The 102,082-nt window shown below is 39.7% G+C and overlaps 1 protein-coding gene across 1 annotated transcript; it reads left to right on the top strand.

The window, feature by feature from the left end:
• The first annotated feature begins 10,220 nt into the window (after positions 1-10,220).
• LOC133128662 (steroid hormone receptor ERR2-like) lies at positions 10,221-69,438 on the top strand. The gene is made up of 7 exons (XM_061242371.1): positions 10,221-10,657; positions 24,281-24,687; positions 33,035-33,151; positions 52,034-52,144; positions 53,021-53,182; positions 63,333-63,602; positions 69,096-69,438. Exons 1-7 carry the CDS (start codon positions 10,608-10,610, stop codon positions 69,338-69,340), a joined length of 1,362 nt encoding a protein of 453 aa, XP_061098355.1. The 5' UTR covers positions 10,221-10,607; the 3' UTR covers positions 69,341-69,438.
• The last annotated feature ends 32,644 nt before the right edge of the window (positions 69,439-102,082 follow it).

Genomic DNA, 102,082 nt, shown 5'->3' on the forward strand with positions numbered 1-102,082 from the left:
GGGTGCCAATAATTGTGGAACCTATTTTTTTGGGAAATCAGCTTTTTATTTGAAAAAGCATAGTAGTTACAGCTTTTTCTGTGTATATTTATCATGGGTGCCAATAATTCTCAAGTCCACTGTAGGTATATCATCACAGATATTGGTCCAATTGTTACTACAACACCCCTGCTCTGAAAAATGTAATTAATTGTCCCAGATACTCATTTGGGCCGAGTATCTAATACTCACCCCTAGTGTTCACTACTATTGTTGATTTTACTTGAGAGGTTTCATCGCACGCCTCACAGCAAGGAGGTCCTGGGTTCGAATCCCCGTCGGCCAGGGCCTCTCTGTGCGGAGTTTGCATGTTCTCCCCGTGTCTGCGTGGGTTTCCTCCGGGTACTCCAGTTACCTCCCACAGTCCAAAGACATGCATGTTAGGCCGATTGGAGAGTCTAAATTGCCCGTAGGCATGAGTGTGTGAGTGAATGGTGCGTGTGCCCTGTGATGGACTGGCGACCTGTCCAGGGTGTATTCCTGCCTTTCGCCCAATGTATGCTGGGATAGGCTCCAGCCCCGCTGCGACCCTGATCAGGATAAGCGGGTTCAGATAATGGATGGATGGATGGATGGGTTTCATCGCAACAACTTTACAGTCTTTGGTAACACTTTATTTGTAGGCACACCATATGTCCATTTGCAGTTATTGGGGGCCAAGCAGCAAAGCTGCGGTGGAACACAGTGTGTTTCTACCTTTTCTTTTTTAAAATTGGCGACAAATATGTAATAATAGAGGACAGAATAGAGACAGTCCCATTTTCCTTCATTTGACCACTGGGGGGCGCTGTAATAAGCAAAAATGTGTTTTGGCTAATAACTGGTGATGTGTTTGCTTTAAAAAAATCTCATGTCTGGTGATACCGTGAGCGGTCCCAAGGCTGAGACATGTCAACCTAATTGATGCAGCAGCCATATTGGATTTTATTGAAAGGTATAAAAAAATCTTCACAGGCCACAAAGTTTGCCTAATCTTCACCAAATTTGGCACAGATGCCAATATGAATTTTACATATTCAAAATCATTTGTTCAGTATAGCCAATCCCCCTATCCAATTTTAGGGCACCAAAATAATTGGACAAATTAACACAAACTGAAATAAAGTTATCATATTCAACATTTCATTGCAAATCCTGAAGCCTGCACTGTAGCCCACTTCAGCTCCTGCTTGTTTCAGGGGCCATTTGCCTTCAGTCTGGTCTTCAGCAAGTGAAATGCATGCTGAATTAAATTGAGGTCAGGTGGTTGACTTGGCCAGTCAAGAACATTCCACTTTTTGGTCGAAAAAAACTCCTTGGTTGCTTTGCCTGTATGTCTTAGATTATTGTCCTGCTGCATAATGAAGCATCATCCAATCAATTATGATACATTTGCTTGAATCTAAGATGACAAGATGTTGCTGTATACTTCGGCATTCATCCTGCTGCTGCTGTCAGCAGTGACATCATCAAAGAACACAAGTGAGCCAATTCCAGTGGCAGCCATACATGCCCAAGCCATAACACTACCTCCACCATGTTTGACAGATGAAGGTGGTATGATTTAGATCATGATCATTTCCATCACTCTGGCACAAATCTTTATCTCATCTGTCCATTACACTTTGTGGACTTTTGCAAACTATCTTGGTCATTCTATTCTTGAGGCTTGCTAGGGGTTTGCATCTTGTGGTGAACTCTCTGAGTGTTATGTGAGAACCGATAGGAACCAATCGCAGATCGAGGGATGTAGTAAACAGTAGACTTTAATCAGAGTCCCACAGAAAATGGTCAAAGCATGGCATACAGGGCAATGCAGGTAAAGCAGTATCGTAGTTGATTACAAAGTACAGAGACAGGCGGAGATCGAAGCCGATCAATCAGAGTGGAGCAGAAGAACAGGAGGGCTGAAGTGCAGGAGATGGTGAGGCAGGTAGGAGGGCTGGGCAGAGAATAAGGTCTGGGGCAGAGGGTTGAAACCAGGGCTGGGCGGAGGAGCAGGCAGGTAACAGGAAGGGAATCCGGAGCTGGCAGGGTTTCAGGACTGGCAGAGTTGCAGGAACAGGGAAAACAGAGGCTGGGAACACAGGACACGAACACAAAGGCACAATACAAGACAATCTAGCCCAGAACAAAGAAACAGATAGGCTTATATACAACACTAATGACGAGACAACGAGAAACAGGTGGGACGATAATACATGAGGAACACACATAAGAGGTACATACAGTGCTCAGTGTAAATGAGTACACCCCCTTCAAAAAGTAACATTTTAAACAATATCTCAATGAACACAAAAACTATTTCCAAAATGTTGACAAGACTAAGTTTTATTTAACATCTGTTTAACTTATAACATGAAAGTAAGGTTAATAATATAACTTAGAGAGGGTAATGCAAAAATGAATACACCCCACTGAAAGTCTCTGGAGCAAAGCTAAATTTTAGACTACGAATATCTAATTTAACAATAATCAACCACAGGTGAGTCTAATTATTCATTACACAGATGTCCAGCAGACTGTTGACTATAAAAGGGTGTTACTTCCCTTCCCATTTCATGTTGTTAGCAATGGCACCACATGGAAGAGAAATGTCGAGAGACCTGAGAAAGAAAATAATTTCTTTACACCGCAAAGGTGAAGGCTACAAGAAGATCAGCAAAGCTTTACTTATCAGTCAGAATACTATAGTAAAAGTGATACAAAAATTTAAAAAAGATGGAACTGCAACCATCTCACAGAGACGTCCAGGCCGTCCATGGAAGTTACCACCTCAACAGCAGAGTCTTCTGATGAGAAGGGTCGAAGAAAATCGGCATGCAAGTTCCCTGCTGTTATCTAAGGAAGTAGAAAGCCAAAGTGGGGTGACTATTTCTCGTGACACAATACGGCGTACACTGCAGAGGAATGGCATGCGTGGGTGCCGTCCACGAAGGAAGCCTCTCCTAAAGCCCAGGCACAAAAAAGCCCGCCTAGAGTTTGCCAGGGCCCATGCTGACAAAGATTAAGACTACTGGGACTCTATACTCTGAAGTGATGAGACCACGATAAATGTTTTTGGAACTGATGGCTTCAAAACTGTATGGCGTCGCAAAGGTGAGGAATACAAAGAAAAATGCATGGTGCCTACAGTGAAACATGGTGGTGGCAGTGTCCTTATGTGGGGTTGCATGAGTGCTGCTGGTATCGGGGAGTTGCATTTCATTCATGGCATCATGAATTCACAGATGTTTGCTCTATACTGAAAGAGAAGATGCTACCATCACTCCGTGCCCTTGGTCGTCATGCACTTTTCCAACATGACAATGATTCGAAACACACATCTAAGGCCAATGTTGGATTTCTGAAGAAGAACAGGGTGAAAGTGATTCAGTGGCCAAGTATGTCTCCTGATCTGAACCCAATTGAACACCTGTGGGGAATTCTGAAGAGACATGTTGAGCATCACTCTCCATCCAGCATCCAGTCTCTAAAAGAGGTCATTCTTGAAGAATGGAAAAAAATCGATGTAGCAAAATGTTGTCAACTTGTTCATTCCATGCCTAGAAGACTTGGTGCTGTCATTAAAAATCATGGGGGCTATATAAAGTACTAGATGTAGTAGTTTTTGTTGTGGGGTGTACTCATTTTTGCATCGCCCTTATTTGAGTAAAACTGAAAAATGTGGAATCTAAGTTATATTATTAACCTTACTTTCATGTTATAAGTTAAACAGATGTTATATTAAACTTGGTCTTGTCAACATTTTGAAAATTGTTTTTGTGTTCATTGAGATATTGTTTAAAATGCTACTCAAAGGGGGTGTACTCATTTACGCTGAGCACTGTACATAGAAATGGAGAAACAAGGAAACAAACTAAGATAAGGGGCACTGGACATGACAGAGAAAACATGAAACACAGAACTAGAAACACATAAAACAGGGTAATCAGGAAATAACAAGAATGTAGGAGAGAGACACGAAACGTAACATGGAATGTGACAGAGATTATGTTGGCGTAGTCTTCTCTTGATGATCGTTTTTGACACATCTGCGCCTACATCCTGGAGAGTGATCAGTTGAACAGTTAGGCATTTTTCTTCACAGTTCTGTCATCCACTACACTGGTCTTCCGTTGTCTACCAGATCCTTTACCATTGCTCAGCTCACCAGTGCATTCTTGCTTCTTAACAGTGTACCAAAGAGTTCATTTTGACACACCTAATTTTACAATGTCACTGAATGATTTGTTCAGATTTGCCTGCTTTACTGGCATTGACACTTCTGTGGTCCTTATGTTGAGAGACAACAACAGATTCCAAATGCAGATGGCACTCTGCATTTCTAGATTCAACTCATTTTGCTAGCTTTTCTCCAGTATGCATGAACTAACAATGAAAAACACCTGCCCAAGAAACATTTGAGAAGCCAATTTTCCATTAAATTTTGGTCCCCTAAAATTGGCTATATAAAAAAAACACACAAAAAAAACTGTTAATCAAAGAGCTAAAGGTCTGCACTTTAAGTTGATAGTCATTGTTTTATTTCAAATTCAATGTGCTGGAGTACAGAGCCAAAACAACAAAATAAGTGTCCAAATACATATGGTCTGCACTGTATGTATGCACAAATGTTAATGTTCTAACTAAAATAAGTCACTCTCTGGACCACATAAACACACATACACTGAGACACACATACAGTATAGTGCATAAACACACCCTTGTGGAGACCATTAAGAAAGATAGTAATGAAACTGAATTATATTTGCGATTTAATTTTATTACCTTAAATAAAATAATTATTTACATAAATGATATGCTAAATTAATGTATACAACCCTAAGAACGATCCCGTTGTTGATTAATAAACAGGTTTCATCTCCTGTGCTGATGGTATCTGCTTTATGCATTTCAATTTGAGGCTGAAAAGGGCAGCAGCCAATCACATCTTTGCTGGGGACCCACTAATGATTTCATTACCTTTTCTGTCCCCTCTATTCAATATGTTTAAAATTCTTCAGGGGGACTACCCCGTGGTGTGGGAAGAGGTTGATCATTAGTCACTTATAAGGCATCGTTTGAATCACCCTCTGCTAAATGGGAAAGTGCAGGCTATTAATGGTTATTAACCCCATTTGTGGGGGTTGGTAGGGAAGAGGATAGGTGGGGGCAATGGTGTCTGCCTCAATAACAAGACCCACTGTAAGTATACCCTCCCCTCCCCACACATGCACTGCTTGGCCCGAGGAGAGGTTTACTCATTAAAATAAGGAATTAGCCTACTGATTACCACCGCCTGTGGTGAAAGCAATTATCCAATCTCCAAACTGTGGGCCCTGGTGCCTCCCCAGCGCCCACGCTGACACCAGCATTTGGAGACCGGGAGGGGAAAGCTCCTCAACCTCTCCTTAATCAGGGTTCCTCCTGCCATGGCTCAGCTCTCCTCTTTATGGAGAGAAGGTAAGGGAGCAGTGTGATGCTTGTCTGGGTCTCTGTCTCTGATGGAAATGGCCAGGCACTAGGGTGTGATTCAGGGTTCATCGCTGAAACGCTTTGGCTGGAAGTGCCTCCCGCCCCCACACACCTCTGCCCCGGCACTTCTCGGCTGCCCTCCTGCACACATCTCCCAACCAAGTGTCAATTTATTTATGGAGGTCGTGACCATCACCTTGGCAGATCGGTGCTGGAGTGCTGTCGCTCAAGCAAATTCAGAGTGTGCGTGTGTGTGTGTGTGTGTGTGTGTGTGTGTGTGTGTGTGTGTGTGCACGTGTGTGTGTTTGTCTTTGTGTGTGTGTAGTGTGTGTAAAAATAGAGTGAAGCAATCCAGATCAAATCAAACTAAGAGGTGGTGGGAATTCAGGTGTTGAGGGGAGGGGAAATTGGCGGTTGTATTATCCTGGTTTCATGTACTGTATTCATCAGTATGCATGTGACAGTAGGACACCAGGACGCCCACAAATCCCCATGGCCTGGATCTGCCTTTAAACAAACAGTTCAAGTTCACTTTAATGTTCCTGAGTCCCTGGGACAGAACCCCCAGAGACTAAAAATCAGCCCTTACTGCCAATGTAACTGAAGGCTCTACCAAGGGCATTTGTAGAAGAGCGTACCAAATTATCTCAGGTCTCGGAAAGAGCAGGTGAGAGCAGTGGCTTCAGGCCGTACGTTGGCATAGGTGGGACACTAAAACATTAGGAGTTTTCGTGCGCTTCATTCCTGAGCCGGAATCCTGTCTGTGTCACCCGAGCCGTGCTGCAGCAGCGGGTGACAGTGACGGCGGTTTGGAGCAATGCCATGGCCACTGTTAGAATCAAGACCCCCTGAGGGACCTGCGTGCATGCCTGCACCGAAATGTGTGTGTGTGTGTGTGTGTGTGTCACAATCCTCCCAGTCCTCTTCCTCTCTCACTCACCCAAATCAATAGCCGCCGTGATAATGACCCTGACACCACACTGACATTATCCATGTCCTGGCCTTCTCAATCACCAGATCTGAACCAGATGGAGCCATTTATGGGATAATCTGGAATGAAGGCTGGCACAGTTTTTTTCCACTTGCATCAACTAAGCTTGAGCCAATTAACTTTCGCATGTAAGAATGGTGTTGTATTATAGCCATTGGTTCATACAGGCTGTTGGTTGGCCGACACCCTATTAAAGTATTTTACAGTGGGGTGAAAAAATTTGGTATGGACTGTAAGTATGGAGGTGGATCCATTATGCTTTGGGGTTGTGTGGCAGCTGGCGGCACAGGAAATATTGTGTGAGTGGAAGGGAGAATGGATTACACCAAATATCAAGAAATTCTAGAGGCTAATGTTCAAAGGTCAGTCCAGACATTGAAGTTGAAGAGAGGTTGGGTATTCCAGAAAGACAATGATCCAAAGCTGACAATGATCCTTGAAATCAACCATGAAGTACCTCCAGGAAAGATGGATGAATATTATTCAAAAATCTGTCGAGAGATCTCAAATATGCTGTACATGCCAGTAGGCCAAAGAAGGTGTTCTGCCAGGAGGAATGTGGAAAAATTCCAAAAGCGAGAATTGAAAGACTCTTAGCTGGCTACGGGAAGCATTTACAAGCTGTCATAGTTGCCAGAGGAAGAGTAACAAAGCACTAACTGACAGGGTTCCCAAACTTTTGCACTGGGCCTTTTCCCTTTTTTTATTACTAAAATTTTTTAAATAAAATGTAGTCTTGTGTAAAAATTTTAATAAATGTGTTGCGTTTAACTTCGTGCCATTTAGAGATCAGGTTCTCTTCTGCTCACTTAGATATTAATGTAAAAGGCTTTTTGACCAGGGGTGCCAAAATTTGTGCACACTACTGTACATTGCTATTTCCATGTCAGTCTGCTACCTAGTACAGAATTTTAATGGGATGTTCCAAATGTATTAAAACATTTCATTATCAGTCAAATGTAAATGTAAAAGTCATTCATACTGTATTTGTCAGATATAGTTTTCTTCACTTTCAAATTGTTAAAAATGGCTAGTCCACCAGGTAATTTGCATGGGCTTCAGAACATTGGAGAGCACCAGAAAGCTCCTCTTTTCTTCACAATTTTTCTTCCTCGCTAACATCGTTATGCCCATCACTGAGACTTAAAATTGTAATGTACTTTGACCCTATCACTGGCTCACTTATCATGGCAATATTATTATATTACATATCTCATATCATGTAACCTAATTATCCTTAGCAAAGTGCAAAGTAATCAACTAGCCTAACCTAAAATTAAGAAGATAAAACATTTGTTGAGAGTTTGAATGATTCACATGTCGATCATTTGCTTAAAGGCAAGATTGGGAGTTCCTAACTCCTACTCCTTTCTCCTAGAAGGAACATTCAATGGGTTAATTTGTCTTTAAAGATGGCAGACCTTGATCGATTTCTGGGTCAGAAGCCAGGAAAAGACAAAAGGGGAGAAAAGTTAACAATTGGAATGAGCCCACTGTCTCACGTGGTTCTTTTAGAGCATATGGGAACCTTGAGTTTCATTCACAACTATAGCAGATCGACTACCTGGATGCCATTGGTGCAGAACGAGGGACGCTAAACCACCATGCTAACTGAAGCCCCTCCGCCTAGGTGACATTACGGCTAATAAAATCACCCTGGTGGATGCCTAGACCCTGTCAGCACTAGCCTGCACCAAGGACCACTGATGGACACCCCAAAACGTATTACATGCAGGTGAAATAGCCTCTCTCCCGATGAGTACTGTCTGGGTTCATTTGCAATGAAGGTCAGTGGAGCTACAGTGTACAGCTGCGTTTTATTAGCCTGATAATACTCTATAACATAATGGGAAGGTGACAGGACATTCCTTAATGGTAAACAATTGAGCTTCTGATGGACTAGCTTTTATAGTCAGAATATGATGCTTGTGGGATCATATATTCATTGATCTGACTTTGACACTTTCTTTGTCCTACCAGTACATTTTCCAAAGTACTTGTTTTCCCTTCTACTTGAAACCAATCCAATGGATTAAAAAATTACAATGAACAGCCTTTTAATCCTGTGATTTGCAATTAAATTTCCTTACTTAGTGAGTTGAAAAAGTCAACTTGATAGCAAGCCAGGGGCTGCTGAACCTGAACCTAAAAATAGTTTAGCACACACAGATAGTTTGAGAATAAAACTTTTACATTTTGGACATAAACCAGATCATTCTTCTATATATATATATATATATATATATATATATATATGTATATGTATATGTGTGTGTTGTATATGTTGTTTGTTCAATTGAACAAAGAGCAAAGAGAGGGGCTCAAGAGATTAAAATCAGTGATTTAATTTGAAGAAAACATGAGTCTGGAGTATTGATTTTGTCTGGATTTTATACTTCTTCCTTATCTCATTAGGATAGTTTATTTGGTCCAGGTTCAGTTCTTTTAAAAAAAACATCGAAATGTACCTTTAAATTACACTTTAATAGGATTCTGGGCTTATTTGGTCTTATTAAACCAGGACTAGGTCTTTACTAGGACTTCAGTGACAGTGATTGCGATAGTTGAAAGGAATATATAATACTGTTCTTTGTTTAAAAGGCTTTTTACAGCCAATCTTACAGCACCATTTCTCGCTGCATTAATTTGCATTATTTGGAAGTGATAAAGGCATGGATTCAATCAAAATTGATCATTAACTTTGACCCTTGGGTTGTGCAGTTCAGCAAGTTCAGCAATCACCAAAAACAACTTGCCACCTTGTTGGTGAATAGAAAAACACAATGACATTTTAAATGAATCCAGAGCTACTTTTTGTCTAAACTTACTGTTATAACCAACAGAAAGTAAAATATACTCAATTACAAATGTTAAAAAGCTTGTGAGTTCCCAAATTATCTCTCTGGTTGATATTGATTTCCAGTTAGTATAATCCAGTCTCTCACCGTCCATTCCAACAAAGGTCTGACTGATTTCAGTGAAGCTACCCCTTACTTTTCAGAACTGTGGATCCTGATTAGTTGTGATATACTATTGGAATTCCAGCAGTCTTTCTGCAGTCAACTGAACATGGAGATTAAGACAATTATGCACAAAGGATTTTATGCTTCTTAAGAAACCAACAAGCTCCTGATGATGATTTTGTTGAAACTGTGCAACAAATTCGGATTAATGCGTGTAATGTGATTTACGTCAAGTTACATTTTAGCACATTTGTGGACTGTGGAATTTTTCCCTGTCCGATCGCTCCCAAACAGACTTCATCATGTGCTCATGTACAGTCTGAATGCACAGTGTATGTATACATATACATTAAATGCATACACTTTATAGCAATCAAGAGGTAGGTGCCTCCTATTTGTTTAGGGAATTGGGAGTCATAGATAACCCATGTTTAAACTCTTTCCCCTCGAGGGTGTGTTATAAATCATTAGTAATGCACTGGCATTTTGCTGTCTGTTTTAGACGATGAGTAATGTTTGTGTATTTCCGTGTGCGTGCATTTGTGCGAGCGTGCTGAACAGAAACATGGTGCATGCGGTTCTGGGCAGGAATATGAATCCTCATTGGCTCCCTCCCCTCATCCCTCCTCCCCTCCCCTCCCGCTAGCCCTCCCTGTTGCTGTAAGCCACTCCCCCCGGAGTCAGCCAACAGCAGCTGTTCCTTATTATTCATCATGCCCTTGAGTCTTAAAGAGCCCTATCCTGAGTATGGAGAGAGTCATTCCTCTCATTCCCCCAGCCTGTCTCTCAGCCTCACACACAGCGCTGTCCCACCGCTGCCTCTTGCGCTCTCTCTCTCTCTCTGTCTCTCTCTCCCTCTCTTTCTCTCTCTCTCTCGTGCTTCGCATATCCCTCTCTTAGCCCCCCTCACCTCTCTTTCCCCCCTGTCACCCTCCTCTCCCCCCTCCGTCTCCCTGCCTCTCCTTCTCGTTTTCATCCACTCTCAGATACAAGCACAGAACTGAAACACCTGGCCCAGCTGGGAGGTCCGCTGCTGTCAGGAGGGGCGTGTTTCGGGAGAGCTGGCTCTGAAGGTTCCCCGCATTTCTTTTAGGGGAGACAGCGACTCTGTTCTCCCCTCCCCTCCCCGCTCTTCTCCTGTCCTATCCTCTGAATGGTGGAATGCTAAACCTGGACTAATGGATGTTTCAGAACTTTGCACGCCGGAATCTCGCAACTACCAGAACCAGTAGGTGCTTTTCCTTTCATTTCACAGTTTTATTCCTTCAATGTTTGATCTCTCTCTCTGTCTATCGCTCTCTTTCTGTCTATTTATACATCTATCTCCAAATCTCTCTCTGTCTCTGTTTCTTCCCATGGCGACTGTCACAATTGTTCACTCCTGTGGCGGGTCGATGTGTGTAACTTTTCCTGTGGAAGCGGTGCTTCGCTCTCAGGCCTCAGGGCTTGTCCGCTCGTCTGCTCGCCCGACACGCGACTGTCCTCCTCCCCACCTGCGCAGCTACGAGGCTGCCCTCTCCACCTGCGCATCTGTGAGACTCTACCCCCTGACTGCGCAGCTGCGGTCCGGACTGAGTTCCGCGAAGCGTGGGGGGGTGGTGGGGGTGGGGGGGGGGTGAAAGGACGCAGCAGGCCCGTGTTCGAATTGCCGAGGTGGCAACAGAACAGGGAGCGCTTTCTCGCGGGGCCGGGCAGAACCCGGGGCTAGGAGAGCCCGTCCCGGTCGTTGGCGATAACTGTTCCGGGTTCGACCCTCGAGCGGGGAAAGTAAGCGGAGAAAGGGCCAGGGCAGCAGGTCGAGGCTTACGCAGTGTCGTATTAGCGCTGAGGGCGAGACACGCTAAGCCGTCTTTAGTACCGGTCACTCCTGGAAGGGCTGGCCTTATTAGGGGGTATCTAGCGCAGATTGTGCTGTCAGAAAAACCCTTTTATATTTTTTACAATTGAAAATGTTACTTGTATCGTCGAATCATATTGTAATGGAGTTCTCAATTTTGCCTTTTTCTTTCACCATGAATTGCTCCAATGTCAATACTTTTGAAATAAGTATATCCAAGTGAATTACTGTACGCAATACAAAGATATGAAATAACAGATCACTTAAAAATATATTAAGCATTATCAAGTAATAAACGGGCTAGAAATTTCATGAGTCCTCAAATGCATTTAATCTCATATGGATTTTAACAAAATTTGAGTTTATGGAAGCCATTTGTACTTCATCTTTATTTGGATTAGCTCAGTGAACAGTGATGCATAAACTCAAAGGTGCTGCTTATTTTGCATTGTACTGTAAGTTATTCGATGTAGCACCAAATTAAGCCACTTTCTGTCCTATCAGTTTCATTACCTAAACAGATTTTTTGTCATGGATTAATGTTAAGCTAGGCATAATATATTTTGCTTTCAGTTTCGAGTTTAAGATTAATGGATTATCTTTTTGTTTAGATTATTTTAGTTACGGTGCATTGCAACAGCAGCACTGCTATGGGAACCTATTACCAAGAAACTGCTATAAGAAAAACCTTGTGAAAAATAATCATAGTTGGTAAAACCCCATTGTCCTGCCAGTGACCTTTACCTCGCCGAAGGGAAGCAATTTCAATAAAGTCATTAACTGAGAGGAACTGTCTTAATCTTCTTTTTATTTAACACTGATCAGGATTACAGAGCTTCCTACTGTTCTGTGGTCACTGTCATCTGCTTCACCATTCCCAACCTAAGCTTGCTTAAAGATTTTTTTTTTCGTTTTTATATATTTTCATACTGGCTGCATACCCATGCAAAATTCACAAATTTGTGATTCTAAACTTCATTCAAACTGGATTCATTTTCCACCTGATTTATTTAAAATCTTGAAGGAAATATGTTTCAGTTTTTTTAATATGTTCAGTAATAATCTTGGTTTGCATTATTAAATGATTGTTTTTGAGGTATTAGCATAGAAAACTAAAGTCATTCTTACAATGATCATAAATATAGCAATAGACTGCATCAAAGCTTAATATAGGCTTTTTCCAGGCTCTGTACATGAGTGAGAAATTAAATTGGAGAAAAAGAAAAACAAATTTATATGTTGCAATTTTTATTCTGCACAAAACACAATGATGTTATTCTGAAATGTTAATGACCATAATTAGATTTGGAAACATTTATTTATAAGGGACAAATGCAAGCTTGTAAAGGGATTTTGAAAGAGCTGGGTGTTGCACCTGTATGTGTTCCGTAGTAAATCAGTATAGTGGACAACTGATTTGATGCACTGCTAAAGAAATTGATACCATTCATGGATGATTTTATCATATCAAATATGTTTCACATGAAATATATATTTCATGAATATCTTAAGGGGGAGCTGACAGTAACCTTTTATCAACTGATACTTGTTATTGAGCCTTTGGACATTGATGCACAACAACGTTTTCTTTTCTTTTTTCAAATGTAAAATGTTCAGATGATTAAAACAATTTTTGTTCAGTGGAATCATCACATTTTCAGTTTTTTCATTTTTATTTAAAGGCATATACTATATGTCTGTTTCTGTAGTTGTGCCTTGTTTGGGGTTCACATGTTTTCGCAAGACGCATATATTATAACAGTATGTAGGCCTACATTGTGTATCATTTAATGAATTAGAATTGCAACCACATTTATCTGCTCCCACTTTTCATAACAATGTGCATACATAACATAAAAATAGGCAAAAATTTAATTCTGGTGACATTTCTGTAAAGAAAAAAAGTATCAAGTTTTTTAAATATAAATACGGCTTGTATTTATATTAACCAATTCAGTTTAGAACACTAGCTAATATATAATGGTTAGAATCACTGACATTATATTATAGCATACATGCAGTAATGTGCAGTATATAGTGTTGATTTTAATTATTTATTTTTAATTATTATTGTACTCATTGGGTGTAGTACAGAGAGTTACATATAATAAGTAGACTATAACATTTAATTAAATATTCTAAAAATATTTATTTGGACACAATATACATATTCTAACTTAGCTGTTTATTAATTAATTTAGGTCTAGGCCCAGTTTCAGTCTTACTACAATAGGCTTTGTGTGTTTGAGTTACTGTAAAACATGTAACAATGTAAAACAATGTAACATGAGCTTGTAAGTTGTTTGATTGAGAGAAAAATGTTATGGAAGAATACAAAAGACATTAGACTATAATTCTCAGGGAAATACATATTCCACTTATGTCATGGGCGCTAGAGCAAAACTTCCAAATTGTCACTTCAACAGGCCTTAAAAATGGGCGTTGGTAAAATCTTCAATGTTTAATATGTTATTTTCTGTTCGGTTACAAGTGATTGACATTGTAATTAACTTTTTTTGTGTTGCACAGTGGCCTTTCCTTTTCATGATCATATGATTTGGGAGCACAGATACACAGTAAAGTGAAAACAAAAAATGACAAAAAAGATTCCTGAGAATAAAACATTTGCAGAGACCGTGCCTATAGGATTGCAGACGGCACACTGCGTATGTAAGACGAGAGCAATCCATTTGTTTCCCCACCTGATATCAACCAGGCCCGCCTTTATGATTGATGGGCTGTGTGCGGTGATGTCATGTTGGCTGTAGAATACTGCCTGACACATATGTCCTACAAACTGCCGCAACATTAAGCATGTGTTTGAGTTTCAGAGATAGAACAGACTGTGTCAGCATGCAGTGGTTGCACGATATGCTCTTAATTCAATTAACGCCACACCGGCATGCCATCAGAACGAGTTTGGGAGCTTTCTCCGTACGCAAACCTTAATGTAGTATCAAGCCAGTAGTAGTTTTAAATAGCTGACTTTTTAGTAAAAATCAACAATGTTCTTTTCTGGGTTTTCTATGCTTGTGCCGAAGTCGCTGGAGCAATACTGTCAAAAGAATCTCTGCTTATTTTCAGCTCGTGACGTATCTGGCTACAGGGCTTTCGTATCTTCATCCAGGGAACCTCTGTGTATGGTACTTTTTGTTCTAGTCTACTGTGTGACTAATTAGGTTACCGAGGACATGCTCTCCTGTGCTTTCATGATTTCTGAGTTTGATTTACTTAGAATGCAGTTGCTTCTTTATATGTGCTTTTGTGTCTTTTCCCACACGTGCTGTATGTTATGTTTCAGTTTTCGGTATTTAGGACTCCAGGGGGATTCTGTATGTAAACCTATCAATCAGTCAGTTCTATCAATAAAGTATAGGCAAGACTACCTCTTTTACAGACTACCACCAAATTATCAGGTCGTTTGATGCCGGAAATTGCTACTAAAGCTGGTGGGTGTGGGTGAAGGGTAAAGCAGTACTTCTCTGTATTATATTTATGTGGATTTGGCACTGATGCTGTCGATGGCAACATGTCTGCTTGAATGAAGGGCATTCTTTCCCAGGGGTTTATTTTACTCATTTTATTTATGTATGGCCACATGTTGTCCTTGTACTGCCATTATTTTCCGAAATTTGGCCACACTGCAGTTTGCCAGATTGAGTTAAGTGGTGCTGGCTAGTGTGCAGTGCATAGGATTATGCTACAACTTGCCTTGCTATTGAAAGCACATGTCAACCTTCCCCCAGGCCGTACCTCTTAAATGTTTAATATTTTTCCTATTTCTTTTGTGTGTTTTTTGTTATGCAGACAATTTTTTCAGCATACCTTGTGCTAAAGTGAATTCATGTATTGTCCCCGTTTTACTGAGGTAATCAGATTTTACAGCAAAATGATAAAATGATTAAAAGGTCCCTAGGATTGTTCTAGAAGAATTTTGAACTTTAACTTTTAGTTGCATGTACCAAGCTCATACATGTATAGCACTCACCTGACCAGTGATTGTATTCTCATATTGTTTTAATCTTAATTCATTTTACTTTCCAATATTTTATTGAAAGCAATTTAGTTTTTATTGGGATATACATTTTAATTGTGTTTACATGGGTAGGTGACAATTTGCAGATTATACTGGGAAAAATGGAGATATATTTTTTACAAACATTCTCATCACACAGCTTACTGTAATCGGCTCATATCGCAATTAAAAAGTACTTTTTGTTTAATAGAGGTTTTGAAGTTGCTATGCGTCCCTTCGCACTCAGTATCTGCATAGGTATCAGGTGTAAGTATATTGTAAAAGTGACACGGGCACAAAGAGTAAGAATCCATACACTGTATACACTTTAATATCACATGATCAATGGTCCCTCTGGTAAAATTCATCAGTCAGCGCGTGGAATGTGAGGTGCCATTCTGGTGTCCCTGTCAGCCGGGCTCTGGAAACACTATTGCCCCCTTGAGTTTAGCGATAACATTGCCAGCACCCCTCCACCCAACATAACGATCTTACTTTGAGGACAGTAGTAACCTGTTTGAAGTCGGTTCCTTATTTGCAGCAGTTAAGCAGTATCTGTAACATATCTGGCGGTACTTCAGTGCCTGGCCGCGTAGCTCAAATGGAGACCTTCTTGATTTACACTCTTGCTTTTTAAAGGGGGCGAGATATGAGCTAATGGGGCAGTGCCAAATGAAGACCTAGTACGCCCTTTGTAAATTAGTGTGGTAACTGTGGACTGTTGCCGTATTTGGTTGATATGCTAAGTATGGGTATCCACTAATCTGGCTATTTAGTCCAGTGTTGGTATCTTAAATGGCTTAAAAAAAAAATAAGTTCACGCTGCAGCAAGCAAAATGCAAACCTTTGAAAGTGATGTTACTTTTTGAAATTATAATGAATTCAATGGTATTGAAAAACATTGCTTCTAATTGTTTTGTAAGATCAAAAGGTATTTTAGTCACTTCCTTACCAAACTAGGATTCCAAAAAAATAAAGCAGAAATCGTACTTGCCTACCATCTGTTTATTAAGTTTTTCAAGCTTAAGTCATGCTTAATTAATTATTGGTAACCTATCCATTGCATTTAATTCTGAATATGAAAAGGTTTTCAAAAAAAATGTTCTTGCAAAATTAATGTAGCAACTTCAGATAATACACACTTTATGCAATATTAAACAATATTTTTATTGTTTGAAAATGTATCATTGGTTACCGTTTGGGCAATGTGTTAAAACATAAGCTCTATTCACCTTATCCTTGAATGTACCTGCATTAAGGTCAACTCTGTCCAGCTCAGCTACGTGTTTCTTTAACCAATTCTCAGTTTAAGTCCACAGTAGAATAAGAACACAGAGCAATTTCAACACACAGTCATTTTCACTTTAAAGATGCCCACCTGAGCCCAACAGATCTGCTAGTGTTTATTGGCATACATTATTGGTCTTGAGAGTGTAGTGGTTTGAAGGTTATGGTCTGGAGCAGTAAATGAAATGCAAAGTAGCATTAGGGTTGATGGTTAGCCACATTTATTTATGAAATCGATACTGAAACTGTCCTTCGCAAAGTTACCTCTGATTCCATCTGACAGTGTAAGTGCATACAGCCCCCAGTTTTATACGCAGCCCGTCCTTAATCCCCCCTCATCTTTTATACAGCGTTATGATGGTGTGGGGAACATCGCTGGGATGAACCAAGGTCAATATAACAGTTAGGACAATGTCTGACTTATCCATGCAATGGGGCCGAGCTGGAAGTAAATTATTTTGAATATATTATTTGGAAGCAGCGTCTGGATACCTCAAAATGCTAACCAACACTGACCATTTCACAGGCCTGCACTGAGTAATATCTAGGAAAAAATTACATAGAACATTCTTCCCCTTTGTCAACACCTAGGGGTATGGCTTTAGGGGAACTTGATCCATATTATAACATTGTTTTGAAAGAGCGGCACTTACAGCTGTACGCTCAATTACCAGTCTGTTTAAGTTTTTAGAATGAAAATGTAGCAATGGAAAGTTGTGAATTAGTCATATCTCTGTCATGTTTTGGCATTCTTTTCTCCAGGCAGGATTCACTTGAACCACAATTGGCATTTGTTTTTAAGATTAAGTGACGTTCGTAAGAATTGTTTTTATCTACAGCAGTACCTGGAAATGTACGCGGTACTTGTGTAAATTAAGATTTGTTTTCTTCAATGTGGTGGAAGTTTAAATAACATTTCTGTATTTGATTGTATATATATATATATATATATATATATATATATATATATATATATATATATTTTTTTTTTTTTTACTTTTGACAAAGTTTTTGTGCAATACCATATTTGTGTGATTGTGTGCTTACCACAACAGAACTGGTTCCTCTGTGGATCACAGATTATCCTCACTGTCACAAAAAAAATAAAAGGGTATGGAATGTGTTTGTTTTCACAGATAAAATAGGCAATTAGGAGAAAATGTGCAACTGAATTTTAAATTTTTTAATATGATTTACATCAACTTCTCAGGTACAAGGGACAAACAGTATGCGTAAGAGAGGACAATTAAAAGTACATCACCTGAAGATGTTTTTGTGCCACAGGATAATGTGTCATTTTGATCATTTTCAGGCACGGTATAATTGCTATAATTCATGCATATGAGTAAGTAACTACATTCCACCCATTCTAAATAGAAATTGATTGCGCTCTTGGTTAAAAACTGAGGTGCATACAGATCAAATGTATATGGTAACTACATTCAAAACAGATCTGCACTCAACATTGTAAGTATTAACATACTTTTATTAGACTTATAATACATTTACTGTAATAGACTTTAAATGAACAGCATAGCATATAGCAAATATAGAATTACCTGTACGGTTTGACATTTATTTCATAATAAAAATGGGTTTCAACCAAAAAGAAAAAAAGAAAAGAAAAGAGAAATAATAACAATCCTTTTATTTTCTTTTAAGATCATAGGCACAGTGCTGACTCATGAATCTAAAACATCTATTTATTAAAGACAATCAGGAAAAGAAGAAATGGAAATCTTTATTTCTCATTACATTTTTAACACCATTCTGGTATTATGCGGAGTTAGCCGCACCTTGAATCCACGTTACGGGTCACATTGTATTCCCTTTCTGGATTTTAAGATTAATTTTTCATTATTTGAAAAAGAAATATCCAGCACAATTCCTTAATAAATTCACGGCGATAACATGGGCCATGCAGGCAGTTGTGCACGCATGTGCATATTTGATTCCTGTTTAATTGTCTCTGACACCTTTGCGACTCATTCACTTTTTCAATTAATCAGCCTGTCATGAAATATTTTATGTGTGTTTTGCCCTTCAGTTAAGCATCAGACAGATTGAGTGCTATACGAGAAGCCAAGAAAGTACAAGAACAACCTATCAGAGGGAGGTTAATGAACTCATCCCATATGTGTCTCCCAATCACTCTTCCCTCTTTCCAGTGTGAGTCTCAACTGGTTGTTTAAATCATGAGGTATAACCTTAAATGGCAATTCCTTTGTTAAATAAACATAATATGTAAAAATACTTTTACCTTCTCCATTTCACCTTGCCATCGGGTTTCTCGCTCTCTCCGACTCGTTTTTCAACGTTACGAGCTATTTCGTCTACCCACAACCGTTTGTGTTTCGGAGCGGAACCTCAAAAAAACTGCTTTTCAAATGCATTTCACGCTTTTAAAAAGCTGTTGGACAGCCGATGCCCAATTACAGTACAAGGGAAACAGGCGATACTGCCAAAATGGACACAAACACCCTGAAGGATATTTAAACCGTTTAGCCACTGTTTGCACGGCGATTCGTTCGGCTATCTGTGCATGAAAAACGAACCGCAGCCCAGCCCTGCCTTCCTTTCTGAATGTGCCAGTGCTCTCTATGTGACATTTAAGATATTCTTGCATCGGTTGTCACATTTTCCATTGGGTAGCCTGGCAGGACGACAGCAGGAAGCAAGGCCTCATGGTCTTCGTCCGTGCGGCATCAACGCTGTTTGTCACGAGATCGCCAGAGACTCCGGCGGTCGCTGGTTGAGCTGGGACTGCTACAGTTTGTGTGAAAAGCCTGGCGACCTTATTGCCAACCAGAATAGATCATTGGCTCAGTTTGTATGAAATATTTATCGATAAAGCTATTTCCTTATTCGTTTGGCAGTCGTTTCATTAGTGACACGGCTAGAGTTGAAACGTACGTATCACAGGGGCAGCAGGAACAGGAACAACTTCAGTACAGAGGAGATGAAGTTTACAGTAAGTAGTCATCAAGCTGAAAAACTATGCTGAATGACAATAACAGCATAACAGTAAAACCCATAGTAGCTAACAATTAGCGTTAAGAGCAGCATGCATGCGCCACGCTGAAGTGTTCTAATTTCTGTACGGAAAAACAAACATCGCAGGGAGGGATTGACTTCAGGGAGTCTCCCTACATTTGATCCAAGCAAAATCCATCTCAAACTCAAAGCAAGCTGTGTTTAGGACCGAGTTCCTATGGAGACATCAAATTCCAGATGAGATCTAAGGCTATTTCTGTCTTTGAGAACATGAGATCGGCGGATTGCACAGGCATTTTTGCGAAAATGGATGGATCAAAATCGTTATTAAGTGTAACAAAAAAAGAGAAAAACTCCCAAGTGTCGCTGTGCGCTAAGTGAGGAATGAACTAATTTTTTCGACACAATACTCTTCATAATTCAGTAGGGAATACTTTCACACCACCAGCCGGATGGTGATGCATTAACTGTTAGACTGCTAAATTTAGATTAGACGAGAACGATCCATGCTGGGGATAGCAATTAAGACCAACACTTATCCAAGCATTGGTTTGCATTCATGATTTTAGACCATGGTACCATCACACTGTCATTCGCTACATCTAAATATAAATGTCTATCTTGCATGTCTATCTTTTATGTGTAGAATTGCTTGATCGATAGATCTTATGTAGATACGTATGTCTCCTTAGACAGGCTTCCCTCACCATCAAATATGATATACTGTATACTGTATGTACTTAGGGACACATGAAGTGCATGATGTACTGGATAATAAAGAACTCGATAGATAAAATGATAGAGGTTTGGCATTCTGGTTTTGCTCCTACTTGCAGATAAGGTTTCACATGAGTGTAGTGCATAGAACATCCTCAGTGAGTGAGCCCTAATGAGGGAAGGCCCTCAGGTCTAACAGTAAAACTCCATTTTGTTTTCAGAATTATCAAAGCTGCTGTTCGTCCTTGCATGGCACAGTGAAATGTAGGTGTCAGCCCTGTTTCCCATTCCTCCTTGACTGGTTATTTTCCTGCATTCCAGTACTGTGTCTTAGGCACGTAAAATTCGATCAAGCCGCTTCCCAAGATAATGAGATGAAAAGATTATAAATATCGAAAAATGTACTATAAAGGACAATAAGCAGTTGAAAACTAAATCAAATCAATATTTGTTGTGACCACCATTAGGCTTTAACCCTCCTATTATATTTGGGGTCAATTTGACCCTGTTCAGTGTTTGACATTTCAGTAAAACCTTTTTTTTCAATCTTGATACTGTATGACTATTTACATTTCCTATTTTGGTGGGATTAAATAGTAAACATGCAATAAAAGTAATATTTTTATCTCAGATTTCTTTGTGGATGTTTCCGCTGGAATTTCCCCATACCGGTGCCGAACTTTCACTTCCTGTAGCTCAGGCTCTAAAATGAGATGTTTCTCACAGATTTTTCATATGTGTGGATAAAAGACTAGTCACTTGGGAGACAATAAGAAGGCGACACACAAAGTGTCAAAACTTTTATTTAGCAATAATTTTGTGTTTATTCAAACTGTTGGGGTCAATTTGAGGCGGTCATAAACTCTTAACATAATACGAGGTTTAAAACTGCATCAGGTGCAATGTCCAGAAGTTTTCTAAGAAAATCAGCTTGTGGGTTATTGCAAACATATTGGAGGACTTTCCACAGTTCTTCTGCCGAATTGTGGCTGTCTCGCTTGCTTCTGGCACTCCAGGTAATGCCAGCCCAATGCCCACAGCCTTAGTCAAGAAAAAAAAAATGCAATTTAATTTAATGAAACACAAAACTTTCTCTGTCACATTACATTTTGGGGAAAATGAATGTTTGGAAATCTCACGTTTGTGTATTATCTCACACCAAATTCATATGTATAAAAAAACTAACATGCCGAAGACTTTTGCACAGTACTGTACAGGTATGGAAGTTGTCTTGTAGGTTTTAATGGACCCGCTTTGTTGTGGACCCCTTCCAAGTATTTACACTGAACAAACCCTCTGGAATCTATATATTGTGCCAGAATTATATGGATCTCCAATACAGCATTGATCACTGTTCCAGAGGCAGTAGCACTTGTCTGATCTCAAACTTGGAGAAAAAATAGCCGGTAGGAAGTTAACGCCCTATTAAGAGTTAATTGAGTTAATTGGAAGTTAATTAAATTCCTCCTTGGCTGACTCTCACAAAAGTGGCTTGTCAGATGCATCACTTTGAGTATAATATATCTACTCTGCGGCTCTGAGACCACTTAGCTTGTAGATGTTTATGTGAGACAGTCTGCTTCATAAGGGCAGCTGTGATGTGGGTATTAAGTGGATACCAAGTGTAATTGTGGCTACCATGGTAACAGATGATTAGGAAGGTAATGCTGGAATGTCTGCTTGCAGACATATACAACATGCTACTAAATAGAAAAAAAGCAGAACTATATCAAGCGAACACTGATCAGTTTTTCATTATGTTAGCATCCTACTCGATGATGCAGGGCATACATCACCCAAGGTCACATTTTCATCATCTCATCATTTTTTATGTTTTCAAACCTTTTTTTTCTGTAAAGCAAGGTGACATTGGCCGTCTACCGTCATGCAAACTGGTATGCGCCCTCGGGTCTCATACCGAAAGAACTTCTTCAGCCGTTCAATCCTCCGGAAAAGTCAGGGAGAGACCCTGAAACAGATACCCGGATACTGCAAGAATATTCCGGAGACCCTAAGAGCAGCTAATCCCAAACACAGCGGTAACCGTAGAACAATATCATACAGCACAATGTTCAGTGTACCAGTGTTTCTCTGTAGTGCCTCTGATAGAGCATGTTTTATATTTGAGTGTGTATAGAAATCGGGACATACGTAATTTCGGCAGACAATTACAGGTAAGAACTAGAGGAGGAAAAAAATATGTATTAGACAGAGGGAATGATGCAGTCTGGGAATGGGCTGAATTTATGGAATGGGCTTAATATAACCAAAATGCCAAATAATGCCCCCCCCCAATAATATACAGTAGCTTGATGATGAGAAAAAAATATTTCATATAATAATAACAATAAAGATGGGGATTTTATGATGTGACTGTGCTATGCTGGTGAATATAATTTTCATTTTAGATTTTCGGGGTAGTTTTGGAAGCTAACTCTCAACCTTAAGTGTTACAGTATTTCTATATGCCTATGCGTGCAATAGCCTACAGCCAAATGCTGAGAGAAAGTGCAACAATGTATATGGATTCTGTAATGCGCTGAGATCAAGGCTCTTGCCCTTGTCAGTCATTGCAATCAGAGGTTTGATGGCCCCTGTCAGTAGTGTTGATGCCCAGCACTTCTTCCCCCGTTATGGTACCATCAGAGACAACAGGCGCTTATCAAAGAGGACAGCCAGTACAAAAAATGTACAGCCAATACAAAAAAGACAAACCTTTTCTTATTAGCAGTGCAATTTCAGCTTGTTTATTTCTAACGACGTTCTGTTGAATAAAAAGCAAAAAAGCTTGCTTCCCGTAGATTTTTTTGTTTTGCTTACTTAAAGCGCTGCTGCGACAGTTGCATATTTTATTTCCCACGGCTGCATCTATTAATTTAATACATGAAAAAAAAAAAGGATTTCTTCTGCTTTTCTTTGAACAACAACTTTGCTGTGACTGCTCCACAACTTCAAATACTATAACTTCAGTCATCTAGAATTCACGTTGTTTTTACAAATTTCTTCTGGGGGTTTCTTTTGCATTTCAACCCCCTTCCCCCCCAGTATTCAAACTAAATGTATGCCCTTGCAGGTAACAAAATTAAAAAGGATAATTACTAACGTCAAAAGAACACACTATGGATTTTAGAATTGTGACAGTGGTTTCACTGGGTTGACGGGAAGAATAAACATTTGGTATCACATAGCTTGACACAAAAACACACACACAGGTACAATAACAATAAATATGTTATTATAATTACAATCTTTGAATTCAAATAGAACTTTTACCAAAAAATGTATATATGAAACATGTCTTGCATTCACAATGCACTCTTGAGTGGGGGGTTAAGATATGTAAGTTCATAATAAGTATCACTTTGTTTGGAAAATAATAGTACACTTCTTCTTCAGATTCAAATGAAAAAATAAACCCCTCACTTCGACCAGCAAAATGATACATTGACTGGTTTATAAATCAGATGAGTCAATACTATTATTTCACAAAGCTGTCAATTTGAACCAGGGCCTTATTTCTATAATGTACATGTATCTTAATCTTAGAGGTGACAGGGCTTTTGATGAATAAACATGACAGGGACGGAGCGCGATACGGGGGTGATTTAATTTGACCCCACAGACCTCTCACCGTGGTGCCAATAGATAAGGCAGTCCCGCAGAATAGGGCAAACTATTTCAGCCAGAACCCTGCTGATACTCATAGTCCTGAGAGAAAAATGTTGGGAGGTCTCTGTATAAATGTACAGAAGCCGGGGCAGAAATTTGTCTCTTTTTCCAAGCCCCATTAACAGGAATATGCTCCAAATATGGTTATTGTCCTTGGACTTGTCCTAACATAGCGGCTCCCCCCCTCCCCCCCGCCCCCTTACGGCACCCATGGGTAAAGGTACTGAGAGGAAGGACTTCTGAAAGAAAGGACTTCTGTCATTGTCAGCAAAAGTGCAGCTTGCCTCCACACCATTCAACATCAGCCTACTCTTTTGTGTGCCCTCCCTCAGGCAGCTCGGTAGGATGGCTGCCGACGACCACCGTATGCCCCCCGGCTGCGGGTCCTACATCAAGACCGAGCCGTCCAGCCCCGCCTCGGCCGATACCGCCAGCCACCACAGCCCCGGCGGCAACTCCGACACCAGCGGTGGCTACGGGAGCACCCTCAACGGCCACTCCAACGGCCTGGACTCCCCGCCCATGTTCGCCGCGGGCGGGCCGGCGGGTGTGCCCTGCCGCAAGCCCTACGACGACTGCTCCGCCACCTACGGGGAAGACCCGCACGTCAAGTGCGAGTACATGCTGAGCTCCATCCCCAAGAGGCTGTGCCTGGTCTGCGGAGACATCGCGTCCGGCTACCACTACGGCGTGGCCTCCTGTGAAGCCTGCAAAGCCTTCTTCAAAAGGACGATACAAGGTACCGTACTTCCCCTCCCTCCCTTTCAGCAGGCCATCAGACTGGGTTTGCTTTGCACTTTCACATACAGTGTTTTAATCCCCCCCCCCCCCCATCCTTTCCATCCAACTTGGGACCGAAAGTGCCAACAGCTACAGAACAGGCCGTGAGTGTCGCTATGTGCTTTGCCCTTTGCACTTCACAAGGTACTAATAAGGCTAAAAAATCCGTAACATTCTGTAACGGCGAAGATTTATGGTTTCCCCGAACCTATCCCAGACAGTGCGGATCAGGAACAATGAGGGAAGTTATAGCTAAGGGGAAATTAATTAAGAGCTGTGAAGTAAAGCATGGCATGCATCAATTGTATTGGTCGCGGCGAGAAAGAAAATTACAGTAATGACTGTAATGATGAAAAAATATATATGTTAAATCTTTCCAGATTTAATGAAGGTGGTCACACCTCGATGATAACTGTAAAAATGACCTTGAGCAATAGCAGCTCCTGCTCACTCGGTTCAATTGCATAGAACACCTTCTAATAGTTTTCCAGCAATAAAATCAACAATCAGTGCTATTTTAAGAAATGATGCAGAAGTCATGACAGAGATGGAGTGCTTGCAACTAACTGCCTGACAGCTGTGATGAAGGCAGTGCTCTCTGGGATGACTGCTAGCAAATGAAAATTGTGCTGTATGGATATAATTGCTTTTGTATGACTGGGTATAACCCTTGCATATCTTATGTGATGACATCACTGGGATGGATCAGTTTGGATAGCAGTTGGTGGGATACGCTGATGTCCAAGGCTGTGATACTTATCACATCGCCCCTCAAATGGCTGCACTGGTTACTGTAGCCAAAAACATACTTACCTTGACATGGACCAGACAGTAGGCCAGTGATATCACTGGCATCCTACTTATTGCATTTGTAATATCCAAGATCAGATCTTGGAGAAGCATCGTCCTATAGGTTTTCACTGTTTTCAGTCATTTTCCTTGATTAACAATGTGATTAAGTCTTAGTACTATCAGGTGTAGCCACTGTACTCAATTAGGTAAAACAGAAATAAAAGTCTATTTGCGCACATTTCAATCAACGTTATTCTGTTGACACATGTAACTACTCTTTGATTTCCGCACTGATACTGCAAGATTATTCATGGCAAAGATGTATCTATCAATACGATAATTTAGTCATTTAAACAATCAAGTTCAGCTTAGATAGCCTTTATTACAACGCAGTAGATTGTTTTGCGTATGCTGTAAATACAACATCCACCCTATAAATTTAATTAGATTGTGCAGACTTTGTTGCGACAAAGTGTATGAAATTGAATCGATTTATCTCTCGATTCAAAAGAAAGAAGCTGTGTGTTTACCTGCCAATTGATTATTCCCATCATTGGCAAACCTGTTAATCAAGGAAAATGATTGAAAACCAGTCAAGACCAATAATTGCATATATTTATGCCTCCTCAACTTTTTCACTCCAAACCTAACAAAGCATACCTAATTCAACAGCAAGAGATCTCAATGGGCTGCTTATTCGGAGAATCATGTGTTCCAAATTCGGCTTAAAATGAAAACCTACAGTATGGTAGATGTTTTGGGGCAGGGTTTGGAAGCCCTGTCCAAGACATGTCTGCTGAATGGTATTTTTGTGAGGGAAGAACTGGTGGAGGGAACTACAGTATGGAGTGTTCATGTTCGCAGATATCAGGGGCATCGGGTAACCAAAAACGTGCAGACCATATTCAACTAAACCTTTAGAACATACTGTACTCTTTGAAATTGGGGAAATAGGAAATTAGGAACTACAACTACAATCGTATGCGTTGTGTACACCAAGTGGAAGCAACACAACAAATCACAGGCATTCATAGAAGTGTTTTTCTATGTGCAGTCCGCCAGTGTATTTCTTAGAAACATGGTTAGCAATCAGTTGTACATAAGTATTCATGAAACTTTCTTTAATACTGTTTCACAGTTACTCACCACTTTACTCCTATTTGCTGTAGTTCCATGTTTTTTTCCAAGGTGCCGTATCTGTAGATTAGCCGTATTGACACATTGTAGTTTTGTCTTTAGGTTTCCAGGCCGTCTGTACACAGCAATGTCTATATTAGCAAATATGTCTTTTGTTTTAATGTAGCTTTCCCTGAGAAAAGGCATCCAAATTAAATGGGCCTGAGAAAAGGCATCCAATAGGCAGAAACTTCACCCCGAGCCGTTTCTTTTTTAAGGTGGGCTGGAAGTCATAGTTGACAACTCCTGGTGCTTTTCCACCTGGAAAATTACAGTAACTTTCTGTATTCCATCTTTCTCAAGACTCTTGCACATGTGTTTTTATGTGTGTTTACTTGAGTGACTGGTGTTTGGTTTTCTTGAAGCCGAGAGGACGAGAGCATCCCTTTATTTGGGCCATGCATTTAAATAGATGCCAACACATTTACTAAAAATCTACTTTCATTTATGTTGGTGACAGTTAAGCGACACTCTCAATGTTAATTTGGAGAGGTTTATTTAAAAGCAGATAGGACATTTATCATCTCTGTAATGACACTGTTGCTTTTAAAATTTACATTGGTGCACATGCACACTATTAATAAACATAAAGCAATAAACACATGACTATAGGTTGCTTATCAAATATAGTCTAGGAATATACTTCTAGGATGATATTGGGTAAATATGACCATCAACAGTGCATTTCCACACTGTATTTCCATGAAAGCAGCTCACAAGGTGAGGGGAAAAATTGGCCTCGGTCGCTTGTCTGCTACTAGTCGCGCGCACTATGCATACATTGTAACAGCTATAATCAACTAGCAGGGGCACCGAATGGTAGCAAGCTACACACCGCGAGCACAATGTGAACACTACATGTCCGGTGTAAGTCAGACCTAAGGCAGCTGTTTAATCTGAGACAAATTCCTTCTGATGAACAAAATTATGCAAGTTATTTTGTGGTGTCTCTTTATTTTTTATTTTGATAGTTTCAGTGTTTTAGTGTTTCCCAGAGGTTATAGTGCTGTGTAGGACACAAAATACAACTTCACTCTCTTTTAAAATTGATTTGTGATTGTTCAAGAAAATCCATTGCAGATTATTTGAATATCGGTAATGTAAACACCCAGCCCATGGTACATGTAATTATTGAGAAGTGAAAGATAATAAATAGAAGATAAATTACTCCCGATGATGCAGTTTGGAAGAACTCGGCTCCTATTTAATATGAAAAGTAAAATCCACATTTGCTGTTAATCCACATTTGCGGTTTTGTTTGACTTGTCATTATCTTTGCAACAATAAACATAGCACAATAATTTGCTACATAATTCACCATCTTATTCAAACGCATGCATAACAAAATAGCATATGCATTTAAAAAAGCAGGGATGAATATTTGCATTCTGCATGGACAATTTAATAATTTTTTCAAGGGTTTATGTTTTCGTTAAATTTCTTTATTATGTTGAGATGATATTTTGTTTAGTTATTCGTCTTTCTTAGCAGTTTTTCTTAATTATTATCTTCCAGCATCTCACAGACAGTTTACGCCAAAATAATAATATAAACCAATTTATTAGTATTATTTATAATAATAATAGTAGTAATAATAATATGTTCTTATGCCACTGAAAAAGACACTGAACTGTGTACCGGGCATGGTAAACTGCATTAAACTGCAGCATTAACAGAAAGAGAGATTTGTAATGGGGACAGAAGCTGAGTGAATAAGTGCGAGAGTGGCAGGTTAAATTGAAAAGTGTGCCTCTTTTTTCCCTTCACTTGAAATGGTATATTTGGGCTCCAAATTGTCTATTTTGAGTCCGTCTTTTCTGTCCCACTTTGATGGCTTTCCATAATAAAGCTTATCCGCCGCCATTTGTCTGAGACACTGGGGTTTTGTCAATAGCAATCAGTGCTCAGAAAGTGTAATTAAGGACAAGGCTTTTCATTTGGAGGACAGGAGGTGGGGTGGGACGTCCCAGGCGAGGGGGGGGGGGGGGGGTGGAGGGGGACGGGGGGGGGGGGGACTAGAAGCATGGGCATGTGGTTAATTTCAGGGGAGGGACAGAGAAGGACAGGACACCTCTTTAGAATGGAGAGGGAACCGGCTTGTCTTTCAAAAGAGAAAGCTTCATGAAATATTAATCAGGACTGGGTACAGGACAGAAAGAGTACAAGGAGAGGAGTGTCAAAGCAAAAAAAAAATGAAACCAGGAAATACAAGCAGAGGCTGAGACGAGGCACAAATGAGAAAGGAAACAATCTGTTTTTAATTCTCGTTTTAATCCTAATAAGTGGGAGCAGAGCTATGAAGAAACAGTAATTTCCAGTCAGCCCAATGCTGACCTCACTGCTGCTCAATTTCACTGCTGTCTCTCTGAATGCACATTGTTTTTAATCAATTTGATTGATTTTGATATCTACTGAGGCATGGGACTTCTGGGACTTCTTTACCCTTGGAGTGTGTTTGCCGTCTCCCTGACGCTGAGTTGAGAAACATGTCGAACAGCACAATCAGTTTGTTTATAAGGATTGCTCTCTCGTCTGTCCTAAAGCTATGCAGTAGCATTTTATAACTACAGCTGATTGTGGGCCAAACTCCTTTATATATGTGTGTGTGTGCGCATGAGTGTGTGCATGCGTGCATGTGTGTGTTGAACACAAGAGAATTGTTTCGATTTTAACCTTGGTGGGGACACATCTGACAACTGCCCTACAGGCTACCAGTACCCTTCCCCCACCAGCATGAACACACTTACTAAGATGCATTCGTGCATGTGTACACACACACACACACACACACACACACATACGCACACACACACACACTGGGCACACAATGTATTTAGCTACAGTGTGCCAACTTCACTTAAAGGAAATGAGTAAAGAATATTAGTTAAATACAGTACCGTGAAAAAGTATTTACCCCTTCCACCTTTCCTATATTATTGAATATTTATCACACTGAGTGATTTCAATGATCTTTTGACAAAATGTAATACACAAAGGAAAACAGTAAACCCAAAACAGGCTTTGTAAATAAATGAAATTGGTATTTAATTAATTTAATTAAAAGTTATCAAACACCCATATCACACCTGTGAAAATTCCCCCTTAGTTACTCATTTGACCAATTGACCAAATTTAAATTGATAATTATATTCAGCTGCATCTCAAACTGAAGGCAGTTGCCTTGATGCCTCGCTGCCTTGCTGCCTGATTAGTCCACTGTCCTTCAAAGGCGTCTTTGGAGGTGCTCGGCAGCACGTAATGAGACAGACTTTGAAGGCAGGAGGGCGTCAGAGTCAAAGTAACGTGATTACGTGATGCATGACTACAAGCAGCAATTCAGCTGCGTAGTTCATGGAAAGTTCACGGAGACTTTAAAATATTAAATATTTATTTCAGTGTGTTCAGTAATTAAAATGTTGTTTAAAAAAATATAATTTCAACAAAATATCGAGCTCGCTGTTTACTTGCAATTGTGGACAGTTCTGTGAATCTGTGTAAACTCCACTGCTGTTCAGCCGCCATTAATTTAACGGAAGTTAGGAGCCCAAGGTTAATTGCAAAGAATGCAGAGATATTCGGCTCAACAAAGTTCCTCAAAATCGTCCAAATGAAGGCACCTTAGAAGGCATAATTATTTTCCAAACTTTTGAATGGGGTGGCACTCCATGCCTTGGGATACTGCCCATGAAGGCATCATGTCTTGCCTCTGAGATGCAGCCTAAACATCGCTGCTATTGAATCTAAGCCTCGGAGTGAAGTAGTCACCACAAAGTTTCTACAGAAGAGATAAGACTAAAAGTTGTTGAAATATATCAGTCTGAAAGGGTTACAAAGTCATTTCTAAGGCTATGAGACTCCTTCGAACCACACCGAGAGCCAATGTCTCCAAATGGAGAATGCTTAGAACAGTGCCAAAACTTCTCCAACAGCGCAGAAAAAACAAAAGATCCAAGAAAATCCAAAGTAATGCAGGTCTCTCGAGCCTCAGCTATGGTCATATTGTGTGCATGGCTACACAATATGAAAGACACTGGGCAAAAATGGGATTAGCAAGGCAGAAAACACAAAAGCAAGTTCACATCTGAATAGTTGAAAAGAAACTAAATTAAATTAAACTTTTGGAGTGACCTAGTCATAGTCCTGGCATGAACCCAACAGAGATTCTATGGCAGGACCTGAAACGAGTAGTTCATACTCAAAACCTAACAATTTGTTTGAAGTAAAGCAGTTCTGCAAAGCAGAGTGGGTGAGCATTCCTATACAGTGAAAGACTAATATCAAATTATAGGAAGTGTTTGGTTGCAGTTATTGCTGCTAAAGTTGTATGGATGTTTAATAATAAATTAATGAATAATTAACAAATTGTGTTGACTACCTGGGACACCTATGTTTATAACATTTTGTTATATTCATTTAATTAATTCACTGTGACAATTGTGCAATAATAGAATAAATTAGGAAAGGGGCAAATACTTTTTCACAGCACTATGGATTCGCTATGAGAATCATTATCAACTGTGAATTAACTCACTAATATAACGCAAGCTACCATCTTACATGCACATTAACAAACACATTATGAAATCATAACTTGGCTGAGAAATTTTATCAGACATGTAATAATTATCTAGGTAGTGTGGTTGTGTGGCAAGCTAATCAAGCTAGCAAGCGAACTTTAGCCTTACATTGATGGCTTCATCAGTGAGAGATGCTGGTGGCACTGCTACAACAATATTTTTATTCTGAGAACAATTGGAGGCAAGCCAGTTCCAAGCCTAAGCTAATCAAATGAGCCGAATTACTTATTTGTTTATTTATTTTTATTTTTATTGTGCTATGTGAAGGACATTGAGGGCTTGTGGAAACAGTGTTTGAAATCTAAGGAAATTATTGGTGCAGGCAATTTATGGGTCACTGTGCTTACTGTATGGTTGAACAATTCACTTCACTGACCAGAGAGCCAACAAATTTTAATTCCAAGTGTCCTCATTGAGATTTTGATCTCTAGCCACTTATGAAAGGAATAGGTTGTTGTCAGGGCTCATGGATCAGGCTCAGACTATTATAACTAGGCTCAGTCGCTTGGTTTGACTGACAGTACTAACACAAGCAGCAAAGAACCGAGTCTCTGTCATACATCTCTAGTTTGAGAAATCAGTTATTTATTTCTCGCTAGCTTATCAAGCCGAATGTTTGTAGCCAAAGCATTTTACAATCTTTGTGTATTCATTAGATAGCTAGCTACCAAAATAGTTACTGTATATCATAATGATGTGATTTTATGAAAGCAAGATGTTGGCTACAGTGTGCTGCCAAGATTTTACCAGTTTACCAGCTTATACATTTTACATATCCTTTACTGAATTACTGTTAGCTCATGAGCAACAGTAGCTAGTTGTTATGTCCTTGGGGTATTGTACATGTCGCTTAGCAAAATTCTAGGATTTAGCTAGCCAATACAGTATAGCTAAAGCGTTTATTACAAGATTTTGCAACACTTAACAAACAAGAGCATCATCTTAATCAACAGGTCAGACTATTTTAATTTCATTAGCCTTTAGAAAAATGGCATTAATGAAGTGGTTTTCTTATGCTTTGCTAAATATTATGAAAGCACCAAAGCAGTGATACCATTCATAGTGTGACAGCAAACCAGTGCTCAATGCTAATTATAATACAAATTATGGATACTGTATGTATTTAGAATTTGTACTTTGGCTGATTATGGTACTTAAAATGCAACTGGGGTTTTAACACTACTCTCCGCTTCTCTACACACCAGTCTGGGAATGTTGTATGCATTGTATTTCTCATATCAGCTGAAATTGGCGAATGCATTAGACGGCCATATCCAGAGTGACTTACATTGTACTTATCTGTTCAATGACGGTAATGGGTAAAGTTAGCTGTGAAGTATGAAGTAAACTACTATAGTTGGTAGGCAGATGAAATGTTCCTGTTTTTGCGTCGGATTGTTGCTCTCAAGCTGCAAGGTGACTTTGCCAGGTTCTGCAATCTCCATTTGTCAACTACAAATGCCGCTGCTCAACTTTTTTGGAACAGTGTCCAGAAATTTTAGCTAAGTAGGCTACTTCAATTTAGTCCACTGTTTACCCAAAAAGCTAAACTTTATTCATACTACCAATGTCAGGCGTCAAATACGCAAAAGGTGACGACAGTCCATGGGATAGGGAACAAATTGTCTACTATTTGCTTGTTTATTAGATGATAATGGGTGTGTGGAATGAGTGTGGGTGACATGCTGAGACGGGGAAAGCAGTAAGGTGGAAATTATGTTGTTATTTTTGCACTCATGGTTCACACCTTGTTCTCTCCAGGCAGCATAGAGTACAGCTGTCCGGCCACGAGTGAGTGCGAGATCACCAAACGGCGACGCAAGTCCTGCCAAGCCTGCCGCTTCACCAAGTGTCTGAAAGTGGGGATGCTGAAAGAAGGTGAGGCGCCGCCCGGCTATATGTTTGCCTGTTTGCTTATTGCTAAGGCACAGGAACCTCAGTGGAGGCAATAAGCTTTAAGGCCCTTTATGGGGGATCACATTTCACATGTGGCAATGGAACAGGAGATAAATGCCCCTGGATTCTGATCAAGGGCTTTGCGTTCTGTGATGTGACCTCAGAAATGCAATCGTCGGGGTTGGAGGGGGGTGGGTGGGTGGGGGGGGGGGTAACAAGCCGCTTGCCAATGCTAGTTGAAGAATGCCGGCTGCTGCCCGGACGCTCAAGAGGTTAAAATGTGTCTTGTCGGGACGAGAATGCACCCAATCAGCCTGTCCCCGCAGTCCAATAGAGTAACGGATGCAGCCCCCCCCCCCCCCCCCGAGTGCACGCTGGGATATGTCTCAGCCCTCCTGGCATATCGATCAGGTAAGTGTTTTCCAAACGTCTGGGTTTCCTTCCTGTGCATTGCTTTTCAGAGCTACGCCTCAGGGAATTCTGCGACGTTTAAGCAGCCGCCAATGGATTTTTCCAGCATGGTGCCCGACCCTATCAGCCTTCAGAGATTAGAAGGTGGGGTGGGAGAGAGGAGGGGTGTCCAACTGTCCCCAGTCATATGTTTTATTTAGTTATCAGGTTTCTGAGTTGTTATTCCTATAATCAAGGGATAACATGTAAAAAACATAAATTATGAATTATTCTTGTCATATATGATAGATTGACGGACTTTATGTCACAAGTCACAAATAGCATCCTGTGACGTAGGTGTGACTGACTGAATTGACCCACATATGTAAACACCATTGTCCTGCCCTGATTATCTTATGACATTTGCCCACGATGATATGTCTGCTGACAAAAAACCTACTCTGTGCAAAAAAACCCCCACTCACTCTTAGCAATGGGCCATTCCATGATGACTCCAAGAGGTTGCAACACGGGACCTCTTGGACATTCCTGTTTTTCTGTGTGTTAGTAGACAATTATGAGATAAAGAATTCTTGAAAACTTGAGCTTGATACTCAATTTCATATTCCCGGTAGAGACATTTAAATTTTGTCGCGTGTCACAATGAAAAACATGTCATGGCATGAAATATGATATTTGGAGGTCCAAGACTTAGGATGCATATCACATCTCAGAAGACATGCATATACTTTAATTTTGATATTTGATATGTTCAGTGGACTATTCCACTTTTTTTAAATGTATTACTGCGTACATCCTTGACTTAATCTGTTAATTGGGTGTTATTGTTTTGGTATCACTCTAAATGTTATTTCACACATATTACAAAATAACCAATTATTCTATAGGTCTTGTAACTTTGTCAATTAACATTTTTTTAAATGTATTAATTGAAAGGACATTTGAACACATCAATCCAATAAAGTAAAAAGTTAAAATAGTAAATAAAATTGATATACATTAGATATTTGTATATATTAGATATTGTAATGTATATATCAATATATACATTAGATATTGTATATATTTGAAATATATATTATATAAGAATAAATATTATTTAAATTAATTTATAAAATATAAATTAATTAAATGTATTATATCATATAATGTATAGGTTACTTCATTTTATTTTATTTGTACTAATTCTATTATAATAGTTAATGCTTCTGTACCCATTTATGTTTCTCTTATTTTAATTTATTATGAAACACTTTGTGTTGCACTAAGGTGTCTGACATGAGTTATAGTATGATTGAGTCATTGATTGATATGTTTAAACGTGCAACATATTAATGTTTCATAATGAAAGTAATTTATTGATGTTGTCATTTGAATTTAGACCTTCTTTTCAATAAATCCCCTGAATAAATGTATTTTCAAGTATAATTTGGTATGTATGCATTACTATATTAAAAAAGTGGCTAGTCCACTAGTAATGGTAATTGGTATGTAAATATGTAGGTAAAGATGTATGAAGTTAGGATAGTTGGACGTATTGTATAAACAAATCCCACTGAGTACCAAAGCTAATATTTGAAGTAGAGGGTCGTGTGAAATTTCTGAGACTGGTGCCAGATATTCATATCTCACTAGTTATCAGTAATGTGTTTATCTTTACACAATGAGGAAGTGCTCTCTAATGACTCTCATTTACAAATAAAATCACACTAAAAGTATGTTTACTTTGAGAGATATGACCCCCAAAAATTGTTCCATGGTGGAAAATAAAACCATTTTTAGCGTCAAATATTTCCAAAACAAAAGCAGATGCAGTGATATTAATTCTACATACAGTACCAGTCAAAAGTTTGGATGCACCTTGTCCTTTTCTGTATTTTTTGATTAATGTTTTATTTCCACTGTCTGTAATCAGACAATTCATATGTGGTCAAAATGCAGATGATTCTCAGCTTTTTATTAAACCACATTTTTATACAATTTCTTTTCAGCATGTCGTAATTACAGCACAGTTTACAATTTACAATACAGTTTATACGTAGCCCCCTTATTTCAATGTTCAATATGAACATAATGTTGAATAAAAGAGTCATGTTTTGTATTTGGCTGCATATCTATTGCATACCAGTACTTCCTGATGTCTGTGACCTATCAACATCACCAGAGTCAGGATATTTTCAGGTTGTCCTGCAAGCAATACTATAACTCTTTGCATTTGAATGGATCTCTATGGGAATTATGGAATAGGCCTAGATTCAGCTGTAAATTATGTTGATATAGTATGGAACACATTTGTTGGCTAAATGGCTTTAAGTCATCAAGGGTCCAAGGTATCAAACCAGCCTCATATAACTGCGCTTCTACTGGATATACAGTAGATACTCTTGAATAATTCTTCCATTGAGTTCAACAGGAGAATTAGTCAGGATAAATGTCTCCTGTAGTATCTACAGCACATCTGCCAGCAGCACAATGGTTTGAGGCTCATCTGATACATTGGACTTGATGACATAAAGCCATTTCGGAACAAATGTATTCTGAACTGTTTTGCCGTAATTTACAGCTGAATCTAGTCCCACCCCCCAGTTCTCATAGAGATGCATTCAAATGAGATTTTTGTATCACTTGTACAATAACCTGAAAATATGATATCCAGACTCTGGTGATGTTGATAGGTCAGGAAGTCTGTGAGGAAGGGAAACATTTTTTTATTATCCTTACATGCAAATTTACTAAGATTTAGGGCTTTTCTTTACAAAGTTATGGACCTCTAAATATCACATTGCATACCACAATGCGTTTTTCATTTCCCTGACTCCCAGACTTAAAATGGCTCTACCGAGAAAAGTATGAAACTCAAGATTCCAGGAATTTTATATCTCATAATTGTCTACCAACACACAGAAAATGTTCTAAATCCAAGAGGTGCTGTGGTGCAACCTCCTGGAGTTGGCATGGAATGGCCCCAATGAAATTACAATCAATGCCATATTTATGAATGTTCTGGAAATAAAACAGTTTAGACTGGCCTTGATTCCAGAATTCGAAGATGGCATTTTCCTACAAGCCACACATACTGTAATAGTTATCTTTGAGATGCTCAGTAGACTACTATTAACTATTAACATTTGTAACAAATGTACTATTAACATTTGTTACAGCAGACCAGGTTGTGTGCTCATTGCAGACACGCTTGTCAGTGCTCGGGACATCAGCCTAACAACAGGGCCTTGACTCCCATGCATACCTCCATACAATACGGTGTGGAGTCCAGCACCCTTCAATGAGGTGGTGAGAGAATTTATGGGTGTACATATCAATGTTTCTAAATGTATTTAATATTTCCACTAGAGGCTTATGTAAGCTCTTTAAGTGAGGCAATGATTTATACAGCGTCAGCTGCCAGGGTCATTACGCCATTCACATCTCCCCACCCCCACCTAAGGCAAAACAACTACACCCTACACCCTTATAGATCAGAGAAGGGGTGATGTCAGTCTCACATGCCACCAGAGTGGCTCGGAAAAGCCAGATACCCGCATTGCAGGATACGGTGTCTCCACGTCCTTCATCGTAGCCAAAATGGCAGCTGAGGTTACAGCTGTGCAGGAGCTTGCTTCTCTCATGTGGCTTTGTGAATGACTCAAAAGCTGTGCCACGAGCCTGCTCCTCCTCGGCATGGAAAATGAGCAATGAGCAGGTAATGCACCCCTTCTTCGTCAACCGTAGTCCCGGAAGTCCCCCATGAGGGCCGAAGCAACACCACCCATCTGATCAGTGGTCAGATATCTCATATCCTCTGCCACTTTACTGGGTCATTTTTATGGAAAGGTCAACCACTCGGTGGGAAACCCCACCTACTGTAATTATAACCTCTCAATTAAAGGAGGCAAAGTCTCTCTGGAATGTGCAGTGAAGGGCCCTTGGAGGTATGGAGAAAGCTTCCGTTTCATACAGTGATATATTATTCCCAAAAAAATACATTCACATTCATCAACCACAGTTGACACAGAAAGATGGATATTTGGATTTAATTCAAAGTTATTGCGACGCAGTGACTTATTTCAGCTAAAGCACTCTTTCTCAGTCCAGTGATGTGTTGCGCTGTTTGCTCTATACCACTCAATGATCCACACTATTAAATCAATCTCTCTGATGCCTGGAATCAACTGCATTTCCATGTCTCGATTCATTCATTTGTTTCTTTTCGTCTCTTCTCATGAGAGCCAATAAAAATAATTAAAACAAAATGGATACCTTTGAGCAGGCGAGTCGTGTCTATTTAAAATCTCATTGCATTGGTCTGACTGAACATTGATGTCCCCAAACAAATGAGAAGACAGTCGGTGAACAAATTAATGTATCCAGCTCTGAAATGAAAAATAATAAGTGAATTGATATGAACTGGAAATATTGTTCACAAACAACAAACAAACAAATCAGTGAACAAATTTAATGCCCTCAGTGGCTATACCACGGATAATTTGGAAATATGCTTCTTAATGTTCTGTGCAATGTGCTATCATAGTCAAGCATGAGCAAACTAAATGAAACCATGGCATTTTTCTAAAAACATAAATGTGTTTAAACAGTTAAGTGAGAACTGTTTGAAGATCGCTGCACACATCTTGCTTGTTGCACAAGCTTTGCTGTCATAAGTAGTGACTGAACGAATGAATGAATGACTACACAAGGGTTTAAATTTTTTTTATATTTAAAGGTCCCATATTGTGTATTTTCCAATCTTTTATTTTAGTTCCTGATATCCATAAGGTGGATAAAGCTATGTACAGTTTTACACATCTGTTCTCCAGCACCTCTCATGAGCTTTACCTAGAACAGGCTGTTTTAGGGACTGTGACTTTAAGGCTCATTGACATCAACGAACCTCTGTTCTGTTTGGCTGGCTAGCTCTAACGTGCTGAATACTGTCTGTGCCAAGTGCTTCTGGCTACAAGGTGGGCTGCGCTAAAGCAAACAAGCATATTGTTGTGATGTCATAACTTCTCGGAATTCCGAACGGTTCGTGTAAATGCGTATGGATATTGTGGATTTATTTGGGGACTGTGCGTTTTGATACTTTCACAGTGTTTCACACTTTCAACTCATAATCCTCATAGCAAAGAAAATGTCATTTTTCACCATATTGGACCTTTAAAGACAAACCAGATATGCTCTATTAATTAATGTGCTAATCAGTGAATGAAGCTTCATAATGCAATGAATCAAATAATGAATGTCCCCAAAACTGATATGCACAACACTAGTACTGAATTACCCGCCACTGTCTGATATTGAATTCTGCATGTGCTAGTATTGACACTGAGTAGCAGTGATGGTTGGTAATTGTATATAGCATTTCCCAGAGAGGGAGGGTTTCCTCTGGTTAACTGGACACCTACAGTAGTAATCCTATGATCCTATAATGATAATGACTCTAGAATGCGTGGTTCGGCCGGTGGACTGCAGATTGAAAGGAAACTGACTGGCAGCACAGTCAGAGAACAGAAAAGGGGCATGCATTCAGAATTGATAGATAAAACAATAAATACAGAAAAAACTAGATAATAAATGAAAAAAGAAATGGTTCAGTCTCTCGAAGCGTGTGACAGAAGATGAGCGATCTGTTCACCGGGAGGCAGGTCAAGAGTGCTGTGCAGCGCCATTATTTTTCCGTGGCTTACAAAACAAGTAGGCAATCAATAGACATATCAGATATCAGGTTGCAGGTTTATTTTCTGATCAATGGCCTGACATCAGACCTGAATGGAAATCTATGCATGACATCACAGGCTTGACCTGGGCTGAGCAAAGATGCAGCAATGTGGGACCCTTCACACCTGCAGGCTGCCTAAACACTGTATGGGCTGTGTCCAAAACAGCCTCCTAACTACTGTGTTCTCAAAATATGTATTCCCTGCTATAAAATCCAGCTATGCCGGCTTGAACAACTTTGAGAATGGTCAAGCTGAGTATGAACTGGTCAACCGGCTACCAGCTGTTTCAAAACCTGGCTTGAACAGTTTTTTTCAGCAGGGCTATCTTCTAAACATGTTGCTACTATACTTACGTATATCTGTATGTGATGTGCTCCATGAGTTCCATGAGTTCACTGGATGAGAAATTGTTAAGTGGACAACATTTTCTCTCAATGTAGTGTACATTAGTATGCATATTTCTGGGGTATCACTGAGTGTATTCACAAACAAACTTTTAAGGAAGTAAAAAAACACTCCACAAAACCCTGGAAATACTCACTGAGCACTTTATTAGGAACATTTATTATAAATACTGGGTTGGGCCTCCCTTTGCTCTCAAAACAGCCTCAATTCTTTGCGGCATGGATTCCACAAGATGTTGAAAACATTTCTTTGAGATTCTGTTCCATGTTGACATGATTGCATCACGCAATTTCTGCAGATTTGTCAGCTGCACATTCATGCTGTGAATCTCCTGTTCTATCACATCTCAAAGGTGTTCTATTGGCTTCAGATATGGTGACTGGGAAGGCCACTGAAGAATATTGAACTCACTGTCATGTTCATGAAACCAGTTTGAGATGACTTTTGCTTTGTGACACGGTACATTATCATGCTGGAAGTAGCCACTAGAAGATGGGTGCATTGTGACCATGAAGGGATGGTCAGCAACAATATTCAAATAGGCTGTGGCATTCAAGCGATGATTGATTGGACAGACCCAAAGTGTACCAAGAAAACATTCCCCACACCATTACACCATCGCCACCAGAAATTGAGATTCATCAGACCAGGCTACTTTCTACTTTCTAGTCTTCAACTGTTCAGTTTTGATGAGCCTGTGCCCACTACAGCCTCAGCTTTCTGTTGTTGGCTGACAGAAGTCGAACCTGACGTGGTCTTCTGCTGTTGTAGCCCATCTGCCTAAAGGTTTGACATGTAGTGTATTCTGAGATGCTTTTCTGCTCACCACAATTAAACAGAGTGGTTATCTGAGTTACTGTAGCCTTTTTGTCAGCTCAAACCAGTCTGCCCATTCTCCATTGACCTCTCTCATTAACAAGGTGTTTCCGTCTGCAGTACTGCCGCTCACTCAATGTTTTTTGCACCATTCTGTAGTAAATGGTTGGCATTTATATAGCGCCTTTTATCCAAAGCGCTATACAATTGATGCTTCTCATTCACCCATTCATACACACACTCACACACCGACGGCGATTGGCTGCCATGCAAGGCGCCGACCAGCTCGTCAGGAGCATTTGGGGGTTAGGTGTCTTGCTCAGGGACACTCCGACACAGCCAGGGCGGGGGATCGAACCGACAACCCTTCGACTGCCAGACGTCTGTTCCTACTGCCTGAGCCATGTCGCTGTTGTGCATGAAAATCCCAGGAGATCAGCAGTTACTCAAACCTTAACTGAAGCTCCTGACCCGTATTTGCATGATTTTATGCATTGCACTGCTGCCACACAATTGGCTAGTGACTATGATGTATATAATCAATCCTACATTTAGAGAAACACAGCCAAGGTCCTACTTACAGACCTCCTACTAACCGTCTAAATATAACCAGTTTCATGTGAAATCTTGGTGATCACATTTTGTATGGTATTTGAACTATTGTATTATTGTCATGCACACGACCTTTGAAATCCATTTTTTTACCCCCAGTCTTGCCCAATAACTAATATTGCATCAGTTTTATAATGAAATGTTCAGTGTCAGAGTAAAACTTACAGAAAAATGTGTAAAAAAAAAAAAAAAAAGCATTCCATCAGAGTTTAAACACTTACACAAAAACACTGAACATTTTGTTCTGTACAGATTTCACTCTTCCTTTATCATTATTACATTTACAATCAAGGAGGCAAACACTTGCCTCTGCAGTCATTTTGCAAGCCCACGTTTTATGAAGCGATTGATAAATTGGTTCAACTGCGTGTGACAGAGAGCTTAACCCTTGTCTGTGAGTCGGCTGGCCTTGTCCCGCTTCTTGAGGTTCCATGAGCACTAGCATGCATTCTTATGAATAGAGGGGTTAGCTGCACAATGGATATCATTCCTGCTGGGAGACAGGCAGGAGCCTGTGGTTATAAACCCACGGCACCTGCGCCACTCATGATCGGCAGACGGGGTAAGTCTGGCAGGTGGAAACTTTCACCTCCCGGCCCGTTAAAAAACAGGAATCAGCTGCACGATGCACCACGGGAAAGCAGGGTGATTGATTAGCCTTACTTAGGACATTTCACAACAAATACTGAACATCACTTAAGTGTATTTCAGTGTGCATGGGTTTAATGTGTGAAATTCCTCAGCTGGAATATATCACAGCGGGTAACGGTGTGAAGAACATAATCAATAATTTGGCTTTCTGAAACATATAATTGGTGGAAGAAGAAGAAAAAAAAATCATGAATGGTTTCCATTTGATGGAACTGCATTAGCGAGGCCTTGGCTTTCTCCAAACATTGAAGCCTGCAGCTGGAGTGGTGAGTGAGCCCACCAATGTGCTGCTGTCCCTTGGATCCCGCATGTGCGTGTTGGGGTGTTGATGGGGCCAGGGGGTGGGTTTCTGACGCCAGGGTGGAGGAACAACGGGGTCTTTGTGTGTCCTCCCTTTGGGAACAGCAGGTGGTTGGCCACTGCAATACAAGTTTCCTCCACAGCCCCCCATGACTGAACATATGCTATCACATGCTTACAACCCACTAAAGCTGGCACCACTGGGTCCTTTGGAACAGTGCTGGTGGGGCTTAGCCACGGCAGGCTTGAAAGGCCAGCACCACCGTGCTGTGTGATGTGGCCCCTTGATTTTCCCTGCTAAAATAGACTCTCCTAAGCCCCCACTGCTACTGCCAGCTATGCCAGCCATCTTGACACATTCTCTAGAAAGAGACACCCAGAACAGGTGAGGGGGCTTAAAATAGCGCCCCCTGCCTCTACCCTTGCATAAAGTGACCGAAGACAGCCGCCGCTGATGGGACGCACCCCCATGGAGAGGTTGTTATTGTTTAGGGAAAAGAAGAGGACTCTGGGATGACTCTCACCCTTGAGTGACTGCACAGTCCCTGGAGCAGCCCTTCCATGTTCATCTTCCTCAGTGCTCTCCACCAAAAGTTCTACTTGGCACTGGACTGGTCACATCAATAGTGCCATGCATACAGCTGGGCATTGGCTGAAATGATGGACCTAAACAGCAGAATGACTGAACACCAAGTCCCATTTTCAGTGTTCTGTCCATGACTCAGAATGTTGTCTTGGTACTATGCCCTGTTGAGAAAAACAGCTCAAGCTAGGTTTTGAAACAGCTAGTAGCTAGTTGACCAGTTCAGACCAGCTTCATACGCAACATGGTTTGACAGCTCAGGCTATGTTTTGGAACAGCTGGTAGGTGGTAATTTCAAGCTGGTCATAGCTGGATTTTACACCAGGGTGCAACATTCTAACACCAGACTGACAGAGATTGGACAGGAAAGATTCAGGCCTAAGCTTGCCTGTCCCATGGAGCAAGGGGATGGAGTGACTACTATCACAGATGAAACGGAGCCAGGGCTCTCTCTCTTTTGCTCTCACTCGCTCTCTCTCTCTGCTTCATCATCCCTCCACCTCCCTACTGCTCTGAAGCGCTGAAGCCAAACAGGGCAGCACCAAGACCTAATTTCCTTCAAGGTCTGTTAATTACAGCCCAGGGCTCCTCTAATTAAACAGACACCCACACACCTTGGAACGTTTCCCTGGCTTTGCCCAATGCCATGGCAGTCGTGATCAGTTGCCCTGTTTGTGAGCCTATGTCAGGCCAGCAGATTGTAGTTTGGGAAACACAGAAGGCAGGCAGTGATTTCATAATCAGCATGGAAAGGTATTTTCCCTGTGTGCCATAAGAACCAAACGTGACCAAACTGTTGTGGTCGCCATATTGATGACCAAATGATGACTGCTTACTGGGTTTGACAGCAGAAGGTAGCAAACTAACTATTATTCTGCACAAAGATGTGAACACATGGACATTTTTGGTTGGTGTGAAGCATGTAATTTGCCTGTCTATCTTTTTACCCCCCTCCCAATTGCAGACAAATTACTAGCTTGTTCTTTTCATGATATTTAGGCGATCCAGTGTTTCCAGTAGGTTTGCAGGTCTTCGGTAGCAGGAAGTGCTACATTGTATGGGCATCTGTGGGTAAATCCATATGCAGCATAAAGCCACTTTGTTGATGGTATAATTTAAAAGCCACTTTGTCAATGGTGTAATTTAAATTGTGATCATGGACCAGCCATAATATGCCAACTCACAATAATAACACAGTCCTAATGTATGTCGTTCATACTTTTATTTATTGCACTTGTTCCAGGAGCCTGATGAAATAGTAGCATTAGTGGGATGAGAATTCACAGCTTTTCACAGAAGACTGTCACAAAGACGCTTTACAAAGTAACAGAAGTGATGAAACAATATCAGCCCTAAGCCCCCAAATAGCAAATGAGATAAGAGGCTCCCTTATGGGGAGAAAAACCTTAAAACAGTGACGAGAAAAAACTCCCCGATGGGAAGAAATCTCGGGAGGAGGGCATGCCCAAAACTAGAAAGTAGGGGTGAGCAAGGAGCAATGCACTACTTTCTCACCCCTACTTTCTAGTGGCCAGTGTCTAGTGTCCATTTCCGTATACAAGTAAACCAATTAAATGATCCCTTACTTGTTACTTGTTACTCGTACTCGGAAGTGGGCATAACGTAACCCAGAAGTGGTGTCGTTTAAACAGTCCCCCATACTACATTGCGATTCGCAGTATATTGAATCCAAGACTTTCTCCTGAAGCACTACTACAGTTTTGCACTCTGTTATGCAGGTAAATCTCTATTAAATCTTTCTATGAAAAAAGTCGATACTCGTTGTGATTAATCGTCTGAAACGAATACTCGGCTCACTCCTGACGAGAACGTCCATAAGGTGGGATGTAGAGCCTGGAGTTCAGAGGGTAGGGCGATGAACCTTTAGTTTCGGATGTGATCAGCTTGTTCTTAGCGATACTACGGATTTTACCAGTGAGGAGTACTTTTCTGTGTTCACCAAACTGTACTGACTGCTCTTTTTACGGCCATTGCCGGGACAAGCCATGGAAACAGAAATGGAACCGGGGGCAGTGAGAGAGAACAGCCTCGCCGGCTCGATACGCTTTACTCTGCTACAGCTGACCAAACTTCATTTTCGAATTACGACCAGCTATAATAGATACGCATTTGTGCTGGTGGTAGCTATGTACGTATCCTTAATGGTATTATTCAATTCAAATACTGTGACTTAACATGGGACCTATGGGCCATGTTCTACTTTAACCAACGCAATCTCACAATAGTTTAATAACACTCATTTAGTAGCCTACTCATAAAGTAATTATAATAATCCAGAAATCAAAACCAAACTTTATAGTAAACAATGTGCCATACACGTATCTATTGTAGACATATATACGAGTTGGAAAATAGCATTTTAATGCATTTTTAGAACGGAGCCGAAATCAAACCTATTGAAGTTCAAACCAGCTTCTCGCTCACTTCCTGGCTGGACACCTATCTCTCGCTTACTTGCTAGCGAGTGATCTTTCTTTCTTGTGAGCTAGACATCACGTCGCTCTGCACATATCTCTCATGAGGCTCACATATTGCACTAACATTCCTTAGAAACTTCACATTTACTGTTATTTAATGTTAACTAAAGTTTGTTTGACTAATAGTAACTGAATCCAACCATATATTCACTTGGTCTACAATAAACTTGATATTAACCCAGCATGTATTGGATAGCTCTGGTTTATTTGCTTTTGGCTTGATGTATATTTGCTAAGGCAAGCCTGGCACCAACACTGTGACATTAACGCGCTAAGAGAGGGTTTGTTTTTTGCTTAACTAGCAAGCTACAGTTTATACCTAGCTCATATGTTTTCGCCAATTGCGTGCTAATGCTACAGAAATTCCTACTTGCTACAGAGTTCCTTGTGTGATTTAAATCAGGGATGGGCAATTCCAGTCCTGGAGGGCTGCCGTGTATGCAGGATTTTGATGCCAACAGTCACCCTGGCTCAATCAGCTAAATAGTCATATGCACCATGACCGATTCATTCATAAATTAGACCACAATAGAATGTTACAAGACAAGAACATTTATCAGCTGCTGCTTATTTCAAGGAATATGGCAATAAATGACAGATCATGTAAATGATTGGGCTAATTAAATAATTAAGAGCCGAAGTTGGTCTGAAATCCAGAAACAGGCCCACCTTGCCCATCCCTGATTTAAATGGATAAATCAGTAGATGCGCATTTACTCTGTAGCCAAAACCTAGCCAGATATTTTAATTGCGTATTTTTTGCCAACATTCCAAAAGGACCAGTGATGCCAGAATGCCAGACCAAGGTATAGTACTTAGATGCTAACTTCCAATTCAAACCAAAAAACAAAAAGCCAGGTCTGTTGTAAAGTTTGAGAACTTAAAAAAGGATGTCAGCTAGGCCACCCCCATGGAGACACACACACACACCTTCTGTAAGTGGTACTTTCGTGAGGTTGGTCTGGACCACTGTTAGCTATACCTTATCGATGTTGTCAGCTCACTGTCTTTTGCCACCACTGTTATGACCGCTGTTGCTCTAAGTTACATCTGCAAAGAATAAAATTGTACATGTGATGCATGTTGCACTTTATTGAACATGTTGCCTAATTGCCTTTTAAATTATATTTATAAACGGACAATTTCCCACTCTCTCTGTGGGCTGGAGCGAGTTCTTTCTTCATAATTTCTCTCATTACGCAGACAAGCAGTCGCTGCATGGAGTGAACAATCGATCTTAAAAAGGTTGATGAGCCTAGTAATGTCGCACATAGAAGCTAACCCTTAAGCAACCGCCTTAGGGATAGTTCAGGGAACATGCCTAGAAAAGTAAATAACTTTAGTAAGGTATACCTTTTAAATCTTTGTAAAACGCTAAGAGTCAAATTAAAGCTAATTTAATTTGAATAGCAATATTGCCTTATTTGGAATAACATTCAAATTATACTGTGCATGTAAACATAGCCACAGATTATATTGAGATCCTTTGTGTCTATTACTTTCAGTTTCCTTTTCTCAAACAGCAATAATGTTGCCAATGTGTTCATGAATAAACTTTTCCTTCCTGTTCTGAAGTTTTTATGGAAATATTGGCAACATTCTTGCTGTTTGAAAAGTACAATAGCATCACTTTATCTTGCCAAGGAAAATGAGTCCACTTGTTGCCCACTGCTAACTTTAGCCTGTTTTCCTTTTGTGATGTTACAGGGACATTTTGTTTGATAGCCACCCTATGACTCGTAGGCATTGACAATAGTTGCATTTGTGAACTCAATGGTGCTTTAACACATTTACAGTATATACTGTACTCTCAGTGACCGCTTTATTAGGTATTTATTCCACATTTTTTTAGATGTAATGGTCTTCTGCTGCTGTAGTCCATCCACTTGAAAGTTCAATGTGTTCAGAGATGCTCTTCTGCGCACCAGCATTGTAGCACATGGTTATTTGAATTACTCTCACTTTCCAGTCAGCTTGAACAACCTTCAAAAAATTCCAGGAGAGCAGCCATTTCTGAGATACGCAAACCACTATGACTGGCACCATTCCACAGTCACATAGATATTGACATTAACAAGGTGGTGTACATGTCTTCCTAATAAAGTGGTAAAAAAAAAAAAGATTAAATAATATTTGATTTGATTAGATTTTGTATCATTTTTACATTTTTTGATGAGGATCAGGGCACCCAAGGGGATATGCAATATGCAAAACGCTGGCTGGTGCAGTGCTGGACGTAAGCAATACCCTCAGGCTGTTTGTGATGCGAACTGTCAGGAAAACACCACATAAGATGGTTTCTCTGAATAAGCTCTATACATGGCCAAATAGCACTCCAATAACCTGAATAATATTGGCATATGCCACATGTCTTAACTAGAATATGCCATATTCAGAATAAGACCTTATTCTGGGTATTTAATCAAAATATGCTGTTTACATGACCCATATCTTATTCGGTATATGGTCTTATTTGGAATAATACCATAATATGACTGTGCATGTGAATGTAGTCAATGATGGGCTGACACGAGACCTTTGTGTCTATTACTTTCAATTTCCTTTTCTTTATTAACTGAAATAACTTCACAGATCTGGATTCAATTTGGCCTTAACATTGAATTTGGCAGTTCATGAATATGCAGGTTATGCTGGTGTTGACATTTATTTTGTTTATTCAAAATAAGATACATGAACACACACACACTCTGCCGACGTAGCATAGCTTGTGTCTGTCTGTCCCGAAATGTAAATATAACAATAATTGTTTTAATACACACATAAAAGCACCATGCATACCTCATACAATGTATCACAATCATGATAAGAACAACATTATATTTAGTAAACAATGATGCATATGAGAATTGCCTTGAATCATTTGGAACATACTGACATACTCTCCAGGAAAAATGTGCAATTATTCATATCATTCCTCAGTGAAAGTGAAAATGTAAGCAATTGATTTTAGTGTGCAATGCGTCAAAGTAAACATTATTATATTATGAGTTGTATGATCAGTCATTAGCACCAGTATGAAAAATGCAGTTTAGATATATTTCAAAACATCTTGTTAATTTGTTTTACAGAATTTCTAAAATATTGCATTTACATTTTGATGTTGAATTTTCTGCTACTGTTCTGAAACAAATTAGACAGTGATCTTACTGTAAATAATCTTCAAAAGACAACAGAGAAATAATGATGAAATATGAAATAAAATGAAAAATAAGTTCCTTATGTTTGATTGATTGATTGCATGATATGACTGTTTCCATGCTGCTACAATCTTTTTCTTATTTCTAATTTATACTTTTTTAGAAAAGCTATACAGTTCTGGCTTGTCTTCTGCAATATTTTTGATACAAAGAAAAAAACTTGAAAAAATAAGACAAGGAAAGCACTGGCCATAATGCAGAGAAATAGACTTGAAAAATTAAGGTTATTTACCGAAGACAAAAAAAAAAATACTTACAACCCTCATTGATATATTTAGTCTGTCTATGATCATGGGTTTAAAAATGAAAATAATTAGTTGGAGAAATGGGATTTTGCTGCAGCCTGTCAGCGTTAAAATGATGGCCTAGTGTTTGCAGAGAGGAGTACCCGCTGGGGATTGTGGGTAATTAGGTTACCGGGTTGCCAGTGTCAGGAAATTGAAAGATAATCCTAATCAGATTTGTGTTTCCAGGGAATTGAAGAATTTATATAAATAGCCACAGTCTCTTGGCCCCGTTCGTAAAAGATAATATGGTTTGCTGGAGCTGCCAGTGCATGAGTTGTATGAAGATACCAAAGATGGCGGTCAGAATGAGATGATGCTTCGAGTTTGTCCAGAGCAGGCATGTGTGAGATAATGTATGAGGTCTCACAAGGTCAATCTAAGATTTCTTGCATGGGTGGTGAGGATTGTAAAATGAAATGAATACAACTTTTGAGCATGCAGTACGTTGTATAGGCAACACTGGTGTCGCATTACACAAATTATGCTTTCACACATTATTATTTATTATTATTTATTATTATTATTATTATTATTATTATTATTATTATTATTATTATTATTATTATTATTATTGTTCTTCTTCTTTTTATTATTGCATTTACCTGGTGCCTTTTGTGGATCATAGAGGTGTCATAACATCACTTTAAAGCTGAATTCTCTGAAAGCACTGCATAACTGAAGAAGGTCAAATATTAACAATAAATGACATAAATTATATATAAAGGATTTAGTTTGCAGCTGGAAGCAAGACTCAAGCAGAGAGTGCAAAATATAAAGGTTCACTGTGCTTAATTGCGTTATTTATTACATGTTAAATATACAATATACGTCCAATATATTCTACATGATATAATACATTCAATGCATCTTTTCTTGTCCAGCTGTGTGTCACTTGTCATTGCTCTGTGTATGTCTTTTTTATGAACTTGAACAGCTGCACTTTGTATTAATCTTAAGAGCAGGATTTGGTTCTCTTCCCATAAAAGACAGTCTGGTGGCCTTGAGTCCACTGGCTTCTTCTAATGCAATCAGGCCGTTCTCCTCTCTCTCCCTTTGCCGTACAGCACCTGCGCCATACCCCTCTGACCCCTAAACACAGGACGTCCAAGGTCTATTCACTGTCTCTGCGGATCGGGGGGTGTGCACTGCTGGAGGACAAAACTGTGCTGAGGGAAATTGTGTTAGGCTAATTTGCAGTGGAGCCATATCCTGCACTTTTTGACACTGGCGTTTGCCAACTAAAGTGATGAAATAATTACATTTTTGCCCTCAGTCTCATTGTGGCACAGCGCTCTTTCTGAAAGGGGCACGTCTGCTTTGAACCGCCGTCACTGTACAGCATTAAATATGTGGCATTCTTCAGTGCAGGCTACCTTTCTCTGCGTGTGTGTGCGTGTGTGTGTGTGTGTGTGTGTGTGTGTGTGTGTGTGTGTGTGTGTGTGTGTGTGTGTGTGTGTGTGTGTGTGTGTGTGTGTGTGTGTGTGTGTGTGTGTGTTGGGAGGGGGTTTGGGGCTGTTGGGAGCGCTGAAAACTGAATCTAGCCATCTTTGTACTTTATGGGAAATCCATTCTCAGGTTGATTCAGACAGAATGCCAAGGACTTTAAAACTATCTTCTTTTTCAATGGTTTATGAAGTATGCTCTGTCTCTCTCATTCTCTTTCTCCTACTGTTTTTTTATGTTTCCCTCTCACCAATTTGGAATATGCCCAATCGAGTGTGTGTGTGTCTGTGTGAAATCTAGAACAGCTGACAGTCATTTGTCCCAGTAGTTATGCTGACATGAAATAAAGGGACTTGACTCATTAAATGACATTGTTGTAATATACACTCACTTAGCACTTTATTAGGTAGACCTGTACACCAGGTTGTTAATGCAAATATTTACTCAGCCAATTATGTGGTAGCAAGTAAAGGCATACACGCATGTAGACATGGTCAAGAGGTTCAGCTGTTTTTCAGACCAATTGTCAGAATTGAGAAGAAATACAATACAATGATTGATTGTTGGTGACAGGCAGGGTGATTCTGCTGATCTCCTGGGATTTTCACACTTAACAGTCTTTAGAGTTTACAGAGAATGGTGCAAAAAACAAAAAACATCCAGTGAACAGCAGTTTTGCAGGCAAAAATTCCTTGTTAATGAAAGAGGTCAAAGGATAAGGGCCAGACTGGTGAAAGCTGACAGGAAGACGACAGTAACACAAATAACCACACATTACAACAGTGGTATGTAGAAGAGCATCTCTGAACACACAATGTGTCAAACCTCTTAAGTAAACCAAGTCTAAAAAATAAGTCTAATAAATGCCTAATAAAGTGCTCACTGAGTAGCTCAATGTCTGTTTGAAAAAAAAAAAACACATGAAATAAATGCATTATGTACATGTAAAGACTAGCATTGATGGTATTATTTAAAACAATATCCACATAGCTATGAACATAGGTTTCCAGGAACAATACTTTATGTAGTAACACACACACACACAAACACACACAATTACAATAAAACAAGGAGTCAGATTGGAGTAATGAATGATGGGGACTGTACACATTTTACAGTTTAAAAAAGAATTCAAAGAGAACAAATTGAAACATGTCCTTATCTCATAATTAGATAATAAATAACATACGTTATGGTCTCCAGTGGCATCCCTCTCTCTCAGATCATACAGAACAGAGTCATGGAACACACTGATAAGAGCTTCTGCATGTTTATGTTAGATTGAGGTGCAAACAAGGTGACTTTATTATGGAGACTAGCTGTGCTGCTTTGTGTGCTAGTCGCACACATTACTTATTATTCATAGGGCTGTAATATTCTGACAAGGGCTTGTGCTTTAATACAAAGGAGAGCAGCATTATTGTGGAGCTGAATGTTCATTAGTATGCCATACCTCTCTCTTTAAGAACAGCATCCTTAGCAATGCAGTCTGCTTTGACCCTGTGTTAAGTATTCGTGTGTGCAGAGCTTTCCCCCTCCCTCACTGTAGACCAGCCAGTCTTGGGGTCACATACAGTGCCGAACTTACCTGTGTGGTACTCCGACCCTATCTTCCTGCAGTTTAAACGATGCTGTGAACGTAGCTTTAGAATCTGACCGTTTGATTTGTGGATTTCTATTATCTTTTCTGCCTCCAATGCGGAGGCAAAGACAAAGAGGGATAGAGTAAGAGAGAGAGATGGAGAAAGAGAGATTAAGATAAGAAAAGAACAAGAAAGAGATGGTGAAGAAGAGTAACGAGGAGGGGATACGCTTGTGTTTAGGAAAGAAAAAATCGTAGATTATTTTATATGTGATGCGGTTGCCCACTGTAGCTGAACATTTGGCGGCCATTTTATTCTAACACCCGTGTTGTCCCCCCAGGGGTGCGTCTAGACCGAGTGCGGGGTGGCAGGCAGAAGTACAAGAGGAGGATGGACACGGAGAGCAGCACCTACCTTGCCCTCACTCTCCCCCCTCCTCCCAAAAAACCACGTAAGTCACTTCTTCCCCTTTCCCACAATACACTGCAACATTACAGGCAGCTGAGGTTGAGATTTCCTGCAATAAAGTCAATAAAGGTTTTTTTTTTATAATCCTTGTTAATGCTGTTGAACCTGTGTTTTCAGCAGGGAGTCTGTGGACCCCTAGGGGTCCTTGAAGGTGTAGGGCATGCATTGATATGCAATAACTACATATAAATTAGGGACAATATTTTTTTAACTTATGATGGGGTTCTCTGGGATGCATTTGAGCCTGGATCAAAAATGGTGGAAAAACCCTGCTGTAGATTTCTTTATTTTTTTAATTTAATGTTAACGAGCATTAACATAACTTCTAATAACATTGCTACTAATATCACTAATACTAATAGTAATACTTAATAGCGCCCATTCCTCATTAATGTTGAATTAATGTTCAAATAGTACATCACGCAGGACTACTGGCCTTTGTCACCTCTGGACCTGACAGGAAACTGTGGGTCCTATCCATGCACTGAAACAGTGCCTCTATATGATAAGCCTCCCAGCAAGCGCTTACTTCCTTAATTTCCATTACTACTTAATTCCCTTAATTTCCATTACTAATTCCCATTTCTAATGAGATATAACATAGTTATTAATATTTTATTGAGCATTTATAATCACTGCATAAACCCCAAGACGGGAAGTCAATACCTCTCATTTAAACCTTGTGAGGTGCAACGGTCAATTTTACAAAGGTTTTGGAGATAAAAGTAGTAAGCTTATGGAACCTGGGATTGGGGCACTGGCACTGGGTACACCTGGAGTATTGGTCCAGCTTAAAAAATTATTTCTTAGTCTCTCGCATTGCATAAACCTCTCTTTTTCCTTCCCTTCTCTCCTTCAGTGACTAAGATTGTGTCCCACCTTCTGGTGGCAGAGCCAGAGAAGATCTACGCCATGCCAGACCCCTCTCTGCCCGAGGGGGACATCAAGGCCCTGACTACTCTGTGTGACCTGGCCGACCGCGAGCTGGTGGTCATCATTGGCTGGGCAAAGCACATCCCAGGTAGCACCGCACATCTGTTGCACATCTGGACCACATACCGTTCCGGCTGACACATATCCAAACACAGATGTTGTCTTTTACAGTAACATGACAAAAACATGACATAACAATAAGGTATGATATAGTTTATGTTATTATTATTATTAGTAGTAGTAGTAGTAGTAGTAGTAGTAGTAGTAGTAGTAGTATTTTATAATATGAATAATAATAATAATAATAATAATAATAATAATAATAATAATAATAACAATACTTATTGAATTCAATAGTAAAGCAATGAAGGAAGAGTAGCTGGTCAGACTGGGAGGACCAGTTATGGGAATTTGGTTAGGACAATGGGATGATAAGTACAGCAGCATTATGAGTCTGAACTACAATTTAAATATCTTATCCTACAGCACACTGAACAGTCACCTGAGGCACTGGCTTTTATGTACTACTGGTACACTAGCACTAATTCCAGAAGAAGCTTAATTCTAACTATTCAACAAAAATGGATGGGAGTGCTATATCTTCAGAGCAATTCACTGATATTAACAAGTCATTACATTGTATTGCAGTGATTGGTTCAAACAAGTGAGCTCATTGTAGCTCCGCCAATTAGGGGGCTCATGAAACCTCATCCTCCCATAAGTAACATTACTAATATCCATTTATGTTAGGAAACAATTTCTTAACACACATTTTTTTACTTTGTCTTGATCTTTTTAAAGGAAAGGGTGATAAGTGCATACTTATGACTAGCCAGACTGTGAAAACAAAAGCATGTTTTTGATTCCTTGCATTTTAGTTTAATAACAACACAATTACTTTCTTAAAGGAAAGTCAGGAGTTGGTTCTTTAAATCATGAATAGTATAAACACAACATATGCTATTATTTAAAAAGAATCACTGCATATAGGTTTCCATGGAACAATACCTTATGTAGTACAGTAAGACACACACGTGCACACACACAGACATGCATATACAGTGCACACACATGATTATTTACAGCTTGCACTTGTATATCCCGATCGAAGACAAATTATGTTTTATATAATCTAATTACAGTGTCGCAAACATACAGCAAAGGCCCTCTCTTGACAAACCGGAGAGGTGACTGGAGCCAGCCTTGTCTCGTACATTTTTACAACAGTGGTTTGAGTTTTCCACAGCTGGTTCTTTGAGCACTTCATTCCAGTTGCCTGGAGACGAGGCACAGACTGCAAAGAATGCCACTGTAGTGAATTATTTCACAATGTATGCAATGTCCTGTAGGACCATTACAAATCTGATAATATGATATGATAACTAGGTCTAATCCTTCTGGGGATCGGGTAGTCCAGTTGGGCTTTTTTATTAGGGACGAGCTGACTCTTCTGCCACAAGTACTTCTGTTCAGATGAATCACTGTGCCGATTACCCAGAATGCCTCAGCCCATGTCCCCATCCAAAACGCATTCCACTATGTGCCTGCATGGATAATGTGCCAGGGCAGCTGCCTCTGTTGGGGGATTGGCTGTAATCAGATTGTACTAGGTAAGGATGGCAACAGGTAATGAGATTAAATGGCAGGTCCAATTAATTCCACACACAGTGTGCTGTGTCAGCACAGGTAGACACCAGATTACCCTGTGCCATGCTTGGCCTGGTCACTGAGGCCAGAGCTTGGCCAGAAGTGTCCTTCATCATCAAAAAAGGGCTTTGTTCTGTTGGCCTGGTGGCCACCGCCACATGGATTTTGTATGTCAAAAACGGTCTGGGTTAATCGTCTTCCTCTGGGATTCATACGTATGTTGATAGATGTCAAAGAGAGCAGATGGCTGACAGCATTCTTTTCTGCAGGTTGGCATGTAATTTTACATGCACAATACAAGTAAAAAGTTGAAAGGAGTTGAACCACACTCACACCTTAATTAACATACAACCTCAAGTTCTAGTTGTCTTGGTGTGGTACTTACAGACTTGGCCTTTCTACCTTGTGTATTGGACATACTATGTTTATGGCCTTACAACCAATCCTATATGAATTGTACCTTATCTGGGGTGCACGGTTGTTTTTTATATGACCTGGATGTGCACTGTTTTGTACATTGCTTTGGATAAATAAAATGTAATGTACTGTAACTGTTAATCTGTTCAAATTGGTTTATGGTTACATTAAGTTATTGAACACAAATGAAATAGTCAATATCCCTAAAACAAGTAGCTAGCTAGCCCTTTGGTGTGCTCACCCACTAATCTGCACACTGATATTATAAACATGAGATCTCAATAGCAATATTCACAGACCAGCGAGTGTATGTTTATGTATGCCTGTACAAAATTTAACTGAAAAAAAACCCTGATATGTACATTATGTGTGCCAACCTAGTCCTAGACCCATAATACAAATCATGGATTCATATGGCTAACATCCACATAAAGATTGCTGTAACAATACAAGAATAATAACATACGAAAATAGTGCTAGGGGGTGGGAATAGTAAGAGACCCAAGATGCAGTCTGAAGAGGTGGGTCTCCAACCTGCATTGGATATGAAATAAAATATGTTTGAAGCAGTAGTGCCAATAGACAAAGCCTATTTATCATCCCTGATAACTGTTATGCAATGGCTATTATATTAATTTCCTAGAAATGAAGGGTGTTCCACAGCTTATTGACACTGGAGGATGAATAGTCTATCCATTTAGCTTCTACTGGAGCAAGATTGTTTGCGCTAAGAAGATTACAGGGGGCTTAACTGGCTCATGTAGCAAACTGTAGCCTGCATACCCAGTTAAGTCAATACATTTACTATAGTTAAAACGGCCAACTGGAGGAAACCTAGATGTATAATAGGCATACAGACATACATTTTGCCACAGAAGCATGCTGTAAATTTAAATTAATTCTTAATCACAGTACTGTAACTATAAAAAATCAAATTTGGCACTACATTAAAAAGAAAATGTAGATTAGATGACAATTGAGAGCCATTGTAGATTTTGTGATTTTAAATGTGATTTAAGTGTGTGTGTGTGTGTGTGTGTGTGTGTGTGTGTGCGGGTGTGTATGTTATCCATTGTCAGACATGCAGACTCATGGCAATAATAGTTATTATTTATTACGCATTGTATTGCTATGTGTCTTGTTGAATTAGTTCTTTAACAAACACAATCGTTTCAATGTCAATTTTCAATGTCCACTTATTATACTGGTTTTACATTAAATTCAGTGTAAAAATGTAACCTTGGAGCAACCGCAGTTTTTGCACACCACCGCAGAACATCCCAAAATAAATCAATAAAACCACCTGGGGCAAGGCAATTACTCATGTAGCATGTTAGTTCCACAGAAATGTTATGAACCGACTTTGATTCAACCGAAGTCTGAACAACCTTATTTAGAACACTTTTCTTTGTCCACTGAGCAGCCTCCCGTCACTCTCATTTGGCTATAATGTTTTATCCAAAGCGACGTAGAAAAAAGTGCATATCAAGGTCATTTGAACAAACTGCAGAACAGGTTGGATAAGCTACAATTCACAAAGAAACAGTTGTGCAGCCATGAACAATATGTCTAGTGCACATGGCAAATAGGCTGTAAGTCTGTAAGGAATTAGGACTAACTACAGTACCAAGATACAAAACCAATGCAAATACAATATAAATACAAATACAACTGCAGCTAGATTAGATGACAAGTACAACTAGGGGCTAAAAGTCTTGCCTAGGGATGTTTTACATGGAGTGGGGAGCTGTACCCAGACTGCTTTAGGGCCAATAAAACTATCAGCGGGGATCTTCACCGTGAATCCCACCACACAGTTCCCGATGTTCCCCGCGTGTTTGTCGGAAAGTCTCACCCTCTTTCGACTTAATTCCCTCACCGCTCATACATATTGGATCGCAGAGAGACAATCAAACTACACCACGGAAATTAGCATTCCGCTACGGTCTCTGTACAGCTCTTTGATCACCAAGCAATAAAACACCAGCTGCCTACTAAGAGTCTGATGTTATGCATAATTTAATACTCTAAGTTGGTCATTTCTGATAAACAAATGGATACTACTCAGTTGCTTATGTCTGAATTAAGCAGCGCTTCACTTTGCCGCTCCGACGGCATTTCATTTCAGGGTAATCCATGCAATCGTTGCTGACAGCCAATATTCCTCTGGAGGTATTACCAAAATGTGATTTGTAAAATTGCATTTTATCTTTGTCCTTGCTAGAGGTGAACTATTCATCACGTCAAGGTCATTTTACAGCTGGATGCTTTTCCATGTGTCGCCAGGATTGAGGTCAAATTGTTTATGTCAAGAGCTACAATTTACTGTCACTCACACTACCAACAATTTGGTCCAACTTACCAATGTGGCGATAGTAAAGAAAGAAGAACGGCTTGGCTGTTCGCTTGAGGCTACAGATTAAAGGGAAATTTGATTGTGTCCTCCTTACCTGCCAATGTTTGACAGCTTCCCACTACAGCATGACTCTGGATTTCATTTGCTCTGCAAAATTTCCGTGTGACACGAGCTGGATATACACCATTTGTATTCAGACTGAAGTAGATACCTACTTTCCGCTATGTTCACTGTCAAATAAAAATAAAATATGACAATAGATTTATGTTCTGCCACTTAGTCCTCATCATACAATTTACTAATGAAACGATTTATGCATCTTGAGACTTTTTTAATGCAGCTTAGACTTCCATCCAGTACATAGGCACGCACGCTCACACACAAACAAACACACACACACGCAGTACATCACCCAAAGCATACATCTGCACATCAGAGAACAGCATACACGAAAAGACCTCGCAGTTATTTGTACCTTCAAGGTTCTTATGGGCAAAACATTTCTAACCACTTCGTGTGATACAAAACCAGAAGCTTTGTTTTCCGTATGACACATTTGAAATTGTCTTGGTGCTTACTGCTTACACTTTGATTAAAGGTAAATAGCCTGTTAGGAGCCTTGCTGATAGCGGTGATTTGCACACCCGTGTTCATTTTTAGGGTTAAGATTTATTGAACAGACTCAATAGAATGCTCAGCTGGATCAAGGCTTGTTGGGTTGGTAGGGACACAGATGAGGGGGTCATCTGAGTATCTGACGGTTAGCCATGATTGCTCAGCTCCCCCCAGGAAGAGTTACTGTCTCTCTGCCTCCTGGAACCGAGATTGGAAATGAAATGTGGTGGTGGTGGTGGTGGTGGGGACTTGTAAACAATAATAAGATAATGGAATATGATTGGATGCCATTCTTGGACTGTGATTCATGAGGACCGGTCCAGGGGACTGGGTTTTTCTGCGCCATGAAACCGAGTAAACAGACAGCGACAAAAAAATGCCATTAGAAATCATCTGCATTTTAGGCCATAGAAGAGTGAAAGAGTTGTGTGTGTGGCCTCTTTTGTTTGATGTCATGGTGAGGGTGAAAAAGAGACCTCAGAAAAAGAATCCTCTCAAAGGAACATAAATTTGTTTCTAGTCTAGAGTTTATTTTAGTGGGTTACAATTTTCCACAACAGGACTGTGTACTGTTTGCAGCCGTGAAATACGGGGTTGCCAACTCTCACACTTTTGCCGTCAGGCTCTGTCTCACGCTCTCATGCTCTCACGCTACCCAAATGAGTTTCTCGGCCAAATAAAAGAGCACAACTAAAGGTGAAGCCACTCCACGATTAAACAAAATTATCTAGTGGCTTGCAGGACAAAGTCAATTTTTTCATCAGCGCGGCGAACTGATATTACAGAGAGACCGTCGATCGGCTACCTCGCTCGATGCCAGTCTGCGGTTACAACCGCCCCCCTCCCGCCTGCCCGTCACGCGGTACATCGCACGTCTCACTCCAGCCAAAGTTGGCAAGTCTAGCGCGCGGTAGACGGCTGCAGTGCACTCAATTTAGCGTCATGCTGTGTTAGCGTGCGCAGAAGCAGCAGGTCAGAAAATGAAGAGGTAGTTATTGATATTTCATTAGAGGAAATCACCTGCCCGCGGGGCCCTCATCTCCACTGTCCTTCAGCACCGTGGCCCGGGCATCACTTGACCCACGGAGCCAGGGAGTAACTTCATTACTCCCGTCAAATTGAGTGGAAAAGATGGTGGGATACCATTTAGAATGATCACTCAGGCTCACAGGAAGAGACAGACAGAGTAAAATGCTACTGTACCACTCTGAATGTGGGGTTGTTATCTCATAAATAATTTTGTAAATAACGTGAACCTTGCATGAACAAGCCTCATTAATATCTTTGACAAAATACAAACAAAATAATTGGTTCACATTTTTTTTTGCACTCACAAACAAATCTCTCCTGAATAAACCAATCTAGTAATACATTAAAATTTCTTGCCACACATACTTTTTTGGGAAAAGATTCACCAATATGTGAATCAGATTTTAAAACATCCTTTCACTAACAGCCACATAACTGCAGCCAATCACAGCACGTAGGTGCTCGCTTAAACCAATCACCTTGCCTAAGTTTTTACAAGTGAATGACACATTAAACACATTAGTATTATTACTTTTTTCTGTTTTGGAGAAATTTGTGACAGCAAAAACTATTATTTTGTTTTGTAAATATGAATTTGTTTCCAAAATAAATGGTTCACAAATAAAATGAAGTGTCAATCTCAAATTTATTTTTGGGTTCATATTATTTCAGGATTTATGAGACAATAATAACCACTATCAGAGCTACTCACTAGCTTTCATTTTCACATGCAACCACAAGTTTCTTCAATTTATAATAGGAAGTTCTGTACTTCTGTACCACTTCTGTAGTGCCCCTTGACCACCCAGAAAATATCTTATCTAAAATATGACTATTCTTTAATCTTTTTGATCACAGGCATAACCCTAGTCTGTTCTGAAAGGCAACCCTTGGGAGTTTGTATCCCAAAGGTCAGAATACTGAAAGAATTAACTGAAGCTCAAATACAGTGGAAGTGGATTTTGTTTTATTTTCTCACCTAAAAGATTTTATGAAGTGGATACATATGCTTGTGGCTATGCCACATCATCTTAGAAACACAATGAAGTCACAGCCACAATACTGGACAAATCCTGGTTCAAATGTCCTCTTTGAGTGCCATTGCCACTCAAATGTCCTCAGGTTGACAAATGCCAATAACAGATTCCAAACATAATCAAAAGACTAGAGTCAAGACTAGATAGTGAAAGGTTTATTATACCTGCACCAAGCAAGTGACTGAACGCACCACTGAGAAGCCAACTGTCTAATTATTTTTGATCCTCTAGAATTGTGGGACTGTGTACAAAAAGGATGTAATGCATACACGGATCACCAAATATGGATGTAAATACCCTCGTATTAAACCTCTTACACTAAATGTACTTAAACCTCATATTCATTATTTAATTTAAAATCCTCAAAAGCTGGAGCACAGGGCCAAAAGAACAAACATTCTACCACTGTCCAAATACTTATGGACTACACTGTATATGGTATACTACATGCACGTTATAAGGTGTGTGCTGACATTAGCTTGCTTTTGCCCTTCCTGTTACCCTCCCCCTCATTCTCCCACCCCTCTCCCTCCTCTCCCCCTCTCCCTCCCCCCCTTTCCCTCTCCCTCCCCCTCTCACCTCACTCTCCTTGCTCTCTCCTTGCCACATCTGGCAGCAGCAGGTTTGGAAGTTTGTTGAAAATAACTACATTAGCTATCTAGTTTACTAATCCATTGATTGAGTTCCAATGATTGATGTTTTCTTAAATATCCCACCCCCATCAACCCCGTGTCAAACACATTCCGCAATTTCACAGACCACATTTATTATTCAAAACCAGGCCTACCTACTCCTTATGCATAAGCATACTGAATAATGATGAAAAATATTTTGAAAATGTATTGAGATGCTCACCGATGGGACACTGAACATGCCCTCTGCTATGGAGTCAGAGCTGTTTTTACTGTCCTCCTCACAAATATTCACACAGATGAGTGACTTTGTCCAAGGCCTCCAAATGCCGTCTCCTGCTTCGATTTAGGAATTGCAAAATATTTTTTTATAACAAAACAACAAAGTTCATCAACAGAAAACTTGTTTTGCTGGCGCGTGACATTCTCAGCATGCATCCATTTTTTACGCTGGAGAAAATAAATGCATGTTCTTTTTTTAACACGTTTTAGCACTATGACCAGATTATTGAAAAATTCACTGTTAAAAATGGAATTAATGCAAATAAACCCACTCCGGCCCGAATAACCGGTGCTACTTGAGGGGATAAGTTAAATAAGCATTTAATTAGCACACTCTACACGGATAAGATTTTGGATAAAATTATGTAATTTAGGCAATATTTCAATTTGTATTATTTGCATGCTGTAATATTTATCCTAGAATGCAGGTCAACTAGTCATAATTTGCAGTAAAATGTGTGCTGAAATTAGCTTGCTTTCCCCCTCCGTCACCCTCCCCCTCATTCTCCCTCTCCCTCCCTCTCTCCCTCCCCCCCCCCCCTCTCCGTCCTCTCCCCCTCTCCCTCCCCCCCTTTCCCTCTCCCTCCTCCTCTCACCTCACTCTCCTTGCTCTCTCCTTGCCACATCTGGCAGCAGCAGGTTTGGAAGTTTGTTGAAAATAACTACATTAGCTATCTAGTTTACTAATCCATTGATTGAATTCCAATGATTGATGTTTCCTTGGATACCCCGCCCCCATCAACATGTCAAACACATTGCACAATTTAACACACCACATTATTATTTAATACCTGCACCTTATGTATAAGTGACCTGAATAATGATGAAAAATATTTTGAGAATTTATTGAGATGCTCGCCAATATAAAATGGGATCAAGTCGCTGAACTTGTGGAGTCAGAGCTGTTTTCACTGTCATAAATATTCACATTGACAAGTGATTTCTTCCAAGGCTTTCTTCCCTTTAGACTAAGAATTGCAAAATAATTTTTCATGATAAATCAACAACCTTTTTTTGACAGAAAGTTTCAAGAACTTTTTTGCCTGAATGCAGGTCTACTGGTTGTTATTTACCGTAAAATGTACTATAACTGTTTAAGAACAGCAAATCTAAGCTATGTAAGAGCTATATTTTTACTGCCATTTTTAAGTTTAGACAAATTTTTACTTGTTTACTTGTTGTTTAGCATCCCCAAGCTCCCCTCCCCCACCCCCATCCTACAGCAAACATGAAGTAGATGTCCTTCATCTCCATGGCGGGGGCCAGTCTGGGCTTATTAGTTCCCTAAAATGGGGGGGAATGCTACCGGAACCAAGCTTAAGCAGGAAAGACTCATGTTTCAAAGTCTCAAACCTTTGTGCTGATGTAGGGCTCTCTGTTTAGCCTTTCAGCTGTGCCACTGATCGACAGCCATCCGTTCGAGAGGACTATGGACTGAAGTGTATTTAAAAATACACAGCTGCAATATTGTATGCTTTCACAGGAGGGATGTGCCTTGCTGAACTCAACTGACACCACTGCAAAAAGTTCACAGTTTAATTAAGTTCTTTGAATAAAAGCATTTGGTTCATTTTAGTAAACTGGACTCTGCCCTTGCCGGTCTAGCAGAGTAGAGTAGCTTCTTTAACAGCCAGTCGCTCACTGTTTAGTAAGACTAATTTACACCTTTTAATGGGAATACGTTTTAAAGCGAATTTCATTTTCGTGCCTACAGAGCTTCCATACACTATGATTTCAAGTGTAATATAATTTTGGCCCTGCTGTAATATCAGCAAAAATCATTTATAATTATGATAATTGAATTTAATATATTTTTAAGAGGACTTCAACCAAAACGGAGTTTCAACAAACTACAGTAGCTTCCCGAAGCCGCCCCTAAGAGTGCAATTGTCATTCTCCAGTAATTTAACTGAGCATTTCTTTAACATGTAGGACGTTTCGCATGCATTGTTATTAAGGGATCCTAACGCGGGTGAGAATCTAATTCCAATCAGGTGTGAGTTATGAGAGAATGGTAAATGGACTGTATTCATATATTTATATATATATTTATGTATTTTTATCCAAAGTGCTTTACAATTAATGCCTCTCATTCACCTATTCACTGGGGTTAGCCAGTTAGGTGTTTTGCTCAAGACCACGTTGACACACCCATGGCGGGAGGGGGGTCAAACAACCGCTCCTACCTCCTGAGCTAATGTCACCCCTGTTCCGCTCCTTCAGGATTCTCCAGCCTGTCGCTAGGAGACCAGATGAGCCTGCTGCAGAGCGCGTGGATGGAGATCCTGATCCTGAGCGTGGTGTTCCGCTCTCTGCCCTACGAGGACGAGCTGGTCTACGCCGAGGACTACGTCATGGACGAGGGCCACTCGCGCCTCACCGGGCTGCTGGACCTCTACGGCTCCATCCTGCATCTGGTGCGCAGGTACAAGAAGCTCAAGGTGGAGAAGGAGGAGTTTGTCACGCTCAAAGCCATCGCCCTCACCAACTCGGGTAAGCGGCCGGCCCGAGCTTAGCGAGACCCAGACATTTTGATGTAACTGAAACTGAAATGTTGTACTCCAGACGCAACGTTCTGAATACAGTTTGTTGCAAAAATATGGTAGAAGGCCTTAGGAACTGGTAAATGTTCAAAACTGAAAACTGATATTTGGCAAACAGGGCGTCTTGAGAGCGCCTGAAAATAAATGCTGCATTGGGTCAGAGGGTTAAGTTGAATTGTGGAGAACGGTTTCTTCCACATGATTTGCTTGCTTCAAACATACCCAACATATTTGTGGCATCTTCACGTTCACAGCTAAAAGATCAGATGACTGCGCTGTATAAATATTATCCGGTTGATTACCTTCAAAAGATGCTTCTTTTTTATTCCTCTTTTTAGTGTAACATGTTAGAAAATCAGCAGTGGTCTAAAGAGTTTTAGGAAGCGAAAGAGAATTTCAGACAGACGTTTGATTTGACCTTGTTCTGGAGTTGACATTAGTAAGTGAACACTCGTGTCAGTGCAAACTGGAAAACAGCGCTCTCATTTATGTTAATACAGCACTGGAGGGCACCTTCACTCTTGATGAGGTTTCCCCCGAGACTGCAGAATACTAGATAGCTAAAATTGCCTGAGAAGTGTTTCTCATTCAAAATGTTATTATGGTTGATGCATCTTCTCAGTTGTCAACTGAGCAGTTTTTTTGTTGATGGAACAAAAAACACACTTTTAGAGTGACAAAAAATCCCTTGAGTACAATATAACTTAACGCTGAATTATTGTTTGACATTTCATGTTTTACATTGATTACATTTTACACAGAAATAACACTGACTCGGTATAATGTTTCATTGGATATTTTTCACAGTTTCACTTTGTGGAATAGCTGCTACAAATCACCGCAGACTTAGTTGTGTTGAGGTAAATGGCAGAGCTAAACCAGGAGGCTCCGACTATGGAGGGTTTACATTGGATGCCCTCTGCATTGTGATATCTCACTTTTCTGCCCGTCTATGTAACAGTAGCTACCGGGGGAGGGATGAATCTAGAATTTCATTATCAGAACAGGGGCTGGTGACACTAACGTTAAGCCAAATGGAATGATGTAGAACCCCTTTTTAATCCAGACAGAGGAGCAGAGGGCATCTTTTCCAGAGAACCTTCCACAGTGTGTTTAAAAATACTGTACGCACTCCTACAAGATGCATGCTTTCACAGAACAATATGTGCTACCGAGACCTAAACTTGGCAACTGTTTGAAATGGCCCAGGGCTACACCATGCTGTGTGAATCAAAGTGCCCCATTAATTTTAACTGTCATGTGATGTCCTTGGCTTCTATTGGCTAATTTAGGCAGACAGTGTGTGTTTCATACAGTTAGAAAATAAATTCATGCAACCATGCATTCGACGGCTTTGATGTAATTGATTTATTAAATAACCAATGGTTAGGCAGCAGGCTGCCGTTATGAGGCAGATCATCTGTATTTATTACATACATTTCACAGTCATCATTCACGGGTGTTTTCATTCACGGACAGCGATGTAACCAGCTACATAATTAGCCTAATAATTAGCAATACCACTAAATATAAATGGACTTTGTCTTGTAGTCCGGATAATGTGTTCAGCAGTCGCAGAAACAAAGAAAGAATTGTTCCAGAGAAAATAAAACAGGAACAATAACTGACCACTCCATGTGAGACTCACTCAATTCACGCAATACCACTTTTCCAGACAAAAAGCAATTTGAAAACACCACTCTCGGTGGCCTTTAAACGTGAGTGTTTGTAGCTCCCCCCGGTAAATTTGCCGGAACGTTCCGTTAGGAACGTAGTCCACGAGAGAGCCAACGAGTCTGTGAGAAAACACTGCTGTTTCTTGGGCTCCTTAGGCGTGGGCTAAAATGTAACCCTCGTTTAATGGAAACCTTCAACAACACGGCCCGGGGGGCATTTTTGCCTGTGTAAAATCACATTGCACCTGATCGATTTTTTGGGGCGAATTCTGCTTGAAGGTGGACAATGGGTCCGGGGCGATGCTGTCTTATATTGTACCTTTCCTGTTGTCTTTGTCACCATAACAGAAGCTGCCGGGCATGACGGCCAAGGGAAATTAATTTTGCGAATCGTTAGCAGCGCGGAGGCTGTCGGTGCAATGTGTTAAGCCGAGTGGAATGAGTGCCGGGGAGTGTGCATGGGCAGGGGTGTGTGTGTGGGGGGGTTTCAATGGCTTGAGCATTAAGGAGGTACCTCTATCTGGATAGCTCACTTTCTCGGAGGGGAGGGTCCATACTGTGACATTGTGACATTCAAGGCTGTCTCAGGAGAGGTAGGGTGGGGGAGGGGGCGGTTAGGCGTTAATGATCAACATAAGGAGACCCAGTCTTCAGGTTCAGTGGTGATACGTCAGTGCCGGTACATCACAGCCCCCTGGAGGAGGTTTCTCCTTCACTGCGATGCTGGAACATTTCAGAGTACCGCTCGACCGCCAAAAGCCAAAACCCAAAGGGGAAAAAAGCTGCGGAAGCAAATTAGTTTGCGTCAGTCATTTCGTGTGTGTGCCACTTTAAAAAAAACAAGCACGAAAACTCTAAACAAACAAGTATATCGTTATGATAAAAGGGACTCGGGATCAGCGCTTGAATGTTCATTTATTAAATTAAAATGATTTAATGTTCTCTTAAAAAATAAATAAATAAAAATTATTCTCTTTGCTTTCTCCCCTCAGCCATTAGAGAGACATTAGTCTTCTTTACAATTTCCTTATTCAGAGTGATTATCCATTTATACAAAGCTAAGTTTTCCTTTTCCTTTTTTCTTTTTTGCGAAAAGGATGACTTTCATTGTCATTGTTCATCTAGAACATTATCTTTCACCCTCCCTAGGTTAACAGATCTATCACTATACTCTACACTACCCCCAATCATTATTGTACTGTTGTGTTGCTCCTTATGCCCGCAAAACATGCATGTCCTTTTCTTTCCTTAACAGTAGTAATAAATCAGCAACCTGAACCTTATCTAGGGCAAAAACATTAACGACCCTCTAAAAATTTTAACCCCAATTTACTCAGTTTTTATTGCTGTGACATTTTACACTGAAGAATATTGAAGCTTTGAAATGATGTTACATATGGATTAAAAATGGAGTAAATGTAACTGATAATTTGAGTGAAATCCGATTTAATTAATATTTGCATCATGAAATTGAAATTGAGATATCACTGAAATCCTGAGTAGATGCAATAGAAAACCTGAATACATCCAAATCAGTATGCTGTTTTCTTCAGATTAAAGCCTTTTCATTGCAAAGTAATGGCCTTATTGTCTTATGACAGCATTGTGACAGTTTGGGCAAACAGCACTCCTTGCATAGGTATCTGCTGCTCCTTAAAAACCATACACTTGTTTAGCAATGATAGAAGTGTTTTTATTAAGCACAATGCAAGGATGGCTTTCCCACACACAGCAAAATATCACATGGTGTGAATTCACCCTTACTTGAACTGCTAAGCACACATTATTACTGCAACACTTGAACATTTTCTGCACTGTAACAATTTTGCAATATCACTCTGAATCTTGCTGTGCTGCACACAAACTGAAAAATTAAAGATAGCCTGTTTACATTCTTAAATCAAATAGTGTACACTCAGTGATCACTTTATTACATAGACCTGTACACAAGCTTGTTAATGTAAATATCTAATCAGCCAATTATGTGGCAGCAACTCAATTCATAAAAGCATACAGACGTGGTCAAGAGGTCAGCTGTTTTTCAGACCAAATGTAAGAATGGGGAAGAAATGCAATGCAAGTGACTTTGGCCGTGGAATAATTATTGGTGCTGGACAGGGTGGTTTGAGTATCTCAGGAACTGCTGATTTCCTGTGATTTTCATGCATGTTTTTAAGCAATATTTAAGCAATTTCATTCCATTAAATAAACTAAAATAATATTAGCCAATCATTTCAAAATTACAAAATAACGTTGGATTTATAGTTATTGATTCAGGTATGGCCAACTCAAATAATCACAGTGATATTCCATACATTTTATCGAGACAGAGTAACGTTTCCATTATTGTCACATTAAAGCTCACTTAATTATTTTTAGTGATTTCTAGTGCCATTAGCAACAATTAAAATAGCCAAGTACATTCTTGCTACCATGCCAATTAACAGTTTTTATAACAGACCACTCATATTTAAAAATGCATTCCTTGCCATTGTTTATTTTTCTGACTAATCTATTTGTCACAATTTTACCAAAGTATATCAAGCTATATTTGTGTATTCCACACATGAAAGAATTTTACAAAGGGGAATCATATGGTTTGACAGTATTTTAGATTCTTCATTTGGTTAGAAAACACCCCTATCCAGCACAAGCTATACCACTCATTTTTTATTGCTGCCCATGAATACTGGAAATGTATCGCTTGTTCACCCTAAACACTGAATATAATTATGAGTTTCCAGTTTGCATAGTTTCAAACGCAAAACCCATCACAACAAGGTCGCAATATCTACATGGGATTTACTGAATGATCATAATGGGTCAAAATCCAAGGAAGTAATTTTGCAGGGATTAGGTCACTCTGTGACTTTCCTTTTGATGCAAAGTTAAATGTGTCCATGCATATGTATACCTGTGGTGAAGGCGCTAAAACAGGGTGGAGATTATGGAAATAAAGACAATTAAGTATTCCATCGGATTTACTAAAACACACGTTAGTTGCGACTCCCCTCTTCACGTGATAATTTTTAGAACTCCTGAAAGCAGGTGATAATTTGTCTGCAATTATTTACCCTATAATTCACACACAGGATACCAAAGAAAGGGTGTGGGGACTCAGCGGTAGCCTACGCACATCCACGGCAGTCAGATGAGATTGCTGCATGGGGTGGGGATTAACAAATCCATCCACTGTTGCATAATGCTCTGGAAAGGAGACAGTAGGCTACTAATTTACTGATTACTTCTAAATTATTTTATTTGATATAAGTAGCCTATTTGAAATTGTCTTTGCAAGGACACAAGACTTCTATTGTCATCGGCTATATTAGTATATAATGCAGCGTACATGATGGCAGTGAATGCAATTTTTTACTATGGTTTTCAAGCCAAAAGATTGATGTGCGCACATAGCCGTACCGAAACAATTTAGCTTGCGTACACAACTGGGAGTTGAAGCTGTGACCTCTGATTCACGGGAGCAGTTCTCCCTGGTGTAAAATCCAGCTATGACCAGCTTGAAATTACCAGCTACCAGCTGTTTCAGAACATAGTTTGAGCTAGTTAAACCACGTTGAGTATGGAGCTGGTCTGAGCTGGTCAACCAGCTACCAGCTGTTTCAAAACATAGCTTAAGCTGGTCAAACCACATTGAGTATGGAGCTTGTCTGTGCTGGTCAACCAGCTACCAGCTGTTTCTAAACCTGGCTTGAGCAGTTTTTTTCAGCAGGGCTCTAACCGTCATTCCGCTGCTCCTCCCCCTGCAGATTCCATGCACATCGAAGATGTGGAGGCCGTTCAGAAGCTCCAGGACTCCCTCCACGAGGCGCTGCAGGAGTACGAGGTCGGCGAGCACCACGAGGACCCGCAGAGAGCGGGCAAGCTGCTCATGACCCTTCCGCTGCTCCGACAGACGGCTGCCAAGGCAGTGCAGCACTTCTACAGCATTAAGGTCCAGGGCAAGGTGCCCATGCACAAACTCTTCCTGGAGATGCTGGAGGCTAAGGTCTGACACGGAGCCCAGTCCAGCCTAGCCAATCCACTGGCGGAAGGGGCACGGGGATTGGGAGGCGACCCTGCGGGCACGACGGGAGCGAACTAGATCTCCGCAGGGACTTAAAGGAACTTGAAGGAGGGTGGAGGGTGGGGGGGGGGGAAAGACAATTCACTATGGGTTTAAAGTGCAAACACAAAATGGATGCCGATCAATTTAGAATATAATGATGTAATAATAGAGGCTGTGTACAGAGGCGAGAGATTTGCTGTTGCATTTCACGGTCTGCCATGCGCAAAGGACAAACCCCTCTGACTTTGTAGCACCAGAATGAGGATCCCATGCCGCCAGCTTCCTGTAGGTTCCTTAACTATGTGAGCCCCCCGGTCCTGAAAGCAAAGTGTGCATATGTGTTGTGACGCAACTGAAATGCTAGCTAAAACAAGGTTTTTAATCTTTTTTTTTTCTTGTGGAGTTCAAACTTTAAAAGATTTGTGGCATCACGGGTACTCTCCGGCTATGTAGATATTTATCCCAAGTTCCGTATTCTTAATAAGAGTCTGTTGCACTGGACAGCTGCTGTATTACTTTCATGTGAGATGGACAAATATGGCCAAGCCACATCCAGATGTCTCCTCATCTGCAACTCTGTAGAGCTTTGTGGAAACATCAGAGCCAGGATATATAGGGGTATTTAGGAAGAGATGGAAACATGATCTACTTATCCAATGTACTGTAAACCAGCAAAAGTTCTTTCTGCACTAACACAGCAATAAGGCAATCTGTTGTATCTTTTGTGTGTGTTATGGTCCACTGTCTGTCCTCAAAACTGTCTCAAAACCCTCTGGGTCTACTGTAAAAAAAATATAGTGTCATATGTGTCTGTGTGCTGGCAATACTGTTACATGCTAAATGTGCTGATTCCCATTAAAAAATAGTCAGACAATCTTATTGCCCAGCTTTGTTGCCATTTTACATTTCGGAGGACAGATAAACCCCCCTGACCCCTGTCAAGGTTGGGTGAGAGGGCATGGAAGATGAGCACCGAGAGGACACGCACTGCGTTCCATGGGATGGTGCAGTCCGAACGCAACCCGCGCTCAAACGGTCGCCGGCTGTCCTGAAGAACTTTTGCATCACGGTGATCTGAACATAGATGTTGGAGGGCAAGGTGTTCGCCGCCCGCTTCATCTGTCACCAAAGCCGGCTGGGCTGTGCTGCGAGCTACTGTCCCAAGGACGGTCCTGTGGAAATGAAAGGTGTACCTCGGGGACCAGGTGCACATTGCAGCCGTGTTTAAAGCTGCAGACGGCAGATGGCTGTGTCGGTTAGCCTCAGAATGTAATGACAGGTTTTACAGGTGGGCCATATGGTGTCCTCTCGGTGGCTCAGCGGTGTCTACGCAGGCATTCTGGCATCTCATTGGCAGACGGCGCCTTGCCTTGGGCGTAACCGAGGCGCTACTGGCATGTGCAACTCTTAATTACTTAATTTGGTTCAGTAGTGTGGGACTAAAACCAATTTGTGCTGCTTGTTTCTCGTTGTTTTTGACAGAAATCTCTGTGAACGCTGCAGAAATGCTTAATGTGATGTGTCACGTAATCTAATTGTGGTGATGTAGTGACTTGATACTCTTTTCAAAAGAAACAAATACATTCTCAGGAGGAATGCAGGGCTCTGCTTTTAAATCTAATTGGCCTTTAGGGTTCCTTTACACTCGCTCTTTTGCTTGCTTGGCGGTCGACAGGCCCCAAAGCACATCATAATTTCTATTTAATCCAATAGTTTGTGCTAATTCAATATAATTGAGGGCATTGTATTTACGCTCACTGTGTAAAATGGTAACATTTCACATAACAAATATAAAGTGACATTAATATGACTATAAACTGGCTGCAAATATTTTCCATGTGTCGTCTACTCTGTAAGACTGTGGCACAAATTGTGCATGTTTGGTTTATGTTTCAAAAGACTGTTTGAGTTTTTAGAGCTGTCCAATATCATCTATACCAAGACTACTGGCTGTATCATTTCTGAGAGCCTACATGGAAGATCAGGCATAAATCCTCATGGTTTCTCTGGAATGTAAGGCAGGTTTAAATTTAGTGCCATACAGCTTGCGCTTATCGTATTCCCCCACTAAGCAATGAACACAACTGATCTATAAATACAGTCTGTGACTCCAACGGTGATACAACAAACAAAATGTCACATAAAATATCAAAACTGCACGAAAACCTCAACCCGAAACACTCCCAAGAGACTTGGAGCTGTAGTACTACTTGTGAGAGACTTTAAATGCCTGGAGACAACAACAACAAAAAAATTACCTCACATAAGTCAAATCATAACATTTGAAGACTATCAAATATAGAAATTGCTAGGAGAATTGCAGGTGGTGTCTTGCTATTGTAATGTGGCCAGGGTTGTAAACTGGGAAATCTTCAGATCACAATGGCCCTGATTTTATGGGTATTGGAGCCCTGTACATGGTGGATTTTATGGATTCACGAATCATGTCGTGGTAGACTATATGGATTTTATTGTCATGTCAGAAATATATTTATGGATTTGTATTACACTGGTAATAACATGCTTTTTGCCGTATCACCCCACATATTTTTCTAATGCACACTTTCTCATAGTTTAGTTCCGTCCATGCAGGTCTACATGTACCATGGAAACCATTTCCATATGCTGCTAGTCCATGGTATACAAATAGCAATATTGTAACGTTAAAATGAAACAAGGTGACTAACATTCATTTTCATTGTAAGAGCAACCGTATTTTAAAACTTTTAACATGTGAATGTAAAATGATAAATTAATTATTATTATTTTGATTATGATGATTATCATGGTTATTGTTATTATGATGATTATGATTATTATTATTATGATTATTATTATGTATTGCACCTGTTCATGACAAAGATAAAGGAGCATTTCACATCTAAATAGACAAAATGATAAAAGAATGTATGTATATACTACATATGAATAAAGAAATATATCCAACAATATCTATCTTACCTGAAGGGATGTTACATAAAAGGCTACCAACCCGCCATCACCCTTTTTACAACCCTTTTAACTTATGATGCAGGTCTCCTGGATGCCTTGGGACCAGGGTGGTGGTCAGAAACGTTTGAAAGCTGATGATTTTCATGGTAATGGTAACACAAACATCCTTTGTGCTAGTAGTATTCCTCTTGCACAAACTGTTTTTAATCTTTCTCCAGTTTGGTAGATTTGTGGTCTCCACTAAGTGTCCATCAATATGGGCTGGGGGCACAGAAGGGCGTGTGCCAAAAAAACATTCAGCACTGTGTAAGTTTGATGTCAAGTTATGTATTTGTGAGGGTTTTAATCAATCCTTTTACCAAAACGTTGCCGCATGAAGCTATTTAAGTACTGTAACCAATGCACATATGAGGTATACACTGTTTGATAGATATCCTGAAAGAGAGATTATAGTTATTAAGTTACAGTGATTCAAAAGGGGCTGAAAATAAAATAGTTGAAATAACCATAAATCAACACATTGTGATGTACCCACAACACATCTATTAAATATCTATTCAAAGTAATGATAATAACACACATTTCAAGTCAGACATAAAATCTATATTGAAATAATTGTCAGGATTACGTGGGCGTGGTCAGGACTGTCTCCTACCTCAACTCATCCAAAAACATACCACCCACAGATGGAAATGTTTAGACTGATATATACCGTAAATTGAAATTGCAGTGCAACTGATACCTCTGCAGGTTGACGATGCTTAATACATGCGGAATACATACCGCCAGTTAATAAGGGCACGTTGGGTGTCACCCCACCCCCAATCAGTCGGTGGAAAAACCTGATCTGTCAGTCAGGAAAACTGACTTTAAATCACTGATTTAATACAGTCAGTTTTCTTCCTTTAAATAGTCTAACTCAGACTGTAGTACAGTCTATGAAGTTTTTTTTGTTACAGATTATACTAAAAAAGCAAACATGACAAGCATTACATCAATAATTGAGAGGTATTTACAACTAAGATGAAATTGCACAAAGTTAACATTCACCTCATATTCCTGACAACATAACATAATGAGGAGGCCATAAAATGTGCATATAGTGACTATCTCCTGGACAAGTATATGAGGAACAATTGGTTCATTATAGAGTTTACAGTACTGCAAAAAATAAGGTTCATAATGTAGTTGGTATATAGTGCACTTGAAATATTGATATCATATTGGGCTGAAGTGTTCCGTAAAACGGTGGTCAGCTTAACTCAACGTCACAGCAGAAACCATTAAGGCATGTGACATTTGTCCATTTTTTTATTTCAAAATGCTTCTTTTAGTCAATGGGCTCGTCTAATGTTTGTTTCTTCTCTACGACAGGAAATTGTAGAAGACGAATGGCAGTGAAAATGTTTTTGTATAAGGCTATGGATACTGTAAGTTTACAAAGAGCCTTGCTGTTATGCCAGCTAAATTCTTCTAGCTATTCCCTCCTCTGTCCCTCCATTCCCACATCAGAACTTTTGATAAGGCTTCAGACCATCAATTAGTCCAATATCTTTTATAGAGGACCAAAAAATAATCAAGCATAAAATCTCAGATGTTGCCAAGCATTTCCACAGGCTGTGATCTGATGTTGCAGTTGTACATCACAGCTGGCATTAGTGTTCCTCACCTGCAGACTAGATATGACTCGAAGATACATGAGACGTCAGAAACCATTTATGCAAGTGGCCTGTTACCCCACTCTAAGAAGAAAATGGCAGAAATTGCAAAAGGAGGCAAGCCCGCCACAGAAGCCATCTGATGAAACATTTCTCTTTGGTACAGAACTCTGGGGGCCTGCATGCCATGTGCATGACAGCAGTGCATATGGTGCATACAAGCTGAGGAAGACACATTAGTCACAGACAGTGGACATTTCCCCCCCCTCACACACAGAGACAAAAAGACTTGCTGTACCCTCACTGCCCTTCTTTGGTAAGATAATTATTGTTCCTTACGTTCTCTTTTTTAAATTTCATGTGAAATTAAATTTCATTTAATTTTCATATTCAATATGCTTAGGTAGCATACATACTGTAACATACATTTTACTTCCACACATTCTAGAGACTATTCTATGACTAAGTAGCAAAATTGTTACAAAAGTTTAAATTTAATATCCCGGTCTGCTTGCACAATAATGTAATGGGTGTTTAGAGAACAAGAGTAATTATTAGGCTACATAAGGGAAATTGACCATTTAGAATGACTCATTTATTAATTTATGTTAAACTACAGATGGGAGAATTGGGTTTTGTGATCACCACAATAGATGGAGCTACAATGAATGGTCAATAACTGTGACCAATCAAAATATTTTGCTCTCAATAACAAATCATGATACTTGGTTCAAATATATGAGCTCCAGTTAGTGTATGCTTGCGCTGCAATTTTAATTTCCATGGACCTTCAAATTCAGGAGACATACCTGAGCAGAGTGCTTGCATACTCTGCTTTAATTGAATTAAGTGTAGTCTGGAAGCAGGCAAGGCTTATGTCCAGAACCAAAAATAAAAAAGGGTTCTCCTACTGCTTTTCCTCATAAAAAGCTCAATATCTGTTCTTTTTTCCAGTTGTGAAGGCTGGTATCATGAGATGCAGACTGTTAAAGCATTAGAATATATTGCACAGTGCATCCACAGAACAATTGGAACATTTGGTAGTGCACTGTTATTGATAATAATGAAACAATTATTTAAATGGTCAAACGGTCAAGGGAATGCAGAAGTAGCACTGCTGGTGTTTTGGAAAGGATCCAGTTGAATTACTTGTTTTATTTTATTTTGTACAAGTTATTTCTCTTTTTATCAAAGCAGCTATGACTCCAGAATCTCATATGGGCATGCCCTACGCTGTATCTACAGCAATTCATAACACTTCAGATTAGAGTGTTTGGCCATTCTTCCCATCCTTTATCTATATAGTATACACACAGTAAGGGAAGGGGAATTATTGTACCTTTGGTTTTGAAATTCTTAAACTGATTTTGCATAACATTTCTGCTGAAGAAGGGCTTTGATTATGGTAGGAAATTTAAGCATGTATGACATGAATAAAAATAACAATCACAAGCTTTATGTTTGTGAATGTGTACGCCATTGCCTGTCAACATAGTTCACATATTGTACACATTTTTGTGGGGATAGTATTACAAATAGTGGACGGATCAATAATTTCTGTGAAGTATAATGCTTAACTGGTATGCATGAATACTAACACTGTGTTGCAATTGCAACTGTGCATCATGGTTCATCATCCGCATTATAGAATCTTTGGTCCAGGGCAAGACATAACACAAAACCCTATAAATTCAGACTCAGGTTGTACTGTCAGCCATCTGTCATTCATGCGATTAAATCTTTATGTGGTTTCTCAGAGAGATCCCACCTGAAATGAGCTCCCACTGCTGACTGTCCTGTGCTGTACATTTCAAGCACCGGACACCACTATTTATCTATTTTGTATCCATATATTTAATAAGAAAAAAGTGGCCATGACAGTTTTGTTCAACAGTGAGGAGCACAACATGATAACAAATTATTTATATGCCACATGCAGAGGTGGGTAGTAATGTGCTATTTTTACTTTTTAAATAAATGATTTGTTGTTTTAACCATTTCCACTTTGCCTATTTCCACCTATTTTGTACTAGCCCTATAAAAGTGTTAATATCTCAAAAAACTATTTACTGACAGAGGAAATTCAAGGACCAACCCAGAACTACTGTATATTTGTACATGTCAACTAAACCAAAATTTGGTAATGATATCGACAAGCATTCAAATTCCACATGAATGATATGAATAGCTTCATAACCAGGTGGGATATTTGGTTCCATAAATATGTCTGTATTGAACAATTTGCTAAACAAAAATATTTCTACCAAACTGTAAATTTGTTGGCCATAGGTGCAAGAAAAAAGTTAAGAAAAAAGTTTATTCATGCAACTTCTGTATATTTTTATAATGATTGGTCTTATATTTTTGATGTAGAGAAATGGTATTAAGGATTGTTAGAATATTCCTTTTATTGTCTGAGTCTGTGGGGAGGTGAGGGTTGTAAACCTTGAGCGTGGAGTGGGGGAGGCTGGAGTTTTATTTCCCTGCTTTGCAAATTAGAGGCTGATAAGCATCCAAACTGCTGTTCTCACTAGTGGAGAATCATTTTAACAATCTGACATTGCCATTTTTATTAAACGCAACAATCATTTGGGATGTCAACAAATCAACCACAAGGGGGCAAAGTTGGGGTTACAGTGGGATACTTCTTACTCTTCCTCGAGTATATTTGAAAAATGTAAACTTTTACTGCATTATACTTGGCTACATTTCTCGTACAGTTCCGCCATGCCTCTCTAATAGAGACACACGCAAAATTAGCAATCACTTGTATCATTCTTGTTCTCGTCATCTCAATGTCTTTGCACATCTCTATTCCTTTGTGAAACCAAAAATCCTGACTTACTCAAGTAGTTATTTGGATGATACTTTAACTTTCCCATTATTTGACCACTCTGCCCATCTCCGGCCACATGATCACATTTGCATATGAAAATAGATATTATTCGTTTATACACTTAGAAAACAGTGTAAAAAAATTACTCACTTTTTGCCATTATTTATTTTTATCATGATCCACAATAGAAAACATTCTTGTTGAATTAACTCTTGGATACTTTGTATGAATCCTACCAAAATTACATGTATTCTAACAGATTTTTATCTATTCTACCCCGATAAAATACAATCAGGGACAAATACACATATTTTTCTGTTGTTTGTGGGAAATTCAACATCTTCTGTTCTACATGGCCAGTGCTGGTCACAAGGAATTAAATCTGGTTAAACCCCTTCAATTTAATAGTGAAAGGCCCAGAAGGCCCACAAGTACCCCACCCCTGGCTCATCCACCACCCAAAGAGAAGGACAGGAGACTGAAGGACCCTGAATAGTCCTGTCCGAGGTATTGCCAAAAAGAAAAAAATAATGATCCATGTCATCATTTTCAAACAGAAATGGGTAGTCTGTAATAATTATAATGGCAATTGAATTATTTTAATAGTACATAATCATTTTATATTAAAACAAGTTACCACATTAAAATTCTGTAATGTAACATTAATCACATGAAGAATATGAAAACATGTGCAGTGAAATTGTACGAATAGGGATTGGAAGCTTTGTCACAGACCTGCTGCAACATTATCTAAGATTATTCGGTTTTGTGAGTACAGATGCTGCAGTCCATCAAAAAATAGCAAGTCGCTTCCAACACAGCTGCCTAACACAGCAAGACAAGAGCGTCTTGTGGGGTGGCACATGAGGTGGTCGGACCCTACTGTAGCACCTGCCAGTGGTGTGGAATTAAATCATGCACACTCTGTCACAGTCAGAATGCAACAGGGGCATTATATTGGCTTACAGCTCCCAGGTAAAACAGCAAAAATAACACAGCAGACACTGTAACACTATCTCTAGCCACGGGACTCATCAGAGTCATTCAAGCTGATTGAACTGCTTCAAGTCTGTCATGAGTCTGTGAGTCAGGATCACGATTCTGCCAAGGTTCTCTGCAGTATGAACAATGCAGTATTTCCAAAGCTTGCTTGGACTGCAGCATTTATAAAAATAAAGTTATATATTTTTATTTAAAAATCTGATTGGTGCGATATTGCAGCTTCTCCAGATTTTATAAACCTGTCGTATCACCAAGGTTGCATCATGTATACAATATAGTCAACAGTAAAGCTTTGTAAGTAACCAAATGTAGGTTAAATTTACAGTACCCATTTATCTTTTAGTTCCATAAATAAAAAAGTAATGCGTAGAATAAGGACATCAACAACTAAAATTCAGACATACCTGTATGTACTAGCAGGGAAATGGCATGTAACATTTCATGAGCAAATCGAGATGTATGGAATATGACATAGGTTATACACCATCCCTGAATGAAATATCCAACATAGCTATAGACTGTATTTCTTTGCGAACAATCGGGGAAACCTTGACCACCAAAATATTTGACAGTTTTTTTGGCGTGAGTAATAAGGTACTAAGTAAATACGTGGCAGTTTTTGGGGGAAGGAGGATGGACACTCTTGCCTTTCATGGGGAAGGGATTTTAGGGGTGAGTTGATTAGCCTCACTCCTGCACATCAGGTGGCCATCTCCTCTCTATTGTGTTTAACCTTGTGTCTGGCGATTTAATAAACATTGCCTTCATGGTGGGGTCTTATGGAAATAATTCAGTTTATGAGGTTGGCAAGAGGTGGGGGGGGGGGGGGGGGGGTTTGCTGTACTAACCACTTACCCCTGCCCTCTATCCAGCCCAACATCCAGTGTCGTAACATTACATGTGCTTCTTTTTCAAATTGCAGATTGAGGACAGAAATATACCCCCCACCCCCTCCCTGGCTGATTAATGGCATTGCCTAGCAGCCACAGAGCCACTCGGTAACACTGCTGCGGGGGCAGATGTGGAACTTCCAGACACATATTAAACATTTCACATCATCTGCCCCCGTCTGAGGGCTTCGGATGTGACACAGCTATGTCCTTGAAAAGATGTCTTCACAGTGCCAACAATATTTCCAGCCCATTAAATAACTGTGCATGTAGGAGAATTCAAAATGAAGAAACGGATGCAAATGATGTAAGAAAATTAAGAGGGGGGGGGGGGGGGGGGGAGTATTTTTCATGTACTTGGAATCATATAAGCTGAGAGTTTTTTGTTAAATAAACAGAAAGGTCATGTCAACAAATGTTTTTCATTTTTGGACAAAATCCAAAGTTCATAGAAAATTATGATAAACAAATTATCATTTGCATAATACAAAATGTACATGTTTTATGTGTACAGTGTAATTACAGGATATAAACTGAATGTTTATAATATTTAGGATGTCGTGGTAAATGTGTTTTCTCTGCCTCCTTCAAAGGGGTAGCGTCCCCTCTCTCTCTTTGATCTTCTGGCCGAGCACAATCTTACTTCCTGGCTTTTAAAAGCCTTTCCGCATCCAGAAATATGATTGCAGCCTCTTAAATCTTTACCTTTTGGATCATTTGTCCCCTTAAGTGCATTTATTATTCCATGCACTGTGAAGTTGGTCCGTGGCCAGATGCCGATTTTATGAAATCCTCTCCGTGTGTCATTTCAATTTATTTCCCCTGAACGATCGCGAGAGTGAAGTCAATTTACCACAAGGAATGCTGTCATTTGTAGATGGTTATTTTACTTATCAGTGCTCCTGTTTGCTAAGCGGAGGAAAAAAGAAGGAAACTATTAATACGGTCAGCGTATTAATTTAAGCAGGTAATAAATTGCCAGCTTTCTGCAATGGAGCGCGTGCTGAATTCACGGTTTTCCCAACTCAAGGACAGGTGAGGGTGCCCTCTCTACTACCCAGGCTTGTAAGTGGAGCTGCTCTATGCATTTTAATGAGAACAGCTCCATCTACAGATCACCTGTTGACCTACAAATATCACACCCAGTTAAAAACAATATATAGCCATTTCATTTGCGAGCGCAAAGTGTTAGGTATGGGGAATTAAATGGGTTTATCATACACATGTCTAAGATGTGGAAGAGACATGTGGCATGTCGTTTTCAATGTGGTCAGCATAGGCATTTATTTTAAAGTAGATGTATTCCTATTATTATTTGTATGTGAATACACCTCAGCATTAATATAGAATTGGAAAAATTTTGCTGTCATTATACATGGATATACGACCAGTTTCAAGCTCAGTGAAAGCCCTCTCAGTTATATTCTTTTTTTAAATGTAAAATGACAAATGTTAGAAGCATTTTTTCATGCTTCTTTTCATGTCCTTGTGCATCCGGCATTCACTCATTCACTGTAGGTCTGCGATCAGGAACTATAGATCCAGCTGAGAAATATGTCAATCTGAAAGCTGCAGTGGACATTAGATTTGAACCATCACGTGTGCAAAAGCTAGTTCGAATACAGGTCAGACATTCAGAAAGGCCAGGGTTAATTTACTCAACCACACTAATTAAAATGGAAAAAAAAGAGTTTCATTAAGTATGAGTGCTATAGCTTAAGAAAACACAATCGACCGTTTGTACAGTGGCTTCAGACCCTTTCACTATTGTATTGTGTTGTAGATTTAATTATAATTGGATAAAATTACCAATTTTGCCCAACAATCTACACTCAATAACCCATAATAACGAAGTGAAAACATGTTTTCAGAAATATGTGCAAATGTATTAAGCATAAAAAAATGAAATCCTCATTTATATAAGCATCCAGTCCCTTAATCCTTTACCCCCATAGAGGGCAATTTCCACCTATTTTGGACCAGTCCTGTAAAAGTGTCAATTTCTCCAAAACTATTTACTGTACAAATTTAAATTAAAGAAGAGGCTTGTACCATTCAGAAATGAGATAAAATAACAAATCTATGTCAGAGCATATAAATACAGTATACACAAAACAGGCCTGTACAATTACAGGTTTATAGCAAGTCCAAATCCTGTAATTATGCAAGTCTGCTTATTTATTCTGCTATGCGAACACAGCAGTATTCCTTAACTGTCTGTCATCTGATTATGACACCTTGTTGGAAGGGGTAGGAAACCCTGTACAAGAAGCTTACCATGTTTTACATTAGTTTTGTACTTAAATAACCAAGCAATGCATTTACGCACCAATAAGAAGCAGTTCAAACAGCATTCGCTTAGTTATAATCTCGGCAAAGATATAATTTTCTGGAAAATGGCTGAACGGATTACCAAATAAACTTCAACTTCAACTTCATCGTAGCTTCGTAATCAGGTGGGATTTTTGGTTACATAAATATGTCTGCATCTATTAATTTGCAGATTTTCCACAAAACGGAAAATATGTTGGCTGGACGTGGAATAAAAGTGAGCTAAGAAAAAGACAATGTGTTTATTCATACAACTTCTGAATTGTATATTTTTGTTCTTATATTGGAACGTGATTTTTTTGGCATAGAGAAAAGGTATCAAGGATTGTTATCATATGTATTTTATTGTCTGTGACCAGGTAAGGGTTGTAAACCATGAGTGTGGCAAGAGTTTTATTGCCCTGCTTTGCAAATGAAAGGCTGATAAACATCTTGTCAGGTTCTGTGTTTTTCTGTATCAGTTTCTTAGTTCTTAGCGTTTTCGTTCCTTGTTACATCTCTGCCTCCCACTTTTATATACATTTCCTTCCTGTCTTTCTATCTTGCCTCTCACCTGTTTCTCATAGTCTGTGTATCAGTTTTGTATTTATACCTGTCCTTTTCAGCTTCTTGTTTGCTTCTGTTTTGCTGCACTCTGATCTTTTGTTTTTTGTTTTTTGTTTTTTCTACCTGGCTTTTTTTATATATATGAACATAACAATAATTTAAGACCTTGACAACTGAACCACAAGGGACGACATGGATAGTGTTAATCCAATACTTCGTAGAAGCTCCTTTGGCAGCAATTACAGCTTTGAGTCTTCTTGGGTAAGCTGTAACACCTGGATTTCAGCAGTTTGAACACCTGGATTTCAGCAGTTTATCCCATTTTCATGGTAGGTCTTGTCAAGCTCTCTCCACAGATGTTCTGTGGGATTTAAGTCTGGCCTTTGGCTGGGCCACTCAAAGACAGTCAGAGACTTGTCCTGAAGCCACTCCAGTGTTGTCTGGCTGTATTTTGGATTATTGTTGTGCTGAAAAGTGAACCGCTTTCAGTGTTTGATTTTTAATACATTTTTAAGAAATTCTAAAAACATGTTTTCACTTTGTCAAATAAAAAATTTAATCTACAACTCAATAAAGTGTGCAAACAGTGAAGGGGTTGGAATACTTTCTGAAGCCACTGTTTGAAATTTTGTTACATTTCTGAAATAGTTTTTGCATTCAGTGCTTTAATGAGTAAGCAGTTCGATGTAATGTTTGAGTTTCCATGTGATTTAATGTATTTAATTTTAAAGCCAATATTTGCCTGTTGAGAATTTATATACAGGCTACATAGCTTAAATCTTCTGATAATACTTAATTGTGGGGATGCTTGCCTAAAACTATTGCATGACAGTACTGCCTGTTTCACTACAAATCCCTCTCCTTTATCTATCCTAATAGTCCTTATCCACAATTTTCTTTTTTGTTTGTTGGAAAGAATTAAATGACAAATAGTTGTTTGGTCTTGAAGATGGAGCAGTGAAACGCAATGCAAGCTTTATTTGCTTCTGAACCAGTTTTGGGTACTGAACTAAGCAAAACAAAGTGACTGGAAGAAGGTTATCACCCTTTCCGGTTTATCTACCCGGAAATGTCTGATAGGAGGAGTACATCTGAAATTAACGGATTTGTGTTCTTGCATTCTAAACAGTTGACATTTCAATGCACTTATAAGTATAGCCTTTTAATAACATAAGTACACATGTATTTAATTTGAGACACAGCCTAAGATTACCACTTTAGTTCATTAGTTCCTCCCAACAGTAGATCATAGTCAACAGTGGCACGGCTGGGATGTAATATTTACTATGTGTTACTTGGAAAACTCCTTCCCCTAGCTATGTTTTTTTAATGTGATAAGGATGAGCCCATTTTTCAACACTGCAGATTTTACACATCCAATATCCAATAGAAGTCACAATGCAGAACACTGCAGAGGGCCTGCTGAGCAAGATTAGACAGGAGTTGAGGCCACAAATGAAAGGCTCAGTCAATCTTTCCTACCTTGACCTCCTGGCCGCTGCTGTAGATTTTACTGTACAGTTTGCTATAACGCTTCAGCAACCATAACCGGCAGTTATGCCCTTCGCTGTGTCCGCCAGAATTAATTTCCTTACTTCACAGCTTACATTAAAGCAGACGTGTACCTATGCAATTTCACACGTTCGACCAATTTAAATGTTTCTTCAATGCACTCTATTACATGGTACTTATGTTATATGGAGAACTCTTAGCGCTAAATGCAATTACATGCCTGTATTTACAGTATATAACGCCTACATAGTTCTTACATATGATAATTACAGCACAGTGAATCCTAAGCACTGTGATGGCACAATTACTGTGATGTAATTGCCTTATTCATGTTTTTTATGGGGTTTTCCGTGTAGCAAGTCTGATTGAACAAAGACAACATTGATAGATGGGCAGTATACTAACTGTGGCCTAGATATATACATAAACTGACTTGAATTCCCTCATATCTCAACATATGTCTCTGTGTAAATGTTTGAAATTGCAATAGGTTACAATACCGAATCAGAAAATCATAATGTAATTAATTTCATATTGAAAATGGTCTCAGAAACATTGTGTTATTGTGGTTTAGGGACATACACCGAGAAGTGTATGCTTTTGTATGCTCTTCCTCTTTTCCCTTACTGTTGCTGTTCTCAGTTTGGTGTGCACCTGCCAATCATGATAGCTCACTGTCATCATTGGTCATGTCAGCACGTGACTTTATGGATATACCAAATGCTGGAGTTGTGAGCCATTTTGCAGTCTAGTTGATCTCACATGGACATTTTCATTGGAAATGTTCAGAGAAAAACAGACCCTCTGCTCTAGAGTGACTTGAATGCATTCACCTGGTTTATATGAGCAATAATGTAATTTGCGGACCAGTGAGTACATTACTAAATCACTATTTCAATTAACAATGGTAACCTAGAACCAAGCTACATATAAATCCTGAATTCATGCTGATGGTCCATAAAAAATTAAATTAAAATTCCAGGCATGTAATGCTGGCAGTTTTATAAAGCCTCTTGAACCTTAGGCTAAATATGATCGAGTTGTGGCAGTGCAGCAATTGTGGTCAGCTTAGCACCTGCAAAGTTTTGTAAACTTGTTCTGAAATTTACATTTAAGCAAATTCTGCACAAATGTAGGAACAGGCCAGGTTCCATGTCACAGCTAGCCCGTTTCTGTATAGTATCCAGTGCTCGAGGAGTTAAACGCAGTAAAATATCCCCGTAGACTATCTCTGCACCTCATTCATCAAACTAAGTCTTTGGTTTAACTTTGCAGATTTCCTTTTAATCACCCAATTAAAGCCCACTAAGGCTTGCAATAAGAGAAAGAGAGGAGAAAGGGGGACAGCTGTCGGTAGTTACTAACGACAGAGGGTTCCCGCAACCACGGTCATCCGTGAGGAATCCATGACTTCATCTCGTCGCTGTACGCCTGCCGAATTGGCCCGTCGGCGGTTGGTTGTTTGTGGCAGGTGTTCTTATCTGTCGAAGGCTGAATACGCTGGGCCGAATAGGGAGATGACACCTGGCAGGGGGATTGCGGTATTCTATCAATGAATATTACTTGTTTTTTTTTTGGGTGAATTTTTATTGTTAATTTTCAATTATCCCAAATTGCGAGTCTGAGACTCCCCTCCCCAGAACACAATCTTTCGACGATCCATATCCCCAGGAGAAAGAAAAAACAACCACACCAATATATTAAAATGTTTAAAAAGAAGAAACAATGAAATAAAACTGAAAGACAGTGTGAATTCCATTCTTGGACTGCCTATGAATAAATTGAAAGTTGACATATTTTAACAAAATTCTGACAAAAGAAGAAAAAGGAAAGGGAGAATGAATGGATTCATTTTCCTTATATATATTTTTTCAACCCTCTAGAGCTTGCAATAATGTGATTGAGATGATATTGAGGAGAAGATGCATCAACATCAACATAAATCCTAGTAGTGTGTACTTATAATTAAAGTTAAAACTGTAAAACTGGCTGGGGTTTCTTTTGGAATGATATTCTAAACCTGCGTAATGTACACTCGGAACGCATCAATCTTAAATACACGCAGTAAGTATCCAGTGATGCATTTTGAGAGATTTGTTTGGGTGGAATGGTATTGCTCTATACCTGGAAAACAGACCTTTTAATTAAAGTTATAAGCTGGCAGCGGGGGAGCAATATTCACACTGCCCTGGCACCTCAGTAATGGTTTGTACACCATTACGGCAGGATGTGAGTGCTGTAATTTATGAGTTTGTGAGACAGACACACTGTGGAGAAGCAGGAGCTTTGATACTTTGACCTATCCTTTCTCGTCACCATGAGTTTTAAAGGACATGCATGCAGATAAATGATAGCGAAGGGGACTAAGTCCCGCCTTGTGTGTCTTACAGAAATTAGACTCCCTACTAAACAACACATGCTATTATAGAAACACTCTCAGAAATAAAGGTGCCGTGGAGGTACATTTTTGTTCTTTAAAGACAAGCTGAATTTACCTTTTCAATTTAGTCAATTCTTCATAGCCATACAAACATGTCTTAAAATTGTTATACGTGTGTATTTCACACCAAAGTTTTTTTTCCCATCCACTTCCTGGAAAAGAAGATTTTACGAGATTGGGCTCCAGTGGGCGTGTATGTCGATCAAATGTCAACTTGTGGATACGTAATATCACGGAAGCTAGTGCTGCTCTAACTCAGCTTATCTTTAAGGAACAAATTCCTTAAATGTACTGTACCCTTAAAGTATAATAATGTTCTATTTCAGTACTAATATGTGCATTTTACAAGCAAAAAAGGTTCAAATGAATTACGGATTGCTGGCTAGGGGTACCTATACAGTGCCACCCAAGTAGCAAGAATGTTTTCTTCTTTTTTGAGGGTGAGATAGATCGACAGACGGACAATTACATATGCAAGCAACCAAGGGGCTGATAGTGTGTCCAACCTGCAATAATGTTCCTAGTCAGTTTTCATCTGCAATGAAGGATATTTTAGAGAATTATGCTTATTTTATTGCTGGCATTTACAGCTGTGTAGTTTAAAAGAAAAGAGAGAAAAAAACCCAAGTAGCTCCAAAGCAGCTTGCTTGTACAGCAACATTATGAGGCGACATGGCTCAGGCAGTAAGAGCAGTCGTCTGGCAGTCGGAGGGTTGCCGGTTCGATCCCCCGCCCAGGCTGTGTTAAAGTGTCCCTGAGCAAGACACCTAACCCCCAAATGCTCCTGATGAGCTGGTCGGTGTCTTGCATGGCAGCCAATCGCTGTCGGTGTTTGAGTGTGTGTATGAATGGATGAATGGATGAATGAGAAGCATCAATTCTACAGCGCTTTGGATAAAGGTGCTATATAAATGGCAACCATTTACCATGCTTTGCATAGGCTGCACATACACTCTGTGAGCACCTTATTAGGTATATATTAGACTTGTTTTTTTACTTATCGGTCTACTGCAGCTGTAGTCTATCCACTTAAGAAGTTTGACGTGTGTTCAGAGATGCTCTTCAGCATACCACTGCTGTAATTTATGGTTATTTGCATGACTGTCACCTTCCTGTCAGCTTCGACCAGTCTGGCCATTCTAACAAGGTGTTTCTGCCCGCAGAACTGCTGTTCACTAGATGTTTTTTTGTTTTTTTAACTATTCTCTACAAAATCTAGAGACTGTTGTTCACAAAAATCCCAGGAGATCAGTAGTTTCTCAAACCACCCTCTCTGGCACCAACAATCATTCCACAGTCAAAGTCACTTAGGTCACATTTTTTCCCTATCTTGATGATTAAATAAAGCTCCTGATCTGCATGCACTGCATTGCACTGCTGCCACACAATTGGCTGATTAGATAATCAAATAAATAAGTAGGTGTACAAATGTTCTGAATAAAGTCCTCAGTGAGTTCATGAACACATTACATTTATTGCCTTTATTCAATATTATTGACATAAAATTGTTTGTATTGCACCGCTTCTTCTTCCCCTAATGCAGTAGTTTCTGAGCAGATGTTGTGACAATTCACAATTGCAGAAATTGTCAAAGATTGTCATCAATGAATGTGTCCTTGCATGCACATCTCCCTACTGCAGCAATGTTGTTATACACTGAAAGGCGTTTACACCTGGGACTATCACAACTGAATAAAATAAAATAAAAAAATAATAAAATAAATACAGTCATGCATTTACACTTCTGGTGTGATCTTGTATAACTACAGTTTTGAACTTTTGGACAGAAAGAGACGATTGGTTAAATTGTACAATGTATTTATCCTTCTACTACTACTCTTATACTATGCTTTGGCAATACTTACCTTATTTCATGCCATTGAAGCATGTTGAATTGAACTGAAATGAGAGAGAGGGAGAGAGATGGGTGTGTGTGGGGTGGGGGTGGGGGGGGGGGAGCTGGTTGGGCTGATGAAGAACAGTAATGCATACAGTATTTTTATATGCGTATTGTATGGGTTTGTGATACAGCTAGGTTGGGGGTGGGGGGTTCTTAGCATAGCCACTAATGGGACAAAGCCGTGCAGACCTGTATGATTTATGGCAGCACACCAGCAAGGGTGGAATAATTTGAATGGCAACAAAGCAGCTACTTATCCATAGTTTCAGGTGATGAATTAGCTCTTGTGTAAAATAGTTGAGGCCCCATTTTTCATTTTGATTACTAAATATGATATCTTCTACACTACCTTTATCGGGAGGTTTCTGTGTAGTAAGGGGTATGCGCTTGACTGGGGCTCTTCTCTGGTCCTTCAATTAACCCATCCCTGCCCAACGGGCCGACACGCTCTAGATATTCTGCGGCGACGTTTCCGCAACGTGTTTTTCTATTACGTTTCATGTTGGATGAGGTGACGGCCCCCTTAACTGTCATGCCATTGATAATGAGAGGAATGTAAGTATATTTAACTAGTGTTGTTCTGTTGGGCTGGCTGAGATTTAATGAAGACGTGCGGTAAGATAAAAACTAAGCAGGGAATAAATGCTCAGGGTACAGGATAAATATTCACTCTGTTTAGTGGTATTTTTATCAAACCTCATCTGCTGCAGTGGGAGTTTGGGGAAACCTTTTCCTTGACCTTGAAGGGGAATGACTTATCACGCCTGCCACCAATAGGCACCTCGCTGCACCCAAGCAGTCATGGTAGCTGCTCCCACACAGTAAACTGTGTCATAACCACACTGCACCGTGCTTGGCTGGCCATTGTAATAAGTCTAGCTTTTCGGTCGCCACTACTTAGCACCCAAAATAGACGTGTCCCTCACTTACTGGCTTGTGTCAATGAGCAAAGGCTGTAGACAGAACTTTGTTTTACTAGTTGATGTTGGTGAAAGTATTCCTGAAAAGCTAATATGTTCAGCTATTATTTCATAAGCAGCTTGAGTGATGAGTGTTTGCTGGAGGTACATTTTTGTTCCTTGAGGATCCCTGAAAGTACAGTAATGTTCTCTTTGGGTACAAATTAATTATATATTGCTGCCTAGGGGTACAATTGCGTGTACCTATACGGTACTACCCCAGGGACAAGAATTTGTACCTTTTTAGGCACTTTTCGTCCCTATATTTCTGAGAATGTACTTTTAACCTCCTAAGACCTGGCTTACACATGCATGGACTCCACATTTTGGGCTGTACAACCATAATACTTCATTCTTAAGACCGAGAGTCCACATATGTGGACATCATTTTTCTCAAAAACTACATCATGTCAAAAGATGATCAGGTCCCAATAAGCCCAAATAGCAAAGAGAAATTAAAAATGCATACCAAAAAAGAGTGCGGGTCTTAGGAGGTTAAATACGACCCTTTATACATGCCCATTATACTTGCTTTTTTAATAATAATGTGATTCATGCACAACCTGTGCAAAGCTGAAGGTGTTCCAAGATCCTTCACTCGTGGTTCACCCTGTGCTGACCTACCAGGCCACAACACAGGCCAAAGCTGAGACCCTCCTCTCAGGATACCAAATGAGCCATGGCTGCAACTAAGTACCCTCTGTTCCACATTCCCATCTGCTGTCTCCTTCACAAGGAAATCCTCTGTTTCTTTTTGCCAAGGCTCACTTGCCAATATAAAATGGGAGGAAGCGGGGGTTTGTCTGACTGTTCAGCTTTAATTACATACTTTCAACATAGATGCCATCAAGTCTGTATGACAGCCCTCTATGTGGAACATCCCAACTTTTATACGAAATAAAATAAATAAACAAAGAAGGGAAAGTGATCAATTATGGAGCAATATTGGGTCAACACCATTTTTGATGTACTGATGTTTGTAATTAACCAGTAAAAAGCTACAAATGCAGCTGTGATTGGCTGGACCTACTATCAGTTTTAAACAGCTGAATCAGAAATGTGAAGTGCTTCTGATATGACTATGTATACAATATAATACACTCAAGATGACCCCTTCCCCAGCTCAAGTTCAAACGAAAACCTTCTTAATATAGACCTCACCACCATCCAAATTCCATGACCCTGGATTTCGGAAGCTTGCCCTGTAACATCCCACTGTTGATCCAGATTTTTAATCTCCATGCTGTTGGCTGGGGGATCAGCAGTCAATTCTGCCCTTCGCCGGAGAGGCTGTGAGAACTAACAGCTAAAAACGTTAAATGTGGGCATTGGTTCACGCCACTGTTGTGTCTGCATATGTGTGTGCATGTATGTGTGTGTGTGTGTGTGTGTGTGTGCGTGTGCCTGCATGTGTGTGAGCTAAGAACAGATAAGTGTGTGCTAAATATGTGCATTGGTTTACTTCACTGTTGTGCCTGTGTGTGTGCATGTACGTTTTTTTGGGTGTGTGTGGATGGATGAGTGTGCGTGTCTGTGTCCTTGTATGTGTGTGCATGCGTGTGTGTGTGTGTGTGCCTGCAATGTGTGTGTGAGCTAGGAACAGCTAAGAACGCTAAATGCGTGCATTGGTTTACCACACTGTTGTGCTTTTCTGTGTGTGTGTGTGTGTGGGTGGGTGAGTGTGCATGTGTGTGTCCGCGTATGTGTTTGTGTGCGTGTGTGTGTGTGTGTGTGTGTGTGTGGGCGGGCATGTGTGTGTGTCTGTGTATGTGTTTGTGTGCGTGTGTTTTCATTGTCTTTGGCTCATTGGTGTTTTGTGGGGTAAGTATTGGCAAGAAGCCGTACTCAGCTGGGACCAGCTGGGAGGGTCTCAGCCCTGTAGACCATGAGGAGCTCGCAAACATTCAAGATGTGTTATTACCCACAAAATTAATTTTGTTATAGCTTTCACCTTCCAGACACTGGAACGTGGGGCCCCACACACTGAGGGGAGCTTGCCCCAGAGCGGGGGGAGGGAAGGGGAAGCTCAGACTCCTGTCCTCTCTCTCTGCCATAAACTTGTGGTAGCATAACAGAGAGAGGACACACTGTACCCCACACCCTCCACATTAATTACATTGACAACATGTAAGATCTGACTAATTACTGCCACAGTTTTTAGAGCCACACTCATTAGATATGAAAATTATGCCGGTAGACCAGATTATTTCTGCAATCAATCAAAAACGGACAAAAGGGAAAGATTTCAGAGAATTTTTACTTTTATTTTATTTTTCTTATTTGTGTTTATTAGTATACTGCATTTATCTGTTTACTGTAATTTGTTCATTTGTCTGATAAACGCTTATGCAGAAAGGCTTTCAAGGCTACTGGGATAAGATAAACGTGATTCGTAAGAGCATGTCTACCCTAGTGCAACAACAGAACATGCAGAAAGAAAAACAATATATTTGTTATAAATGTACAACAGCATTTGTACAAAATGTCAAAATATACACATTTTTCACTTCACATTTGCTTTATTTTTTAAATATGTTGCTCTTATTTTGTGGCTATAAGTGTACAAATTATTCTTTATAAGGTTATTACTCTTATAAACACTCCAAGGGTATTGCTAAAAAACGGGGGTGGGGGGGTATTTTGATTTCCAAGCATCTGTTCCAGCTGTTCCCTCATATTCCATAATTCTTGTTCACAAATTAGGCATATTCTCTGGTTTTCATAAACAGTTAGATTACATTACATTACATCATTACATTACATTGTATTTTGCTGACGCTTTTGTCCAATGCGACGTACAAAAAAGTGCATATCAAGGTCATGGAACAAACAGAACAGGTCGGATAAGGTACAATTTACATATCGGCTGTAAAGCCATGAACATACTCGAAGTCCAGTACATAAGTTAGGTAGATCAATTCTGTAAGTACTAAGGTCAGGAAACACTGTACCAAGACAAATACAGACCTAAATACAGTCCCAGATAAAAGTACAGAATACAAGGGGCTAAAAATATTAAGTTCCCAGGTTCACACTAATAGTGGATAAATTGAATAAACACATTTGAATGCAATAACCCCAGTTTAATTGTATTTGCCTGTTTATTTGATAAGGATTCTGGATTCAATCAAAAATCATTCTTAACATTTACTTACAAACAAATACAATTGCATAAGAATTTCTTACATTTATATATTGGTGATAAATGAACTTGCCAGAAGAAAAGTTACTTGAGTGAGTTGTGATTCTGAGGACAAATCTTGACTACATTTAAACCAGTGAGGCTACAAACAGGTACGAATAAGCATTGGTAGATTCTGAGATGTAAATAATAGCAAGATAAATGAATAATAGCACTTGTGGTTGATAAAAAGGGACAATCAAGGACATTCTCCTGCTTAATCCGTTCGTTTTTCTGAACCGGAAATCTAGACAAGTTGAAGTGCAGAGCTACGAAACACTTCATCAATACAGTCCCGGTAGTTCTTATAGGAGCACCATGCTTTATAAATGTTCCATGCATTATTCATAACCGTGTAGATCTAAACAAGATCTGAATATTCTTGTAAATATAAGCACTCCCTATTTAAATATATTCCATAATATTACCTCGCCCTCTGCGACCAGCAGTCTAACACAGTGTGCGGACATTAACCTTCAGACTTCATGCCAAATAGAAAATGCTTTATCACACTCTTTTCTGTTTTGCACTGATTAATTCTGTGCCAGGGCAAACAATTACTTTTCAGCTTTATCAGTAAATAAACAATCACCCTTGTTTGCAAGAATCATTTATTAGGAGTGGAACAAATACACGTATACTTGAATTTTAAATGGCTTGTTGCCACTGTGCTGTTCTCCTGGACTGCTTTTTTTAATTTATTTTTTATTATGGTCAGCTGATCCCAACAATGTCTCCAATCACTGTCTATTTCAGTTTGAAAAAACCATCTACTCAACTTCGGTATCGTTTTCTCCATTTCACTCTCTCTCAAACTATCTTCTTGACCGCTTCCAGTCTGGCTTCCCATCACGTTACATTACATTACAGTTATTTAGCAGACACTCTTATCCAGAACAGCGTACATATTTTTACATTGTATCTATACTGATATAAGTGCCTTGCTCAAAGTTTCAACAGCAGTGCCTAACCTTTTAATATTTCCTCCCAGTCTAATCACCTGAAAGACTCCTCCCTCTGTCTGAATGCTACCGCTAAGCTCACTCATAGCACTTTTACTGCCAGAGCTCAAGTCATAACCATAATAAGATTACCAACTTTCTTCCCAGATTAAGGCAGTTAGTCAAGGTTAAAAAAGTCAAATAGTCTGCTTCTATATGATAGAGTATGGACAAAAACAACGAGTAAAACAAGGCACTTGTGACCTCTAGTGGACATCGGTTGTAGTGCCAGTTAATGTGTTTGTTTTGAGGGAATGACTGTTTCACAATGCAAGACAGGATTTGTGAGGTTGCCACCATTATTTTTGTGCATATGCATACGAGTGAGATTGTATCACAAAGATAGCAATATTAAATTACAATTCTTTTGAAAAATATATATGATCAACAGTAATGAATTTGTATGATTTCACTGCACAGAATGGTGTCACAGTCAAAATTTGTCACCACAACCTACATCCATAAAATGATCCCATATGTGGATGATTCCAACCACCATTTAACATCAAATTTCACTGTGCTGGTGTTGACACTTTGTGGCTTGAAAACTTACTTGGCAAAGAAAGGACTTTTTTTTTTATCAGTCTTTTTCAGCCAACATTTTACCCTGTGCTTGTAAGGCTCATTTATATTGTTAATGGCTTGTTGACAGACTGGATAAGGTGAACATTGATTCTATGTCAGACATAGCACATATAGCTGTTTAGTTTTCTCAGGACAGGATGAGATAGATCAGATAAGATACAAACATTACTGGTAATGTCTGCTTCCTATTAAATTATGGAAAGTCCTATTTCAGGCAAGTAAGATAGAACTGTGTCTGGTGATTTTAACAAGAAAACAGCGTGGCATCAAAGTTGGAGAGTATGCGAGTGTGCATATTTTTGTTTATACAAACCGTTCCATATTATCATGACCCTTGTATTATCCATATTTTGTTTAAATTGATGATATACAGCGGAGTGCAAAGATTTTGGCACCCCTGGTTTAAATTCTAGGCATCCCTGGTTACAACGAATCTGTATGTGATCTAAAGCAAACCGGAACTCTAAATGAGTTAAACATGAGATCTATCTGTTAATTTTAAAGCAAGATTGCTTTTTATTTTCATTTTTTACTGTTTATAAATTATAAAAAAAGGAAAAGGCCCCTCCTGGGTTCGAATCCCCGTCAGCCGGGGCCTCTCTGTGCGGAGTTTGCATGTTCTCCCCGTGTCTGCGTGGGTTTCCTCCGGGTACTCCGGTTTCCTCCGACAGTCCAAAGACATGCATGTTAGGCTGATTGGAGAGACTAAATTGCCCGTAGGTATGAGTGTGTGAGTGAATGGTGTGTGTGCCCTGCGATGGACTGGCGACCTGTCCAGGGTGTATTCCTGCCTTTCGCCCAATGTATGCTGGGATAGGCTCCAGCCCCCCTCCGGCCCTGTTCAGGATAAGCGGGTTCAGATAATGGATGGATGGATGGATGGAAAAGGCCCCTGTGAAAAAGTTTGGGGACCCTGGTTAAACTGGAGTTAACTCTAAGGAGTTGTCCAAGGATGTCAGAATGGTTAATTTCCACCAAGAAGGAGAAGGTTACAAAAGGTCTCTCAATGTTTGAAACTATTTCCACTGTCAGAAACATTATTAGAAAATTGAAGATAAATGGAACAGTTGAAGTCAAAGCAAGGTCTGGAAGACCAAGAAAGATTTCAGATAGAATGGCCTGAGACCTGGTGAGAAATGCTCAGAAGACACATCACTGCAAAAGAACTTCAAAAAAGTGTAGAAAACACAGGTCTAGCTGTTCACAGGAGAAAAAATGTTGAAGCCTTCGTAGAGAAGAACACCTTGCCAACTGTGAAGTATGGAGGTGGATCCATTATGCTTTGGGGTTGTGTGGCAGCTGGGGGCACAGGAAATATTGTGTGGAAGGGAGAATGGATTCCACCAAATATTAAGAAATTCTAGAGACTAATGTTCCAGATATTGAAGTTGAAGAGAGTTGGGTATTCCCGCAAGACAATGATCCAAAGCATTCCTCGAAATCATGCCTTGTTTGAATATTATTGAAAATTGGTGGGGGGATCTCAAACATGCCGTACATCCAAGCAGGCTGAAGAATATTTCTGAGGTGGAGGTGTTCTGCCAGGAAGAATGGGGAAAAATTCCCCAAAAAATAATTGAAAGACTCTTAGCTGGCTACAGGAAGCGTTTACAAGCTGTTGTAGTTGCCCGAGGAGTTACAAAGCACTAACTGACAGGGTTCCCAAACTTTTTCACAGCGCCTTTTTACTTTTTTCATTATTTTGCCTATATAGCCTTCTATACAACGGTTAACTGATTTGGATAAACAGTCAGTATTATGATGAAATTATGATTCAATTTTCATTTCCTGGGACCATGGTATTAAAATAAAGATATTTTTGGTGCGACATTGGCTCAGACGATAAGAGCAGTTGTCTGGCAGTCGGAGTGTTGTCTGGCAGTTGGAGGGTTGCCGGTGTCCCTGAGCAAGACACCTAACCCCCAAATGCTCCTGATGAGCTGGTTGGTGCCTTGCATGGCAGCCATTTGCCGTTGGTGTGTGAGTGTGTGTGTGTGTGTGTGTGTGTGTGAATGGGGGAATGAGAAGCATCAATTGTACAGCGCTTTGGAAAAAGGCGCTTTATAAATGCCAGCCATTTGCCATTTAATGACTGTAGTTTAAATTATAGCAACAGTACTGGCACTAATTTTGGATAGTCTGCATTTATAAAGAGAGTTTGCTGATTAATACAGTATTTTGCAAAAATCTTGTTTTTTGGCATACTGAATATAAAAAACATCATAAAAACATGAAACAAAAATAAATAACGAATAAATAATCATACATTTGCACTTTGCGTTAAGTAATAGTCATTCCAACATGTATTTGTTCATTCCAACATAATTGAGCTGTCTAATAATCTAATATTTGTGCAAAGTTATTTTGGCATGTATGTCTACAATCACTTTGGCACTATTCTCACAAGTTTGTGCTCAATTTTCAAAACTATCTTCATCCTAAAGCATGTATTAGGAGTAATGTTACAGTTACTTTTCATTTGGTGTGCCAGTGGTATCATATGTAATGAGTGTACTTCATTTAGAAAAGCTAATACTTTGATGTTAAGCTGTGTCATTGTGAAAAAGTGATTTGGTACAGCGAACAAATTATTTTTGGTTTATGTGTATTGCATTTAAAAACTTGCTTTAGTGAATTTAGTGTCAAATTAATTGGAAAAAAAAAAACTATCTGATTCTATTCAAATTGTATTCTAAATATTTTTTTGACCATGAGGTTTGTCACAGATGGCCATGACATAAAATAACATGAATAACATGGTTATGTTATTTTCACTCCTTACTGAATTACTTAGAAATAATGCAACACATAATAATAATAATAATAATAATTATTATTATTATTATTATTATTATTATTAGTATTATTATTATTATTATTATTAATGCAATCACAAGAGGTTTGGAATTTCACTACATCATTATATCTGCTGCAATATGTCACACAATGTTTGAGGTGATCATAAACGGTTCATGTACAATTTAAATAATAATAATGTCATCCGATGTTACAATTGTGAAGTAAGCACATATTCCCAGAAACCTTTTTCAGCCTGGCTTGATTTATGCAGGCTTTACAACATTTAGCATTTATTGGCCAGGTACTAATCATGAGTGAGGTGAAACCAGGTTTTCCATCTTGCTGTTTCATTGCTTAGCAATGTCTGACAGGAAGTCAAGCCTATGTTGAAATAAGAGTATTTAAAACATAATAAAACCACAACCCATCCAATCCAGTTTCATTTTATTAAAGAATTCTATTAGCTGGTGCCATAGCAACCAGCTAGTCTTCCTGGGGTCCACATAAAACCACATACAAAAACAATCACAAGTAGAAACCACACAATACAAAATATAAAAGCCAGATAATAAACCAACCAACATAAAAAAATTCAGTTAAGCCATGCCATTGTGCTGAATTAACGATGGACTGATTATATTTTCCCACATCCTAGTCTTCTATTGCAGTAATATAGACTTTACATGGATAAAGGGACGGGAAATAGTTCATTTGATGGCTATGAATGAATCAAGCTGCACCACTCACTGATAATATATTCAGCACATTTTCCACCTGCACCACAAGCCCTGAGCTGTGCACTCCTCATCTTTGGTCATGAAAACACCAATGTTCAATAGTCACACGTTGTGTGCCCACGCTCCTTGGTATTGACTACTCCCACTCACTGCCCCATTTATCCTGAAAAATCGAGCCACAAGTCACTCGAAACAGAGAACAAGGAACCCAGATACTAAGAGCAGACAGGTGAACAGAAGACTACATGCAGAATGAGATTGACCACAAACGCAATAATCAATTCAGATTTTTGTGTGTGAAATATACACTCAGTGACCACTTTATTTGTACGGCCTGTACACCAACACCAAATATTTCATCAGCCAATTGTGTGGCATCAATTAAATGCATAAAAGTATGCAGATGTGGTCAAGAACAAGGAACCCAGCTACTAGAGCAGACAGGTGAGCAGAATACTAAATGAGAGACACACATGCAGAGATTTTTGTGTGTAAACTATACACTCAGTGACCACTTTATTAGGTAGACCTGTACACCAGCTCGTGCAAATATTTAATCAGCCAATCATGATCTAAATGCATAAAAGCATGCAGATGTGGTCAAGAGGTACTATTTTGCTTTTCGGCAAACTAATCAGTAGGTACACTTCGGGGTAGAAAAAGGCGAGCATTGCTGGGCTGAATGGCCTCGCCATTACATTATGTTAAGTTATGTTATGTTATGTAGCTCTTTTTCAGACCAAATGTCAGAATGGGGAAGAAATGTTATCTAAGTAACTTTGACCATGAAATGATTGTTGGTGCCAGACCTGGTTTGAGTATCTCAGAGACTGCTGATCTCCTGGATTTTCACACACGGTCTCTAAAGTTTGCATAGAATGGTGCGGAAAACAAAAAACATCCAGTGAGCAGCAGTTCTGCAGGCAGAGACATGTTGTTAATGAGAGAGGTCAGAGGAGAAGAGCCAGACTGGACAAAGCTGACAGCAAGGTGACAGCAATGCGTCAAACCTGTAAGTGGATAGGCTACAGCGGCAGAATACTTAATATGTCTAAGAAATAGGTCTAATAAATGCCTTAAAAAGTACACAGAGTGTATACTATGGTTTTTTGTTTACACTTGACTTTTAATTAACATGTAACAGATCCAGTGTAATCCACTTAGCAAAATGTCATGTGGGTCCTTCACACTTGCGAGAGGATTTTCAGTAAAATGTTTGTGCCAATCATCCGAGGGATGAACAGTTTGGATTTACCAGCAACTGAGATACAGTATTGCATCTATGCAATAGGATCATCATGACTGTACAATAGCAACTATTGTAGATTGACCTCTCTTAACTCTCTAAGGCTCAGATTGATATCAGTTGTTATATTCAGCATATTTGCATATTTTATATTTGTGCCATTTAACTGTATTTTAATAATTGTATCACTTTTATGTGAGGCCTCTTTGAGTACCTTGAAAAACACTCTATAAATAAAATGTATTATTATTTTCATTATTGTTTTTATTAATTATTCTTCTTCTTATTATTATTATTATTATCATTATAACTGTCATTCAAATCCACTGGCTTAAATGTAGTTCTGGGCAATGCCCATAAATGGATGTTCATATTTTGCATAAAATTGTAGCATTTAGCTTCAACAACAGATGACAGACAATGTTGTCAATGCAAAGAATAGACTATCTGACTTCATGATTAAATTTGTTATTCTTACCTATAATGAATCGAGGTTTGTGGCTGTGGTATAATGTAATGCTTCAAAACTACATCATGATTATGCAATTCCAAATTTACATTACATTATTGGCATTTGGCAGACGCTCTTATCCAGAGCAACATACAGTTGATTAGACTAAGCAGGAGACAGTCCTCCCCTGGACCAATGCAGGGTTAAGGGCCTCGGTCAAGGGCCCAACGACTGTACAGATCTTATTGTGGCTACACCGGGATTAGAACCACTGACCTTGCGTGTCCCAGTCGTTTACCTTAACCACTACGCAACAGGCCTCCCTACAAATTTCCTTTTTTTTTTTTTTTTTTTTTTTTTTTACTGATCAAGATCTACTGGAGTATGCCCCACATACTGTTAAGTACACAAGCATGTAAGCAAGAATACAAATTCAGTGGTCACATCTTACATTTCAAGATAAATGTGAACTTGTGTGTAGACCTGGCTGGAGATTCAAGCCAAACACATTCACTGACATCCCTGGACATGTTTGCCCTCAGAAATTTTGCCACATATTTAGGAAATGGCTACACTGATAGTGATTTTAAAAAGGCCTACACTCATAATTTAAGCATTTAATCCAAATAATCTCAACTGAAACAAGCGTGCGTGACAGTGCTCCTTTTAGGGAATGGTGTGGGTTGAAGATGATTAGGAGAGTGGCTGCAAAGGAGAGAGAGAGAATGGCCTGGCCAAAGGGGAAGAGGGCAAATGAGAAGGAAGAGGGGATGGGAAGGAAAACAAGGAAAAGTGAAACCAAAGAGCAGTGCCTTTGATGACTAAAGTGGAGAAAGAGATGAGCTTGAAGGAGATTATTAAGGAAGGGGGAGGAGGAATATGACTACCTCTCTTTATACTGGTCAGAATGTATTTTTTGTGACAAAATATTTTGTTAATTTTCTTACTAGCTCAGATTTCCAAAATCCAGGCTGACATTACACGCAGTGAAATGTGTATAAAAAGCTTATGTGGAAAAGAGTGGATTTCTGGATTTGCGTAAAGATTGGCATTGCTGGATTTTTCATCCAGCTGCCTGTTACTGTATGGATGTTTGACTGTTTATTTTAATGTGTGTTTAATGAGTATAATGCATTTTGCCTGGGATTACATTTTTTAGTTGGATGAAAACCGAACACTGGAGAAATTGGGATTGATTCACAATAAAACCTTCTGCAGGCAATGGTCTGGATGACATTTAGAAAACATCCACTCTCAACATTTTGATTTAAGATAAAAGGGCTAAAAGTAATTTCAGCATATTGCCTTCATCAATGAAACTGTTGTGCCTAGATGTGAAGTATTGTAAACCCTGTTCCAAACAGTGCGACTTAACTAATAACTAAAAAAATGACTTTGAGATTTGTGTGTGTGTGTGTGTGTGTGTGTGTGTGTGTTCTGCGGTGACAGTGGTGGGGAAGCTGTTGCTAACCAGAGACTGCGAACCGGGTAGGCCTATACAGCGCTGTGTGGACCATTGTGAGTCTTCCGAACACTGGGATGTTGTGCAGTTATTTGTCATTTTCTCTATAAATATGGGTACTATTCACGTAAATCAAAGTGTTTTAGGGTCTGAGATGGTCAAAAAGCAACCCATAATCATAAACCACGTTCCTCAGAACTGCTATTGAACGTACGTTAGCTTTTGGTGGAAGCGGCCTCTTCGTGTTCGGTTCGAAACACGGTGAGTTTAGTTACACAGGGAATCTGAAGGGAACTACCAATCAGAGCCTCTGTTCTGATTTTGAATGTCTTGTTAAGTGACGTTATGGGGTGACATGGCTCTGGCAGTAAGAGCAGTCGTCTGGCAGTCGGAGGGTTGCCGGTTCGATCCCCCACCCGGGCTGTGTCGAAGTGTCCCTGAGCAAGACCCCTAACCCCCAAATGCTCCTGACGAGCTGGTCGGCGCCTTGCATGGCAGCCAATCGCCGTTGGTGTGTGCGTGTGTGTATGAATGGGTGAATGAGAAGCATCAATTGTACAGCGCTTTGGATAAAGGCGCTATATAAATGCCAACCATTTACCATTTACCAAAAAGGTGAGCCTTTAAGGAGAAAATCAAGAAGGTAAAGAAGGAGTGTCTGAAGGTGTGTCTGAGGAAAATGACTTCCGAGGAGAAAAGGGAAGCAGAGTCAAAGGTGATTTTTAATAATGAGGTGAAAGAAACGGAACACAAGAAGAACATTAGCGCGATTCAGAGAACTTAAGGAGTCGATTGAGGAGGAACTTGAAGGAACATATTTTGTGGTGATTATGAATGTGGAGAAAGAAGAGGAAGGCCCTCAGGAGATGATGAAGGGGGAGGCGAATGGAGTGCATAATGGAATAATTAAGAATAAGGAGCAAAACAAGACTTCAGATAAAGGGTGAGAAAGAGGTAGAGCTTAAAGACAGGCTGAAACGGAAGTGAGAGCAGCACTAGCTTCCATGATATGCGTTAAACTGATCTTTCGGGGAATTTTTGAAAAACAGGGAGTCTTTCTGACTGATGTCAAACGAGGAGGGAGACGTTAAATGAGGATACTTTTGATTACTATTGATTACTTTGACTTTGGGTATGACCATGTTTTTGTTTGAGTTTTGACTCTCGACTAACCCTTTTAATTGGTTTACTGATTGGATTTATTGTATGACCATTGCCTCATCTTATTAGACTCCGACTCTCACCTAGCCCGTTTGATTTGTTTGCTGATAGGATTTTGACCATTGCCTCATTCTTTTTGACCCTGATTCTTGCCTATACTCTGTTTGCCCACCCTGTCTTTGACTTTGATATGCCCCCCTGCTTGCTCTATAGGAAAAAATTGTTACTCTAGGATAAATTTGTTATTTATGGTATTACCAACTGGATAGCAAATTTCGATCAGGATACCATTTGTTATTTTGCTTTATTATTTTTCCTTTATTATTTTTAAAGGCAATCCTGGCAGGAGACCTGATCTCCGTTCAAGGTTAGCTACATACCGCTTCGAGCCCAGTAAACCTTTGAAGACTATCCATCCATCCATTATCTGAACCCGCTTATCCTGAACAGGGTCGCAGGGGGCTGGAGCCTATCCCAGCATACATTGGGCGAAAGGCAGGAATACACCCTGGACAGGTCGCCAGCCCATCCTTTGAAGACTAACCAAGCTTTATTTAGATTTGTTAGGCAGACAGGACTGGAGTTACTCGTTGGCCTGCATGTGTCCATTCCGGCTCCCTATTCCACACTGCACTTCCCTGTCCTTACCCTGTTATAGCCTGACTATAGACCACATTATATCCATATTATTCATATGGTTATAAAGAACTGGCTAAATTGAGGGAAAAGTTATTTTTGATTTCAGCTTGTCTTTCAAGCAACTCTAAAGCAGCTGGAAATAGTTGAAAGAACCATAAATTATCACAGGGATGTATCCACTACACAGCCACAAAATATATTTTCAAAGTAATGCAAATAACAATAATACCACCCACAAGTAAATTGGGAGGGAGACTGGTAGAAGAATAAGGTTGGTAGAGGGATTAAGAGTTGAAAAATAGCAAAAAGCAAACTCCACAAAGAACCCAGGAGGTTGTTGTTGTGAGGCAACAGTGATAGGCCACCAAATAGCCTGCCCTACAAATCTCTTTAAAGAAAA

The sequence above is a fragment of the Conger conger genome, chromosome 5, assembly GCF_963514075.1.
Source record: "Conger conger chromosome 5, fConCon1.1, whole genome shotgun sequence".
NCBI classification, from domain to species: Eukaryota; Metazoa; Chordata; class Actinopteri; order Anguilliformes; family Congridae; genus Conger; species Conger conger.

What these genes read in the sequence shown, in the direction of transcription:
- LOC133128662 (XM_061242371.1), top strand. Translation starts at nt 10,608, where the DNA reads ATGGATGTTTCAGAACTTTGCACGCCGGAATCTCGCAACTACCAGAAC. An exon ending in TCTCGCAACTACCAGAACCA is followed by an intron (nt 10,658 to 24,280) that starts GTAGGTGCTTTT and finishes GCCCTCCCTCAG; the next exon opens with GCAGCTCGGTAGGATGGCTG. An exon ending in CTTCAAAAGGACGATACAAG is followed by an intron (nt 24,688 to 33,034) that starts GTACCGTACTTC and finishes TGTTCTCTCCAG; the next exon opens with GCAGCATAGAGTACAGCTGT.